This window comes from Aquarana catesbeiana, linkage group LG03 (genome assembly GCF_042186555.1).
Source record: "Aquarana catesbeiana isolate 2022-GZ linkage group LG03, ASM4218655v1, whole genome shotgun sequence".
NCBI lineage: Eukaryota > Metazoa > Chordata > Amphibia > Anura > Ranidae > Aquarana > Aquarana catesbeiana.
Window position 1 is genome coordinate 208,263,389 of NC_133326.1, and position 144,179 is coordinate 208,407,567.

Below are 144,179 nucleotides of genomic sequence, written 5' to 3' on the forward strand. Positions count from 1 at the left end.
AGAGAAATCTTCCTTAAAGCCATTAAGGAGGTTATGAGTCTGTTCATAGATACACCCAGAAAAGGGTATTCTTGCCCCAGGCAAAGATCAGTGCCATAAAGGAACTGATTAAGGTGATCGAAGCAAGATAAATCCTTCTATTCAGCTTGCATGAGGAAAAGATGGTGGCTTCATTCAAGGCCATTCCTTATGCTCAGTTTCATTCGAGACTGCTGCAAAACAGTATGTTATCAGCTTGGAACAAGAGGGTTCATGCTCTAGCTTTTCCAATGTGTCTGACTCCAAAGGTGCGCCGGAGCCTCAGTTTATGGTTAATAACCAAAAATCTGCAAAAGGGAAAATCCTTCCTACAGTTACCTGGGAAGTGGTAACAACATACGCCAACCTTTTTTAGGTTGGGGAGCAGTCCTGGAAGAGGCAACTGTCCAAGAGAAGTGGTCCAGATCAGAAATGACCTTGCCCATTAACATTCTACAGATTCGGGCAGAGCGCTTGGTCCTGAGGGCCTGGACGTTTGATTTACAGAGCTATCCTGTCTGGATTCAATCCGACAATGCCACAGCGGTGGCCTATATCAATCACCAAGGGGGCACAACAGGTTGTGCGACCCAGAGAAAGGTAAATTATATCCTATGTTGGGCAGAAAACAATGGACCTTGCCTAGCCGCAGTTTTTCATTCTAGGGATAGAAATTTGGCAGGCGGTCTATTTTGAGTCGCCAGCAGTTGTTCCCGAATGGTTCCTTCACCCCAATATCTTTCTGACAATAACTCAAAGATGGGGGATCCCAGACAAAGATCTGTTTGCGTCCAGGTTCAACAGAGAGATCGACATCCTCATGTTAAGAACAAAGGATCCGCTAGCATGCGGAACAGGTGCCTTGGTGTGTCCATGGAATTAGTTTTACTGATTTATGCATTCCCTCCTTTTCTGCGTGCGTCCACGACTTATTCGCAGGATCAAGCATGAAGGGAAGTTGGTGATTCTTGTGGCCCTGGCATGGTCCAGAAGATCTTGGTATGCAGAGATCATAAGGATGGTGGTAGGGGTCGCATGGACCCTACCACCACGTCCATACCTTCTCTCGCAAAGGTCCGGTATTCCATTTTACCTTACAAATGCTAAATTTAACGGTTTGGCTGTTTGGTTTCAGCTGATTCTTGACAAGGAAACTATTTTTTCTGGTAACCATATCAGCTGCATGAAGGGTATCAGAATTGGCTGCTCTTTTTTGTAAAGAGCCATATTATTATTGTTCACAAGGGTAAGGTAGTATTGCGTCCTCATCCTAACTTTTCACCTTTATTTTTTCCAGAACCCTGTTCTATGGAAGAACAATCACCACATTCTCTTGATGTCAAAGTCTACTTAAAGGTGACTGATCATATTCGGAAAACATGTTTTGTTCGTATTGCCTGAAGGTCCTAAAAGAGGACAGGCAGTAACAAAATCTACTATTTCTAAATGGATTCGACAAGTAATTGTTCAAGCTTATGGTTTAAAGAGGCAGATTTCAAATCAAAACGCAACTTGGTCTTCAATCCATACATTTACCAGATTCTATCAGGTGGATGTAAAAAGGGATGAGGATATCGCCTTTGGGCGTAGTGTGCTGCAGGCAGCAGTATAACTCCTCTAGTCTCATGTTGCCTTAATTCTGTTGTGTCTCCCTCCCCTCAGTTGGCATTGCTATAGGACATCCCACATAGTGATTACTATGGCTCTGTGTCCCGTGATGTACGATTAAAGAAAATAGGATTTTTATAACAGCTTACCTGTAAAATCCTTCTCTTTTGAAGTACATCACAGGACAAAGAGGTCCCACCCCTCTTTCTAGTATACACGTGTATTGCTTTGCTACAAAACTGAGGTACTCCTGGTATGGGAGGGGTTATATAGGGAGGGAACTTCCTGTTTAGGGTGTGCCAGTGTCCAGCACCTGAAGGTGGCCTATAACCCACATAGTGATTACTATGGCTCTGTGTCCCGTGAAGAAAAGGATTTTACAAGTAAGCTGTTATAAAAATCCTATTTTTCTGCCTATTGAATTTGCTTGGGGAATTACAAGAACTTGATTCTAGAATTATCTCTGCTGTTGGAATTGCTGTGCTGTGATAGACTGCGTTTAGCTCCTGCTCTGCACAAACATTTATTTTCTGCATTACTTGTGAATGCACACAAATAGCTACACTGCTAACAATTGTACAATGTGTCAGTAATCTGTACATCTGTTAAAGGCAAACGCTAAGCATCAGGTAGAGGTATCCGTTAGCTCTAATGTAGTTAAGTCTCCTTTGACACTTAAAGAGAACTACAGGATAAGAAGAAATACAAGACCTGTCTGTATTCTTTGTCTTGTGAGCCATTATAAAATTTAGCTCCATTAATCTCTTAAATAAGCCACAATAGTAAGCTGTGAAACATGCTGAGTTCAAGCCTACCCCATTTAGAAAACAGGACTTCCTCTTGCTAGATCTCTACTTGAATGATTTAAAAAAAAGTGGATATAAGATTGGTTATAAGCTGCATGTAAGGGGAAGCTTTGATTTAGTATATACACCGATAAGCCATAACATAATGAACATAGACCATAAAGTTTCGAGGCATGAAGTCAAACTCTGAAAGTATTTTGTGGTATCTGGCACCAAACCATCAGTGGCCAATTCTATAAGGCCTACAAGTTGCGAGGTGGGGCTTCCATGGGTTGGACTTGTTTCTCCAGCACTTCACACAGATGCTAGATTGGATTGAGATCTGGAGGCCAAGTCAACTCCTCAAACTAATTTATGATGCGCGCTTGTTACACTATATGCTAAATAATTTTTGGGTCCTTGTATTTATTGACTAACACGAGCAGCAGCACATTTCTTATTTTTGTATGGTTAGCGCAAAATTACTTTTCTTTATATATAACTCCTCAAACTCATTGTTGGGTTCCTCAAACCATTATTAAAATCATGAGACCAGGCCATCTTCTTCCATTGCTCCTGTGGTCCAGTTCTGATGCCAACGTGCTCATTGAACATGCTTTTGGCTGTGATCAGTATGGGCACCTGACCGGTCTGCACTGTTCTATATCAGACTACGCAGGCCTGCCTTCACTTCCCACATGCATCAATGGGCCTTGGCTGTCCATGACCCCGTCAACAATTTTCCTACTTTGGACCACTTTTGGTAGGTCCTGAACACTGCACACTGTGAAAATCCCACAAGAGCTGCAGTTTTGGAGATGCTCTGACCCAATCATTTAGCCTAGGCGTGGGTAATTAATATTTCAAAGGGGCCCAAATGAGTAACTTGGAGGGCCAAATCAAGGGTGGCATATAGTAAAAATATATTTATTAAACCAGCAGACTTAAGGCAACCATACATGGATTGCAATTTCGATCCATGAATGTGCCAACTCTTCTTACCAATTCATTCACCAACCTGAAAACCCCACAGAGCACGCAGGAAGAGAATGCCCAAGACATAGAGAGTGACCACACTGACCCTGTATAGAGATGGGTTTCTCCACCCGTGCACTAGGAAGGCCACGTTTTCCCCCCTTGCTGGGTGGCTGCAGCCTCAACAGTTGTAAGCCCATTTTGATCTTTTTTTCCTTTTATGGTGGAAGCATTTTATCCTAGTTTCCCAATTAATCTACTACACTATAAATGCTCTCTCCACTCCCTCCTTTCTTCGGTGGACACTGAGCTTTAGCAGAGACCACTGGACAGCTCCTCAGGATCCTTTGGTCCATGATCTTCCACCCCACCTTAGACCCTAGGAATTAAGCAAAGGTCTTCTGGCAGGAAATCACAAAAGAACACCTGTCTACCAGTCTCAGCTATCTAGACACTACACATGGTGTGACCACAGTCGTAGCAAACATGTCCTAAAAAAGAAAGCTTGGCAAAAATTAGCTCCAAATACAAGGAGCAGCCCTTCCACTTTTCTCCTTCATTACAAAGTTCACCAGACTTAAACCTTGTACACACGGTACGATTGTTGGCAGGGGATTGGCTGTTGACAGACTGTTGTCCTAAAATCTTACTGTTCGTACACTCCTTTTGACAATTGTTGTCACATTTTCGGCCAACAAATGTTGGATGACAGGCTAGTAAATTTTCGGCGGACAACGGTCTGACAGCAGCTTTTCGTATGGTCAGTACACAAATCCGTCACACAAAAGTCGAAAGTACAAACATGAATGATCGGAATCAATGCTCACCAAACATGAAATTAGCAGAAGGGGCTCAAAGGGTGGCACTCAAGAGCTGAAATTCCTCGTAGTACGTCACTACGTTTGTGGCACAATTGTATACTGTTAGTATGGAAGACAAGATCCTGGCACACGCCCTTTTGACAAAAATCAGACGCTCGGTTGGCCTACAATCGTACCGTGTGTACGAGGCTTTAGGCTCTGTTCACACCTAGGTGTTTTTCTGCTCTAAGGCTCAGCTCTAAAAACACTTAAACACCCAACAAGACAAATCCCATTCATTTCAATGGCCCCTGTTCACATCTGAACATTCTGTCGCCTAAAGCAAAACGCCCGTCGCTCAAAAAAGTACAGGAGCTTCTTTTTTGGCAGATTACAGGCGTTTTAATTCTTTTACTTAGGTGAATGTTTAACCTTGAAAACGCCTGTACAAAAACGCTGCAAAAACACCTGTAAAACAGAAACGCCTAGGTGTGAATGGAGCCTTAGGCAGAGCCAAGAATTATAAATATATATGCGCACTGCGCTAAGAACCGCGTAGAAAATAAAAGTAAAATATAACACAAGTGCTGCTACTTATACCGAAAACGAAAAAGCAAAAAAGGTGAAAAATATATATCACAAAACATACATTTCACAGTAGTGCTCAAATAATAATAAACTGTCCAAAAATATATAATTCAGTTTCCATAATAAATTCAGTGTCCAAAGGAAATTATAGATTCCAATCCCTTCAAATGTGATAGATAAGTGCAACAGACAGATGTCACACCACCAATAATCCTCCACCACAGTAATAAGTGCCACTTCAGCTCCCTTAACTACTTCAATACCGGGCATTTTCACCCCCTTCCTGCCCAGGTAAATTTTCAGCTTTCAGCGCTGTAACATTTTGAATGACAATTGTGTGGTCATGCAACACTGTACCCAAATGAAATTGTTATAATTTTTTCCCCAAAGACAAGAAAGAGCGACAAGTTTGAAAAAAACAATATTTTTTACTTTTTGCTATAATAAATATCCCAAATTAAAAAAAAACAAACACATTTTTTCCTCAGTTTAGGCCGATATGTATTCCTCTACATATTTTTGGTAAAAAAAACCCCGCAATAAGCGTATATTGATTGGTTTGCACAAAAGTTATAGCGCCTACAAAATAGGGGATTATGGCATTTTTATTATTTTTTTTACTATTAATGGCGGCGATCTGCAATTTTTATCATGACTGTGACATTGCACGGACACTTTTGACACTATTTTGGGACCATTGACATTTATACAGCGATCAGTGCTATAAATATGCACCGATTACTGTATCTGGCAGGGAAGGAGTTAACACTAGGGGGAAATCAAGGGGTTAAATGTGTTACCTAGGGAGTGATTCTAACTGTGGGGGGATGGGACTGACTAGGCGAGAAGACCGTTCGGTGTTCCTATATACTAGGAACACACGATCTGTCTCTTCTCCCCTGACACACAGATCCACGTTCCTGCTCTGTCACGAGCGATCGCGAGTGCCCGGCAGACAAAGCCGCCACCGGACACGCGCATCGGCTCCTCAGTGACACGGCGGGCGCACGCGTCCCCTATACCGCCGGGAAGCCGAGGACATCATATGACGCCCGCCCAGGATGGGAGATCCCATCTGCAGACATCATATGACAAGGGGCAGGTAGTGAAGCAGTTAAGAATAAAGCTCACCAGATACTGTTGCCATTCACGCTTGTGTCTGCCAAAATCGCTTAAGTGTTAAATCGAAGAGCTGTTAATGGACACCTAATTCCATCCAGATAGTAGGGTTCACACTCCACATGTAGGAATAAAAGTGAAGACAAAGCCTCCAATAGTGTAAAATACCTTAAAGGTAGCTAGTTTATTTAAAGTATTGTACGTACATTGAATAAAAAGCAAATAAGGCTTCATAATGTTAATCTCATTCGTGCTGGGTGATACTGTACCGCGATCTCACCGCTCCTTCCCTCGCATGCCACCAGACTATCCCGGCATCAAAGTATAGTTTCCAACACATTTCGTTACTTCAGACTTCGTCACAGGGGGTGACGACATGGCTCGGCAACAAAGCTAAAGTATCCTTCTCCCTAAACTGGCTAATGGCATATTCTTTCAACTCAACATCAAGTAAATGTAAGCACATACGATATTGTCCATCTACTCCATTAACCTATTAGTGACTGTGACAGAGGCTTTTGGAGGAGACTGAATGCCAGTCTCTTGCCAACTGATTATGGGCCCTGGCATTTGGGGGAACGGTGCTCTTTGTGAGCTGTATGCCTGGGGACCCTTGAGGTGGCATTACTTTAGATTCAGGTCCATGTCCCCCAAAACACAGACTCTGGGGACCCTGGATATGCCATTGCAATGGGAGTCACTAATAGGGGCACAAGGTGAATGAGAACCCCACTATGATCTGTGCTAAATGCTGTATATATAATGTGTGCTGTCTCATTGTGTTGTGTACTATTTGCTGTGCTAGTTTGGGGTGGGACTGTATTCCAATGTTCTATTGTGTCTGTTTGCTTTGGATCACAGGATGTGTATCTCTATGGAGGGAGGGGGGATTCCTCCAACAGCTCTCCCTGCTAAGACTCTGTACTGATGAGACATTAAAACACACCTGACCTGTGTGTCCATTGTCATTGGACAGTTTAACCCACCCTCTTTTCCAAGGGTGGGGGTAAAGAGTCTCAGTTATTTTATCTGTTGTGTCCATGTGTGATAATAAAGGAGTCTGATTCCTGCTTGAATCTCAAGACGGAGCATCTTGTCTTGTACTTGAGGGGAGAATTATTTGTATGGGTTCCTTGTTCGGCTGATTGAAGTGTTCGGTAGCTGCCTTTGTGTTCGGAAATGGAATGTCTTAAACCACTTTAACCCCTTTCATACTCGGGGTGTCGTTACAGTGACTGACTTCAAATACTAACCATTGCACAATCCATCACAGTGTATCCTAATAGATACCAATTGCGACCAGGCAATACGGCCAATACATGGAGCAACGAACCCCACCTTGAGGCCGCTGCACCATCCTTATGTACAATTAACTCCACACTTGCTGGGTAGAAATAAACAAAAAAAGTGTTTGGGAAATGTAAGCATGTCACCATGCTAGGAATAATGATAGGAGACGATCATCCTTTCATTCTCACCAAACTGGTCGTGATTATGAAATAACTGATCTCATAACATGTGACACGACTCATGTCATATATGCACTAGTCTGCTCTTGTGGACTGATGTATATAGGACGCTCCAAGGTCTCAAAGTAAGAACTGGCGAGCATGTGACAAATATAATAAAAGGATACAGATACCACAGGGCCTCAGAACATATCAGACGCCATCATGCTAGGGAGCCTTCCACCATCCAATTTTGGGGTGTTGAAAGGGTCTTCCCATCATGAAGGGGGGTCAAATAGCATTAGGGTTCCCTTCTCTAAGAGGGAAACAAAGTGGATCCATCTATTACAGACGAGGAGCCCTGAAAGGTTAAACATCGATCTTGATATAAAACTGCTTTATCTGTGATTATTACAAATAGGTTGGATATACTGGGTTCTTACTGAAGGTATTTTTCTTTCAATAGATATATTTTTAAATATATATTTTTCTAATTATCTTTGAAGTAATTAATGTTAGAGAAAATGTATATTAATGTGTATATGTAGATGAATCTTGCTGTAAAAGCATGAGTATCACTCCTCTAACCTTTAGATTTGCAGTCAGTGAGTAATTTAAATATTAGATACTGATATATCATTGGCTGGTATAACTGGTATATTTTTTGACAGTAAGATTCTGTTATTCAATGTTCCCCTCGCAATGGTTGCGTTTCTTTTTTCTTCTATCCAGCAAGTGCGGGGTTAATTGCACATAAGGATGATGCAGCAACTTCAAGGTGGGATTTGTTGCTCTATGTATTGGCCGTATTGACTAGTCGCCATTGGTATCTATTAGGATACACTGTTACTGACTGCACAATGATTAGTATTTGAAGTCAGACACTAATAGGTTAATGAAGTAGACAGAAAATATTGTATGTGCTTACATGCACTTGATGTTGAGTTGAAAGAATATGCTATGGGCCAACTTAGGGAGGAGGATACTTTAGCTTTGTTGCTGTGCCGCCAATCCCTGTGAGGAAGTCGGAAATGTGACGAAATGCGTTAAGTTTGCAGCTACACGGCAACTAAACTCTGATGCCAGGACGGAGACTGGTACGTGCGAGTGGAGCGGTGAGATCACAGCACAGTGTCACCGGGCCCTAATGAGTTTAACATTATGAAGGCATGTGTGATTTTTAATCAATGTACGTGCAATAATTTTTAGATAAACTAGCTACCTTAAGGCATTTTACACTATTGGAGGCTTTGTCTTCGCTTTTATCCCTATATGTGGAGTGCAATCCCTACTATGTGGATGGAATTAGGTGTCCATTAATAGCTCTTCGATTTAACACTTAAGCGATTTTGCCAGACACAAGCGTGAATGGCAACAGCATCTGGTGAGCTTTATTCTCAACCAATTCTGGTATATCAACTCTGTCTCAAGCATAACAAACCTCATCATCTCAGAAACTGTGTTGTGCCTTCAAAGGAAAGCTCTTCAAAGAACACAAGGAGTTTCTAAAGAAACATTATATTTGCTTCCGCTGTTACACTTTTGCCAGAGACTGCATGGCTACAGTTAAGTGTTCAGAATGGGACAAGCTTGTATCAGCCTTACATTGAGGCCCATTTAAGCAAGACTTCACATCCACCAAAGATCTTACACCTGCATCAGATCATGGCAGAGGGAGCAATGAGCAGTCACCTCTGACAATCATATCTAAATACATTAAGCTATGTAATGGAAGGGCTTTCAGAGAAAAAAATAAAAAAGCGTTAAAATATGTCTGATGCAATCAAGAATCTAATGGCAGAGGAAATCCTTACGCCAGTAGGTATAGAAAAAAAAAAAAATCACCTGAAATGAAGACAGACACGGTTTTTGTTTTATCCAGCTGTATTTACTCAGTGCAACCTATAACATCCAAGTGAAAGATATAACACCAACATGTCCGGGGAAAAAAAAAAACCAATAGCAGAATCACTGAGTTGTAAAAAAAAGATTACCCCCCTTATGGCAGTATTTTGTTGGACCACCTTTTGCTTTAATGGCAGCCTTTAAGCTGTTGGGGTATGTCTCTACTAAATCTGGAATATTTGCCCACTCGTTGCAGAACTGCTCAAGTACAGTTAAATTTGATGGTGACCATTTGAGGACTGCAGTCTTCAAGTCATTCCACAGATTTTCAATGGGGTTCAAGTCTGGGCTCTGACTAGGCCATGCAAGGACATTCACATTTTTCATCTTCAACCACTGTGTGGTCGTTTTTGCTGTGTGCTGACTCATCTGACCACCTTAAATGTACCTTGAAGATTCTGAGGTCACATGGAAAAAGGTGTTATGGTCAGAAGAAACTAAAATTTAACGATTTGGCCTCAACACCAAACGATATGTCTGGTGGAAATCTAATACAGCTCACCATTTTTATTGAACTGGCCGATGTCGCCCGACATTTGGCCCATGTGTACTAGGCTTTAGTCCCATTAACTGATTCTTCACCACTGTAAAGAATGCGTGGCCTAAGCTTCAATTCGGCCACAGATCAATCTACCAAGATCCAAGCGGACATGGCCGAAAAACAAAACAGCAGGAATTTTAGTAGCAGTCAGTGACCTAAAAAATTCCTCCAATTCTTCCACCCCGGTCTTCAAAGACATCCACCACTTCACAGGTTGAAAGCAATGGTTCTTGAGCACAGAATCATCCAGGATTCCTTCAGATCAACAAGGGAGACTTATTCACTTATACCTGTTACATGTCAAAAATTATCCCAAAGTTCAGGCTTTTTTGTGTATATGTTTTCATGTTCTCCTGCTTTTGTTTTTAAGGTCCATGGCCAAGCCATTCTTTAGGTCTAAAGATTTCAGGCAGGGGGTGTTCGGTCACACCTAAATGTATTTTTTACTGTTGTATGAACTGCATCAGTTTACTATTGTTTTTATGTATGTCGACTTAAGGCTTAGGGAAGTCAGTGGTTTCTTACACTTCAAATGACTGGAAACTGCCTCTGTATTGCAATTATCTAAAGTAAAAATGTATTGGATTCAACTGTCTTATTGAATACTTAAGCTGCCTGTGAATTGTGCCAGGTGACCATACTGTTCAGACGGGCTGAATCAAGGCGGTGTGTCAATGTATAAATCGACATTTAATACAGAACACAAATTCAACAAAATGATGACAGTCTGCACACCAACACCCTGTTGCATCTGAATGAGATGTGTAAAAGATCCTGTTCACCTGTAGAGAACTCTTCAGAGAGATCACCCAAAACTCAAAAAAAGTGAAACACATCTGAGGAGTTCTCTACAGACTGAGAAAAGCAGCAGAAGCCATCTTTTACCCATCTCATTAACATTTATGCAACAGGGACTAGGTGTCTGTGTGCAGACAGCCACCATTTTGTTGAAGTCTACAGGAGCCTGACAACTCGATTAAACCATATGGCTAAGAGGTGACTGTTGTGAGCACCCTCCGCAGTGTTAATATTGTTTGCCACAGCTGTAACTCATTATTTCTGGACAGGTTAGTCTGTTATTGAGGAAAAAATAACAGATCTACTTGAAGGATCAACAAGTAATACAACTTTGATAATTTCTTGCCATCCAGGGTGATTTGACATTTTACATATACATGTTAACCACTTCAGCCCCGGAAGAATTTACCCCCTTCCTGACCAGAGCGCTTTTTGCTTCTTTTTAGGCTTCTGCAAGAGTTTAGAAGCTGCTGTTAGGGAAGGTTCAACCTCCCTCTCCTGAACGCAGAAGAATCACGTTCAGGATGGGAACGTCTTGACCCCCGGTGGCAAAAACGCAACACAATTTTGCTGCGTTTTGAGTTTTTCCTCAGCCGGTGGTCAACATAGTCTGTGTGTACATGAGGCCCTACTGAAGCTTCTACTCAACAACCCCCCCTACACACCCCCAAAAAATTAAATCATGGCATTAATAGGAAGAGAAAGGTCAATTTCCATGAAAAGAAAAAAAAAAAAAAAAAAACACTTGTTTTGCACCACTGTATAAGTAGCAAATACATTGTAATTGAAGCTTTTTTTAAAAAAAGGAGACATGTCTTATTTTCTCATGTAAGCAGTAGTGGATAAGTGACTACTTTTAGTTTTGAAAAAGCAACTGTTACACCAATATTATTGGCAAACACTTTTGTTGTTCTCAAGTTTAATTATCAGAAAAATAGTGCTTATACACAAACTAATAAATGCACCAGGATGCACAAGTACATCAAAAACCTGACTTTTTTTATTTTAATATAAAAATGCAGCTTTGGAAACCCATCATACATGTCCCTAACATAATGCTTTAGGTCTTAGAAATAAAAATAAAGTACTAATTCTATATACATCACATGTACCATACAAAATGTATCCAAAGGTTCTATTGCTACCAAGCTTTGCTAAATTATAACAGGTTACCTAAACCCATTTCCATAAAAAAAAAAAAAGAAAACAAGGCATTTTTATTTAACAGATTTTGATGCATATTCCTTGAAACCATGTTGAAATTTATGTGCCTGCAATATAAAATACATGTTAATACATTGACAAAATTAAATTCTTAGCTTAAAGCAAATTAAAATTTTAAACAAAAACAACCCAGGCACATATATAATTAAATTTATATATATTTATGTTTATAAAAAAAATAAAATCTATGGGATAAAGGTAGTGGATCTTTAAAGGGAACAATGTGCCAGAAACACCCTTATTTCAAAAATTTTAAAAATATTTAAAACATGAAAAAGGTCTTAAAAATAAAGGGAGCATAAGAAAAAAAAAAAAACAAAAAAAACTTTGGGCTGCAGTTGAGTGCGACAATTTTGAACGCGATAATACAGCTTGAACATGTTCTGCTATTTTTGGAATACTTTTTAGCAGACTGCATCTTATGACACCACAAATACATATGGTTTCTTAAATAAACATTTTTTTTATTTATATGGAAAGACTTCTATATGGGAGCTCTAAAGGGGTTTTGCACTCCAAATGAATAGTGAACTGTTAACATGATCTGCTGTACCACCAGTACTTTACAGGTAACAGTTTCATTTTCATTTGAAGAAATCTTTGTAGGCTGCCATGGTTGAGCACTCTCTAAAGCTGCTTGTGGCATCAATACCATCTAAATCAATGACCTGAAAAAAAGCAAACAACAAATGAAGCCATGACTCCTGTTCAGTAAATTCCTTTTAGGTCACAGATTCAGAGGGAATTGCAAGTCAGAGAACTATCACTTTCAAAAGTTTGTGCCTGCCATGGCATCCTAAATATTAATCTCATTAAAGGCTTACCTAAGCCTGCAGTGCCATTGCAGGTGAAACACTGAAGCCCGAGTTTTCAGATAGGTTTATACTTTGGTAACATGATTTTGTTCACTGTGCAAATGTGAATTAGGGAAGGACAAGAGTCCCGCTGTTATAATCCAAGCTAAACAGACAATTTATGGTATCTCAATCGTGCTACTAAAGGAGCCAGTGACTGATTGCTGAAGATTGATATCAGATTACCAATAGGTGGAAATAATAGTTTATGGTGCATCATGTAGTGGCAATCAATTGCGCAGTACTCATCATGCAGTGCTTCAACTTTGTGCAAATTATCGCAACCATACGATACAATGTAGTTTACACTGGAGTGCCATTTGTTTCATACGTTAGTGACATGATAATGTTAGATATTCTTCAGCCATTCCTTACAGATTTTAGAAGCAAATGCCTGTAGAAATAATTTTATTAGGGAGAGACTCCTCACTGCTACTAAAAGGCAGGGTTCACTTTTCCACCAATAAAAAAAAAAAAAAAAAAAAAAAAAAAAAAACTCTATAAAGGAAGAAAAATGAATAATATTTTCTAGCTTTAAGAACTTAAGGCCAAAAGATTCTCCCAATGTCCTGGTAAAATAAAAAACAGTTTATATGTAAAGCACATTGTACTCTTTGCAATGGTAAGTACATCATTTAAAATGCTTAATTACAGTAGTCAAAATATGAAAAATGGATAAGCTAGGTAGCAGTACATTAAATATATTTTAAACATAGCTATTTTCCAATCTAGCGAAGTCTTACAAAACGTTTTGTCATTATGTAAAGTGGTGCTAAGGCTCAACCCTTTTTAAACTTAAAAAATTACAATTATACATCTAATTTTAGAGCAAATAAAAAACTGTTTTAACAGGTGTTCACCTGGTAGGAATTACTACGTCAGAGTGAGAATAAGTTAAGTGTTTCCCAATATACAATTATGTACACAATATGAACACTATAAACAGAATGCTTTAGTGGAAGCTCCTCCAATCAACTATAAAGTAAAGTCATCCAAGGGGCAGCAATAGCTTCATGCTCCTTTACAAATAATATCTTCACCTTTCAGAGATTAGGAATTGTATTTTCAGTACATTCTTTCAGAGGAAGAGGTCAGAGATAAAGCTTAAGAGTACATGAGGCATGGTGTGTCTCAGTAGCACCTTCATCAGTCAATATCGCTAAAGTCACTAACGGATTCTCCTTGAACTCTGCTTAAATGGTTCAAAGCACGGTCATAAGCAACTCTGACAGCCTTCCGAATACTCGAGTTACGCCCTTCCATCATCTTCAATTTGTCAATGGTTTCTTCTATCCCAAGAGGAACCATTTTTGACTTTGGAAGCCACTGCCTAAACATACAAAAAGAAAAAAATATGTTTTGTTTAAATCGTTTTTATGGAGTCTTATCAAAGTTATATAGGAAAGGAAAAAGAAATGTACACTGTAGTGTGGAAAGAATAGTTAACCAAAAAAAATTAGATACATTGTGTGTTGTGATTATATAGGCAATGTTTTTCCATGTTTTGGTTGTCTATTCTTTCCACACTACTTTGTAAACCTTTTTTTGTGTTGTGGTTATATAGGTAGTGAACATACTGAACAAAAAGGTAATAAAGAACTGCAGTCCGAAGAACCATAATCTACAAAGGTGGAATGCTAAGATATCAAAGAGTAACCGAAGGGTTTTGGGCATAATGGTTATGGTTATTATTAGACAGGAGAACATGAAAACAATACATAGAAAAACAGTCTAGCGACATACAATAGATTTAATCGGGCAGTAATAAGTCAATGGGGAATCTAAGAGTTCCAAGAAAGATTACATTTGACTATACAATTATTTTTCATAGCAAATATGCATTCGAATGCTCAAGTTTGATTAAACTAAATAATTTAGTACAGCAACTTAACGCGTTTGTTACTCCAACACTTCATTTCCGATATATGCCTGCTGTACCATATACTTGTATGAGAAAGCATCCTGTTCTCTTTGTATTGCTTCCTCTATGTGAAATCCCTGGTGTTCCTGCCAGACTCCTTGCTTTCCTATTAAAAAGTGACCATACTAAGCAGGAGTGTACACTGTGGTCAGTTCTCTAGCTATGCTGGGAACTCAGTGTATTCTCCTCCAATGATCAGACTTGTCCGGACACACGCCCACCAATAACTAAACAGCTGCACTTAAAAAACACAAGTGCTAAAGTGACTTAAACCATGTGCTGCTTAAAAACACTTACTCTCAAAACAAAAAATAGTGTTTTAAGACCACACATTAAATGTTAAACCTAACAAGTAAAAATGAAATAATGTTGCATGAAATTAACATTCCATGAATCACGCTCTCTATGCAACAGTGAAATGTGTTTATTTTTAGTGAATCAAACACAATCCTTTCAAGATAATCAGTCCGTGTGCACAGTGATTCCCTCCATCTCTTATCATGCAGCCTCTTACCAGCAAATGAGACCCCAACTTATAGGTGGTCTCATAAGCATTTCAAGGATATCAGGATCTTGTAGCATGGATCACGGGCAGAGAGAATTTTATTAGCCAAATGAAGGACCACACCAATCACTTCCTTTCAAACACCAAAAGCCAAAGGATCATAGAAAAGATGACAATCTCAATAGTGAAATACCGCAAGTTTTATTTAATAAAAACATATACAGATCTACTCACTTGAATCCAGAAACAAAGCACTTTTCATATTAAAGTAAATATCCGCTGCTAGTACTGACTCCAGCTGGTGGATGACATCAGCACAGGCTCCACCCCGACATAAGTTTTTCCCGAAAGGGCATTCAAGGGGATCGGCTGAGTGTGATGGCGAAGATCTCATAAATACAATCTTAAGCCTGTAAATGACGCCTCCAAATTAAAATTTCTCCTTTACATTAACCGCTTGCCGACCGTATAACAGATCTACGGCAGCTCAGCTGCGCCAAATCACATAATAGGTGCGTGATCTGACACTTCCCAGCGGGTGCGTGCCACCGGCTACACCCAGCCGTGCTGTGATTAAACAAAGCAGATGTCGATTAGCAGGTGCCAGCCAGTGGATTACCACCGGCATCCGGCGATCGTCATGAATTTACACAGGACAGAGCCCTGCCTATGTAAACAAGGCAGAGCCCTGTTCTGTCAGCGGGACTACGCACACATTTAACCCTTTGATTGCCCTAGATGTTTAACTTCTTCCCAGCCAGCGTCATTAATACAGTGACAGTGCATATTTTAGCACTGATCACTGTATATGTGTCACTGGTTTCCAAAAAAAAGTGGCAGTGTCCAAACGTCCTCCGCAATATAATAATAATATATAATATATCGCTATAAGTCACTGATCGACACCATTACTAGTAAAAAAAAAAAAAATAATAAAAATGCCAATATATATTCCATAGTTAGTAGACGCTATAACTTTTGCGCAAACCAATCAATATACGCTTAATGGGATTTTTTACCAAAAACATGTAGCAGAATATATATTGGCCTAAAGTTAAAAAAAAATTGTTTTTTTAATCTCTTTTGTTTATAGCGCTAAAAAAAATAAACAAACCACACATGCAGTAGTGATCAAATACCACCAAAAAGAAAGCTCTATTTGTAGGAAAAAAAAGGACATCATTTTGTTTGGGTACAGTATTGCACGACTGTGCAATTGTCAGTTTAAATAACACAGTGCCGTATCGCAACAAAATGGCCTGGTCAATGGGGGGGTTAAATCTACCGGAGGTCAAGTGGTTAAAACAATTAAAACTCTTTCCAGATTTGAATAGGTATTACTAAAAAGGCACTCACTCAAGGATCCCATGCAAAAAGTAAAGTAACTTTTGTCAACCAAAGAAAAGGAATAATTCCCGTAGGTTGTGTGCCCCCCACTATTGGGTAAAAATATATACTACTGGCTCCAAAAACTTGAATAGGAGACCACATTTAACATAATATACAATTAATCTTAAGAAATATCGAGATGAAATTAAAATGAAATAATTTAAAATAAATGTATATGTATATACTAGAGGACCATAAAAAGAAAAAAGAAAAAACTCTCTTAAACATTAACGGTTATTAATGAAACTATTCAAGTCCCAACATTTAATCCAAAAGGGATAGAAGACTTGAGGTCAAAAATTGATTTAGTTTATAGCCTGGAAATACCTTGTGTTTTATTTGCCCCCTACAATGTGATTCAAATTGATCAATCCCAATTACAACCAAACTAGAGGGATCCTTCTGTCGTATAGTGTTTTGAAAGGCTATATCCTGGGAAACCCTTTTTGATGTTAGTTATATGTTCCCTAACTCTAGTTTGTAAAGCACGTGTGGTCCACCCCACATATTGTTTCCTGCATGGGCAGATAGACCACGTGTGTGGTAGCACAAGTGGTGCCATGCATAAGGTCATATGATTTTTTGTTTAACTTCCGATGTGAATGTTCATTTTACAGCAATTTCTCCCCATGTATCTGCATACTATACATTTTTTTTTTACAGGGAAAAAAATCCCTTCAAATCCCCAAACATGTTCAATTTCCATAAGCATATAAGAAAGGTATTCTATCCAAGAAGGAAAGACAGTATTTAGTTCCCTCTGCACCAAGAATGTCAGTGATTTATTGACTTCCTAAGATTCCTAAATCTCTTGAACATCCACCAGGACCCCCTATAATTAGTGGGATTGATTCCCAAATGTCTAGAGCAGTGAAGTACTGTACATCGATTGGTTTCCTTCATAATACACCAGCCTATCTGAAGGATACTAAAAGACACCCTCAAGGTATTAGATAATGAATGTTTGTTGGTGACTGTGGATGTGTCATCATTGTACACCATTATCCCACATTATAAAAGGTCTAAAAAGCAGTAGATTATCTGGAGAAGGATGGTACACTATGCAGAAACCAGAGAAGATTGGGGAGCTTATGAAATTGTTTAAATCGTTATTTTGGGCAAAACGAACAGTACTACTTACAAAAAAGACGGGCGGCAAGTTTGCTCCCAGTGTGGCCAACTTGTTTATGGCCCACTGGGAGGAGAGTGCCATTCATAAGGCGATCTGTGATCTTAATCTGGAAAAGATTGAGGATTCTCTTATGGTTTGGCATGGATCCAAGGAATCTGCACTTATTCATGGAGTCCCTTAATAACAATTTTTTTTAGGAATTAAGTGGTCTTATGAGGGAAGTGCCAGTGAATTTTTAGAGATCCCACTATCTTCTAAGAAGAGAATACTTTGTGTACAAAAAAAATGTATCAAATATAAAAATGGTTACATATCGACCGCTAGTTGTTACCACCCTGCCTAGTTGCAGGGTATACCCAAAGGGCAGTTCATGTGCATTAAAAGGAACGGTTTTAACCTCCCTGGTGGTATGATTATTTCGGATTTTAGGTGCTGAAAGCGGTACCATTATTTTGCATGGAAATTTGGCGTTTTATATTGTAGGTCTGTAATTCTTAGCAATAACACACCTAAATCTGTCCACCAAGAGTCTAGTAGATATCCCGAGTATGATAAAGTTTGAAACACAAAAACATAAATTATAATATAATAAATAAAAATAAATAATTAAAAAAAATAAAAATAAATAGTAATAAAATAAATTTCCCCACGATTCACTATCGCTCAATTCTGCAAGTGTTCTAATTTACTATCGCTGTTTTCTAGCTGGTCTAAAGCCATTTTTGACGTAAAGGGACACTTTTTGGTTGCTATGGACAATCTCCAGTTTCCAGGCAGAAAGAACAGTATATATCACATAAAACTGCATGCAGGGCATTGGCCAAAGCACTGGGGACAAAAGGGATGTGAAATGATTTCATACAGTACTGTAATCTGTAAGATTACAGTACTGTATGTGTTATGATTTTGACATTTTTTTGAATTTGCCGCCAGGCTCCGCCCCCGTGCGTCGCGACGCTCGCAGGGAACGGAGCCTGGCACACAGAGGCTTCGGGCAGAGAACGGAGCCCACGGACACTGCGGGGGGACATCGCAGGATCCTGGGGACAAGGTAAGTAATGCCACACCAGGATCCTGCGATGTAATCCCAAGTGTGGCTCGGGGTTACCGCTAATGGTCCTGATTTTTAACCCCGAGCCACACTCGGGAAAACCGCCAGGGAGGCTACAAGCACTCACATTTTTGAACAAGCTAATGTGTTAAAAAATAGATTTATAGTGAAGGGGTAGCAAGAGAGTGTATTAAAATAAAGAAATTGAGATTTCTACTCTTGATAGGAATACTTTGTTACAGGATAAAACTGAGGAACAACAGAATATTTATCAATGGGCTTTTTCCGCCACCTATTCTATCCAATATAAATAAGAAAGATTCCCATCATCTCATATAGAGTATGGTGGTCCCATCCCTTTGAATAGACATGCCCCCAATTAGTCCCCCCTAATTGGGACTTTAAATGGACCACCAACTCAAAAATTATAAAACGTAAATCTTTAATACAATGAGTTAAAATACAAATACAAAAGACCACATGTATGAAAGGATGCACAACATGTGCTACATAAGACAAACCAATGTATTATGAAAAAACGCATGCAATGTGAATGCCCAACGCGTTTCCGGTATCAGATGGTCTTATACCTTCTTCAGGGGCCAAGGGTTCAGAAAATTTAATGTTCAAAATACATTCTAAAATTGCAAAAAGACACTATCAGATATCGCATAACAGTCAGAGTATATGTAGAAAAATATATCACACATAACCCGTATGGTCAAAAGGATCAATGGTCAAGATACAGGAGGTAATGATATTCAGATAAAAGATATGTATGTATATATATATTACACACACACACACACAGGACATCAAAGCATATCAAGGTTAGCAAATATAGGAGCCCAACATACCTGGTGTAAAAATTCAATATTAAAAATATGTATGAAGAGCCAGTGAGTTCATATTGACACTGCACACTTTGTCATTAGTGGGAATTATGAGTGATTAGTGTGTTCTCTGGGCGAGTGGCACCCGCAAAGTCTGTATCATACAGATACACATGTTGTGCATCCTTTCATACATGTGGTCTTTTGTAGCTTGCCACATTATATTGCCCCTAATGTAGTAGATATTCCTTGTAAATTGAACATGTTTGGAGATTTGAAGGGGTTTTTTCCCTGTAAAAAATGTATAGTATGCACATGCACAGAGAAGAATTGCTGTAAAACTAAAACATTCACATCGGAAGTTAAACAAAAAAAAAATTGCATGACATCATGCACGGCATCACTTGTGCTACCACACATGTGGTCTATTTGCTTCGGTGCCCATACAGGAAATATGTGGGAAGGATCACACATGCTTTACAAACTAGAGAGTTAGGGAACATATAACCATCAAAAAAGGTTTCCCAGGACATAGCCTTTCCAAACACTATGCGTTACGACATAAGGATCCCCCTAGTTCGGATGTAATTGGGTTTGAATCACATTTGGGGGTGGGGGTGTGGGGGGATAAAACATGAGGTGTTTCCAGGCCAAAAAAAAAAAAACTAATGGATTTTTGACCTCAAGTCTTATATCCCTTATGTATTAATTTGTTTGGGAAAAAATTCATTAACAGTTAATAAGGTTTAAGAAAAGTTGTTTTCCTTTTTATAGTCCTCTAGTATATTCATATACAATTTTATTTTAATTTATTTAATCTCAATATTTCCTAAGAGTAATTATATAGCATGTTAAATGTGGTCTCCCATTCAAGTTTTTGGAGCTAGTGGTATCTATTTTTACCCAGTAGGGGGAGCACAGAACCTATGGGAATTATTTGTTGTTTTTGGTTGACAAATGTTATGGATTTTTTGCATGGGATCCTTAAGTGGGTGCCTTTTGAGTAATACCTATGCAAATAATAAAATATTTTTAACTGATTTAATGTGAATCAGAAACTTGAATCTGGAGGCGGCATTTACAGGCCTAAATTGTATTTATAAGAAATCTTCGTCAACACACTCAGCCGATCCCCTTGAGAACGTCCTTTCGGAGGAAACGTGCGTTGGGGCAGAGCATGAGCTGACATCAGTCGGCAGCTGGAGCCAGTACTAGTGGCGGTATTTTATCTGGATAGGAAAAGCACTTTCTGGATTTATGCGAGTAGATCTGTATACATTTTTATTAAATAAACCTTGCGGTATTTCATGATTTTCTATGATCCTTAGGCATTTGGTGTCAGAGGAAGTGGTTGGTGCAGTCCTTCATTTGAACTTCGGTTCATTCAATACAGGTGAAGGGAATGTGGAACTAGTCATCACTAGTCTCCCACCCCTTTCCATCTATCCAGCTAATCCAGGAGAGTCAGAATACCATGAGTAAAGCATGTAGTGCTGGGCTTTTTTGCTGGTCAGATGCTAAGATAGCTGAATGAAGGGCCCAGCAAAATAGCTCCAAGGAGAATACTGTAATGCCAACATCATTTAATCATTTATAGCATATAGTGGACCAACTGAGGTAATAAAAGCTCCTCATCCCAGCACTGAGTCTTACAAAGTCTCAGGAGAAAAGTGACATTGATGCCAATATAAAGATCAAATATAGCACGTCAATGCTCTTCCTAAAGTTTGCCACAAGCATTTACAATCTCCTATAGATTTTCCCAAAACCTATGTAGTGCAAGGGCATAACAAATTAGCCATCAATGGAGTGAATTATTTAGGCAAACCCTCACACTACATAGTTGTTGGCAAATCTAATAGAAATTGCACATAAATCAGATGTAACATGTGGCAAGCTTAAAGCAAACCTGTGGCTGGCAACAAAAAACAGCTCCATTAATCATTAAATTAGGATATGCGCCACGTACAGGTGATTGGACACTGGCAGGAAAAAGACAGGAACTCCTCTCCCAGGCATAACCCCTCCCCTGCCAGAAAGGCTTCAGCTTTGTGACAGGCCATAAACCAAAAAACAGAAGGGAGGGATATCTGTTCCATGATGTACTCCAAGAAATGGCTTTTACGGGCAAGTAAAAAAAAAATTCTCTTTAGTATACATCAGGGAGCAGTGTCAGTAATTGCTACACCAGGGATGCCTCAAAGCACTTAAAATGAGGGGTTTGCAACAAGCTCCAAACAAGAGGCCAACCAGAGGAGAAAACCTCATGTAGCAGTCCTCCAAACACTGCAACCAAAAGAAGCATCCCCAGTGGCTCTAATATCCACCCCATAGTACTGAGAAATACAGTGGCTTGATGGCTGAAAGATCCAGGACGTTCCAAAGCTCCTGGTAAAATGAGCTGACACCTGAAAATGGGGTGGATCCCTTCTCTTTAAACCATAAGGTTGTGAGATCAGCTAATATATCCAACAGGAACACAGCCTCCTTGACATTTTATGTATGCCACAGCTGCAGCATTGTCGAACACGGGGACCTTGCAGTTTCATTGATCAGTGCAGGAAGGCAAAGTGGCTCACCCACAAACCTAGAAAGTTGGTCAGCCGCCACTCCTGCAGAGACCAGATACCCTTCACCAAAAGATGACCCAGGACTTCCCCCAGCCTGACATGGTGTACGCCGTCAACACTGTCCAAGAGATGGCAAGAAAAGTCTTTACCCATCTCCAGCACTTGGGAAGACATCCACTGGTTCAGAGAATCAAGACTGATGTAAAGCCATCAGGGAGTCCAAGGAATGATGTATCCTGTCCAAAGCATGTAAAATATTCAGTCGTAAAAAGGTCCGGAATGAAACTGGGCAAGCAAAAACTGCCTTGAATAAGGCAACCATCTTTCCCAAGACTCGCATGCAACAATGAAATTGAGGGAGCCCTCAGCGCAGAGATTCTACTTGCATCCTCAGTGCAAGGGATTTTTCTGCAAATACTTCAGCCAGAATCCTGAGGATGTGCAGATAAAAGGCCCAAACAAGAAATCTGCTGGATGAAATCCTTGAGGATATCCACTGTAAAAACACAGGGTCCAAGGGAAATCCAGTAGTCAAGCACCCAAATCAACATAGATAGATGTTTTGCCCTGTTGCGGCAAAGGAAGCCTTTACCAAGGATTCTAGTCTTATCATAAGCATCATTAAAAACAGGCACATTATGAAACTAGTAAGATTGTTGCTGAGATAACAGATTGCAGACTCAACCGATAGCAACTTTTTTTGTGAATTCTCTTTTCACTGCGTATTGCTGTTCAAATATCTTTGGTGGCATTAACACCTTGTCACAGTAAACCAAAGTCCACATACTAAATGTCCTTAAGGCGAGCAAAGACAGGATGTTGAGACAGGGGCTGCCATCATAAAAAAGGCTGAACCTTCTGAGAAGACTACTCTGAAAGTGGCATCGTCCTCCCTTACCAAGGAGTGGGGAGGAGAGGGGGAGTGCCTACATTTGCAACCTTGAATGTCCGACCCAGCCAGGATTCTAGAAATCTGTTGAAGCATCCCATTTAACAGACAATAAATCCTCCTTGTAAATAAAGGAACCGGAGGAAGGTGCCATCAAGGTAGCAGAAGTACCCAATATGGGAAAAGAGAGTCAGAGCCACCAGGAGCTGGAGTCCCAGGTAGAAATGTACCAGGGAGGCTGCATCCAGGTTCGTTCCTACCTGTCAGCAGTATTTAGGACCCCTTCCCCCAGTTTCTCTTGCTCCCTTCCTTTTTTGAGACATGAGGCCTGCTGATAGTCTGTACAGCGACCTGAGCTATGTATCAATCCATTTATCAGCTGAAAGAATACTGTGCAAAAGCACCAGTGTGCTGGTTACCCCTGCAAATTACCCTTATTTGCCCCCCCCCCCACCTCCACCACCAACCCAGGGGGAGCTTACATGACCTTGAGGGATTACTGGTCCACCGCTATGTAGTTGGTGCACTGTCTATTGCCCTGGAGTGCTGACTAGATCATCCCTTCTGCTCAAGATGATGCCCTGAATGCCACGCAACCTGTGAAAACCATGAAGGGGAAGAAAATGGCCATCGCCAGGACTCTCTATATAGGAAGCACCAGGGTTCTGTGAACACAGCATCCAGTGACGGTCAGCAACATTACATACTGTCCCCGCGTTTCATCCATTCTCTGCCTGATGTGGGGTCCAAGCACTACTCATCTGATTCCTATTAGAATTGTTGACAATATGGTAAAATTCCCCAGAGAGCTGGTCAATAATAATCATCACCTTCAGACACTGGCAAAAAAAACAAAAACTGAAGACTTTCAGGCAGGGTATTGGTTATGCCTGAGAGAGGACTTCCTGTCTTTTTTTGCCAGTGTCCAATCACAAAAGGCAGCCATAGCCTTGGCGCAAGGATTACTGAAGTTGTCCTGTGATGTAGGATTGAAATAATCTTAAAGTGGCATCAATGTAGGTGCTGTTGAGTGTGCCTCTACAACCTGGTAGCCTGTAACCAGAACATTCTTCGATGCAACCAGTCTGCAGCCACTCATTGTTCTCCCCTGCACTTTGGTTAGTGAGATCATCCTTCAGAGCAATAAGTTAGCAACTAGTTGCAATGAAAATTATAAGAAATGGGTCGCTATTTGGGCATCTGTTTTTGGGTTCCAGAAGCTTTAATAGTACACATTACAATACACACAATAGCAAAGTGAAACAGCTGTAGTTCTACAATGTAATAAAAAATTGGCTATACATATACATTGCAAAACGTAAATGCAAAGTGTGATAAAGAGAAATTTATTAATGCAAGTTCTTACCAGCTTCTTTTAGTATCAAAGAAAAGAACCAAAAACAACTTTTCTTCAGCTCTTGTTTGCATCTGTTCTCCCGTTTTTAAAACATCCATTGGTGGAATTGGTATAGCAACACCATTATGATGGCAACCAACACGTGGCATTTTGGGGTCTATTATCTAAAAGAAGAGAGAACATCTTTGAAGCTACAAAACAAACACAAAACAGGAATGCCCCAAAAATTGCAACCCAATTTTTAAAAAGTTCCATAATTATAATTTCAGCAGGCTGTTTAATGCTTATACCTATAACAAGTCAAAGTGCATGCACTCACAAAAAATGTGTAAACTCAATAATATTAACTTTATTGACTTATCAGTAGCTCTTGTGTACTGTCTCCACAAATCAAACCAAAAAAAGAGACAGCTTTCTTTTTCTTCTTTTGAGCAATAAAATAACAGTCTAAAAGGTAGCCATAAACTATAAAGTCTGATTGTACAATCTCCTTTAGATTTGGCAAAACTATATACAATCTGTACCCAGTCTTACAGGCCTTTGTACGAAATAGCTGATGGTAGCTCTAAAGGGAATTGTATAATCGTATTATATAGTGCGCTTTCGTTTATTGGACAGCCAGATTTTCATCAAGCGATCGGTGTGGAGGGGATTAGATTACATTATTTTTGCCATTAGTACCATGTACATGAAATATGAAAAACTACTCCACAAGCACTAACCTAGTAGTCAAATTCCCAGAATTAAAAAGTATCTATGGTCAAAATGTAAAATCCTATATTTCAACATTGTATTTCAATTTCTAGCCTACCCCTATTAATTGAAACCATATTAAAACTTTTACCCGATTAACCCCTTCCTGCCGACGTAACACATAAGCGGCCCCACTGCACTGGTCTTTTTTCTGTGAGGCCGCACAGCGCGCTCCCAGCACAGACACCAGGGTCTCGAGAGTCCTGGGCCCCTTTTTTCCCCAATACCAGGTCACCTGATAGCTGTGGTAGTCTCTGATTGGCTACCACAGTGATCAGACACTGAAGCCTGTCCCTGTTTTTTTGCCATCTGTAAATGGAGAGGAAACATACATTGTATCTCTTACCTGCAGAAAAAAAAAAATAGGGTTTGATCTAGGTCAGTGCCAGGGTTAGTGTTTGGGTCAAGTAAGGGTCAAAGGTCAGGGTAAGTATATTTGACAGTAATTAAATTAGTGTCAGTGTAAGGTAGGACAAGAACCCCCCCAAATTCGCACCTAAAGACTCTTTGAGATGTGTTGTTTACAAGTTAAACAGTTTTTTCTGCTAGAAAATTACTTAGAACCCCCAAACATAATACATTTTTTTCTAACACCCTAGAGAATAAAATGGGGGTCGTTGCAATGCTTTCTGTCACACAGTATTTGCGCAGCAGTCTTACAAGCGCACTTTTTTGGGAAAAAATACACTTTTTTGAATTAAAAAATAAGACAACAGTAAAGTTAGTCCAAATTTTGTTTATAATGTGAAAGAATTTTACGCCGAGTAAATGGATACCCAACATGTCACGCTTCAGAATTGCGCCCGCTAGTGGAATAGCGACAAACTTTTACCCTTTAAAATCTCCATAGGGAGGAAAAAAAAAAAAAAAAATTGTACAGGTTGCATGTTTTAAGTTACAAAGGAGGTCTAGGGCTAGAATTATTGCTCTCCCTCTAACGATCATGGCGATACCTCACATGTGTGGTTTGAACACCGTTTTCATATGCAGGCGCTACGCATGTCTGCATGCGAGCTCGGCGGGATGGGGTGCGTTTAAAAAAAGGTTTTTTTTCTTATTTTACCTTTTATTTTTACACTGTTTTTAAAAAAAAATAAAAAATTGTAAACATCCCTTGTAATAGAAATAAAAGCTTGTAATAGAAAAAAAATATGAGATCTGGGGTCAAAGAGATCTCAGATCTCATATTTACACTTAAATGCAATTAAAAAAAAAGTCATAAAAAAAAAAAAAAATGGCCCTTTAAGAGCTGTGGGAGGAAGTGACATTTTGACGTTGCTTCTGCCCTGCATTGCTCTGGAAACGGGAGGGGGGCATCTTTCCCTCACTCATCTCCATGCCCAGCCAGGGTGAAGATCTGATCGCCTCCGCTGTTACCGACGGATCTGGTGGGCAGCGGAGTGCGGCGGGAGGGGGGCCCCTCTCCCTCAGCTGATAAAAGTGATCTTGCGGCGAATCCGCCGCAGGGACCACTCTTATCAGAAACCAGACCGCTGGCCGAACAAAAGGATACCAGGTTTATGGCAGCTAGCTGCTGCCATAACAATATCCCCCGTCAAAGGATATATATCAGCGTGCGACGGTCCGGAAGTGGTTAAGATTTGTTTTACCCTAGGCGTAAAGGGGTTCATCTAAATTATCCTGAAAATTTTGTTCATTTATTTTGTGAAACTCTGCAGACATTTCCTTGAATTCTGTGAAAAGTCTTCACTATGCACCATTGATGGGCACTGCTGTGTCAGAATTCACTGAGCCTGAGTCAGGACAGGAATCACTGCAGGCAGCAAGGTACCATGGGATATGTAGCCCTTAGAAATCTAAAGCAAATAGCAGTGGAGAAGCTGCAAAGCATAAAGGGAATACAAGAAGTTGTGGAAAGAGATGGCCAGCAGACAGGCAGAAATCATAACATGAAAGGACATTTTTCAAGTAAGCTTATACTGGATTGTCCAAAAGGACTACTGTGTGTATTGCTATTACAATGCTGTAGTTATAATATGAAAGCATATGCTGTGACCGTAGATTTCCCTTTACAGTCCTTCCAACAAATTCCATGTGACATCTTTTAATATGAATTTGTCTTTACTTACTATACAAAATTTGTTGTAGCCAACATATCCCAACGAAAAGACTACGCTTTTCAATGCTTCATAAGGACAACTTTAGATATATGCAATACAATCCTAAAGCAATACGTGTTAGATTTATTTTATCAATTTAAGCAAGGTGCATCACACTCAACATTCCGGTGTGCGTGTCAAATGCAAAATCAAGTATCAAGCCAAAAACTTGCTTCCAGTTTTAAGTGGGGAAGGATTACAACCCCTGTAATGCTACCTGGGGCTCTGTTACAGACGGTCAAAAGCTCACTTGCTGTCCTGCTGAAAATGATTTTACCAAACAGGAATCCAGAAAAACTCTGCAACAGGGACAAAGACAGAATTAAAAGGCTGACATGAGCTTATATGTTGCGGTTGAAGAGTTCCCCTCATGTTCAGTTTGGTAAAATGTCAGCGGGACAGGAGATGAGGGTAAATCTTTCTAATGCAGCTCAAGAGCAGTAAAAACCAGGTTGGGAGGGGGGGCTTTTCTCCTTCTCCACTCTAAAACGAAGAAAAAAGTTTTGACTGGACATATGCTTAAGGCTGCAGTCACACCTGAGCATTTTCAGCTCGCCAGAAAAAGATGCCCAGCAAGCAAAATCCCATTCATTTAAATGGCCCTTGTTAACATCTGAGTGTTTTGGAGCCTGAAGCAAAATGCCTGAAGCTCAAAAAAGTACATGAGCTTCTTTTTTGGCAGATTACAGGTGTTTTTTTCTGCTTTTTACATTGGTGACCTTTTGACCCGTGCAAAAAAACACGGTAAAAATGCACCACTTTCTGCCTGAAAACGAAAACACTCAGATGTGCATGCAGCCTCAATACTTTCAAACACATTATATATTGTTATTGCAGCTATACCAGGGTAATGTAAAGCAGAGTTTCACTCATTTAAAAAAGTCAGCAGTTACAAAAAGTGTAGCTGCTGACTTTTAATAAACACACGCTCACCTGTCCCATGGTCCAGCGATGCAGGTGCACAAAGCCTCGCCCAGCCCCCCCGACGGTGACATTGTAACCGTGGGCGCCCGGCTGTGGCTTCACAGCTAGGCGCACACTGTGCGTTGTAAAAGGCCGGGTAATCTTCTGGGCCCTGTGACGTGTCCAAGAAGATTGCAGGGATTGAGGAGGGAGAGGTGAACTTCCTTCTGACGCCAGGGGAGGAAGTGGGAGCTTGGTGCGCGTCAAAACTGGGTGCCCCCCTCCCCCCGGCATTTTAGGGGGTCACCAGTACTTAAAGCAAAATTTCAATTTATGGGTGGAACTCCGCTTTAAAGTGGTTCTAAAGGCTTAAGTTTTTTACCTTCATGCATTCTAAGGTAAAAAAAACCTCTGTGCACCACCCCCCCCACCCAGCTCCAATACTTAACCGAGCCCCATCTCGATCCAGCAATGTGCACGAGTGCCCCAGCACTCTGCCTCCTCACTGGCTAAAACAGCAGGACCCTGCCAATTACAGCCACTGAGCCAATTAGGAGAGAGAGGAGGTGGGGCCGAACCACAGCTCTGTTTGTGAATGGACACGCAGAGCCACAGCTTGGGAGCAAGCCTGCCCTGGTGCCCCCATTGCAAGTGGCTTGCTATGGGGGGCACTCGGCAAAAGGGAGGGGCCAGGAGCACCACCGAAGGGGAGGTTTGGGGCTGCTCCATGCAAAACCATTACACAGAGCAGGCGAGTATAACGTGTTTTTTTTTTAAGAGAGGTTTTAATATCACTTAAATTCTATTTCATGAAACGTGTGCCCAATACTACTAAGGGAAGAGCATGTTACTTGTTCTTACCAATGCTGGATAAGAAGGATAACCGCTACATTTGGCCCAGACCACTTTTAGAGGTTCAAGGAAAGCTGAATTTGCACTTGCAGACACCCACATGTTTGTTTGTCCAACTTCTACATTGAAAAAGAAAGAATACAATGTTTAACATCAAAGGGCAAATTTTCAAGCACTGAAAACATACATTGCAGTTTTATAGTACCCTACAAGTCCCACACGATAAAAACACCACTTTGCATAAAACTATGTGCAGTATGGGTGCATGAACATGCACTTAAAGAGGTTGTATACCTTCCTTTAGGATTTGTACCTAAATGTGCGCCATTTAGGAGATATTTACTGTATACTGCGCTGAGGAAATTAGCGCAGTATACAGTAAATAACTCCTAAATGCTGTGAAGGAACGGCTGCTCATGCCGTTTCAGTAGGAGTGTGCCGTGACCGGCGGCTCCTGCGCACATGCGCAGGAGTGACGTCACACGGCTTCCGGCCAGTGTTTCATAATGTGCTAGTATGCGATGCATACTAGCATATTATGCCTTTACTATGCAGGGAAGAAAATAAGGAGGGGGAAAAACCTCAGAGTTTACTTCCTCTTTAACCAATATCCTAGCTGCTTGGTGTTTAATATTTATAGACCAAGAAGCAGGATGGAACACTGGTCCTTAGAAAAAAAAAAAAAAGGTCAAGACCTGGCGATAAACCCAATGTATTGCTGAATCTGGACTCCAGGAGATATGCATCAGCCTTCCCAATTTGCGAAAAAGGGATTGAAAAACTTCCAAATGGAGGGATCCAGAAGCTGACGACTGAGAAAGTCAGTCTGACAATTATGCACTCTGGGAATGTGAATGGCATATAAGGCTGTAATGTGATGTTCTGCCTAAGCAGAGCAAGTTTACTACTTTCAGAAAGGTGCAACTCCTGATACCTCCTTGATGAGGTAGGCCACGGCCAAAGCATTGTTTGACTGGATTCTAATCAAGTGTCCCTGCAGAAGAGAAGTTCAGCATCGAAGGTCAAATTATCCAGAGTTTGAGAATGCTGAGAAGGCAAACCTCCTCCGACTTCATCTGAACCTTTCATGACTGAGGCGAAAAGGGCTTCTCCAGTTCAGTGCCAGGTTTAAAACAACCACTAAGGAGATTCTGGAGTAAAATTGGGTGTACAGCACAGAAGGAGGTAACCATGAGACTCAAGTCCCTCATACAGGCACAAACCGAGGGCCACTTCCGAGCCTAGAAGCTCGAGGAGTGAAAAAAAGAAGCTTATACTAAGCAGGAAGACCCTAGACAAAGTCTTGTTTGACTCCAAAACACGACTGACAGATATTGCTTGAGAATCCACCCAAAACTCTGCGGCGTTTGTATAGTTTTGCAGATATTGGTGAGGAAGACTGGTCCTTCAGTAGAAAATTAGGTACAAGAATCCACCAAGAGTTTAGCAGAACCAATACCAGAGCAAACGCCTTGGTTAAAAATCTAGAGTGCACAAACCAAAAAGCAGGGCGACAAATCCCCTCGGCCTCTATCCTCCGCAGCAGACGAGGAAGAATCCTGAGAGGGGGGAAAAGACATAAATGAGTTGATAATGCCCCCATGGAGCCACCAGCGCATCTGACGTGTCTGCCCAAGGATCCCTTGTTCTGGCCACAAATCTCTGCACCTTCTGATTGAGACGAGAGGCCAGGAGATCCATGTCCGGTGTGCCCCATCGCCGGCAAATGAGACTAAACACTTCCGGATGCAGGGACCACTCCCCTTGTCCAGCAACTGGCGGCTGAGATAATCCGCCTGCTAGTTTTCTACGCCTGGAATGTAAACGGCTGACAGAGCCGACACGTGCCGCTCTGCCCACTGCAGAATGTGAGAGACCTCCAGTGCCGCTGAGCTCCTCGTCCCCCTGATGATTGACGTAAGCCACCGCCGTGGCATTGTCCGACTGGATCCTGACTGAGCGACCCTGCACCACTTGGAGAGGCACAGCCTGATCGCCCGCAGCTCCAGAACGTTGATCAACAGGTGAGATTCTTCCGGCGCCCCTTCGGCTCTGGGCCGAATGAAGACCCAAAATCCCTCCCCAGCCAGTCAGGCTAGCATCTGTCGTGATCATCGTCCAATGGTGAGGAAGAAACGACCAAAGAGCCGGGGACCTTAGCCACCAAAGAAGCGAAGCATTGGCTAGATGGTTCACCTGGATTTGACAATCCAGGGATGTCAGAGATTTGTCCCATCTGGATCACCGTCTGCAGGACCCGAGTGTGAAATTGAACGTACGGAATTGCCTCGAAAGTGGCCACCATGACGCCCAGAACACGCATGCAAAAACGTAGCAATGACCACTTGAGTGATATCAGTAACAGCACCGCGGAACAAAGAGTCTGTTGCTTGCTGGAAGGAAGAAAGACCCTTGCCTTTGAGGAGTCCAGAATCAACCACAAGTACTCCAGGCGTTGGGTCAGAAAAACAGACTTCTGGAGATTCAACACCCAGACAAACTCTCGAAGGGTCTGCATGGTGATCGCCGCATCCTCTCTCAATTCTGAAGCGGAGGCTGCTCTCAGGAGGAGATCGTCCGAGTAACCCACGATCGCGATCCCTCGCTGTCTCAGCAATGCCAGAACCGGAGCCAGCACCTTGGTAAAGACCCTCAGCGCTGATGCCAGGCCAAAAGGAAGCGCCACAAATTGATAGTGCACGTCCCCGACCGCGAAACGCAGGAATCTGCGTTGATGTCCAAGGAGGCCAGGAGATCCCCCTGATGTAGCGCCGCCACCACAGAACGGACAGATTCCATCCTGAAGCTCCGCACCCTCACAAAACAATTGAGGACCTTGAGATCCAAGACCGGACGAACCCCCTCTTTCTTTGGAACTACAAACAGATTGGAGTAGAATCCCCGAAATCCTTCGGAGGCTGGTACAGGAACTATTACCCCCCCACAGTAGCAAGTCCTGTACCTCGCCAAACAAGGCCTCCTGACGGGAGGAGATGAAGATTGGAGTGTAAAGACTTGTCTGGCGGACAAAAAAAAGAAACTATCTTGTATCCTGACAAAATCAGTTCTTAGATCCACCGGTCGGAAAGAAGTCCACCGGTCTGCAAACTCCCGAAGGCGACCACCCACCCATAAGTCAGGCGGGGGTGACCTTTCACGCGGCTGCGGACTTGTCCACAGGCTTGTTTGGTTTGCGATGCCAAGGGCGTCTTTGTCCATCTGCGGGAACCTTGTTGGACTGGTAATGCTTAACCGCCAAAACGGGCGGACGAATAAAACGAAGAAGAGGGACCCTGTTTACGCTGGGGCTCCTTACCCTTCCTGGACTGTGGGAGAGAAGTAGTCTTCCCCCCCAGTGATGTCCTTAATAATGTCATCCAAAGAGGCACCAAACAGCCACCCCCCCAGAAGGGCAACTCCGCCAAGGCTTTCTTAGATGTCTGGTCCACCGACCAACATTTGAGCCAAATCAGCCGGCGCAGAACTACAGCCGACACCGAGACCCTTGAAAGCAACGGGACCGTATCTAGAGCCGCATCACTGACATACTTAAGCCCATGCACCAACTGGTCTGCCAGATCCACCTATACTGGGGAGACTTGCTCATTCCCCAACTCACGGTGTAACAACTTGGCCCATTCCGTAAGTGTCTGACACCAGAGCCATGGCTAACACCGGACGTAGCGCCGACCCCACCACCGTAAACATAGACCAAGCAACCGCCTCGGCCCTTCTGTCGGCAGGATCCTTGAAAGAAGGGGACCCCTCCACCGGAATCATGGCCGCCTTATTTAACTTGGACACCGGAGGGTCAATGACCGGAGATGTCCATTTCTACAAGAAACTCTCCTCAAAGGGGTAACGCACCGCAAAGCGCCTAGGAACTGAAAAGGAACGCCGCGGGCATTCCCAATCCCTGTAAATAAGCTTATCAAAATAAGCCAGGTAAGGAAACACCTTAGCGGTATGGACCGGCTTGTGGGACCCGAAGGGAACTGACACCTGTGTGTGATGTCCCAGCCGTAGCCTCCATTTTTAAAGTATCCCGCACTGCTGATATAAGTGCTCCCACTAGCACCTTCTCCTGCGCTGTAACCGACGCCGAGAATTCTTCCTCACTGTCTGAAAGGCCAGGGCTCGCCTCCTCCGAACCGTCCACACAGGGGTCGCCTGCTACAGTGGGGCCAGAGTCTGAATCAGAGCCCTCCCCGGAAGATTGGGGGGGGGGCACTTTTTACCCCCCTTACGCCGGCACGCCACTTCCACCTTGGAAATAAATGATTCCAGGACCGCCGACAAAGCGTCCAGGGGTACCGCAGACCCCGAGGAACCAGCTGCCATCACAGGGGCGTCTGGGGGAGAGGCACCAGCTTTAGATGCCATATCTGCCCCACGCTCGCCTGTCACCACCCGGGACTTTTAAGGCAGAGAAGAAAGAAAAAACTACCCTCCTTGCTGCCACAGATTGGGGGCCCCCCCCCAGAAGGACTCACCACCCTTACCAAGAAGCTGAGCCGTTCGTCCCGCTGCAGCAGCGCCGGCCACGAGGCGATCCGTGCGTCTCTCGTGCCCTTCTCTGCTTCAATTGCTGTCCAGCACTAGAGGCCCAACAGAATCCTCCACCATGGTTACAGGAAAATGGCCGCCATCGCTTCAGACACAAGTGTCTGTTAACACCAAGAAAATGGCCGCCACGCTCTGGGAAAATAGCCGCAGCTCCAAGAAAATGGCCGCGGCTCCTGCGGCGACCATTTCCCCTGAAATGGCAGCTCTGCACGCGGATAGAACGCCAGCTACCCCCTATACCAGGACGCCCAGGGCCCACCTGGAGAAGCCCCACCTAGGCCAGGTAGGTGCACACACCCCCACTGCGCCCAGCAACCGGCAGCGCTCCCGGGAAGAAGAGGAGGGAAAAAAGAAGAGGGGAGAATGGGAGAGCCTGGTACCCTCGAATCGACCCCCCCCCCAGAGAGTGTGCAGCTGCTCCACCATGCCTGGACCGGTGGAGCCCATACTTACCCCTCCTGCAGGGATTGCTGGCCGCACTCCACAGACAGACCCATCTCCCGCCTCGACGGATTGGCTGTGGGCCATGGCGACACTGAGCCAGACAGCAGTCGTCCAGTCATATGTGCGACTGCGAGACTGTACCTCGCCGGCTGCCCCGGTCCAGAATGGGGCCTGTCACGGCTGACCCAGCGCAGAGCTATGGTCTGCGTGCGCTCGATGGCCAGGCTGGGGAGACTACCAGGATCTATATTATCCCGCCTGTAACCCAGCTTGGCTGTTGATTGCAGATCACAGGAAAAAAAGGAAAAAGAAATAAACAAAATCCAAGGAACCACAGGTCCCAGCAGGGAGCCAGGTCCTTCTCCTATACTAGGCAGAAACAAACTGAGCTGTTGGGAGCAGAGTGGGGGGTTACTGCCAAGAAGGACCGCCCCTGGGTGGTGCTGGGTTTTTTAATGTTCTGCCTAGTCCTACTCCTAAAGGTGGCGATATAACCCTAAGGTCAAGACTAAGAGTGCTGTGTCCGTCAATGAACGAAAGAGAAATCCCCTTTTCAGCTCTCTATAAATTCACCTGTTGGCCACTGTTCGTAGTAGCAGGAGACCATAAATGTTTAGATGGCTTATGCTCTGTACTTTCATCCGTAGCATGAATAGGAGGGATTAACCCCCTACTGGCTTTGCCCTAAATGATAAGCATACCCCAGCAGGCGTTACTAGACTAGGCTCTGCTGCAGGCAGACCATGACTCTGGACCTGTAACACACCCTGCAGCTCTACACGTTGCACTGTGCCAAGAGGATCACCCAAAGCAGAAATGTAGTGCTGGAAGAAACATTATAGGCTGTTACCGAGTCTTCCATCTGACAGTGATCAGATAAAGTCTCTGCTTTTTCCATCTGGCATGGTCTGCCGTGGCTATGGTGCAGCCAAAACGATAAAATAATCAACTTGGCATAAATATCCAGAGAGAGTAAACCTCCATGTAAGAACTTATTACTCAAAGAGGATGTCCATAGATGAAGGATATCTGAGGGTAGCTGGGAGTGGTAGGGACTATATTGGGGGGATAAGTTACAAAATGCATTGCATGTCTGTTAAAGATACAAACTTTCAAAATATTTCATGGTAATTTGAAATAAAAATTTCATACCTGCTGCAATTCGTGCTGCCCTTGCATAATTTCCATTCTCTATACAAGATATTAGCTCGCTTCTGTCTTCGATAGTATGGCGTCGCACAAGTGCAGGTTTGCCTTTACCGCATTTTGGTAAACTAAAACTGAGTGATAAAGACATAAGGATAGTGGGACATTACAAATATAAAAAGTTTTTCTTCAATTGTGTACATTACCCAGCTGTCTACTCTTTTCAATATTCAACGGGTACATTTCTGCAGCTGTTCTAAAATGTTACTAATACAGCTGATACCTGAAAGAAGACACTGCCTAGGCCTTTATACACTAGTTCCACTACACATTTTTTACTTGCACTCCACTGACTTTAGAGTTTCAGGATCACCAGGTAATATTTCAACAATAACAAATTTAAAGGGATTGAAAAACTATTGAAACAATAGCAAGTAATGATTTAAGTTACATTTTAATGGGTACAAAACAGTGATTGGGATTAGATATTTTTTTTATGGTTTAAGAAGTGGGAATTTAAGTGCACATGACAAAAAAAGGTTTCCTTTCTCCCCATGGGATGGGACTTGATATATGGGTAATCAATACATAGAAATGTGGGTTGACAAGGGGTTTAATAATTTTTACAACCCCAATGTTTATTTCAGTATTTGAGAATCATTTACAACCCAATTTTGAAATGAAAAATCCCAACCCAGGAAAATTCTACAATTGACAGTACATTTAGCGCATTCTTGGTTGAAAAGCCAGAGAATACACATGAAAACAAACATTTGAAGAGATGGTCTTTCAAAATCGTTATAGAAATAAGGTTGCAGGAAGAATTGCATGCACTTGTAAAGCATATTTTGAGAAGGAAAATTTTCAATCAGTGGAAAAAAAAAAGGACAGAAGATGAAAGCAGTTGCAAGTGCACTTGTTATATGCAAAAAGGGGAGAATTCCCATTTTTTTGCCTGTAATGGACCCTTACTTTGAGTTGCACAAAATGCTGTTATTTGAAGAGATACTGGATTCTGAAGCACACCTTCTACGAGGTTCCAACTTTCTGACCGGAGCCACTGCAATAGCCTTCTCCTTGTCTCCATCTGCAAAGCCATTTGGGAGGCCTGGAAAACAAATTCAAGCTACATATGAAGTTGTACTTCATTGTAATCACTGGCAGTAAAATCTAAAAATCTCAAATTCCTTGAAGTGTATGTATACCCATTTTTTTTAATATACAGGGGGGTGGGGGGGTGGGGGTTTTGATGATGGAATCTGTTAATTTCCTTTTGCGGGCTGAACAAAAAGGAAATTAACAGATTCCTCCATCCATGATAAACCGTGTGAGTGGGAATTCTCCCACTGCATCTGACTGGGTGAAGGTGCTGTTCAGCAGAAAATTTTCCATCTGGCTGATTTTGGAACTAAAGGATGCTGGATGGAGTGGTGCTGACAGGGATACCCACAGAAAAAACTTCAGCCAGTTCATTAGGGCCCACTTAAAATTCAGCAAGCGTATGGGCAGCTTAAAGTAGAACTATAGGCAAAGGCTTTTTTTTTGTAATAGAGCAAGAGGGTTATAACCCGTCATTTTTTTTTGTCATCTTTGTGTCACATTTCAGAAATTTTCCTTCACTTCCTAGGCCATAGCCAAACAGGAAGTGAGAGGAAATCCCTGCAAATTAAGGGAATTCCTTGGGATCGCCATAACTAGTTTCCCCCATTGGAAGATTCCCCCTTTATTACTTTTCTGGGGGCAACCCAAAATTTTGGATTTTCTTTTACTTTTAATAAGGCGGCTAAAACTGGGCAAATAGAGAGACAATAAAACATGACAGGGGTTCTAATCCCTCTACCCAATTAAAAAAAAAAAAAAATTACTTTAATTCATACTCCACAGTGGTAAAACAAAACATTAGTAAACTTGAATAGGTTCTGTTATAGTAAAGGAATTCACGATAATAGGAACATTGAGCTGTCAATGCCAACTCCGTTTTGATGATGCATGTCTATAGTAAGACTGGCCATACACAAGTAATTTTTTTTTTTTTTTGTCAACCCGCTGAAAAAAAAAAAAAATTACTTGGTTCCCCTATCCACACACTCCATGTGGATGGGGGAATCCCTTCAGCTGAGCTATTGTATTCTGACAGTAGGGAGAGTTCCCTTCCGCCTGAATACACTGATTTTCCAACAGGCTGGCTGTACACAAGTTGCTTAAAGCTGCCAAATTTTGAAGCATGTATGGCTGGCTGAAGCCATCCTTATCCTTGCTGTTCTAATTAGTAAGCAACCTGAAACAAGCATTATTATATAAAAAAGGTGCTAGCCCCGGAGCATACATTTTCAAAAGTTAGTCAATGATGGCAGCCTGCGAACAGAAAGCAGAAAAATTACTATTGAAGTATTAGATCACCTTGACATGAGTAGCAATCAATTTCAAGGACATGTAAGATGGCAGCTTCTATATTTTGAGTGCTGGCTCATTTTAAAGAAAGACAAACTTGGAAGCATAACGTTCATGGTAACACAAGAACATTTACCAATACCTGCTCCTGATCTATTCTTCCCGATCTTAGGAATGAAGACAATTGAGCACGTTTTCAAACAGAACTTCCAGGCAAGAGTAATTGCCAAAACATGCTAATCAACATATTTCCTTTCAAGAATACAATTTTTAAACCTCAGCTTTCAAAGAAGGTAATTTTCAGCTCTACACAATATGATTGGAGAAAATTCCATAGGTTTAAATGGATATTTAGATATTTAGGGTTTTTTTGGAAGCCCATCAACTGCTTTTATAGTCTTTACTAAATGATATGTGTAAGAATTCTTGAAGTCAAGAACACAAAAAAAAAAACAAAAAAAAAAAAAAAACATGTGCATGTAGTGTTACTACATTAAACCAGGTACCATCAACAACATTCTGTCAATGCAATATGCTTTTACCACACTTCATATAAGCTTGGATGTCATAGCTGGTAGTTTCACCTGCCACTTTTAGCTCATGCTAAGCTAAGGCAATTAGCACATACATACAGGATTCAAGCTTTCAAGGAGTATTTAAACTGTACTTAAAGACAGACTAACAGAGTAAGGGAAATCATGCCTGTTTAGGTGTGACCAAATAAGGGGTACCTCAAAAAAAAAAAAAAAAAAAAAAAGTCTTATGCGCCACACATCACTGCAAGACCCTGTGGATATGCGAATTGAAAGCCTCAGGCTCTGCATCAGCCAAGCCATGCCCCCTAAAGTGTTTCATTCCGCCCCAGAGTTTAATCATGGAGATCACGATTAAGCTCTGGGGCATAGTGAAATGTGTTGGGGGCATGGCTTGGCTGGAGTTCGGGTTGAAGCTTTCATTTTACATATTCACAGTCATGTGCGGCGCATAGGACCTTTTTTGTCCGTTTAGTTGTGGTTAAAGTGTTGCACTAAAGGCAGCCCATTTGTTTGAACAGGCTTCTCAACTGACCTAAAACTGTCCCTTTTGCATGTATTGCAGCACAATGCATCTGCAACCCAGGTGCATTTTGAACAATACTGCAGTGCACAGCACGAGGGAGCTTTACTAACACTGGTACACAGAATCTGGGGCAGCTGAGCATAGTAACCAGTTAGCTTCTAACATGTTCAATTAAGCTTAGATGAAAAAACCTAGAAGCCGATTGGTTACTATATATAGCTGCATCAGATTTCGTAAATCTCCCCCAATGTGTTACCGTAAAGCAATAGTGTGAATGAACCCTTAAAATAGAGCACACAGAGTCACTTTAAACTTACAACCTAACATTTTCACAATGGTTTTGAGCAAAAAAGGCTGGTGAGTGATTATGTTTACCTACTATAGCTGAATGGGAACGAACTTATATTAACATGACTCATAAAAAAATACAACAGTCTGGCTAGGAAAAATAAATGCCTAAAAGAAGGGCTCAAATAGATATGGGAAAAAAAGCAACACTAGGGTTCCCTTCATTGCTGGATATCAGTGAAGGCCAAGCCTCTGGTCACAATTTCTGCTGAAGCAGTGGACCAGCCAAACGCTAAGCCTCCCTTTTCAGTAGAGATCACATTGATCATAACTCTAAGCCTTCACATACACTCACAGCCACTTTATTATTAGATACACCTTACTAGTATGGGGTTGGACCCCCTTTTGCCTTCAGAACTGCCTTAAGGCTCCATGCACACTGGACGTTAAACTAACGCTATAAAAATGGCAGTAGCTTTGCAGAGTCTTAATGTTTTTTTAAAGTTTTTTAGCGTTTTCCCGCGCTAGCGGTCTTTAGCTTTTTTTTTTTTTCAATGGATCAAAAATTATTAAAACGATGGTGAACCACGTTTGAGTGTTTGGCATTTTTGGGGTCAGAAAAACGACTCCTGAACGCGATTTTATGGCATTCAGAAAACAGCCCATGAACTCCATTGCTGATAAACATCCAAAAACGTCCATGTGTGCATGGGATAACAGAGGGGAGTTTATGGGCGGTTAAAAAAAAAACAAACAAAAAAAAAAAACGCCCAAACTCCCCAAAACAGCCGTTTATGAGCTTCAGTGTGCATGGAGCCTTATAATTCATGGCACAGATTTAACAAAGTGTTGGAAACCCTCCTCAGAGATTTTGGTCCATATTGGCAGCATTGATAGCATCACGCAGTTGCAGATTTGTCGGCTGCACAGCCATAATGCAAATCTCCAGTATCACCACATCCCAAAGGTGCTCGATTGGATTGAGATCATGTGATGTTCAAGAAGAGGATTTGAGCTTTGCGACATGGTGTATTATCCTGCTGGAAGTAGCCATCAGAAGATGGGTACACTGTAGTCCTAAAGGGATGGACATGTCAGCAACAATACTCAGGTAGGCTGTGGCATTTAAACGATGCTCAATTGGTACTAAGGGGCCCAAAAGTGTGCCAAGAAAACATCCCCCACACCATTAAACCACCACGAGACTCAGACCAGGCAATTTTTTCCAATCTTCTATTGTCCAATTTTGGTGAACCTGTGCGAATTGTAGTTTTGGTTTCCTGTTCTTAGCTGACAGGAGTGGCACCCAGTGTGGTCTTCTGCTACTGTAACCCATCTGCTCCAAGGTTTGATATGTTGTGCATTCAGAGATGGTATTCGGCATGCCATGGTTGTAACAAGTGGTTGCGTTACTGTTGCCTTCCTATCATCTCTCAAACCAGTCTGCCCATCTTCCTCTGACAAGGCATTTTCCTCCACACAATTGCTGCTCACTAAATATTCTCTTTTTTTGGGCCAGTCTCTGTAAACCCTAGAGGTGGTTGTGCATAAAAATCCCATTAGATCAGCAGTTTTTGAAGTCTGGCACCAACAACCATGCCACGTTCAAAGTCAAGTAAATCTCCCCCCATTATGATGCGCGGTTTGAACTTCAACAAGTCATCTTCACCACTTCTAAATACCTAAATGCATTAAGTTTCTGCCTTGTCATTGGCTGATTAGCAATTTGTTTTACCAATTGAACAGGTGCACCTAAGTGGCCGGTAAGTGTATGTGTATATCACAATGGAAGAAGTATAGTGTATCATTTCCTCCATAAAACGGCAAGAGCTTCGGCACCTTCATTACCACCCTATATAAATTAACAGATTTTTCTTTATATTTGGGTACAGGCTTAATATCTGTATAAAATGTCCTCAAAACTTTAAATAAATGTGGGGGGGGGATTTTCACTCCTACCTTGCAACCAGACTGTCTTCTTGGATAACGAAGAAGCTGCACAACACCAATGTGGCTGGGATATTAGAAAATCACGAGTATGCACTACTGTCCATCAGCCAGGAGAAAATAAATCCGCAATCTTCCTCCCCAAGATTTCAACATGAACAGGCTTCTGCTGTCACAGAAAAAGATCACTGCATACCCTAGCCAAAAATTGCCTCACCAGAAAAAACATTTATTGTTCATTACTACCTTTACTGTATATCGAAGCTAAGGTCAAAACTTTTTTTTTTTCTAGCTTTAGGTAATAGGAGGAAGGGTAAAACCTCTGCCAGGTATTCATTTTGGTCTGTTTTCCCGCTGGGGATGTTTACCCTACGTGGTCTGCTGACGGCTAACAGCTGAACAGAAGATGGGAAATCAAAATTTAGTCGTCACCAGCGAAGAAGGTGATGACAAATATTTCGGCAGGGACATCAGAACCAGTGGCAACTATCTAAAAGGAGACTTAATCTCCTAGAGAACAGGAATTGAGTAAAAATAGAGTAAAAAATAAATAAATAAAAATCACCATCAAGAAAAAAATGTTTTGGTGTTAGATTTTAAGAAAAAAAAATGGACAATTAACTTTAAACTGCAGCATATATAGGAGGTAAAAAGATTCTTAGGACCTATAATTACATGATAATTGGGTTACTGCATAAAGTAATAATGCAGTTGGAAAATTAGCAATCCTGTTACTGGTGACAACTTGCCAGTGACAAAATCAATATGCAGGTCTAAAGAAGTTAAACAAGTGCCTCTATGTGTCGCTCTACATTTTGCGGTATTTCCGGTAAAGGGGCCTCATTCATCCAGTTTGTACATGCATAACATTTCACACACCCTCATTAATCTAATCTAATACTCCACATAGCTAAAGCCTGTAAATATAGTCACTTACTTTAATTCTTACAAGCTAATTATTTTACAAAAATATTTAGCTTCAATCGGGATGAGACAAGAAGCAATGGGCATTGAAAAATAAAGGAGTTTTTTTTCTAGGTACAGAATTCTACCCATCCCATATAGCAAAATAAAAAAAAATAAGTAGGAGCATATCCTACACCAGACAGTTTGATTTTCTAACCACAGCTTTCAAAGTCTGATGATGACAGTCTGATTTTAAACACACGGTACAGAAATTTCCATAACATTTCACCAATTAGTGAGTAAACTCTACTTACCTTTTCTTTTATGGCTTGCCGTTCTAAAACTAGTGTGCTGGCTACTTACAAGTAAAAATACTAATATGGATAACTCCATAAAGCTTTTTTAAATGGTAGGACCACACAGCTGTCTGGCTAATCAAAAATTATGAATTATAAAAACAGCTACAGATTTAAAGTAGTATTAAACCCAAAATAAAAAATGTAATATATTGCAGCTTACCAATCATTAGATGTGGTGGTTGCATCAGTTTTCTTTTCTTTGGCTTTTTCCCCCTGTGTTCAACTGGTGATCTGGCCAGTGACACCTCCTGCATTAGTAAGACACAACTCTGGAGGAATGAGCACAGAAGTCACAGTAGGTACAGCCTGGTACACACAGGTAGATATTTTTTCGTTCAACCCAGCGGGCTGAAAAAGAAAAAAAAAAACCTGGGGAGCTTGCTGTACCAACATTGCATAGTTAGTACAGCAATCTCCCCCTCTCAATCTCCCCACTGTGTCATTGTGTTCGGACAGGGTTCCCCTCCACCACCAAAGCACACTGGTTAGCACACCATTGGCTGCAAATGCTGATTAGATGCCAACCGGCTGCTAGTTTTCCAGCATGCCTGTTCGACGGAAGCGAGACATTAGGCCAGCTTCTGTCGACAGGCTGCTGAACTCACAGGCCAAATGTCTCCCCATGCGTACCAGCCTTTAGAGGTTCTAGCACATTGTTTAACCATTTTTCAGTCAAGGAACCCTTTAAAAATAATAGACAGTCTCAAGGCACCCCCATTCTAAAATGTAAAAGCTATTCTAAATAGTTTTACTTAACGTAGCAACATCCGCAAGTCCAAGTAGGAGACCCAACGTTAGAGGCGATTTATTCTTCCAAAGCAAAAACACTTTTGCAAACTGGTTCTGACTAGTATTCCAATGTTTCTCTTCCCCCTCAGTTTTTCTCCATATAATGTGACCCCAACGCTGATGGAGAGGGGCGGGGTCAAACAAGGATGCTATGCAGGCAACTGACATTCTCCTTATCAACTGCTGTTGCTATTGGTCATTAGGACACTGGCAGCTAGAAGGTTGTAATAGTGCACAATGAAAACCTGTGACTTAGTGTAAATAAAAAGGCAGGCTTCATTCACATGCTAGCTTGTATAACATTTTTTGGGCAAATTTTAGGCATTTTGCCAAGGCACCCCTGAAGAAACCTCAGGGTCCCCTGGTTGAAAAAGGCTGTTCTAGCAGATTTAAACACACTAATTGAAGCCAAACTTCAGATCACACTGATCAGTTAGAGCAAGAGTTTTGGGGGATTTTTAATTTTTTGTCTAATCAATGTAAACTGATACATTCTGCTAGAGAGCTTGAGCTTTTGAAAAACAGACTTGCTTGCTGAATCACCAGATGAAAATAGAAGACAGCCTAAAAAAGAAAACTAATGCAACCATCACATCTAAGAATTAGTAAGCTACAATATATATGTTTTGGTTTAATGAAACAAATACATTAAAGTTCCTTCAAAAAACAAAACACAACTAGCTTTATGTATCTAAATCTGACATTTCAGTATTTTGTAAACTACTGTAGAGAAGTACACAACACTGGAAGAGGGAGGGGCAGTACCAGGTTTGTTCCGTTTATGTGCAAAGGTGTGATCCTAGTCTGCGGCTTCACTGTCACTGTCCAATCACAGGCTGGCACCACAAGGGTTAACAAGTTGCATTGCTTAAAGTGTATTTCCATTTTTGCAGCCAAATTGGGATAACCGCTACTTTAGCATAACCTAACCTAAAATATTTAAAGTGTGCTGGTTATCTTTTTATTTTCAATATTTTTTATTGAAAAAGATCAAAAAAAGTGTTACAGCGTAAGACATTGCAACAAGAATTACCACCATCCATGTCCAGATAGATCTTAAACATTTAGAATAATCTTACAAACAAGGGATGAGACCTTCGACTAGTATAGTGCTGATTATCTTTTTAACTGATTTTTGCTTGTTTTAAAATCCTTAATGTGGAAGGCAAATAAGCCAATTAAGCTTAAATCTACTCCAACTCCCATTCTAAGTTGATTCTACCTACTCTGCAAAAGGAAAGATGCACATACTCACCCATTTTGAAGTTGCTCTGGTCAACACAATCTCTCCAGAGCCAGCTTCAGTGAAAAGGAGAGATCACCAACAATGGTTGTAGAGCCCAGGGGATGACATCACCCAGAGGCTTACTATGGGTCATCCATTGTTGACTGTCCCATACACTAATCATGTGACCAGACCGGAGGGACTTCACAATGGGTAAAGTATAGACATCTTTCATTTTACTGGCAAAATAGACTGTACTTAAATAATTTATTAAAAAAAAAAAAAAACTAACAAGAAAGAACATGCGGATACAGAACGCCCCACAGGGTATTATACAAAGACAGTATAAGCTGTACATCACCCCATCCATTTTTTACACAACTGTAAGAACACTTTACTCAAAGTCTCCTAATGGGATAAAGTCAGAATGCTTGTCCACTGGGTAGGGGACCTCTGCATCCCGCACGGCTCCTTTAATTTTCACGGCATGAGCCGTCTTTTAAGGGATTGGTTAGGGGAATGAAGCCGGTTCTTCACCGGCCCTTAGAAGTCGTTATCCGACAAATCATCATCGGATAGGTCCAGAAACAGAAACAAAAAAAGTTGAAAGATAAAGAGGAGGAAGAGAGAAAAGGGGGGAGAAAGAAAAAAAAAAATAAGAGGGGAGGAGAGGGAAGTATATAGTCCAGTCACAGCTAATCCCCCAGGGAAATTTTACAGGTATTCCCCTCAAGGAGGTTCGTTCACCAGTTGTCCGTATTCCTCGAAATAGATAAACTTGTGCCAAAAGAACCATTTCTTGGAGAATTTCTTATTTAAAACTTTTTCCGTGGCCACCAATTCCTCCATCGCGTGTAAGTCCACTACTCTTTTCAACCATGTCACCACAGTCGGAGGCTGGGTCTGTTTCCAATACAATAGGATGCAGCCTTTTGCCGCCGCAAGCAAGAATGGCAATATAGATCTCCTGTAGTTCTTGGTGGGGATCTCATGGTGATGCAAAAGGAAGAACTCTGGGGACTCCGGCAACACCTGATCCGTGAACTTTTGGGCGATGCGATGGACCTCGGTTCAAAAGGGCCGCACCAACCTGCATGACCAGAAAACATGGAGGAGGGAACCCACCTCTTCTCCACATCTCCAACACAGGTCTGTGCTCTGGGGAAACATCTTGTGGATCCTTACTGGCGTGTAATACCACCGGGACAGCACTTTGTATCCCGCCTCTTGGCGTCTCGCACATATGGAAGTCTTATGAGAGAAAAAGATTATCCCCTAAACCTGGTTGACTGTGAATTAACCCCAGATCACGCTCCCACTTGTCAATGTAGGGGGGTCTGGCATCCGGCTGTGGGGACACCAGAAGCTGGTATCTTAGAGAAATCGCGCGTCTCAATGGAGACTGCTCCAAGCAGAGCAGTTCAAAAGGAGTTAGTTGCCTACCGAAAGCAGCTGGTGAGGGTAGTGAACTAATAAAATGAGACAGTTGGATCTTTTGCCAGAGAGTCCCCGCAGTGCCGGGTCATCTAAGATTTGTTGTCTATTTCTACATTGACCGTTGAAGAGATCATGCCTGGCCTGTGATCTCTCAGTTTCAGATATTGGAATCTGGGATCCCTAAGTCCCGGAGCGAAAGCCGGGTTGCCCACTACTGGGGTGAATGGAGAAGGGAGTGGTGCGAGAGACAGGTCTCGGAAAACTTTCCAAGCCGTGCGGATTGTCACCCCTAGTGTGGGAATAAGATAGTACCCGTTTTGGCAAAGGTTGTTGACACCAGGGCAGTTGGTCCAAACGGACCCCTGCTAAGGAATTTTCTATTTGTACTCATTGTTTCAGGGTAGCATGTCTGCTCCAGTCTAATATGTGGGTTAAATGGCAAGCTGTGTGGTAGAAGATGGCATCAGGGAGGGCAATGCCACTCAATTTTGGAAGTCAGAGTAATGTTTGTGCCAAACGTGGAGGCTTACCAGCCCATACAAAGTGAGTTATTACTCTTTACCGCTTTCAAGAAAGCGAGAGGAATTTGTATTGGAAGTGCCTGAAAATGATAAAAGGAGTCTGGGCATAATATTCATTTTCACTATGCTGCAACGTCCATACCAGGTAGAGACCAGGCTGCCATTCCTTCATATCTTTTTTTTATCGCTGTCAGGAGAGGGGGGAAGTTGAGAGGAAAAATATCCTGTCTTGCCAAGTAACCCGATACTCAAATATTTGATATGTGAAGTGGCCCACTTAAAAGGCAAGTCCAATCGGAGTAGTGTGTTTAAGGGGGATGGCAAATTAACATAGAGAGCTTCCGATTTCTGGTAGTTGATATGGTATTGAGATAGTCCCTCGTATGTCTTTAGTTCCTTAAGCAAATTCAGGATGGACACTAGGGGTTTTGTCAGGAAGAAGAGGAGATCATCCGCAAAAGCAGCGACTTTCGGGGATAGGTTGGCATCAAGGCCTTCGATGTCTGGGTTGTTTCTTATAGTCCTCAAAAAAGGTTCGAGGGTGAAAATAAAAATTAATTGTGACAGGGCACCCCTGTCTCGTTCCACTCATTATATTAAATGTTGACGAAAGATAGCCATTGACCTTGACCTGAGCTGAAGGGCATGAATATATGGCATATATCCAGCTCATCATGCGTTCTTTCAATCCTATGCATCTTAGGGTTTCAAATGGGAAAGGCCAGCTCACCCTATCGAACGCCTTTTCGGCGTCCGTCGAGAGGAGCAGCAGAGGGATCTTCCGTGTTTTTGCCGTCTGAATCAGATTGATTGCCTTCGTTGTGTTGTCCCGCGCCTCTCTCGTTGGAACAAAACCTACTTGGTCGGAATGAATCAGTAATGGGATCGAATTTATCAGTTGCATAGAAAGGATTTTCGTGAAAATTTTTAAGTCAACATTTAAACAGGGAAATCGGTCTATAATTTTGACAGAGTAATGGATCTTCCCCTTCTTTGGGTAAAACCGTAATGTGGGCTCTCAGTGTGTCTCTGGGAAGGGTCGTCCCCTCTCCTGCAGCATTATATGCAGATAGGAAATGCGGAATCAGCACTTCTCCAAAAGTTTTGTAGTATAAGGGGGAGTAGCCGTCCAGGCCCGGGGCCTTGCCTAGCTGCCTTTGTGTCATTGCCAATGTCACCTCGTCTGCTGAGATAGGTTTGCCAAGTTCGCTCAGCTCTTCTTCTGGAATCTGCGGGAGGCCCAATTTTCTTAGATATTCTTGAATGGTCTTTAGTTCCGCGGATCTATCTCTTTCCGTCTGCGGGGATGGGAGGTTGTACAAAGCCGTGTAATAGTCTCGGAAGAGAGCAGAAATCCCCTCCGTAGTGAATTTTGTGTGTCTCGTTTAGCATTTCTGGAATGTATGTGCGGGATCTCAATGCTCATGCCAGCATTTTGCCGCATTTATTGCTATGTTCGTAGAAGGTACGATGGCATTTAGAGATTATCTCCTTGGCCTTGAACAGTGCCAAGGAACGGAGCTGGTTTCACAAGGCGGTTAGTTCTGACAGGGCCTGGGATGCCAGAGATTTTTTATGAATAGTCTCGATTTCCCTAATTTTCGCTATAAGATCTACAGTTTGTTTGGCTCTCTTTCTTTCTTTATACGCGATCCTATTTTTACAATGATGCTTCTAATGTAGCTTTTGTGTGCTTCCCAAACTATTGTTGAGTGTACCTCTGGAGTCACATTAGTGGAAAAGTAGTGTCTTAATTCTCCCACTATCTCTGGAGATTGTGTCAAGGAGTCGTTAAGTCTCCATGTCCATTGCTTCCTGGTGGACCGTAGCAGGTCTACATCCACAAAGACCGATGCAAGGTCTGAAAACGTAATAGAAACGATCAAGGCAGAGGCAACCCTAGATAAGAGCGACTGTGGCACCATCAACGTGTCAATTCTGGTGTATGAATTATGGGGGCGTGAAAAAAACGTATAGTCCTTTTGGTTCGGGTGGAGGACTCTCCACACATCCACCAAGTGGAAAGCATGAAGATTTCCATTAAGGCGTCTCAGTGATGCGTAGGAGTTCTGTGATGTGTTTCTGGAGGAATCTAAAAGATTGTACTTAGTTTGAAGGAGAGTGTAGATGTAAGCCTAGTTAGGTTTTGACTTGGACATTAAAATGTCTGTAAACCTCTGACCTGAAATATGAAACAAGAATATCCTTCTAAAGTGCGTAATTGGTCTCAGTCCAGAGCACCAACTCATTTCTTTCTAATGTCCAATTTCTCTGCCATCTGCATGAGTCACTTCTAAAAAGTTTTCCTGACACCAAGAGGAAAAAAAAGTGAGGGAGCTCCAGCACAGAGCCTGCGATTGACAGTCTTAGCTCTGTTCCTGTGTATTTTGTAAAGGGGGTGTATCCCTTCCATCCAATCAGCTCTCCTTACTGTGCTCTGCAGAGTGTAAATTCAGTTTCCCATCTTTTAGAAGTTCAGACAAGCTGTATAAATGTTGTAATTTTTATAGACCTATGTAGGAGGATTTGTTTAATCTCTGGTTCACCTGAGGCTAGTCACTTCACTAGGTATATGTATGGGTTTACCACCACTTCAAGCTGGTCATAGATGGATCAAATATCAGTTGGTTCAGCAAGGGCTGAGAGTGATCCATCTATGACAGTTCCAGCTTGAGAGAAGTCAATCTAATGATCAGCTTCTCTCGAATGGGACTGTTGGAAAATTTTCTCATTCAACATATTTCGTTAGTTGGAAACATATTACAATGCTTGAGATATAAGCACAGTGGTCAAAAGTTTGGGTAGTTAAAACATACAAAAATATAATTCAGCTAAGCAGAGAAAAATTAATAGAAGGCTGAAAGAAAAAAAGAATATAGCCACTGGCTCAAGTCTTGAAAACAAAACAAGGTTGGGGCAGTGGGAATCCCCCTCGTAATTACAGATCTTTATATGCAGTGGTGAAGTATACAATAATACCAGCAATATTGGTAGATGGCAAACTGGGGGTCTGTTGGAAAATTTTCATTCGATCAGCACATGCAGCGCTGATCAATGTACTCATTCATTCATTCTTACTGTTAGAATACAATGGCACAGCAGGGAGGATTCCTTCATCCACCTCACTTATGTGGATGAGGGAACCTGTTGGTCTTTTTTGTCTGGCATGTTGCTAAAGCTGAAGTTTGGCTTTAAGCAATAAAGCGTGGTCAGCCTGGGATTGAACATCAAAAGGAGCAGCAGCATGAAGCACAATTGTATGTGAAATCCATGCTGGCATTGTTCCTTAAGGGGCAACGCTTAAGAGGCAATTGTTCTAGTGCACAGGAAGACAAAAGTATACTTCCTTTGGATTTTTAAATGTTTCAATAAAATGTATGGTGTTTTAAATACTGTGCAATGAGGATTCCTAAAGTGATTGTAAAGTCCCATGTATTACATACTTTGATTCTCTATGTTTTAAATTCCTGTTCAGTACAGCATGTGTGTTTTTTTAAATGATAATGCTAAATACCTTCTTTTCAGAGCCCTGTTGTCCCGTCATGGCACCATCCTCTGCTTCCCTTTATAAGTGAGTATAGCGGGGAGGCACTGCAATTTCCCTCTGAGTAATGCAAGCTAGCCACGTTTATGCACAGCGGGGATTTGCAAAGAAGGTATTTAGCATTATAATTTTAAGAAAACACTCCTGAACAGGGACCCAAAACAGAGAATCAAATAATACATGTTTTTCTTTACAAGCACTGGAGCAACTGCAGGGAATAAGTTTACACAGGTAAGAGGAGAGGGGAGGGTAAGGGAGGAGATCGGCTCTCACATAGACTACAGAACTGACAGGGAGGGGGAGATGCAGACACGCTGAGATAGCTGGATGATGGAGGCATGTAAACTGACCATGCTAACAGATCAGCAGCCATGATAAAATGTTGTCAGTTTATAGAGGGGAAGACAGGAAGAGGCAGGATCAAGCCAGGCATTGTAGAACATAGAAAGGGACAATTGACATGGCAAAAGCACTGTACTATATCTTGTACCTTAACCACTTAACGACCGGCCACTGTATATATACGTCATCACTTTAAAGATGGATATCTCGGTAATGGCAGCAGCTGCTGCCACAACTGAGGTATCCATCTTTGTGGCCGGCGTTTCTGTACACGATAATGGTGGTCTCTGCGGCGGGTTCGCCACGAGATCACCGTTATCGGCGGCGGGAGAGGTGCCACCCCCCCTCCTGCCGCTCTCCCGCGCCCTCCGCCGCTTACCGGAGCCGGCGGTAGCGGCGGAGGCGATCGGGTCCTTTCTGTGCCTGGGTAGAGACGAGTGAGGCCAAGATGGCGCCCACCCGTCTCTATACCATAGGACGGCCGGAGCGACGTCATTACGTTGGCTCCGCCCACTTCTCTTAAAGGCACAATTTTTTTGTGTTTTTTTTTTTGCATTTTAGTGTAAATATGAGATCTGAGGACTTTTTGACCCCAGATCTCATATTTAAGAGGACCTGCCATGCTTTTTTCTATTACAAGGGATGTTTACACTCCTTTTTTTTTTTTTTTTTTAAACAGTGAAAAAATAAATAAAATAAAGTAAAATAAATAATAATAAAAAAATTTTTTTAAAGCGCCCTGTCCCGACGAGCTCGCGCGCAGAAGCGAACGTATACGTGAGTAGCGCCCGCATATGAAAACGGTGGTCAAACCACACATGTGAGGTATTGTCACGACCGGAGCGAGAGCAATAATTCTAGCCCTAGACCTCCTCTGTAACGCAAAACATGCAACCTATATCAATTTACTTGGCGTAACATTATATTTCACAATATAAAAAAAAATTGGGCTAACTTTATTGTTGTCTTATTTTATTCAAAAAAGTGAATTTTTTCCAAAAAAAGTGCGCTTATAAGACCGCTGCGCAAATACGGTGCAAAAAAAAAGTATTGCAATGACCGCCATTTTATTCTCTAGGGTGTTAGAAAAAAAACAATATATAATGTTTGGGGGTTCTAAGTAATTTTCTAGCAAAAAAAAACTGTTTTAAACATGTAAACACCTAAAATCCAAAACAAGGCTGGTCCTTAAGTGGTTAAAAGGGACAGGGGCTTTTTTTTTTTTTTTTTTATGGTTACAACCACTAATTCTTTTAGAACACAATTTTACTGGAGGTACTGTTAACTGCTTTCAGGAGAGTGTGGAGTTCCCTGAGCACATCTGGGGAGGAATAGAAAGCTATTGCAGCCCAGTTAAAGGGCAAGGCGCCTTTATATACATGATCAAGGTGAGCAGCTAGTATAATAGGTGGTTGATTACACTGGGTGTACACAATAATGAATCATTGAAAATTGTTTTTAGACACCAAGTACCTTTGGAGTATATCAACTGAACTGTGGATTGGACGTTTGTACATATTCTATTTTATTCACATTTATATAAAGCACTTTACATTTTGGTAATTTTAGTTTGAATGATTTTTGATACATGTTAATGCATGTTATTTGTTTGCACATGATTTTATAGAATTTCACTCTAAACCATTAGGTCATATTGCACTGAAGCTGGGTTTGCACATTAAAATGAAAAGTATGGGCTTGTGGACTGAGAAAGGCTGGTGTCCCAATACTTTTGGTAATATAGTGTTAGAGATATATATCACATACACACAGCTTTAAACCAAAAGTTCTATTGATTTTTTTTTTGAGACGTGTTGCTGTCATCAATTTCAAAATCAACATTTTTTTTTATTGTACATTTTCTCAGATATGCTTTCTATTATAAATAAAATATGGGTTTATGATATTTGCAAATCATTGCATTCTGTTTTTATGTGGATTTTACACAGCGTCCCAACTTTTTTGGAATTGGGGGTTGTAACTGGTAAGTTGTGTAACTAAAAAGAAGCTTATATCCAATGGTCCATATGTGAAAATAACTTCTACTAAAGATGAGACATTTAAAGTATATACACACACAGTTACAAATATTCAGTGTATATACATATGCTGGCCAACAGAAGAAGACTTTAAAAAATTCATACTGACCTTGGTGCTGCATCTGTTCCACACTGGCTCTAGGACAAAGAACTGAGTGGCCAAAAACAACTGATTGCTCGGTTCTCAGTCTTCAGTAAGCAGAGCCAGTGACGTCCCCCCTCCCTCCCTAGTTCAACTGGCCAGTCTAAATTGAAGAACCTGCATTTTGACTGCAAGTATTTGAGAGTAGCTTTTTCATCTAAAAAGATGTGTTCCAACACCATCAGATGAGGGAAAAAGAACACGTTTCTTTATATTAAAAAAAAAAACAAAAAAAAAAAAAAAACAAAAAAAAAACAAAAAAAAAAAAAAAAAGCAAACACGGATGCTATTCTCTCGCAGAAGGATGCATTCATTGGCTGTGTAATGGCATATTTTTCACTTTAAGGGCCCATTCACACCTGAGCTTGGCGTTTTCCAGGCAGAAAATCGTGCAATTTTATGGCGGTTTTTACCACGATCTTGTGCAGGGCAAAAGGTCACCAATGTAAAAAGCAGAAAAACGCCCAAATCTGCCCGATTTGCGCAACAAAAGAGGGTCCAGAACTTGTTTGAGCTTCAGGCGTAGGGCTTCAGGCGTTTGAGTGGAGATGTGAACCATCTCCATAAAGAATAATTGATTTTTTTCCCCTCCAGTGTTTTGTAGCTTGAGGCTTCAAGCTACAAAACGCTCAGGTGTGAATGGGCCCTAAGGGGCTAAGGGAATGGGCCCTTAAACAGAAGAGACATTTAACATTCAAGTTTGAAGAACCTGCACTTTGACTACAAGTATATTAGAGTAGCTTTTTTCTGACATTAACCTCAACCCCAAATGATTTCAACTAAAAACACCAGATGAGGTAAAAAGAATATATATATAAAACAAAGCAAACACGGATGCTTTTCTCTTGCAGAAGGATACATTGGGTATGTAATGGCATATTTTTCACTTTAGGATTCCAGTGCTAAAACAGACACTTCTCTTAGTAACAGGCAATATGTCATTTTAAACATTCGAAATCTTTGCTATAAACAGGTAGAAGCAGATAAATTTACGTAAAAAGGCAGAAAAAAGGTAAATGCCACTCTTTAAAACAGAAAAGACATTTAACATTCAAGTTTGAGTACAGGCAGTAATAAAATATTTTTCTTTGAGGAAATAAAGTTTAAAAGGCTAAGAAATAAGGAAAAAGGGAAGAAGAAAAAAGGCATTGAAGGGCGAGAATTCTTTCATAAAAATCTATTCTATAAATGAACAGGCTTGTTATTTGTCCTATTTTTCCCCATGCACCCACACGCACGAAAAACTTGAATTGTAGCTTTTATTTATTTTAAACTGCAGATATAGAAAAATAAAGTTTAAAAATACTACCTCCTGTCATGAGGCTTTGTATAGCAACCCAACTACGGTATACTCCAAAATGTTTTCTTTTTTTATCAACCTCAATATACACTACATGTTTGTTAAACTTATAGATTTTGAATCATTTAACCATTCCTGTTGTGTCACAGAGGTATTCACAGTTCATACTATGTCAAAAATAATGGCTAGGTGAAAGGGATAATGGAAAGGAAAATGTGTTTAGTGTTTTCTTCTTCATGGTTGCATATCAAATACGTAAGGCAAGACTGAATAAAATGCCAATAGTAGAAGATAAAACCATTGTTTTCTTCCAAAACTGTAGACTGCAAATCTAGCGAGGTAGGTGGACATTCAGGTAAAAAGGTTATTCTTCAAATATTGCTAATTGTTGCTCCAATTGAAGCGGTTATGGAAATTATTCAGATAGCAAGACATAATCCTCTGACCACCCAAATTCATGTGTAACAATAACATTTTCAAGAGCGGTTTTAATTTTTAATGTTGAAGAGAATTGTCTGCAGGGAGTTCTCTAACAATTCTTATTCCTGTTTCCAGTCATATACTGGTCCTCCTAAAATAGACCATTGATGTTTTCACTTAAAGATGGTATTTGATATATTCCTCAAGTGCAAACTGGCTTTTACTGGCAATGGAATCAACTCTTTTTTTCTGTTAAGGAAAAAATAAAAATAAAAAAACAAAACAAACAAAAAAAACCAAAAAAGCAAGAAACTCAGCATTTCTCTTTAACAAGCAGCATTATTTAATAAATGCAAAGGTCCCCAACCTGTGGCTCATCAGCGACATACATCAGTTGCTTCTTATGGGAGTCACAGTACCTTCTATGAAGAAGGTACACAACAATCCAATATGTATTCTATATTTTTTTAACATTAAAATTTGACTGTTTTTCTAGTATTAAAGAATGGCTTGTCATCTTTAAATTTGAATGTGACTCACAAGCCAAAAATTTTGGGACCTCTGCTTCAATGCATAATTTACAAGTTAAGGAAAAAAATAATGCTCAACAGAAACTAAAATTTATTGCCGAACATATATAAAACCGTAAACATAAAAAGCAACTACAAAAAAAAAAAAAAAATATATATACACACACACAGGGCCGATTTTCTAAATCTGGAGTGTGCAAAATCTGGTGCAGCTGTGCTTGGTAACCAATCGGCTTTTAACTTCAGCTTGTCATTTAAGCTTAGACAGAAAAAAAAAAAAAAAAAATGAAAAAAACGGAAGCCGATTGGTTTCTATGCACAGCTGCACCAGATTTTGCACATTCCAGTTTTAGTAAAATCAATCCCTGTGTGAAAAAATAAAAATAACCCAATGTTTCTGTCACATATTTAATTACAGATGTATAAAAAGAGCTGATTGCTGCCCGGAAAGCAAGGCAGATACCCAACAACACTTATTTGTTGCTCACAGGAATACAACTGGCCCTCTTAATTCCCACTTGAAAAGGAATGCGAGTTACAAAAAAAAAAAAAAAAAAAAAAAAATACAAAAATACAAAAATAAAAATAAATAAATATTAAAATTAAAATGTCTGCACACCTCAGACCTATGCAACAAGCCACTCCAATACACACCAATACAATAGAAAGCGTACAATACTGAGCATCAAAGACAGCAGCAGGTGCTTTAAACTATTTCTTCTTTCTTGTAATCTTCAGCACAATGTAGCTTGCATCCTAAAAAAAGGAATTTGACAGAAAGCACAATATGATGTGCAATATTTCATGTAAAGAGTGATCCTTCTGAAGCAGATTGAAATTGTGGCTGGAGAAAGGGTCACACTTAACCTAAACCATGACATCTTTGAATGCATTTCTGGTCACATTGCTCTAACAATGCATGCTATATGGTGCAGAAGTTTACAATAAAGATGATGAACATGTTACTGCTATTGTGAAGTTCCTTAATGCCCTTCGTTAGGAAGTTAACCTTTACTTTTTAAAAGTGACCAATAACCCAAGTCTGGAAGGGTTTTATAAACTAGTATGAATGAGGTGATTGTAGCCGTATTTAGTACTTCTGGGACCTTTAGGCTAGGTTCACACTAGCTGCGGCTCGCAGCAGGGGGTCCGATGCTTCCCTGTACTCAGTTTCAGGTACGAATAAGGTCCAAATTTTTGCCTGAATTTGGACCTAAAAACATAGCCAAAGACACACAGGACCCTTTTCCAGTGCACACCGCAGCCACCCCAGAGGTGTGTGAATCGGCTCCATTGAGAGCCGGTCAGTCTCCTGTAATGTGAATTGGATGTGGCGAAATCCACATCCAATTCACATAAGTGTGAACTCAGCCTTAAGAAGAGGAAATACCCCGAAAGCTTGTCCCGAAACATTGTATATGTTAGTGCAAATAAAGTATCAGGCAGTACTCAAATCGTTTGTCAAACAAATATCCAAGTCACATTCACGCCTAGGTTCAGCAAATTTCACTGAACTGAGCATAACTAGTCTTCATAGAACGATTCCAATACAGGTTTACCTATGGTTCCACCAATCCTGCATGCTTAGCCCTACAGTAACAGGTTCTCAGCTGGTATTCCCGCTATTTACTACTAAACAAATTGCCTACTCTAATGTACAAACTTTTAAACTGGAAAGTAATTGCACTGAAAAAAAAAAAACTTGAAAAAAAAAAAAAAAATGGGGGTGTGCATGCCCTCGCACCAATGGCCAATAAGAGAAAAAAAACAAACAAACTGACAGACTCACCCAGGACAGAGGCCTTTGGAGGGGACTGAATGCTCGCCTCTTGCCTACAGACTATGGGCCCTGGCATTTGAGGGAGCTACAAGCATTTAGGAAGATATTCTGTTATGTAAAGATAAAGGACATTATTAAAAAGGCCATGATGGTCTCTGCCGTTTGGGGTGAGGCTGTATTCCAAAGTTCTATTGTGTCTGTCTGCCTTGGATATTATGGTACGTGTATGTAGATTAGCTGTGAGATTGGTGGGGGCGAATTCCTCTCAGCTCTCACAGCTGATTGGACAGTCTACCCCGCCCGGAATGCAAAGGTAGGGGGATTGTCCACAGCATTACCTGTGTTTTTAATATACAGTCCATGTTCAGCAACCAAATGAGTATTGTCTTGATTGTGGTTGGAATATCTGATATCTATATTCAGACTGGAAGGAAGCGGTATATGACAAAAGCACTCAAGCGGAGTGTGGGACATTTGGTTATATTGGTGGCAAGCAGTGGGAGCTTCCTGCAGTCTGGGACATCTAAACCTCCACCTGGATCCAAGGTCCGGCTAGATAGCAGGAGAGGAGGAAAGGTACAGATACCAGCCGCCATGGAAAAGATTCAGAAGGAGGTTGCGAGAGATGCAGATACAGCATAGAGGACCAGTATCAGAGCAGGTCCTGCTGGGATGGTATGATTCTATCTGCTGGGAACTCTGGAAGGAAGCGCTAGCCCATGAGCAGCAACACCAGGGAAAAATTCTCTCCTTCCAGGAAAGGTACTGGTCGCAGTACGAAGTGCGAATGGTGTTTTTGGGGGAACAACCGCATAAGGAATAGGAAGCAGAGTTAACCAGGCTGGTCCAGGTGGAGATGTGGTTGGACGAGAGCTACAGAGCCCTCCGCTGGTATGTAGCCCAAGTATGCCCATGGACAGCGGACGACACACCAACAGAAGGCTTCGGCTACGGCTATTAGAGAGGCTGTCACGGAACCCTGACTTCGGGAGTGATTTGGAGTGGCGTTTGGAAGAAATCTCTGAATACAGAGAACGGCTGCTGAATGTCTGAGAAGTTCCCTGGGCACTGGAAAATTTAGAGTTTCTAGCCAATCAGGAATGGGAGCTGGAGATGATTGCCTACAGACAGCAGGTAGATTCTGCGCAGCAGCAGGTCTGGGCTCCCTTTGCCTGGGACTATCAGGAAATACCAGCTGACAACTGAAATCCTGGCTGAAGAGTCGGCAATGTGGCAGAGTAACAGTGTGCTTTGCCAACCTGCCCCCGCAGCTATGGACGTGGAGGTCTTATGGCGGATGCAACAAGTGCTGACTTGACCTTGATGATCCATTTCTGCATGGGATGATCAGATGAGGTAACGGAAGAGGAAGCAGCCGGCTCACCTCCCCAATGGCAACTACACAGTTTGGGAGTGGAGGAATCCTGCCTCCTACCCCAACGGTTAGCCGAAGCGGATGATGTGGAGTCCCCAGCAGAAGTGCTGGCAATAGGGCAGAGCGCCGCTGGCCTCTGCCTAGCACCTACAGTGTCTCTACCGCTTCTGGAAGCTGGGGCGATCGTCCCTTCTTCCCAACAGCAGACCGAGCCCCGGATGGTAAAAACCACCCAGCTGAAGTGCTGGCAGCCGGACAGAGTCAATGACCTCTGCCCCACACCTACTGAGGTCAACTATTCCTTGCAGCCAAGAACGGAGATCATGCGGACAGACCATGTGAGTTCACTCTGCCTGACTAACGCATGTCCAGACCAGGTGGAGGTCTGGGATCTTATTATTAGACTTTTGATGGGGGGGGAAAAAAAAAAAATGTGACACACCTGGGACAGAGGCTTTTGGAGGGGACTGAATGCTAGCCTATTGCCTACCGACTATGGGCCCTGCCATTTGGTGGGGGCGAATTCCTCCAACAGCTCTCACTCCTGATTGGACAGTCTACCCTGCCCGGAATGCAAAGGTGGGGGGATCGTCCAGAGTATTACCTGCGTTTTCAATAAACAGTCCATGTTCAGAAACCAAACGAGTATTGTCTTGATTGTGGTTGTTCGGTTGGAATATTTGATATCTATATTCAGACTGGGAGGAAGCGGTATATTACAAAAGCACTCAGAGTGTGGGACGTTTCGTTACATCAACCTTTGAGTGTACGTGTATACACACACTTATAGGGTGGAAAGTATGTTGATTCTGTAGGAGAGCAAAAGGTGGAAGGATACGCCAATTGTACTAATCTGCTAATCTTTTTTAGCCTATCCCTATAATACAGGAGTATCAGATAGTCACTATCTACAAGGAGACCTCCCCCTCTCAAACTATTTCACTGGCCAATTACTGTGGTATGGTGTCATGTTACACCCCAAGGTAAAAGTGAAAAAATAGGTGCAAAAATAACATAACTAGCCTACAGACTAAACCCATGGTACCTGGACAATAGCTCTTTTAAGTACTTCGGTGCCTTGATGACTTGCATGTATAATCTAATGTAGATGCGATTCCTCAGATAGCCAATGTACATGTTGCCGACTTGGATTTGCGAAACCTCATCTGTAATGTATGCCTGTAATGTTGTATGGCGCACCAAGAATGTTCAGCTTTTCGCTGTATGTCCTTGCACCTTGCCCTTGACTGACTAAATAAAAAATTTGTAAAAAAAAAACAAAAAAAAAAAAAAAAAAAAAAAACACCAACTTAACTCTAAATGTTTCACTAAATGAGCTTTGTCAGGAGTACCAAATAGTGCACCAAATCAAAATAAGACAAATATATACATATAAGGTCCATTGTTTGCGAGAGGGAGGTCTCCATGTACATAATGACCATCTGATAATCCTATATTATAGGGAACGGCTAAAGATTAGTACTATTGGCGTATCCTTACAACCTTTTGCTCTCCCCTACAGAATATGCTTTCCATTAGTGTATACACGTACACTCACTTGCTTTTTCTTTTTCATGAAATATTTCATAATCAAAAGGTTCATTTTCTCTCTCTTATTGGCCATTGGTGAGTGGGCATGCGTACCCTTGTTTCTAGTTTTTTTAGTATTCCTGCTATTTACTGAACTCTGAGCCCCCCTAAAATTCAGAGAACTCTAGAACAAAACTAACTTAGACCCGGTCACTGAGGCGCTAATCAATCAAGGGACAAAAGACAAACTATTGTAGGCTAATACAGCACAAGGAAAAAAAAATGTTCATCCTATTCTTAAATTTTAGAATAGAAATAAAACTGACAAAATTGCTCTATTTCTAAAGTTGCATTATCCACTGCAGTTTAAGAAGTACCATAGCAGCAGCTGAATTGTGAAGGGTACAGATATGATATAGAACACGCACACATTAGGACAAAAACCCAGCTCTGGTATCTATCCTTACCATGCTTATTTAAACATTTAGCAGTGCTTCATTACTGAATAGCTGCAGTAATTTGCTTTTCATCTCCCAGTTTTCCAAACTGTATGGGTCCCTCACCTGTACATAAACATCTAATGAAAGTTTTTAATATGAAAAAATCTGTACTCATCTAAAAATTATGCAGCCATTTGTAACCATTTTTGTGGTTACACGCTGCAGATCAATTGTTACCATTAAAGCATGTGCAAAAGTATTCATTACTTGTGGCCGAATTACAAAAATGTCAAACTCCAGAGCTCCTGTATCCATATATAGCCATCCCTTCCATACTCTGTCAAGAGTATTTTCCCCATTTTAAAATCAGGCTCCTTTCACATTAGCGTGTCTCCAAAATCACATGGATTTCCAGTGCGACTTAGGAGCACGACAATTAGATCCAGAAACTGACACACACTGCCCAGAAAGATAAACACGGAAGGACACTACTTCAAGGAATTCTGAATTCGAGAACTGCAGTAATGGCGACAGTCTCATTTCCCTCTCCTGGCCAGATGAATACTGTTGGATGCCATTTTACAAATCAGTTTAGCACAAAAATTTGCTTAGACTTGGTGCCATGCTGCTGTTCTCGTACTGAACACTATAGTACCTTGTAAAATACTGTATTTATTGGTGTATAACACTCACTTTTTCACCACGGAAATCCGGTGCAAATAGCGTGTGCGTGTTATACGCCAATACTTTAATTTGGCTGCCTGGGAGGGGACAGCAAGGGGGGCAGGGCGAGCCCCATCAGATTACATACAGTGAGAATCTGTTTAGTTGGCGGCCTCTGTAATAGGAAGTCCCATCTCCTGGGCCGCCATTGGACCACTGTTCTGGCTATCATAGGAGATTCTCACTGTATGTAATGTGTCGGCACTTGTCCCGCCCCCCTCCCTGTCCCCTTTAGGCTGCAGATGGGCATCGATCAGGCTGCACTGAAGGCAATGGTGAGGCTGCATTGATGGCACTTGTGAGGCTGCAGATAGAGATAGGCATTGATGGCAATGGTGAGGCTGCAGATGGGTACTGACCCTTATTTTGCTTCAAAGTTCCTTATTTAAAATTTAAGTTTTTTTCCTGAAACTTCCCTCTTAAAATGAATGTGCGTGTTATACGCCTGTGCGTGTTATACGCCGATAAATACGGTATTTTGTTTTGGCCATGTCCCTTTGAAAAATAATTAAAAGTTTCTCAAAAATGTCCAAAATACTACAAAGTTCTTTGATTTGGAGCAGCAGGGCGAGTACTGTGCTGACCAAATATGAACAGCTTGATGACAGACTGTAAAAAGGAACGTAGGTCATAGGCACTTATCAAGAGTGCTGACTATTGCTTAAACCAAAAGATAAAGAGAATTCTATTGGGACCTTGTAGGTAAAAACTTTGCCTGCCTGACCCGTTCCTCTATTAGAAACCACATAAGATCTTCTATCAAATGAAAGGCACTCTGAACGGTGGACAAGCAGATGAATGAAAGGCCCTGTGCTCCATTTACAAAGCACTTTTCATTTAACCCCTTGCAGCACCAGAAACTTACCACTGTGGGCAAGCGTGGGGGGATTCAACTAGGACAGCCAACACCAGCACACAAGGGACACGCCCTTTAAATGCAAACTTGAGAGAAATAAAAAAAAAAAAAATAAGCAGAACTGGAAGGGCCAGTGTCAAGAAGCTTTTGCACCCCTCAAAGCAGCCAATCTCCTTATACAAGTCTATAGGAATGCAAAAAGTAGCAGAAGTTGGGTCAATGCATTTGCAATGAGTTCTGACTTATCTCAAGGGACTCAAAATGCAAACCCAACCAGAAAGTTACTGATCGCTGCCACAACACTCAGTGTCACTAGACCACTGCAGTCGCCAACTGTGTCCTTGATCGCCACCGCATCAGTACAGTGTCAGACAGTGCAGCCAGCACCAGTGTTTCTGATCACCACCACACCAGTGCGATGTTTCCTCTGTACTGACCCTGGCCTGTTTACAGACCACATTTCTGCCTGCCACCTGGGCCAATCCTTTGCCTGTTTGACGATCACGCTTCTGCCTGACCTGACTCAAATGCACATCCCACATTACTTACTGGGACACCAGTTCTAGCCTTCCCCTTTTGGTAACTGCACTCCTGGAAGCACAAGAACCCATTTATTCACCCTTTGTTCAGCCTCCTGTACTTCCTGGCCAGTGAACGTAGCATTCACGTATCAGTAGACGAAGCATGCTAGGCTTATAGGAATGGGGGCTGCTATCTGTGATGCTACACTATATTCCTTGACCACTCATTCAGAAGCAAGCATACCACACTGTTTTTTGATGCACTGTTAGTTGATATTTGTGAGACAAGATAACAATGTCCGGTAGTACAGAACAGGGTGGATTTGCTTTAAATCAAGTCAATTTAAATCACTAGTAAAAAGACTTGATTTAAAATCATAATTTTTAAAGAGCCACCGTCATCTCTGTCCCACAGTGGCTCCTCCTCTGACCAGCTGTTCACTCACAGTCTCACTCACGGAGACGGCTGGTGATGTGGCAGTGACAACAAGGTGAGGGATGTAGCGGCAGCAGGTGAGTGGATGCCCACTAACAGGCGTTGCCATGATGGATCTGAAATGACAGGTGCTCTATAAATGTAAGGACTTCTTCTTGCTGGTAGTTAAAATCTTTAATATTTGCAAACAAAAGGAAGGTTTCCTATTTAGAATAATAAGCTGTCAGGTTAGTAAAACAGATACCAGAACTGATTCAATCACAGTTTGTAGTGTACATAGATTTGCAAAACAATAGGATAAAGGAATATTCCTGAACTTTGTTTTATCTCATGGATACTGTGAAATTGTGTGAATGCATCGATGCAGTGCGTGTTCTCAGCTTGCAGGGCTTGGATTCATTGAATGAGCTTACCAAAAATGTAAATGTTGCAGAATATACAGCCTCATGCTACATAACTAAGCTTCATTTCATGCTGAATAAACTAAATTATTAATGCATCTTAAATAGAGAAGAAAAAAAAAATAAAAAAAAACAAAAAAAAAAAAAAAAAACTCTTTCGATAGATTTTCACTCCAAAAGCATTTTTTATTAAAATAAATTTGATAAAAATCAAAAAAAAAAAAAAAAAAAAAAAGTTTTTATGTTTTTTACATTATTAATTTATATCCACCCTGGTACATAATCAGTCCTAATATTTAAAACGTCTCACTAATGGTATCCCCATACTCCAGAGGAGAATGTGTTCTGTTCAGAATTTATCATATTCATCTGGCGAGATAAATATCCACGCCTTGGCAGAGCCTTGTTAAGACCAAAACTTAGGGGCGGTTTTTGGTTTCCTGGACCCTGCCCTGTATTACACTGCTACACATCACTCAGGTTGTAGACTGGTGTCGACATGGCAATCTGAAACTTTGGGTAGCGCTGGAACAGGGGCCTGGGAAAACTCATGTTACCCATTTGACTACCAAACTCGTTGACTGGCCCCTCTTGCAGAAATGAAGATGTTCTTTGGTCTATCCTCATTGAGCAGTTTTCCCTCCCCAGCGACACCGCTCATTGGTCATTCGAGCTTCACACACAGCCCCATTGATCCAACTTTTTTGCAAGCCCCACAGGAACTCCTGAGAGTCTCAGTTTTTGATGTCCTCTGGCTGATCCCCACCGAGACCTTGCTTTTTGGACGAGCCCCTCTTGTATTAGATAACTGGAGGGCTATTCAGCTATTTCACTTTGTCTTGCTGCCCAAACCTGCGCTCTTCTTTTGGGGAACTTTTTTGGGCAAGGGCCTGATCTTGAGGTCCCTCTCTACATCTTACAAATCTGTTAGATCTCCATGCTGCTGTGGACCCTCCTTTCTTGGCAAAGTAGGAGAAGGATTTACGAGTTCCTTTTACCAAACCCCAAAAAGGAACGCACACTTTTCTTTGTGCAGAAATTCTCTCTGTAGCAAGTATCGAGGGACCATATACAAAATTATTATGCGCTGTTATAGAAACCCATCAGTCCTGGAGAAGCGACGCCCTCAAACTGATGGCTGTTGGCGTTGTAGCCTACATCCAGGTACCATCTTACATATTTTGGGAATGCCCCAAGCTCCAAACTTTTTGGCATCCAGTTCAACTCATACATTAATTTACGGACATTTCCCTACACGATCCCCCAGCTGCAGTCTCATTTAACATTACTCCTTTATCAAGGAAGCAATCTCAAATTTCGTCTCAAACATATAAACACTGCGTGGGCTTGCATCCCATGCCTATGGAAGCAAAAGTCTGCACCAACGGTAGACCAATGGCTCGCAAGAGAGAAAGATATCGAACAAACAAAAGATCTGATCTCTGCTCTTCGGGACAAGTCAGAGGAACATAAGACCAGGTAATTGCCTGCGATTTCCGCTACCTAACTGGCACTGGTGACTCCGGCTCCCAGGGGGCGACACCACCTCCCTATCCCCCTCTACCCAGTTTCTCCAAACCCTTTTTGTCCCCCCCTGTTTTATTCTCCCCCCCCCTTTTTTTTATTTTTTTTTTTTTTTTTTACTTATCTTTCGCTTATACTGAACTAAAAACTGGAGTGCACAGACCCTAGTTGTATACCCCATATACTATACTAGACTTCCTTCTGTTAAATCGGCAGAAGTTAGAGGGTTTTTCCCCTCAAGCAAGATTGATTCCAGCACAGCCCGACCAGAGGGTTCCTTACATTTATGTACAATTGTTATGTCATTTTCGTTGCTACTTGTCTATACCTTAATCTTCTGTGGTATATCTGTATTGGTTGTGCTTAAAACGCTTAATACAGACTGTATGCTATGTGAAGTTAACATTTTATTGTATCTGTTACACAACTTTAAATAAAAAAATTACCAAACAAAAAAAAAACCAAACATTACATTTTTATATTTGCTTTCTGAATGAAAATTAAATCTTCAAGACACACCATGCCTTTTAAAAATAACTTGGGGTGTTAATTCTCCAAAATGTGGTAATTTTGTGGGCGTTTCTACTGTCCCGGCGATAGTCAGGAAATTAGATATGCAATTCATGCCCTCACGAAAGCCTGACAGTGCTCCTTGAATGTTGGGCCCCTCTATGCAGCTAGGCTCAGAAAAAGCCTTGGGAGGAATAGCCAAATGTGTTTTGGGGTGTAATTCCCAAGTATGCCCACGCTGTTAGCAATATCTTATTAATTTACAACTTTTGTGTAAAAAGCACATATTTTCATTTTCCATAAAATTAGGTCATTTTGTGGGTGTTTTTGCTGTCTTGGCTCACCAGGGCCTCCAAGAATGTGCTAGGTAGCCTGAAAATTAGATTAACTTGAAAACTTAAAGGTGCACCTTAGATTCTGGGCTCCTTTATGCGGCTAGGCTGCAAGAAAGTCTCACATATGTGGTTATCCTCATACTCGGGAGGAATAGCAGAGTGTGTTGGGGTGTAATTCCAAGTAAGCCTATGCTATGTGTAAGAAACATTGTATAAATGTTTGTTCCCAAAACAATGAAAAAAAAAAAAAAAGAAAATCTTTAAAAGAGTCACTGTGCCTCTAGTTAAATATGTTGGAGGTCCTATTTTACAAATTATAGTCATTTTTGTAGAAGTTTCTCGTTCAGGGCCTCAAGGAGAGTGCGATAGGTAGTCAGGAAATAAGGTGCATTATTTATGTCCCTTGCCTGAAGATGCTCTTGGATTTTGGGCCCCTCTATACATCTAGGCAGCAAAAATGTCACATGTGGTATCTCCATATTCAGGAGGAGCAGAAGAATGTTTTGGGATGTAACTATGTCTTTGCCATAAGTGAGAAATAACTTGTTAAAAATGACAAAATTTATGAAAAAAAACAAATTTTATTTACTTTCTTTATTTTCCAAAAAAGAAAGTGGCGAAAATTACAACTTCAAAAAACTTACAATGATTCTTAATACCATGTAGTGTCTACTTTCTCAAAAATTTATAATTTTGGGGGTTCTTACTGTCCTGGCATTTCTAGGGCCTCAAGAAAAGATAGGCAGTGAGAACATCAGGGTTTCAGAGATTCAAATTTCCACACAGGAAATTTGTTAAACAAGTTAACGTAGCAGAATACATTTTGCCCTAAATTTATGAAGACTATTTATTTGCAGAAAAAGTTTTATAGCAGAAACCAAAAGAAAAAGGGAAACAATGTTTTTTCCAAATTTTGTGTCCGTTTTCCAATCTATTTATAAAAAAATTAAAAAAACTAGTGGCGATTAAATACCACCAAGAAAGCTATGTCTCAAAAATGACATATAATTCATTTGAGTACAGTGTTGCATGACCAATTGTTAGTCAAAAGTATCAGTGCTGAAAACTAAAAAAAAATGGCCTGGACAGGTAGGCACATCAATATGTCAGTCTTCAAGCAGTTAAACTACAACACAATATTAGTGTGCCACTTACACACTTAGTTTTTATTATATCTCCATTATTACATTTCCAATAACCTTATTAGGTTTGCACAGGTTTTGTTGAAACTAGCAAAAAGCACCTTTCTGGCTTTATATGCTACAGCCAGACTCCGCTCTACATACTCTATCAATAGTTTGGATATAGACATGACTCGATGCATGAAATGGTAAAGGAAAACAAAAAAAAAACTACTTAGGCAACTGTGTTGCAGATAATTTCTTTTTTGTTACAATATTTTGAATATGGAAAGTTTTAGAAGAGCATACCCTCCTAAATGCTGCAACATAAAAAGGATATACAGTACAGCATATAGCTAACAGTGTAAGCAGCACAACCCACACAACCTAGTTATAAGGCAAATTGCTCATGTCAGACCAGCACAACATGGAAAAACAATTAGTTTAACTCCTATGGGTTATTTTACTTTAGTTCCTGGTACTGTTTTGCTAACTAAGACCAAAAAGCATTAGAATAAAAAAGTCAATATAAGTATTCGATGCATTAAAGCAGGGTTCCACCCAAATTTTGAACAATATCTGTATGTATTCTCTTCCTTGCCTAGATGCTGACATGCCGTTTAAAAAAATTTAAATCGCCGTAATTACCTTTTATTTTTCTATTCTTTGCACTTCCTGGTTCTCCTCCCGTGGGAGTAGGCGTCTTTCTAGCCTCTCCTAGACTCCTGGGAGCTAGTCTCAGGCTTCCCAGGATGCCACTGAGCATGTGCGGGAACGAGCGGTGAATGCTGGGAGCACAGCATTCACCACATCCAGGAAATAAATGCTTGTGGGCTTCAAATGCCCACAATGAAGATAGAAACCGCCTGCAGTGAATATAAGTTATTCTTTCCGATGAAATCTGACACAGGCGGACATATTACACACAATATGTGAGTATGTAATGCTGAGAAGAAAAGTTTGTGAATGAACTCAAAAAAAAAAAAAAAAAAAAAAAAACGACAGATAGGTGGACCCCCCCTTTAAACACTACATTGTGGCCTTGTTAGGAATTTATATTCATTTACATTTACATGCCTAGCTGCAAATTGATTGGGCATAAAGTGGAGCCTCAAAATCCCACAAAAAGTAATGTTTGGTAAATGCCATTGTCAATATAGCCAAACTAATCAGCATGCAGGAAGGCATCTCTTGGTATCCAAATGCGCCGACAGTCCTGTGTCACCTACCTACTTTCTGTATGCTTGCAGCATTATCACATAGGAAAGGTAATTAAGATCAAGTCTCGGTTCACACTGGTGCAACATGAGACCTGACTTGTGAGAGCACAAGTCGCATGAAACATCAAATTAAATGTTTATCTACGAGAGCCATCTTAACTGATCCGACACAAGTCGCTCCGACTTTTCAAAAGGTTCCTGCACTACTTTGGTCCGACCTTAAATGACTTATTTGTATATCCCTGGGCTCATGTTTATGTGGCACACACACACAGGAAAGCAGGAATGCAAGGATTCCTGGATTATATACCATCTGGCTAAGGAAGTGACAATATATGACACGTCACACCAATACTATAGAAAGGATTTTTCAAAAATCCCCTGGTGCAAATAGTCATGTAGGTTTCAAATAAAATGGGGATTTAGATAATGATTTTTACTTGCCATAGCTTATTTTCAGCAGGGAGAGTTATATATGCAAAAAAAACAATGATCATGTAAAACTACACATGCACTATAGCATATTGAATTGCACTTTTAGAGATGGTTTTCACTGGGAACTTTTATCACTGTTTAAAGAACTCCAGGAATGAGATTAGTTTAAACACTTACTTTGGGCCATCATGGCTCCAACGAATTATCCAGATGAAACCTCTGTGTGGCCAATGGTGAAACTGTAATTCATTGTTGTAGCCAATGCTACACAGAGTAAGCGCTGTCCTTTTCCAGTGGGTGCTCCAGCGATTTCCTTGTGCACTAAATATACAACATCAATCACTCACACACCTCCACTACTCAGGAGAAACCTTTTCTTCTTTTCCTTCAATGAATTCAAGGCATTCTCTGATGGACCAAGTTGGCATGGAGGGGCAGGTGACATCATGGTCGTCTCAGCCAACCAGAGATTGGCACACAGAGGTGGCATATGGATAATCGGTTTGAGCCAAGATGGCCCAGTGTGTTTAATCCCATTCCTGGATTACATCTCTAAATTTCCTCTGAAACAGTATTGTATTTGCCTGGAGTTCAAATAAAGGACTCCTGTAAAGGAACAAGTGAATAATGAAGAAAAAAAAGCATGGATGCAAAATGAAACACTGCAACAAGCAAGCAGATCTAAAATACAAAATTATTCTAAATGGCAACATGGTACATACATAATAGAGGATAATAAAAGGTCTAAAAAAACAATTATAACTGGTATTCTAGCAAGTATGATATGTTTATGGGAGAAGCAAATGAATGTATTTACCTGTATCCAAACGTTTTACAGGGGACTCGTCATCAAGCTCTGACTCTCCACATGAGCTCCTTGACCTTTTTCTTGGTTGCAGGAGTGTTTCCAACCTTGGGAGGACTACAGACAAAAAGGTTTTGGTCCCTAGCTGTGGTGATGTTGGTTGGGTTTCATTGTTCTTTGCAGGCTTTTGGGGGCTTACACTTTTAGATTTGCGGAAGAGAATAGATGTACGTCTGTTTACATCAGCTGATGATTCCGCAACTTCAGAATCTGTCGAATCACTGAGATTACTGTCCTTAAGTAAATGTTCTGAACTGTGTCCATTTAATACTTCATCCTGAACAGAAGCGCTATGTAATTCATTATCAAAAGTGACTCGTTTGTATAGCTTACTCTGCTCTGGATTGAGTTCTATTGGTTTGAGGGTTGGTGGTTCTGAATTAGTCTCCGAGTTTGAAGGCAGAGGTAATGCATCGGATGGTTCAAGTTTAGGGGGAGATTTATCTCCTGAAAAAATTATAAAAGTGGCGTTTTTGAAAGCTGTATAAAATTATACAAGTTTTCTTATAAAACAAAATTAATCTATTAAAATCTCAAAAACACAAAGTTAAACAGGTACATAACAGTAAAAACAAATTAAACAAAAAAAAGCTACATTTAAAGTTTAATTACTACTTCTATTTTTATAAAAATTTTGACTAATTAAATCAAGGATTTCTTTAAAATAGCCTCTCTCCCCACACCGGGTGATCAAATCTACATAAAATTTGAATCTGTAGCAATAATTAAAGAACTATGGACATCTACTTGCTTAAAGCAAAGTTCCAGTCGATTTTGTGTTATTAAAAGTCAGTAGCTACAAAAAGAGTGTAGCTGCTGACTTTTAATAAACACACACTTACCTGTCCCCCACGATCCAGCCGCCCGAACTCTCGGTTCTCGGTCTTGCCTCTCCCCAGCATCACAAGTGTGGGCACCTGGCTGTGACAGCTTGAAGCTTTACAGCCGGGTGGGCACTGCTCGTGCACGAGTCACGCTGCACCACCTCAATGGCCGGGCAATCTTCTGGGACCTGTGACATGTCCCAGAAGATTGCAGGGAGGAAGGGGGAGAGAAGAGCTTCCGCTCGAGTCGCCTAGGTGGCCCGAGCAGAAGTGGGAGCTGGGTACCTGACAAAACTAAAAACTTTTGAGAAGAGGGAGGGGTGGTCACAAATGACCAAAAGTTGTGCTAAAGCATAGGCAAAAATCCATAGCGCACACTCTAGCCATCACTCTAGAAATAAGCAATCGAAAGCAACACTTTTTAAAGTCTGGAATTCTGCATTTTGAGTGAGTGTTTTGGGATTATATGCGATTACCTACTACACTTCAGAAAGGTCAACATACGCCTGTCAGGTGCCTTAAAATCATATTTCCACTGTTGTAGCCCAATTGGGATAACACCTACTTTGCTTCAGTTGCATGTTCTTTTTAAATATTTGAGATATGCTAAGTTAATAATTGCCGCTTAGCATTTTAAATTCTCTTCTGTGATAATTCCAACACTGGACAAAACCCTACTTAAAAAAGGAGAAGGTCACTTTTGTAAAAAAATAAAACGCACATATTTGTCTTTTAAATAGTGTTAAAGTGGTTATACACCCTGTACAACCACATTTACCTACAGGTAAGCCTATATTAAGGCTTACCTGAAGGTGCTGGAAATCTCTCCTAAACCCCCACAGTTTAGGAGATATTTACAATAAAGCTGCGCGCCAATGTCTACGGCGCATGCGCACTTTAGAAAGGGCAGATCGTGCCGTTTCTAAAGGGGGTCATGCCGTGTCTGACGGCTCACGCGACTCTGGGCAGTCACAGAGCCGAAGTTCCTGGCCCTGGAAGGAAGAGGGCTGAAGATGGACGCTCGCTACTAGTGGGGACAGTGGTGACATTGCAGGCTTCGGTTTCAGGTAAGTGACACATAATGGGCTACTATGCGATTCATAGTAGCCCATTATGCTTTACCTTTGCAGGGAAATAAAGAGGAAGTAAAACCCATCAGGGTTTGCTTACTCTTTAATGTACAGCATAATATAAAACTCTCTATGTATAGCTGTAATTAAACAGCATATGAGCATGAGGCTGCCATGTATGCTCATCACACATGCATTCTTTGCTCCTTGTCCACTTAGGTCATGTTCATTTAATCTCTGTACAATATTTATGCACACTTTGTGGCTAAGAATTTATCTCTGGGGTTGTTGATTGGGTAGATGCTATAGTTACGCCTCAAAGTATTTAAGGCAACATTTTTCTTTCAGTTTAGTGATGTGGAAGTGTTAAAACCGGTCAGGTTTTTATTGCTGTCCTTTGCTAAGGAAATTCACACCCAATTTTCACTGGTTAGGATTGTCAGCAGGACACAAAACGATGCCCCTTCCAAAGTTTGACTACTCTCACCAGAACAAGAATAGAAAGGAAATCTTTCAATAGGGTCACCATGTTACAGTAACAACTGTAAGGCCTCATGCACACGAGACGCTGTTAAAAGAGTGTTCAGAGGCAGTTGGACACACTTCAACTGCCCCTGAACCCATTCAATGTTATCCTATGTGTCCATGTACACAGTCTTGTTTTTTGGCGTTTTTAGGCAGTTGTGTTTAACATCGTTTTTCCAGAAGCAAAAAATGGGTTCAGACGCAAAAGTTTTCCACGTTTCAGACGCCAAACGCGGCTAAACGCCGGTACCGCGTATAGCTGCGTTTAAGTGTTTTTAAAGGAACATTTTATGACCAGACTTTGAGGCCCCACATCTCGGGGCCACTTGGTGCTAGGAACTCCAACCCCAATTTGGTGTGCAAACACAGTGGAACTAGTACTACAATATATCCAAATGTGGCATTCCTAGCACCAAGTGGCCTTGAGATATGGGGCCCCAAAGTCCGGTCAGAAAATGTCATTCTCTGCTGCAGAAGTGTTTGACATTTTGCAACTCGACTTTGGGGCCCCATATCTCGGGGCCACTTGGTGCTAGGTACCCCAAATTTGGTGTGCTAACACAGTTGGACTAACACTAAGTGGCCCCGAGATATGGGGCCCCAAAGTCAGGTCGGAAAATGTAATTCTCTGCAGACACTCCAAGACGCAAACGCGATAAAACACGGCTAAACGTGGCATGCAAACGCGGCTAAACGGGCGTTTCTAAACGCCGGTTTCAGCTTTTAAAAACGTGTTCAGCAGTTTTTGCACCGGCGTCTTGTGTGTATATATATATATATATATATATATATATATATATATATATATATAAATAAAGTTTGGAATGAGCAACCACTCCTCTTAATGTCACGGCTTTATTAGTAAGGGTATGCACAGATCTAGAATGCCTTGAGCACAGACTCAAATGATTCATGATGTGTGGTTTAGGAAATCAATTCATCTGAAAGTGCAGCCCCCCCAAACTAAAGCAAGACTATTATAATGGACTATATTTAAGGGTCTATGCACATTGGGCATAAAACGTTGCTTCTACAGGAGTTTTGTGCTTTGCCTGTAGAAGCATTAGGGTAATATAAGGCAAAAAAGGGTAAGCATGTTAAATTATAACATCTAGTGAAGGTATTTTTGTTAATAAGCTGTATAAAAAAAGCAAACAAAAAACACTCCATGAAATAAACTCAAATACATTTGTTCTTAGAGATCCATTACATATCTTAATTTTGCACAAGATTTAGATTGAATTTTTTGCACAAGTTGTTAGATCCCATGCTATATCAAAAATTATTGCTCCCTCTACCTCCCCTTCAGAAAGAAAGCCACTTTGGTATTTTAGTCAAAACAGTAACCCAAAAAAAAAATTTTTTTAAATAAATATATCTACTATAAAAACTACTTAAAATATAAAATACACAAATCCCCAGGAGGCCAAATTTAACATCACACAAGGAACAATTGGCAAAAAAAAAAAAAAAAAACACACAGGCGTTCCAAAAGCAAGCAACCCCCTCGACAAAGAAAAAAATTTTAGGTTCAATAAAATTAGCTAATTAAGACAAAGGGGAGACAAACTTATATGCAAAACACTTCTCAATGTCTTCTCAGGTTGAAGAGTACACCATATGGCCCCCATTCATTGAGCGAACAAAAACATGCAAACGAACAACTGTCTGGCATGGGAATCATGTTATGTAAGAACAAAGGACACAATGCACTTTTGTAAAACACTTCATGAGATGTTTTGGGACACCGAAAATAAATGACACAGACATGTCTTCTGATCCTATAAATGCGGATTTTAAAGGAAACCCTTTAGGCGCCTTTCACACGGACGGCTATTCTGCCGCAGTTAAAAGCATGTTTTTTTTCCTGTGGAGTTCAAGACTCCAGGCACCACGATCAGCTGCATTTGCACAGTGCGATTAGCTGCGGCCGCGTTTGGCTGCGGTTTGCCATTTCCATGGCAACTCAACAGGGTGCCGACTCGCACTGTTTGGTATGAACCTTGAGGGGGAACTCCACGCCAAATTTTAAATAAAAAAAAAAATGGGGCGGGGTTCCCCCCAGGGGCATACCAGGCCCTTCGGTCTGGTATGGATTTTAAGAGGAACCCCTACGCCGAAAAAACGGCGTGGGGTCCCCCCCAATATCCATACCAGACCCTTATCCGAGCACACAGCCTGGTCGGTCAGGAAAGAGGGTGGGGACGGGCGAGCCCACCCCCGAGCCGTACCAGGCCGTGTGCCCTCAACATGGGGGGGTGGGTGCTTTAGGCGCCCCCCCTCACCCCAAAGGACCTTGTCCCCATGTTGATGAGGAGCTGTTAGACAGCTCCGGGGGTCTTCTTCCGGCTTCGGGGGTTTTCTTCAGACTTTGGGGGTCTCTCCGGTTCTTCTCCGCGCTCTCCGGGTCTTCTGCTCTTTTGCCGCTCTTTTGCTATAGCGGAGGAGCCCGGTCTGCTGCCTTCTTCCCTCTTCTCCTCTTCTGATGTTGACACAACGCTCTCTCTGGCTGAGAAGAGGGAAGAAGGAAGAAGGCAGAAGGCAGCAGACCGGGCTCCTCCGAGCCCGGCAGAAGACCTGGAGAGTGCGGAGAAGAACCGGAGAGACCCCCGGAGCGGTCTAATAAATTACTTTAAAAATCTGTGTAGTTTTTTTTTATTGACACTTTTGCCCTAGGTGAATGGGTAGGGGTACCATGTACCCCATACTCATTCACATAGGGTGGGGGGCCGGGATCTGGGGGCCCCTTTATTAAAAGGGGGCTCCCGGATTCTGATAAGCCCCCCGCCCGCAGACTCCGACAACCAACGGCCAGGGTTGTCGGGAAGAGGCCCTTGTCCTCATCAACATGGGGACAAGGTGCTTTGAGGTGGGGGGCCGCAGGGTGCCCCCTCCCCCAAAGCACCCACCCCCCATGTTGAGGGCATGCGGCCTGGTATGGCTCAGGAGGGGGGGGAGCGCTCACCCGTCCCCACCACTTTTCCTGACCGACCGGGCTGCGTGCTCGGATAAGGGTCTGGAATGGATTTTGGGGGGACCCCACGCCGTTTTTTCGGCGTAGGGGTTCCTCTTAAAATCCATACCAGACCGAAGGGCCTGGTATGCCCCTGGGGGGGAACCCACGCCATTTTTTTTTTTATTTAAAATTTGGCGTGGAGCTCCCCCTCAAGATTCATACCGAACAGTGCCGGGCATTGGCGGGGATCCGAGTCGGATCCCCGTGCTTGTCGCTTATTGGGAAAGGAAAAATAATTTTTCCTTTCCAGATGAGCAGCTCGGCGCTGTTATCCGCAGCTGACACAGTGCACTGCGATTACCTGCTGTTATGTGCGGATAGCTGTGCTAAATCGCTCCTGGACACAGTCAATTCTATTTTTTCTATCCGCACAGAACCGCATGTATCTAATTCGCAGCTAAACGCAGTGTGTGAATGGGGCCGTAGGAAAGCATTGTGTGCTTTTAGCTGCGGTAGAAAATTAGAAAATCCGCAGCTAAAAGCACCATTCTATCCGTCCGTGTGAAAGGGGCCTTACTGAAAGGGGAAAAAAAAAAAAGTCTCTGCTGCTAAAACAAAATGGAAACACTTACATTCCTAATGCTGTGACATATGCCCAACAACCCTTTTACAGACTGGCACAATTTTTGTTTCCATATACAGTATATTAATTGATATGCCTTTAGGGAGCACACCAAATAAAGGACCATTTAAAGTGGAACTTTAGTCACAAAATGAAGGCTTATTATTAATTTAGGCTGGCCTATTTTGCAGGTATAGCCATGTACAACATTAAAAATAAGTGCCTATACAGTTTAAAATCCAGTAATACACGGTCTCACCCAGCTCTGCACATGCTCAGTTGCTGTCGTTTTTTGGCACAGTGCTGAAAATGTAGAGGCCAATCCGCCGACAGCCTAAAGATTTACTGCTGCTCAGGGCTTCAGCAAAATGACAGCCTCCAGCATGAAGAAACTGGAACAATGCTGGAGGCCATTTACAGCACACACTCATTTTGGTAGCATAATTATTAATGTAGGATTATATGTTCCTTGCTAAACAATATTAAGTTATGGGTAAAGTTTCACTATGGATCCTGAGAAACTACCTTCTACCAGTCTGTGCATCTAATATTTCCAGAGTAAAATATTACTGAGCATCCCAAAAAGTTTAACACACAAGCTGGTGACAAAAAAAAAAAAAAAAAAAACTTCCACCTAATATAATTAGGCAGATAAGTCTGTAATAGTAAACAAGTGCTTATATAGCGCTGTCAATTTATGCAAAGAGTATATTTTCTCAGAGATAGATATATATATATATATATATATATATATATATATATATATTTTATTTTTTACATTCACTTCGGTCTCTGCCCTCAAAGAGCTTACAATCTAAGGTTGCTAACTTGCTACCTCATACATACATACTAGGGGCCAATTTAATACCCGGAAGAAACTCATGCAGGCACAGGGGGAACATGCAAACTCAAGGCAGGTAGTGCCGTGGTTGGGTTTAGAACCAGCAACCGTAGAGTTTAGGCATTTCCAGTGAAGTGAACAGCTAAAGTTAAAGTTTTTGGCCTATATCGTGTTCAGCAGTATGCCTTGGCTCTGTACTTGCTGTCTACCACTGGATACTGTGTGAAGACAGAAGACCTGCTCTAGTGAGTTGAATGCACCTTTTGGACATGTAAAAACGCATGTAAAGGTTTCAGTGAAAGTGTAGTTAAAAATGCCTTTAAACATAAATACATTACTAAACTACTTCCTAAAGCTGGTATGAAGAGTTTACCTTAACAAGAAGCACTCACTGAACATCAAAAAATATCCTCTGATGTTCTCTATTTAACAGTTAAGAGCCTATATAGCAATTTTACAATCCAGCACTTTCAGAATAGCTGGGTTAATAGAAACTCCAAAGTACGATACTACAAGTTAAAATCTTGCGAGGACACAACACTTATACAGTTTAGAAAGCTAAAGTTTATAGCAATTGTAAATGTAATTTTTTCCTCTAAAATAACAAACATGTTATACTTACCTGCTCTGTACAATAGTTTTGCACAGACTCACTAAATCAAAGCTGGCAGGATCCAGCGATAATCTCATGTATATGGGTGCTTTAAATTTAGCTGGCATAGACATGTCACTATGTAAGTAATGTGGTTGCAGTCTGTTTGTAATGTATTTGAACATTTAGGTTCTATTAAAAAATGCGGCTGTGTAGGAGAGAAAAAAAGGATACTTGTCTTGCCAAGTAGCTGCGTCATTAGCACTTTATATCACAACATTAAAGCATAAAATGTGAAAAAAACATTTTATTCTCCAAGGCAGCTAGGCTCTGTCCGCACTGCATGGGTTACATGCTTGTTTTGTCTAGGGGCACAAGGAAAAAACTGTACTTAGCCGGTCCTTCAATCCTTCGGAAAACCGCGCTCCCCCACGTCCAATGGTGGGCTGCCCCTGTCGTCCCCATGTCCAGAGCCAGTCTTCGGGTGTGATGACATCAGGAACAGTCCATTCACAAGACCGCCAGCACACGGGGGGCAGAAGTGGCAGGGACCAGTCTTGCACTCGGATATCTCCGCTCTGAAAACCCCTAGTAAAAACGAGTAGTTAACCCATGCAGTACGGGCACAGCCCCACTGCAATGGAAAATACATTTTTTTCCCTGAAGTTCTTCCTTAAGTTGGGGTCGCAAGTGGCTAGAAGTGCTTAGAAATTATTAGGGGGATCCATGTCAGTGGATGTGTCCAATCACAGCCGTCACAACATAGACAGAGACGCGCGTGTCTGTGACAGTTCTCCCTGCCGAGCTCAGTGCGGGGAGAGAAGGGGGAATGCAGATCTGTGACAGTTGTCTGTGTGAGGATGATTTTGCACAGAGAGCTGTTACAGATCACCCCACAAACAGTACACCAAGCACCACTGATACCCCTTGTTCCCATCACTGCCAACATCAAATAAACACCAAATTGGGTTATTTTTACCAAAGAAATGTAGCAGCATCATTTTTGGTCAAAATTTATCAAGAGAAATTACATTATTTGCAAAATTTTGTAACAAACAAAAATGCATTTTTTTGGAACATTTTCGGTCTTTTTATTTGTAGCATAAAAAAAAAAAAAAAAAAAAAGAAAAAGAATACCCCAACCTCAAAACTGATCCCAAAAGTTTTTGGAGGCCTCTGTGCATATACGGGAGCACCATTCTGTAGATTTCTGAAGATTTTAAAAGCTGTGTGGCACTAGCAGGCCACATAGTGAACATAGCTAAACATGTGCCTTTTATCATAAAGCAGTACTCACGTTTTCGGTCAAATTACTGTGCCTAGTTCTAAGAGAAGCATGCTGGGGAAAGGTCAGTCTGCTTGCGAGAGACAGCACTCCTGCAGTCTCCCCCAGCACCAGAGATAAAGCACTAGGACTGTTTTGACAACCTTCCAGTAACATCAGGGGAAAAAAAAAAAAAAAAGAAGTACAATGTATGCAATTTCTGTACAATTTAATTTCTTTGAGCGGTAAAGTGGTATTAGAGGCTCAGCTTTTTTATTTTTTTTTTTAAACATGTTATATTTACCTGCTATGTGCAGTGGTTTTGCACACAGCAGCACAGATCTTCCTCTTGACGTCCTCTCCTACACTCCTGGCTCCTCCCCCTCAACCAGTGCCCCAAATCAAGCCGCTTGCTATGGGTGCACTGGTGCGTGCTCACTCCCGAGCCCCGCTCTAGGGATCCATAAGACAAAGGGCTGCGGCTTGGCCCCGCTCTCTCCTTATTGGCTCACTGGCTGTGATCGACAGGAGGAGCCAATGGCTCCCGCTGCTGTCTCAGCCAATGAGAGGCAGTCCTGGGACAGGTAAGGCTCTCGTTCACATCGCTCATAAAGAAGGGACTCGGGTCGGTAGAAGGAGGGACTGTGGAGGGGAGTAGCACACAGAAGGTTTTTACCTTCATGCATAGAATGCATGAAGGTAAAAAACCTTCAGCCTTTACAACCACTTTAATATGAACTTGTAAGTCCTACACTTACACTGCTTAGTAGGAATGCACTTCACTTAAAGGAGAAGTCCAACCTGAGCTTGTTTGGCTGGGCTTCTCCTAAGGGGTCACTGGAGTGCAATTCGTTTTACACTCCTGTGAACAGTTTTCAGCAGAGAGCGGTCTGAAGTCTGCTCTCTGCTGACATCACTGGAATCAGTCCAGGTACGGCGTCATCATGACAGTCTGGATCCGCCAGGTGCCTGGACTAATGCCCGTCTCAGCGAGCCGCTGTGAGAGAGTCGCTCCCCGCCCCTCCACAGCTCAGCATCCCAGTAAGCGTGGAGCAGCAGAGAGGAGAGCTGCTGACTGACAGTCAGCAGCTCTCCTCTCGGAGATCTGAGACCCGAGCCATCGGCAATGTTCTCAATGCTCATTGGCTTGGTTCTCAGTGCAAAGGTGGTGGGGGGACGGATGTAGCATCGGCCCCATGCTGCATCCACCTAAGTATAAAAGGGGAAAACAAAAACCATACTTCGCTTTTAAAAAAAAAAAATATACATTTGAGGCCAAGTCCACTTGAATTAGAACAAACATGTAAAAAAAAAAATAAATAAATAAAATAAAATTTGTAGAGTATAAAAAAAAAAAAGTGTATCTTACCATCTTCTTCGCCATCATTTTCCACTGTGGACCCATTTTCCTCTTCAAAGCTTCCAATACCAGATTCTATTTGTGGTGGCTGCACTTGCTGTTGTGACAACAGTTGACGAACATTGTTAACTTCCCTTTTCAGCAATTTTAACCGTTTACTCCTGGATCCACTTGATTTCATTGCAAAAGTCAAATCCAGTTTTTCCAACAGTTCTTTTAGTTGTTCTTCCAAGGGCATATGTGCACGGTTATCGGGATTCAGCAGCTTATCAACTGCAGATATATAAAGCAACAGTGAAAGATTACTAGCTATGGCTCAAGTGATGGCCATTTAATCCTGTATTAGTAATAATAGAAAATCTGTTCTTACCAAAGGGGGGGGGGGGACAAATTAAATGACCGCTGGATTTACACAGCTGTCTACAGGAGCAACTGGACACTAGCAAACAAAATCAGTGACCAACCTGGTATAACCGCTCCTACTACCACTATGGCTCAGCTTGGTGATAAAGCTGAACTTAAGAGCATAATCAGACACAGAGGGGCGGGACCCGTGTCCCTCAATGCACTACAGGAAATGTTAAAAATGCCATTTTCCTTTGTGCTCCATGACAGACACAGGAACTCAATGAATGTTGGACATTCAAGACCTAGGCTTCAACAGCCATGCTGTTAAAGCTGGCAACTGAAGCAGTATGGTAAACCAGTCCTTGGGAGAGAAAAATCCAGATGAGCCCAAGAAACATCTACCAGAAATCTTACCAGGTCAGAGCACTACATTCACCTGGGCCAATCCAGAGCTATGAGAATCAATGAAATGCCCTCCATCTCCATTCTGTGTAGCAGAGTTTCAGTGAAAGAAAGGCTTAGATCTGGCTGTATGGATCTCAGAGCCACCAAAGCATGCCATGACAGAAAATTCTCTGCATCTCTGCTGTTGCACCTTGAGGACAGGAAGTCCACATCCAACATCCCCCACCTGTGACACGAGTCCTGGAACCCCTCCAGGTGTAGGAACCATTCCCCAAGTCCAGGTGCTGATGGCTGAGGAAGTCTGCTTGTCAATTGCCCGGGTTATAAAATGGCAGACAAAATTAATCCTACATCTCTAGCCATGGCAAGACTTTCAGTTCCTCCCAGTGTTGATGAACACCACTGCTTCAACACTGCACAACTTAATCTGGAGGGCAGAGCGACACGCCACACAGAGGAGGTCGTAAGCACTCAGCATTAACCTTTTCCATAGTGAACCAACAGGAATCAGCGCTAGTGAATGGCAGCCAAAAGATCCTAGTAACAACTCTTCGTGCTCAGCTCACACGGCCTACTCAAAGTAAGTCTTCAGAGACTGGGTCGCACCTGGGGCTGTGCCATGGCTCTAGACCCAGAGAGCACTCTGCAGTTAGCCAACTAGAACACTCAGTTATGGAAAACACAATACGCAGAGCCCAGTGCCCAAAGGTAACATTCCACTGTAAGCTCTGTAGTCATGCAGTGGGGAGCCAGGTACTGCCTCCAAGTGCTGCAGAATGGTCAATACAGATAGCTGTGTATAGTGATCAGCGAAGCAGCTTATCAAGGTATCCTGAAAATATATTCTTGATTGAAGAATAGCTAGCAAAAGAAAGGTTAGACTTCTCTCAGCAGAGAATGAAAATGGGGTGCTTCTCCCTGGGACACTAGCAAAAAAATAAGGCATGCTGGAAGTAGGAAGGTTTATAACAGGCTGGTCATGGTTTTTTGTTTGCCAAGGTTGAAATACTCCTGTGTGAGGCAATATAACCCAACAGAGTCTCTCAATGAATGCCAAGGAAAAAGCTTTAATTATTTTTTGGTACTATATGAAAACATCCAGAACACAGTAAAATCATTGCAGAGGAGAAGGGGTACATTTACATATATGCAGTGGTTTCTCCTACCATCTTGCAGGTCAATACAGGACAGGCTGTGAGGTTTCAAACATTCCAACCAAATACCTGCAGCAGTAGGAGAGCCAGTTTTTCAAGACACGGGCCCACAAAATAGTATAATGTCACTTTTCTTAGAGGGCAGGTGTTTTTTTTGGTAAGTGAGCCAGAGGTGAAAAGAAAATCTTTAAAGATGCAGTAACTAAGCTACTTCACCTGAACGCCAGGCTGTTCTGACAGGTAAAGGTTCTGATACCTATGACCTGGTTCACACCTATGCATTTCTTGGGCGATTTGTGCAGAAATGCACTACAGTCCATTTAACATGGTTTCCTATGGGACACGTTCACATCTATGCTTTTTTCAGCTGCTGCGTTTTTGGAAAGGGTCGGTGACTTTTTTTTTTTAAACACAAAATGGTGAGTTTTTGGTTCAAAAGACTTCAATGAAGGCGGAAAAACAGAAAAACGCATCCAAAACATGTGCAAAAAGGCAAACACTGCAGAAACGGATCAACAAAGTGCTACAAAAAGTGTAGTTGCTGAATTTTAATAAACGGACACTAACCTGTCGGACAGTCCAGCGATGCACCGCCTGGAGCCTGGCTCCTCCCCCCCGCCTTACTCATTGCAAGAGTGGGCACCCAGTTGTGACAGCTTGTGGCTTCACAGCTGGGTGAGAGTCACGCTGTGCTCTCCTAGCGGCCAGGCAATCTTCTGGGACCTGTCACATGTCCCAGAAGATTGCAGAGAGGGAGGGGCCGCCTAGGGGGAGAAGAGATGACATAAGCAGGAAGTACCTGTCAAAACCAGGTACCCACTCTTCCCCCCCCAAAAAAAAAAAAAAAATTACATGCCAAATGTGGCATGTAAGGGGGCGAGGGCTGCTTAAAGCGGAAGTTACACTTTTGGGTGGAACCCTGCTTTAAAAAAAGCACCAATTTATAAAACAAAGCAAAAAAAAAAAAATACACCTTTCTCCATTCTGACCATTGCTAAATTTGATAAGAACTACATGAATTACGTGACTATTTAAAATGTCATGGTTTACAATGAGGTTTAAGTCCAATGAGGTGTTTGGCACCTCCTGGACTTATTTACAATTTACAGTTTTACTGAGCACCGGCAGTACAGCCATCGACGATAGTCCTGATGCTCTGGGTGAGCTCTGCTACAACGCAGCTACTCTGCCTACCCCGTCCCTAAAAATAAATCTTTGTATTTGTAAATGGGAGGGGCAACAGAGCTGCTGCAGGATTGGATACCTGAAGGTCCAGTGTCAGAAGTATAGAGATAGCTGTACTGCCAGCGCTCAGTGAAAACGAAACTTGTACATAAGAGATAAGGTGTATGCCACCTTGTTGAACCTAACCCATTGTATGCCAGCACATTTTAAAGAGTGACTAATAACTGGAGTTCTTTAAAACGAATAGCATTTATAAGGGTCAGTTCACACCACATTAAAATTAACTTACCATCCTCCCAGGAAAATTGCGGGGGAGGTTCAATTTTTGGATGCTCTGGTAAATGCATCCCTGTTTCTTCATCAAAGCCAATAGCATTAGCATCTCGCCTTGCTTGCCTTAATAATGCTCCTCCCTGATCTCGCAACCGAACAGCAGCTCTGTAAAAGATTGTGTCCTTGGCATTGTACTTCATACAGTTTTCAATGATAAGGTTGAAGTCCTCTTCAAATTCATTTAAATTACTGTATCTCTGATCTTCTAACTGTTTCTTCATTGTGGAGAAATCCATGGGAAGTTTTATGTGGTCCAAGTAATCAGGAACCTATTAAAAAATAACCAATCTTAATTATAATAAAAAAATTAATAATAATGTAGCAAAAGAGGTCTTGTCATTGAAATCTTAAAACAAAAAGGGTTGGTTGTATCCGTTTTTCTGAGGTCATCAGGGCAGCACAGTGGTGTAGTGGTTAGAACTCATCTAGCAGCAATAGGGTCGCTGGTTCAAATCCCGACCACGACACCATCTGCCTGGAGTTTGCATATTCTCCCTGTGCCTGCGTGGGTTTCCTTCAGGTACTTTGGTCTCCTCCTACACTCCAAAGACATGCTGGTAGGTTAATCAGATCCTGTCTATAAATTGGCCCTAGTATGTGTATTTGTGTATGTAAGTGCGTCGGGAAGCTGCTGGGTAAAGGACCGCACTATATCAAGATGCAACTCAACTCATCAGTTGTAGAACCACGGTTGCCCTTACCTCAGAAAGATTCACAGGTTGAGAAAATATATGGGCAGAATCCTTTTCCTGCAATTGTTCTAGAACCGTTCGCAGGATTACTGTAAGTGGTGTCAGTTGAAGCTCCATAGCAACCTGCTCAACCTTAACCTAAAAAACAAAAAATAAAAGTTCAAAACATGAAATGCATGTCAAGTGTATAGTGTACACTTTTATACATTATATATAAAAGATTAAAGAAAAGGCTGTCTAGTAAATGATCTGCAGCAACCTAAACCTCTTAAAGGGTTGGGAGGCACTGGCATGAAGAGGTTAAAGTAGAACTAAAAGGCACAACTTTAGTTTTGGATAGAATGGAGAAGGATTAGAACACCTGTCAGGTTTTTATTGCTGTCTGTGCCCCCCCGTTAGGGAGATTCATCCTCTCCATTTGTCCTATTTACTGTTATCACCAAATGTGAAAGTAAAGGAAAATCCCCAAATTTGTGAACAGAAGGGATCCTTTTCACACTGCTCTGCTGCAGTTTACACGAAATGTAGGTGCAAGTGCACCTCAGACTTGCAGGTTACCTACCCATTTCCCATAAACTTATTAGGACTAGATCGGGCAATATAGGTGTGTTTTTTGAAAGTGCACCAAAGATGCAGCATACAGAACTTTTCCTGCGCTTTCAGAAAAAACGCCCCCAAAAATTTTGATCTAATAGAAGTCTTAGGGAAAGTGTGGGGAACACACAAAAAACAGCCGGTACACTGGGCTGCAGGGAAATCGCCCTAAGGAAAAATCTTCCAGTGTGGACACTAAACCTGGTTATAAAAAAAGATTCCCCAACTTTGGAAGGATATCCTTTCGCTTCTTGTTTTGACTATGGAACAGAAAGTGAAAGGAAATCTCCTCAATGGGACACAGATGGCAAAAAAAAAAAAAAAAAAATTATTAAACTCAGGTTATAACCCTCCCTTACTCTATCCAAAATGAAAAGTTTAGCCTTCAGTTTTGCTTTAAGCAGAAACAGGGGGCGATTTACGAAAGCAGTGCGCCATCGGTAGAGGCACAACGCACATTTCCATATTTACGAAATGATGCGTCTAAAAAGTGTATGTAAACCCAATGTCATCCTTTCTAAAGTACTGCCATAGGGGTTATCTATAAGGAAATACATGCCTCCTGCATTTATCTTTACCTGTCAAATGTCTCCCCTCTGTCTGTTATTAGACCTGAAAAACGGCAGATTCTGTGGGTGGGTCTGTTGTCTGGAGCTCGGTGGGTGGAGTCGTGATGTCAGTAGACTCCCCGCCCACCTCTACACTCCTTGTCAATATGCATTTTCTCCTGTGTATTTCTAACACTGAACTTCTGCTATGATCTCTAACATCCAGTGAAAAGACAGGAAAGTAACCACATGACTTCAGCATGTCAAATCATGCTGAGGTGTGGAACAGCCAATCCTTGCAGAGCTGCTCAAGAAAGGAGTGGGGGAGGGAATTAAATAATGCCTGTATCTTAGGCTAGTGCACGAGATATGTAAATCACCTGTCACTCACAGCAAGGGGGAGGATTTGACAAAGTTTTTCTCAGTTTGTCAAGAGTTGTCTCACTGAACAATAAAAGAGGACTGCTCAGAGATGGATTAACTGTGTGGCAAGACTGGGCTCAAATGATAGCAAATCTTATATTCTACAGTATGATATAAAAAAAAAAAAAAAACATTTTTTTTCGGGTTTACATCCACTTTAACAGAGCGCAAATCCCCCATTTACTATAGCGATCTCGGCGCACAGGTAGAATACAATCTGTGCGCCACTATGGACATGGCGCACGGCATCTCCAAATCAATACTATTATGGGGTGATGTGAGGAAGTTTAACAACAACTATGCCCAAAATAGAATGAGAAAGTAACTTTTTCAGAGAAAGCCTGCTGTGCCTGCAAGTACCTTTAGAACTGCGTGAGATCAATGTAAGCAGTGCGCATGCGGCTGTTGCACTCGTTCACATGCGTTTGTTCACTGCATGGCCAAAATCTTAGTAAATGTTAAGCAACATACATGCAATTGTGTGGGTTGAACGGGCGCATCTCTAAACGTCTATGTATTTTTTAAGGAGATTCGCACACAGGTCATGTTAGAATGTTACGTTGTCAACATGCGACATGCACCTTGTTAAAAATATGTTAAAAAAAAAAAAAAAAAAAAAAAAGAAGACTCTTGCTCTTCCTAAAAGGGCATTTACCCTTCCCCTTCTAATGCATATGATTTCCATGGGCTAACTTTTGCTTTTAAAAAGGGGAACTCCACACTCTACTCCATTCTCAAAAGGCTGTGAGCTGCCTTCACCAATCCAAATCCTTTTTCAGAGCATACAACAGGGCCAGCTAGGAAAGGGGTGAGAATAGTGAGCACCCAACCCCCTCCTGAACCATACAAGGCCACGTGCACTCAACATAGCTGGCTGCCTTTGAGTCATGTTGGGCTCAGCCCAATAGCAACCACAAAGCACCTTGTACCCACTAGTTTAAAAGGGGCTTTCCACATTCCGTAAAGCCCACTGTCTGCAGCCCCCCACAACCCCAGCCTAGGGTTGTGTGGAAGAGGCCCTTGTCCCCCTGAATATGGGAACAAGGTGGTTAACTTTTGGGGTGCCCGAGACCCTCCTACCCCCAAGCATCCAACCCTCTTTCATGGGCATGCTTGCTGTGTTTGACTAGGGGTTTGTTAGTGTGTGGGAGGGGCACAATATTTTTTTAGTTTGGGGTGGTATTTTTCACATGGGGGGGTTCTCATCTTAAGCCTTAACAGACCCAAATGGCCTTGTATGTATTGGTGGAGCAGGCTATTTTTTGGTTTGGGTTAAAATCTTGCAGCTGCAATGTAGATTTGTAAGTTTTCTCTAAAGCCGTACATCTTTGAAGCAGCATTTTGGATACATGCTACAGATGCAACACTTTACAGGCAGAGTATCCGCGCCCCCCCCCCCCCCCCCCCCCCAAGTTACTAGCTTTTAAGAAATTTTGCATTTTTAAAAAGGCACTTCTCCTCGTTTCGTTTTTGGGGTTGTCTAAACTGGTGATATTGATATATGCCCCTCAGGGTGGGGCCTGGGCCCCCATACCCATTTTAAGGCCAATTCTTAGAATATAAGCCAGCCAAGTGGGGACTAGCAAAATTAAGTCAGTTCCCATAGACTGCAATGTTATTTGTTGTATGTGTTGTATGGGGTGTTTGCCCCATCTGTAATTGTGTAGCATGCTGGATAATGTGCTTAATTTTGGACAGGAGGGTGGCTTATTTTGTGCTAGCTGCATTTTGGTTGTTCTGAGCATGCTCAGGGACTTTGTTATGTCTTTGCAAAACAGATGTGTTTTAGAGCAAGTATATTTTTTTTTTTGGGGGGGGGGGGGGGGGGGGGTGTTTCACTGAAATATTTTTGATGTTGTCAATGTGCGTTTGTAGATTGCTAGTTTCACTTTGATTAATTGGCTGCGCTGCATTCTTTTGCAAAATCTTCCTCAAGCTGTTGTAACTACTAAATGTTAAAATACTTGAGACTGACCATTTGTGGGCACAGTCCTTTTAACGCCTGTTAATTTTCCTCTGCAAAATGGTCAGACCTCAAAAACCATATTCTGTTAGTGTCTCAAATTAACAGACAAGTGTTTTTTGCTTTCCTTGCTCTTTTCCAAGTTCTGTTATGTTTGACCAATAAAACTTATAGCAAATATTTATGTTTATGTGTTTTTGTTTTGCAGATGTATGCTCAATCCAAATAATGTATTTTACACACTCCGCCCCCCCCCCCCCCAAACAATTTTCATGCAACAGATTTCCCAGCTGAAGCTTAACTGGGCTGATTGGCATGGCAAAACAAAACAAAAAAAAGGTGCGATTTGTCTAAAAGCTACTTTCCTGGTGCCTTCATGGTAGCATATGCTGCCCATTTTAGTGCAGTGGTTCTCAGCCTCAGCCCTCAAGTACCTGACAGGACATGTTTTGGGAATTTATCTTAAATAAAAATAGCTGTCCAAAATACCAAGTCATTGACTGATTTAACCACTTGAGGTCCGGGCCATAGCCGAATGACGGCTACAGCGCGGACCTCAATCTCCGGGAGGACGTCATATGACGTCCTCCCCTTTCCTCGTTCCCCGTGCGCGCTCACGTGCGCGCATCGGGGAAATTCTGTGCTGGCCGTGTCCCCTGGACACAGCCAGTCACAGATCGCGGTAAACGGCCAATCACAGCGGCTGTTTACAGCGCGATCGCCGGTTCCAATGAGAGATGATCTCAAATGTAAACATATGAGATCATCTCTCATTGCCGTCTCTCCTCACACAGAGACCGCGTGTGAGGAGAGAGAGGATACTGCAGCGATCTGTGCCTTGTGTGAGTTCTATCTGTTGTAAAAGTGCCCAAACAGTGCCCAAACAGCGCCCAAACAGTGGGATCTGTGCCAATCAGTGCCCACCTGTGCCAATCGGTGCCCACCTGTGCCACCTCGGCGCCCACCTGTGCCACCTCAGCGGTGCCCACCTGTGCCGCCTCATCGGTGGCCATCTGTGCTGCCTCATCGGTGGCCCACCTGTGCCACCTCATAAGTGTCCATCTGTGCCGCTTTATTCAGTGCCCATCGGTGCCCACCTGTGCCACCTCATAAGTGTCCATCTGTGCCGCCACATCTGTGCCACCTCATCAGTGCAATCAATCAGTGCACAACTGTTCCGCCCCATCAGTGCCCATCTGTGACACCTCATCAGTGCCACCTCATCAGTGCCCATCTGTGTAATCAGTGCCCATCTGTGCACACCTGTGCCACCTCATCAGTGCACACCTGTGCCACCTCATCAGTGCACACCTGTGCCACCTCATCAGTGCCCATCTGTGCCAGCTCATCAGTGCCCATCTGTGCCAGCTCATCGGTGCCCATCTGTGCTCATCAGTACGGCTAGCACACACCTGTGAAGTCGCATCATCACCAGCATGTCCAAATGAGTCTTTTCCGCCGAGGAGGCATACCAGATTCTTTCCCAGGCCGACGAGAGCAACGGAGAGCTCTCTTGTTCGGATTCCATTTCAAACTCCGATTCTGAGTCGGACGTCAATTATGAGCCAGTCCTCAGTAGTGGAACACTGAGCGACTCAGAGGAAGAAATTTGGCCCGCCAAACGAAGGCGTTCTAGTGTGGAGGCAGTGGCATCCACCAGCACCGCACTGCCTTCCACCAGCACCGCACTGCCTTCCACCAGCACCGCACTGCCTCCGCAAAAAAGGCCAAGGACCCATGCCAGCCTTCCCTATGCCCTTCAAAACCCCTTGTGGCTTTCTCCTAATTCAGGAGAAGCCAACATTCCCCCTTTCACTGCCCAGCCAGGAGTCCAGGTGGACACGGAAAATTTTTCTCCAATCAATTTTTTGATTTAATTTTTACAGAGGACATGTTATCAACATTGTGGCCCAGTGCAACCTTTATGCACAGCAATTTATTCTAAATAACCCAACGTCCTATTATGCCCGTCCCTATGAGTGGAGAGACGGTGGAGGAGTTGAAGGTTTTTTTAGGCCTCACATTTGCTATGGGACTCACCAAAAAAAACACCTTGAGTTCCTATTGGTCAACCCTCCCCATCCACCACATGCCAATCTTCTCCAAGGTAATGCCCAGAACCAGATACCAAATGATAATGAGGTTCCTTCATTTTAATAACACCCAGTGCCCTCCCCGAAATGACCCAAATTATGACAGGCTTTTCAAACTTCGGCCAATATTAAATTATTTTTCTGAATTATTCCCCCAGCTGTTTACCCCGGACCAACATATATGTGTGGATGAGTCCCTTGTTAAATTTAGTGGCAGGCTTAAAATTAAGCAATTTATCCCCAGCAAAAAGGGCCCGCTATGGGGTGAAGGTGTACAAATTATGTGACCGAGTCACAGGGTACATGTATGCCTTCAAAGTGTACGAAGGGAAGGACACCCAGCTGCAACCCCCTAATTGCCCGGACTACTTGGGATCAAGCGGGAAAATTGTTTGGGACCTGATATGCCCCCTACTGGAAAAAGGCTACCACCTGTACGTAGATAACTTCTACACATCTCTGCCCCTGTTCCACAACCTTCACCGGAAGACGCCGCCTGCATGTGGAACCATAAAAAGGAACCAGAAGGGCTTTCCTCAAAGTCTTGTCAATAAGAGGTTGAGGAAAGGAGAAACGGCAAGCCTGCGGAACAAGGAGATTTTGGCAGTGAAGTGGAGGGACAGAAGAGATGTCTATATGTTATCTTCAATCCACAATGATACCTTCGTAGAAATCCCTAGAAGAAATGGCCCCATTCAAAAACCAAAATGCGTTTATGAATATAATTTGTACATGGGGGGGAGTCGACTTCAATGACCAAATGATGGAACCATACCTTGCCACAAGACGGACATACCATTGGTATAAGAAAGTCGCAATTTATTTTTTTCAATTGGCCATATACAACTCATATGTAATTTACCGTAACTCCACCCAAAACCCCAAACGCTTCCTTGGCTACCAAGAGGAAATTTACACTGCCCTAATATTCCCGAACGGCCCCCCAGAAACCATCCGATCAGATGTTCTTAGTCGACTCTCCGAGCGCCACTTTCCAGATAGACTCCCTCCCAGACCAACAGGCCAACGACGTCAAAAAAGATGTAAGGTGTGTACCAGAGCAGGAATCAGAAGAGATACATCTTATTACTGTGCCCAATGCCCTTCCGAACAAGGCCTCTGCATAAGTGAATGCTTTCGCCGTTACCATACTTCACTAAATTATTAGTGAAGTATGGTAACATAATCCTCAGTTCCTGCCTTCACACACCTTCACACCCCTTATGCCACTACCTGCTCTGTAAATGACCCTGGCTTGTTATTCGACCACGCTTCTGCCTGCCGATTCTGTACATACCGCTGCCTGATCTGGAACTGACCCTGGACTGTTATTCGACCATGCTTCTGCCTAATGATTCTGTACATACCTCTGCCTGATCTAGAACTGACCTTGGACTGTTTGACCATGATATTTGCCTGCCTCTTGGACTGATCTTGTACCCTGCAACTGGACTAGTGGGATTCAACACAGGGGTCTCACATATGTGAGGGGCTCCAGAATTGTTTTTCTGGATGAAGAAAACAATTTTTTTTGTTTTCTCATTCCTAGATTAGGGTCTGGAGACTCGGAGGCTTCAAAGAGATTTGGGTGGGAGAAGCCTCTACCCCTGTCCCCATTCTGTCCTGAATGAGGCCCTACTGCTGCCTGTATGACTTACTGCCATTATGTCCCTGCCTGTCGCACTGACCACACCACATGGACCTGCCTACTACCAGGACCAATATTTATGGCACTTCTGACAATATCTCTGCCTGCACTAACCCTGGACTGTATATGGACAGTATCCCTGCCTGCTGCCTGGACAATTGTGTTTGCCGTTGCTGACCATGTCCCTGCCTGCTGCCTGGACCAGTGCTATCCTCCTGTGTAAAACTGCGCTACTACAACCACAGGTAATCTTTTGTTTACACTTTGCTCAGCATAATGTATTTTGGGGTGTAATTCTTGGTATGTGCATGCTATGTGTTCCTAGAACACCTGATGGTGCTCCCTGCATGTTGGGCCTCTGTATGTGGTCAGGCTGTGTAGAAGTCTGACACATGTAGTATCGCCATACTCAGGAGGAGTAGCAGAATGTATTTTGGGGTTTCATGTTTGCTATCTAAATGCTATGTGTTGGAAATATCTTATAAACTGACAACTTTGTGTAAAAAAAAATGCGTTTTCATTTTTTTCCACATTTTCCAAAAACTTCTGGAAAAAAATGAACCATTCAAAAGTCTCATTATGCCTCATAGATTATACGTTGGGGTGTTAGCTTTCCAAAATGGGGTCATTTTGTGGGTGTTTCCATTGTCCTGGTGCTCCAGGGCCTTCAAAAGTGTAATAGGTGGTTGAGAAATGAGATGTGTAATTTATGCTCCTAGAACACCTGATGGTGCTCCCTGCATGTTGGGCCTCTGTATGTGCCCAGGCAGTGAAAAAATCCCACACATGTGGTATAGTTATACTCAGGAGGAGTAGCAGAATGTGTTTTGGGGTGTCATTTGTGGTATGCACATGCCATGTGAGAGAAGCTATTACAATGACAATTTTGTGAAGAAATAAAAATAAAAAAATAAAAATCTTAATATTGCAAAGAATTGTGGGAAAAAATTACAACTTCAAATAACTCACCATGCCTCTTACTAAATACCTTGAAATGTCTACTTTCCAAAAAGGGGTCATTTGGGGGGCATTTGTACTTTCCTGGCTTGTTAGGGTCTCAAGAAATGAGATAGGCCACCAGTAAATCAGATGTGATACATTTTTTATGATTTGCACCATAGCTTGTAGACTCTAAAAAAACTTTCAGACCAAATAATTTCCACAAATTTTGGGTTATTTTTACCAACGATATGTAGCAGTATAAATTGTGGCCAAAATTTATGAAGAAAAATTAACAATTTGCAAAATTTTATCACAGAAATTAAGAAAAATTCGTTTTTTTTTCAAAATTTTTGGTCTTTTTTCATTATAACGCAAAAAATAAAAAACCCAGAGGTGATCAAATACCACCAAAAGAAAGCTCTATTTGTATGGAAAAAAGGACAAAAAAATCATTTGGGTAGAGTGTTGCATGACTGAGTAATTGTCAAAGTGTGAGAGCACTGAAAGCTGAAAATTGGTCTGGACAGGAGGGGGGTTTAAGTGCCCAGTAAGCAAGTGGTTAAAGCACCTGTGCAAGATGAGGTTAAACCTGCAAACATGGCCTGTTGGGGGTACTTGAGGACAGGGTTGAGAACCACTGATTTAGAGCACCGAGCTAAAATTTAGCTCAAGACAAATCCTATTCTAATTGTGGGAATTTGAGGGAAACCAAGTGAGTGCTTTTACATGTCGGACAAATTTGTTTTTTTTTTTTTGTTTTCTGCCAGTAAAATACTCCTCTAATAGGCCAATAAATGCTTACCTGTGCACACAGGGGTTGATTTGCTAAAAACTGGAGAGCGCAAAATCTGGGGAAACTCTGCATAGAAACCAATCAGCTTCCAGTTTTTTGTTTTTGTCAAAGCTTAATTGAACAAGCTGAAGTTTGAAGCCGTTAGTAAATGAACCGTATAGGCTTACATAAGAATGTGCCAGCCGCGTCATTTGGGAGCCGATGTGCGTGCCCGAAGGCCGCGATGTCTTGTCACAGAGCAGGGACATGGATCTGTGTGACACACACAGATCCATGTCCTGTCAGGGAAAAGGAGACCGATCCTGTGTTCCTGGTATATAGGGACATCGATCAGTCACCTCCCCCAGTCAGCCCCCCCCCCCCCCCCCCCCCCCCCACCACCGTTAGAATCACTCCCTAGGTAACACATTTAACCCCTTGGTCACCCCCTAGTGTTAACCCCTTCCCTGCCAGTGACATTTATATATTAATCAGTGCATATTTATAGCCCTGATCGCTGTATAATTGTCAATGGTCCCAAAAACGTGCTGATCGCCGCCATTACTAGTAAAAAAAATAAATATATAATAAAAATGTCATACATCTATCCCCCGTTTTGTAGACGCTATAACTTTTGCGCAAATCAATCAATATATGCTTATTGCAATTTTTTTTTACCAAAAATATGTAGAATACCTATCCGCCTGCAGCATTACAGGAGGTTTTTCACCTCAAAGCATAGAATGCACTGAGGAGAAAAACCGAGGGTTTACAACCACTTTAAGCTCCGTGTACATGAGGCCACATACTCTGAACAACATGCTATAAAAAAAAAAAATAAAAAAAAAGGTGTCTGGTATTAAACCTCTATTAAAATGCTCATCTAAAATAGAAAACTCAATTCAAATTAAGTAAAAAAAATTAAAAAAAAAAAAAAAGGGTCAATACCATAAATCTACATTTAAAAGGTGCCAGATCATCAAGTAATTATGATACAAAAACACAAAAATGGATGGGACTTTCAAAGCACCACACAGAAACAGAAAATCAAAAATACATAAACGTATTTTATTTTACACATTTTATTTTTCGGTTTCTGTGTGGTGCCTTGAAAGTCCCATCCATTATTCTATTCTCTGTACCGAATAAAATCACATATTAAAAAATAAAACTGTAAAAGTACAAGCAGTGCTACCTGTTCACGTTTTAACTTTTCCCGTTTTCGGATAAGTTCAATTAATAACCTAGCTCTCTCAAGGTCATGTCTTAACCGTTGCCAGTATTTTAATTTCCTTTTCAAGTTCTGAACTTCTTCATCATCTTCTCGCTGAAAAGAGTTAAACAAAGAAATCAATCTTAAAATCTTAAATTTAAAGGAATTTTCAAGCACATCAAACATTATGTTTATGGTGCCACATAACAGCCATTTAAAATAGAACAGGCATTCTTCAAAAATGTATAGAAAGAACAGCTTGCACAAGGGTCAATTATATCACTATGTACAGAAAAGCCCAAGTTTTTATGGCAGGAGAAAATCATTAGGATCCTGTACAATGAGAATAAATGAGAGATAAAATCTTAGTTCATTACATCCAAAGTAAACGTATTTGGCGTATAACACGCACTTTTCCCCCCTTAAAATCAGGAGAAAATCGTGGGTGCGTGTTATACGCCGATCCCCGCTGATTGTGAGGAGAGGAGCGAGCGAGGCCGACATACACAAAGCCGAGTGTACTTCGGCTGGACTCGGCTCCTCTCGCAGTCCCGCCCCTGACTGTGAGCAGAGCCGAGTCTAGCTGAAGTAAACTCAGGCTTTGTGTATCTCGATCGGCGCCAATTTTAAAAGAAACGAGGCTGCAATGACACAGGAAAGGCTGCAGACGGACACTGATAACGCTGCATTGATGTGCATTTAAATGTAAGTTTTTTTCCTTAAAATTCCCTTCTAAACTAGGGGTGCGTGTTATACGCCTATAAATACAGTACATTGCAATGCTTTATTCTAGTGTTGCACCAACACTAAGCATTTGCACGAGTAGTTGCACTCGCGGAAATGCTCCAATACTAAAACCGACTGTAAAGTGCAATGAAATCGCAAAAAACTCTTCTGTTAAATGAAGTTGCAACGAAATCGGAGGTGCAAATCGCACTAACCTGCGGCTTTGAAATGATGCTGAAGTAGTACAATTTCAAATCTGCAGCTCAATGCTTTTTGAAATCGTGCCACTTCAGTGAGATTTCAAAGCCGCAGATCAGTGTGATTTGTGCCTCTGATTTTATTGCAGCTTCATTTAAAAGAAGTTAATGAAAATTGCTATGAAATTGCAAATGGTGTGCGACTTGCCATGTGATTTTGAACTGTCAAATCGCACTAGTGTTAAACGTAAAAAATAAATGCATCCAAGGACCAAATAGGTATTGATAATTGGTATCAGCGAGCACTTGAGAAAAAGTATCTGTACTCTGTCTTAAAAAACTGGTATTGGTGCATTCCTACTCCATTCCAAGTAGGAAAATTAGGTGTTAAATCATCCTTAACAAAACAGCATTTTCACAGAGGCTTTTGTGTGTACAATAATCAGAGCCAACTTCACCTGTTGAATGTTTTTCTGGGACTGCAAACTTGACTGAAGCCGTCTGAGTAAGGGAATGCCATTTCTTGAAAGACGCTTCAGAAGCCAATAACTATGAACTCTTTCAATGAATTGCTTCTTCCGCTGGATAGACACCTGGTTTGAGATTTTGTTTATTCTGAACAAGACAACATATGAAAATCCTTAAACATTTTAGATCAGGCAAAATGCAATAAATGTTGCTTAGCATGAGACATCAAATAATATACTTCTGTTGCATTATAATTTTTTTTTTTTTTTTTTAAAGAAGCAAAAGCATGATGTTTTAAAAGCAAGGCCTTCACCACTTTTATGCGTTTGTACTTGTTAAACCAAGCAAAATAAAGTGCTTTTTAATGCAGAAGCTTTGCTATGAAACCTCACACTGAACTTTAAAAAACTTTGCGTTTTAAAATATATAGTTTTAAATCACATACTGCAGACCTACAAGCCGTAACCATTATGTTAGTCAAATTTGCGAAACATCCGCTGTTTGTTATGTGTTCCTAGTCACATAGCAGATCTCTTTCGGGGGGTAGAGAGGATTTCTTACCTAGAATTAAGCGATTCAGCAGACCACACATGCAGATTGCACCATCCCATGGTAATACATAAAATCCCATTTTTAAGGTTTATTCTATGGGCAATTGAAGAAACATGTATAAAAACTTTATATATAAAAAATTGTAATTTATTGTAGAAAAATTGTATTAAAAAAATCTCATATTGATAATACAAAACATTATATAAATGTTGTTGTCAATATTGCACATTTTGGCTGTTAGCCATGAAGTGGCAATCCCCATCTACTAGCTGTTCCCCTTGGTCATTAATTGTGACAAGGAATACGGCTGAAGGGGATATCCAACGCGTTTCAAAAACGTAATGTTTTGAATCTTCTTCAGGGAAGAATACCACTTCTGAAAAAAACAGCTTAAATTAGTAAAACATTGATACAGAGTTGTATAAAGATATGCACATAAATTGACATCCACACGCACTTACAAAAATGTGTATGTTTGGCAGAAGCACTCCTCCAAAGAGCATGGATGCCATATATATCAGCCATGGAAGTCCTACCCCAAATGGATTCCAAAATGTCCACGTCCAAAGACTGCCCGATGTAAAACGACCTAGGTGGCACAGGGAAAAAAGGGCCCTATGGGCTGAAGGAAAAAAGCAAAAGTGATGATAAATCACCTTTTTCCTTCAGGCCACAGCGCCCTTTTTTCCCTGTGACACCTAGGGCAATTTACATCGGGCAGTCTTTGGACATGGACATTTTTGGAATCCGTTTGGGGTAGGCCTTCCATGGCCAATATATGGCATCCATGCTTTTCGGAGGAGTGCTTCTGCCGAACATACACATTTTTGTAAGCGCATGTGGATGGCAATTTATATGCATATCTTTATACAACTCTGTATCAATGTTTTACTAATTTAAGCTGTTTTTTCAGAAGTGGTATTATTCCCTGAAGATGATTTAGAACAGTACATTTTTGAAAACCGTTGGATATCCCCTTCTGCCATATTCCTTGTCACAATCAATGGCCAAAGTGAACAGCAAGTAGATTGCCACTTCATGGTCAACAGTCAAAACGTGCAATGTTGACAACATTATTTATATAATGTTTTGTATTATCAATATGAGTTTTTTTTTTTTATACAATTTTTCTACAATAAATTACAATTTTCTATATAGAAAAGTTTTATACATGTTTTTTCAATTGCCCATAAAATTAAATTTTTTGAGGTTTAATCTAAGGATTTCTTACCTTTCTAGGTGTTTTTGGAGAACGCCTAAAGCCTAGTACACACAGGCCAAATGTTGGGCAAGATTCAGCCTGTGTGTATGGGCAGCAGGTCCGACTCGAAGGCTCATGACCGAAAAAGGTCAGCCAATGGCTGAGATTGCTGACCAGAGCGTTCTGACGGGGGAGCTGTCTCCCTGTTAGAACACAATAGCACAGCAGGGGAGATTGCTGTACTAACATTGGATTGTATCATTAGGCCTGCCAGCACACTGCAGACAGGACAAACTATTGTAAACGGTAACCTAAAAACCCCTCAGCTCCAGCGATCATTCCTGCCAGGGGGGGGGGGGGGGTTGTGGCGAAGACGAGGTGAACAAGATCAAGAACAACAACTACTACAACATAGCTTCAGCAACATGGTACATCCATTTGAAGGGTGCAATGTGTTGCAAAGCTTCAGCCCCCCCCGTTTCATCATATACTGGCAGAGAGCTGTAGGGTGTCTGTAAAGCCTGACATACCCACAATCCACTGATCACAGGTGAAATGATAGGCGGGCTCCTGTGTACAAATACAAAATGCAGGTAGAACGCTCTGGCTGAGCAAGGTACCCCTTTGACAGAGCTCACGACAATGCTTTGGCACTGGCCACATGACTACGAAACTGAAGTGGTGTAAACTTTAGCTTTTTAAATGACTTTGCTTCCATTTTATGGTTTATACATAAATTCTGGGGGGACAGACAATTGAATAAATATTGGTTATATTTAGCGTTTACGCCTATTTCAAATAATGCAAGACAAAACTAAGGAAGTCAACAACTCACTTCTTATCTAAGCATACAAAATTGCTTGTTGACTGCTGCCATAGGATTTACAGTGAAAGATAACCATAATATCTATAGTTAGAAACATAGCAAACCGCTTTGATTTAAAAAAAAAAAAAAAAAAAAAGTAAAAAAAAAAAAAAAACTTACACACTTACCTTAAAGCCCAAAACCCAGAAACATTTTTATGAATTTTAGAATGTAAACAAATGTTACCCATCAGTGTGTGTGCGCAATACACATTGCCCAACAGTACCTTAAAGTGGACGTAAGCCCTCCATATACCCAGTGAAGTGAACAGCCTCAGATACACAGGGATGAAAGAAATCCCCCTATATAAAAGTTTTATATGTATACATCTTCTGTCTTCACCTTGATATACGGTTTAGAAAGTGCATGTTCTGAATTTTCACTTCCTAGTTGCCCTGTAGGAGGAGATCATTCCTAGACACCGAGACTGAGAAAGCTGATTGGAGGAAAGGCACACACCCCGCTCCCCACACATGCAGAGGTTGCCTGTGAATTGATTAGCTGGCTACTAAATTATAGCAACCTCCTCCTACACACACTTCTAACTCTGAGCCTCAGAGAACTTGTCAAAAGTTCTCAGGCTGATAACAGAGGAATGGAGCAGGACAAAGCTTCAAAACTCAGTGCTTTGAAGAGAGAGAAGAAAACACTGCAGATCTATGTGCCCAGCTCATATTTCATGAATCGGGTTTACACCCACTTTAACTCTTCTACTCTGGATGAATTCTGACATCTCTCATACAGCCTTTACAGGTTACAAGTTTAGAGTTACACAGGTGGTCTGGGGCTAGAATTATTGCTCTCAACCTGACGTTCACAGCAATACCTCACAAGTAGTGCAATCACCGTGTGAGACTTATCTGCGCAGTAGCATTTGCCCGTGAGCATGGGGAAACGGGCACTTTAATTTCCCCCCCCCCCTTTGTGGCCTAAGTCTTACACAGAAAAGGAAGGGCTGAACTTAGGTTTTGAAGTTGAAGCCAAGTACAGTGGGAGTAAAACCTTTCCTGCTGTGACACCTTTGATGAATTGGCCAAGTGCTTCTTCAAATAGACGTCTTCCAAAAGGCATATGTGTTAGACCCCTTTCACACTGAGGCGCTTTACAGGCGCTATAGCATACAAGAGCAGAGTGGGTCTATCATTTTTTTATCATAGGTATATTTTAAATGATAGAGACAGAATATAAACCAATAAAAAAAACAACGATACAAATTTTGTAAATGGAGTTGCAGTTCAGTGAGTAAAAGTATTTGATTCCCTACCAACCAACAATAATTCTGGCTCCCACAGACTGGCTACAGTACATGCTTACGTGGCACACAGATTAGTCCTGTCAATTTAGGAAGGTGCTCTGAATGACAACTGGTTCTGTGTATAAAAGACACCTGTTAACAGAATCGCTTTCTTCCATTCAAACATTACCATCATGAGCAAGACCAAAGAGCTGTCAAAGGATGTCAGGGACAAGTCTATAGACCTGAACAAGGCTGGAATGGGCTACAAGACCATCAGCAAGAAGCTTGGTGAGAAGGAGACAACTGTTGGAGCAATTATTCGCAAATGGAAGACATACTAAAAAAACTATTAATCGCCCTTGGTCTGAAGTGCCATACAAGATTTAGCCTCATGAGGCAAGGATAAACATGAGAAAAGTGAGGATCAGCCCAGAACTACTTGTGAATGATCTCAAGGCAGTTGGGACCACAGTCACCAAACCAACCATTAACAGAATATGCCGCCATGAATTGAAATCCTGCAGCGCCAGCAAGGTCCCCCTCCTCAAGAATGCACATGTACCGGCCCATCTGAACTTTCCCAGTGAACATCTAAATGATTCAGAGAAGGATTGGGAGCAAGTACTGTGGTCAGAGGAGACCAAAGTTTAGCTTGTTGGCATTAACTCAATTCACCATGTTTGGAGGAAGAAAAATGCTGACTGTGACCCTAAGAACATCATCAAGCACAGAGGTGGAAACATTATGCTTTGGGGCCATTTCCCTGCTAAAAAAAAGGTACAGGCTGACAAAATTTGCCGCCTCGAGGGGCAATGGACAGGGCCATGTATTGTAAAATCTTGGATGAGAACCTTCTTCCCTCAGCCAAAACACTGAAGATTACATTAAGGTCATGGTCTAGTCAGTCTCCAGACCTTAATCTTTTAGAAAATTTATGGGAGGGAGCTGAAAATTCCAGATGCCAAGTGACAGCCAAGAAACCTTAAGGATTTAGAGAAGATCTGTAGATTCTTGTAAAGAGTGGACCAAAATCCCTCCTGAGATGTGTGAACCTGGTCACCAGCTACGAGAAACATCTTACCCCTGTGCTTGCCACCAAGTACTAAGTCATGCTTTGCTTGGGGATCAAATACATATTTTACGCACTGAACTGCAATTTATTTTATAAAACATTTGTATCATGTTTTTTTCTGGATTTTTGGTTGATATTCGGTCTATCATTTAAAATACACCTATGGTAACAATTATAGACCCTTCATTTCTTTGTAAGTGGGCAAACTTACAAAATCTGCAGGGGATCAAATAATGTATATGGCCCCCATTTGGCTCACTACACACATTGCACTAAGTGCCAAATTGAGCACCCATGCAGGATCCAGCGTCCAAAGAAACATTACAGGCCATCACCACAGAAATGGGTCCAGTTACGGCTCTGAAGGTTTACCAAGGTTGCACTAATCCAGATACAATGCTTCTACTAAAAAGGCATTTATAAAAGACAGCAAGGAGATAAATAAAAAAAATGATATCAAATAAAAAAGGGAGGGAAGGTTAAGCCAAGTGATTTTTCCCAAAAACCTTCAGCTTGAGACACACGCAAAAAACTGAGGACTCAGGAAGTGGATTATGGTTATAGGTGAACGGTCAAGCAGTGTTGTCCTTAACCACTTGCCAACCAGGCGCCGCAGTTTTGCTGCAGCAGAATGGCAAGGCTGGGCGAGACGACAATACCTTACGTTGCTTCGCCTTTTGGCCACTGTGGTGTCCTTTATGAAACCGAGATCAGCGGCGATCCCAAGTCTCACCGCTGAACTCAGGTCATTACCAGTTTATGAAACTGAGGTAATCAGCAGAAAACATGTTCTACGCTGATTATCTCAGCACAGTGAGAATCTGTAACTGACTGTCACAGAAACGGCCAGTTTATGAAGGTGCGATCTCGGCACCTCACTGGCGATCTGTGACAGAATTCTCAATCTCTGATTCACCATTTCAGAGGCGGAGAATCAGAGAGAAGCGTGAAGCTGGCTGAGTATTCTGGAGAAAGCAAGAAGTCTTTCGACTTCTTTCTTTCACCAGTCAGAGCACATCTTCCCCACCATTACACGCCCCAAAACCAGCAGGATAGGAATTTATAGTGTGTATATATATATATAAAAAAATCATATTGGGGGGGGGGGGGGGGGGGGGGTGCAAAATTTGTTTGGGTACAGCGTCGCATGATCGTGCAATTGTCAGTTAAAGCGCCGCAGTGCCAAATTGTAAAAAGTGCTCTGGTCAGGAAGGGGGTAAAATCTTCCGGGGCTGAAGTGGTTAAAAGCTTGCCAGTGTCCAATCACCTGAAGGTACAAACCTACAACCCAGGACCTATTAACACTTTCCTGTGTCCTGTACAATTAGGTCTTACAAGTTTCTGCCTGAGACTTGAAGCTCTCCTATGCAGATTGGGAAGGATTTTGACAAGCGACTGATCAGCATAGAAGAAGCTGCACAGCCAATATTTCTCTGGTTTGGGTACAGATAACTATAGTAGATTTAGTGTATCCTTCTAAAAGCACAAAAACAATTTCAGGAGAGGAGGCCTGCAGATCAAGGAAATTGTGAATATTTGAGCAACTACACACCTATTATACACTGCTGTATCAAAGTTACCAACATTTTCCCTACACACTCCATCTTTTGCTGCCATGGTAAATCAAGTGACACGAACAGAGATCAGAACAAAAATTACAGAGAGGCACATCACAAAGATGGAACTAAAGAGGGGGGTGGGGGGGTACAAAGTCTACTATCATTTCATTCACAGCCTTCTCCAACCATTCTGCAATCATTTCCTCTGTTATATTTCATACCTTAGGAAAATTAAATAAGCATCACATCTTAAAATAAAAATATATTTTTACTATCATGTCAAGATTTACCATCTTACCTTTGAGGTGGAATATCGGGCACATTGACTGTTGGTATTACTGAACACGTTTCAGTCAATGCTTTTTTTGTTTTCTTTGCTTTTTTTCTAACCTTAGAGGTAGACCTAGCTGATTTATCAGTCCCTTTTCTACAAATGCCATTTTTAGACTCTGGCAGCTCATATATGTTTAGAGGCCTTCTGACACACCCTGAGGGAGTATGGGCATCACAATACGCTGTCTTTTTTACAGAAAAGGTTGTGCCACTGTCCGTCACTTCTTTCACGGGCTCCATTTTCATGTACAATCCAGCCTTTTGAGCACAAGTTACATGAAAAGCTGTATAACAGTTAGCCTTATGGCACTGAATGCAGGCACCAACACCCTTTTGCTTGCAGAGGTAGCAAGTTAATTTCCATCTCGCTGGGGGTATGTTACGTACACCATCGATTGGTTCAATAAAAATAGTATTTGCAAATCCAACTTCAGGGATCCACAAAGCACAAACTACATGTCCCCAGCGATCATCATCAGTCTTTTTAAAGGCACCACCCTTATTTGGGCACAACACGCAGTCAATAGCTGTGCTACGTGACTGGAGGCAATGCCTGCAGAGCCACTGTCCTTCTGGTATGTATGGCACACCATAACACTCTTGATGTACTGCTAAATTACACATGTCACAAAACAAAATAACATTACTGTTCTGACATTCTCCATCCATGCATATGCAACATACGGCATCCTCATCAATTAATGACTGCTGATCCCCCTGCTTTTGGTTTTCACAATAAGATTCCTTCTCAAACCTGTCCATAAGGAATTCAAATATGTCTTGAGACACTACAGAAAGTCCTTCGCTTTTTCGTTTCTCATTTACTATTTCCAGCCAAGCATAATCTTCTTCATCCATATCATACTCCACCTCTTTATCCAGCTCCTCTGAAGACTTTTCATGAAATTTGTAATATGTAGCAGGCCTACTGGGAGCAGAAGGAGGACTACATTCTATGACACGTACTTTGGGTTCTGGAAGAGTGCTGGTGGAAGCATGACCGTGGGTGGTTGGAAGAACTTCACTTTTCTTTTTTCCCTTACTGGTTTTCTGTCTTTTAGACCGTAAACAAACCTGGGGTGGCTGCTCACTATTTTCTTTATTGCTATTGCATTCGCTCATTTCTTGAGCAGTGGGATCATCTTCAGAAATAATGTCAAGAGGATCAAAAATACTTATTCTGTGCAAACGGCCTTCTATTTCAATTTCAACCATTCTCTGTGCCTGGGCATAAGTCAATGTCTCTCGAGTAGGAGAATGCTTAATACTACAGGGAGAAGTAGATGTCCTGGGTGCAGAAACCCTGTGCCAACGTCCTTTTCGCCTCATTTTGGATGATCTGAAAGTAAACAAATATATTTCATCAATATTCACAATCTGTAAACGGAAACCTGCTCATAAAAAAGTGACCAGTCGATTTGAAAATTAGGTTTAAAAAAGTGTTATATGTCAACTTAAGACACACCTTGTTCAAAGATCCATTGATGATAGAAGGCCAATTAAAGCCATTTTCAGTAATAAGATTTTTTTTTTTTTTTTGCAGAGTTTAGTGTGTGTATATAATATATATATATATATATATATATATATATATATATATATATATATATATATATATATATATATATATACACATACATACATATACACACACACATACGTATATACACACACATATACTTTTTTTTTTTATTTAAAAAAATCACTAGACTCTATATGCACACACAAATTTGTGCTCATAAGTTTACATACCCTGACAGAATCTATGATTTCTTGGCCATTTTTCAGAGAATATGAATGATAAACTTTTTTTCACTCATGGTTAGTGTTCGGCTGAAGCCATTTATTAACTGTGTTAACTCTTTAAATCACAACAGAAACTACCCAAATGACCCTGATCTAAAAAGTTTACATACCCTGGTGATTTTGGCCTGATAACATACACACAAGTTGACACAAAGGGGTTTGAATGGCTATTAAAAAGGTAACCATCCTCACCTGTGATCTGTTTGCTTGTAATTACTGGGTATATAAAAAGGTCAATGAGTTTCTGTACTCCTGACAGACCCTTGCATCTTTCATCAAAATAATCTGTGGGAAAAGGTAGTTGAACTGTATAAAACTGGAAAGGGATATAAAAAGATATCCAAGGAATTGAGAATGCAAATCAGCAGTGTTCAAACTCTATCCAAGAAGTGGAAAATGAGGGGTTCTGTTGAAACCAAACCACAGTCAGGTAGACCATCTAAAATTTCAGCCACAACTGCCAAGAAAAAATTGTTCGGGATGCAAAGAAAACCCCACAAATAACTTCAGGTGAAATACAGGACTCTGTAAACATGTGGTGTGGCTGTTTCAAGATGCACAATAAGGAGGCACTTGAAGAAAGATGGGCTGCATGGTCGAGTCGCCAGAAGAAAGCCATAACTACGCAAATGCCACAAAAGTATCCCACTTACAATACGCCAAACAGCTCAGAGACAAGCCTCAAACCTTCTGGCACGAAGTCATTTGGAGTGATGAGACCAAAATTGAGCTTTTGGGCCATAAACACTTCATTTGGAGAGGAGTCAACAAGGCCTATGATGAAAGGTACACCATTCCTACTGTGAAACACGGAGGTGGATCGCTGATGTTTTGGGGATGTGTGAGCTACAAAGGCACAGGAAATTTGGTCAAAATAGATGGCAAGATGAATGCAAAAATACTGGAGGAAAATTTGCATTCATCAGCCAGGAAGCTAGGGTTGTCCCGATACCACTTTTTTAGGACAGAGTACAAGTACCGATACTTTTTTTCAAGTACTCGCCGATACCGATTACCGATACTTTTTTTTTAATGTCACGTGACAGTTTTTTTTTTTTGCTATTTTTTTTGGGGGGGGATGAACGTTGTGTGTGTTTTTTTTTATACAATAATATTTTTTTATTCTTTATTTTTTTTTTTTTTTTTTTTTAAATCAGCCCTTTTGGGGGGGCTTTGGTTAGATATCAGGGGTCTTAACAGACCTCTGATATCTCCCCCTTGAGACAGAGAAAGAGACAGAGGATAGAGATTCCCCAGTCCCTTTCTCTGCAGCCTCAGCTGCACTGAGAATGAATGGAGAGAAGACAGCGGCTTCTCTCCATTCATAAACTGACACATTGTAAATCACAGGAGATTACAATGTTTCAGTTATGTGAATGGACAGAGTCAGCTGACTCTGTCCATACACAAAGGAAGGAGGAGGGGGACGGAGGAACGGAGGGGGGCAGATAAGGAGAGAGGAATGCGGGGGACAGCGGAGAGGCACAGAGGAACGGAGGGGGCACGGAGGAGGATGCAGTGACAGTCAGCTGTGAGCGATCACCGCTGTATGTCACTAAAGCTGGTGAAAGCCGCTGGGGGGAGAATCTTGTAACTCCCCCACGCGCCGATCACAGCTGTCTTCTAGGTATCGGGTGAAGCATCGGGAGCATTTGCCCGAGTACAAGTACTCGGGCAAATGCTCGGTATCGGTACCGATACTAGTATCGGTATCAGGACAACCCTACAGGAAGCTGTGCATGGGACGTACTTGGACATTCCAACATGACAATGATCCAAAACACAAGGCCAAATGGACCTGTCATTGGATACAGCAGAATAAAGTGAAGGTTCTGGAGTGGCCATCTCAGTCTCCTGACCTCAATATCATTGAGCCACTCTGGGGAGACCTCAAAACTTGCAGTTCATGCAAAACAGCCCAAGAAATTACAGGAACTGGAGGCTTTTTTCCAAAAGGAAAAGGCAGCTTTACCATCTGAGAAGATAAAGAGCCTCACCCACAAATACCACAAAAGACTTCAAGTTGTCATTGATGTTAAAGGGGGCAATACATGGTATTAAGAACTGGGGTATGTAAACTTTTGAGCAGGGTCATATGGGTAGTGTCTATTGAGATTATGATTTAAAAAGAGTAAAACAGTTAATTGATAACAAATGGCTTCAGCCAAACACTAATCATGAGTGAAAGAAAAGTTTGTGCCATCATTCATAGTCTCTAAAAAATGTCCAAGAAACCTAATTCTGCCAGAGTATATAAACTTATGAGCACAACTGTGTATAATATCTATAGATATATCTATTTTTTTTCTCCCCCCAGGTTCTGAGCCTCCAGGAAATCTTCCTCACTGCAAGGGCAGCACAGTGGTGTAGTGGGTAAACCACTTTCACCTAGCAGTAAGAAGGGCCGCTGGTTCAAATTCCAACCACGACACTACCTGCCTGGAGTTTGCATGTTCTCCCTGTGCCTGCATGGGTTTCCTCCGGGTACTCCGGTTTCCTCCCACACTACATGCTGGTAGGTTAATTGGATCCTGTCTAAATTGTAAGCTCCTGGAGGGTAGGGACTGATGTGAATGTATATATAAAGCGCTGCGTAAATTCATGGTGCTATATAAGTACCATAAATAAATAGAGACACAGCAGTGAAGTATGGGTCAGTGGGAGAAACCACAGTATGAAGCAGGAGACACACTATTCCACACACACACAGAAGTGTGGAATAGGTTCATTGCCAGGTATACTGCTATAAAACAAGGTTTTAGCAAAATGGCCAGACAGGTAAATATACAACCTTCTGCAGCAGTAAGGACTGCCATCAGCCAAGAAGAGGAAAGTGGTTTAGTAGAAGCACTTAACTGTTTTAGCTTTTTTGTAGACCATATAAATCCATTAGACGGTCATTCTGGAAAGCTTGGAACAAATAGGAAAAAAATGACAGAAAAAGTCAATGTGCATAACTATTCACCCCCCTAAAGTCAATACTTAGTAGAGCCACCATTTGCAGCTATCACAGATCCAAGTCGCTTTGGATAAGTCTCTAGGACAGGGATATGCAATTAGCGGACCTCCAGATGTTGCAAAACTACAAGTCCCATCAATCCTCTGCCTCTAGGTGTCATGCTTGTGGCTGTCAAAGTCTTGCTATGCCTCATGGGACTTGTAGTTCTGCAACAGCTGGAGGTCCGCTAATTGCATATCCCTTGCCACATCGTACCACTGGGATTTTTGCCCATTCCTCCTTGCAAAACTGCTCCAGCTCCTTCAAGTTGGATGGTTTGCGCTTGTGAATAGCAATCTTTAAGTCTGACAGATTTTCTATTGGATTGAGGTCTGGGCTTTGACTAGGCCATTCCAACACATTTACACGTTTCCCCTAAAACCACTCAAGTGTTGCTTTAGGAGTGTGTTTGGGGTCATTGTCCTACTGGAAGGTTAACCTCCGTCCTAGCCTCAAATCACACACAGAGTGGTACAGGTTTTGCTCAAGAATATCCCTCTTTTTAGCACCATCATTTTGTTTTTGCTGAAAGTAATGGCTTTCTTCTGGCCACTCTGCCTTAAAACCCAACTCTATGGAGCGTACGGCTTATTGTCGTCCTATGTACAGATACTCCAGTCTCTACTGTGGAACTCTGCAGCTCCTCCAGGGTTACCTTAGGTCTCTGTGCCACTTCTCTGATTAATGCAATCCTTGCCCGGTCCGTGAGTTTTGGTGTGCGGCTGTCGTGCCATGTTCTTTCCATTTTTATGGTGCTCCTAGGTAGGGGCGTAACTAGAAATAGCAGGGCCCCATAGCAAAATGTTGTATGGGGCCCCCCTGCAAACAGCCCCCCCCCCCCCACAGCTGCCCTAGTGTCAATGCAGCGTGACCTGTGCCCAATGCAGCCTGGTCGACCTGTGCCCAATGCAGCCTGGTCGACCTGTGCCCAATGCAGCCCCACCTATGCAGAGGAAGAGGCAAGCCACCTAGATCAGCAGAGAGCGGGATTGCCCGCTGTAATAGCTTTCATTTGAATTTCCTGTCTTCCCGGGGCTCATAGTCACATAGCCACACCTCTTGGCCCGACGCCTTTGATGACGTCACACGTCCCACATTGGATCGGCGTTCCGTCTATCAAAGGCACCGGGCCAAAAGGTGGAGCTATGTGACGTGAGCCCCGGGAACACTCGAAGTTCTAATGAAAGCTATTACATCAGGCAATTCAGCTCTCTGTTGATACGAACAGCTCACCTCTTCCTTTTCTCTCTCTTCCCCTGGCTGGGAGACTGTGCCGGCGGTGATCTTATCCTCACTGGGCCCCATAGCGCCCGCATGGGTCGCAATGGTGGTAGTTACACCCCTGCTCCTAGGGATCAAAGATTTGGATATTTTTTTTATACCCTAACCCTGACTTGTACTTCAACAACATTGTCCCTTACTTGTTTGGAGAGTTCCTTGGTCTTCATGGCAGTGTTTGGTTAGTGGTGCCCCTTGCTTAGGTGTTGCAGCCTCTGGGGCCTTTCAAAAAGGTTTGTATATGTAATGACAGATCATGTGACACTTAGTATGCACACAGGTGGACATTTTACTAATTATGTCACTTCTGAAGGTAATTGGTTGCTCCAGAGCTTTTTAGGCTTCAAGACAAAGTGGATGAATACATACACACATGCCAATTATCAGTTCTTTATTTCTGAAAGAGTTTTATGTATATATTTTATTATATAATTTTACTTCACCAACTTAGACTATTGTGTTCTGGTCCATCACATATAATTTAGATTAAAAAAAAAACATTGAACTAAAGGCTGTAATGTACCAAAATAGGTAAAAAGTCAAGGGGGTGAATAATTTTGCAAGGCACTGTATGCTCAATAATTCACCCTGGAAGGTTTGTTTTTACCTGAGGAAGCAAGTTCTAGTCAAAGTTCCTCCTTGGCCAGTCCCCAACAGTTTCATTGCAATGACAACACTCCTCTTCTGGATCCTGAAGAACCCAGCTGTTAGACAGCCAATAGGAAGTGCCAGCATCATGCAAGCAGTGACATGGCCACCCAAAGAAGGACCCATTCGAAGTAGTAAAACAGAAGAGGAGATCTGGGACTGTAGTGTTATGTGACGATAGATAGATAGATAGATAGATAGATAGATAGATAGATAGATAGATAGATAGATAGATAGATAGATAGATAGATAGATAGATAGATGGGGGGTTATCTTTAAATTATAGGAAACCCCAACTATGAACCTCTCACTTCTCATTTCAAAATGCGTCTTGAATTTACTGATAAAAATACAGGGCTTCTCCTGAATGGATGAGAAGCACTACTACTACTGCCTGTAGGAGCGTATGCCTGAAAACACCTGAAAAAGCTATAGTGTGCATGGACACAATGGCTAACATGGAGGAGGGAAAAAAATGAAAAATTAGAGCTCAAAAAGCCTGTAGGAGCCACTTATTTGAGCTCCTTTGGGGTGCAGTGTGCATGAGCCCTTAGAGTGCACTAAAACCTGCAATTTTACATTTAAGCAGTCAGATGTTGCTGACCAAAAAAAGCACAAGAACGCATCCCAGTGATCTATCATGTCTTAATAAACAATGGCAATCTATATGTCTGAATGACAGCTCTATTCACCCCAGACTTGAAAAGAAATGGTCACAGCTGCTTCTCAGGCCATTTAAAACAGAAGAATCTCATTTTATGCAAATGTGATTTGCTCATCTTCTTTACAACACTGAGACTGAATATGATTATATCAGGCTATAGCTCTCACATCCTTCAGGTTGAAGATAGCAGAATTGCCTGTTACAGTACAATTCTGGGATGAAGGCTGCCAAACGACTTACATGTTTAACGGACCTAGAAGATTTTTATTTAACAAAGTAGTCCTGGTTTCAGCATAAAGGTTTGAAATAGCACACATTTAGGCAACCACAGTTTTTTCAATGTATTTTATATTGTAGTTTGAATACTTTGCAAGACTGTTACACTACAAAAAAGAAATAAATGAAGAAACTGAACTGCACTGAGCTACAATACTGAACAACCAAGCATAAAAATGTTGTATAAATGGTATAAAAGTCATTACACAGCAAAATTATTTATTCCTGTATAATAAAAAAAAAAAAAAAAAAAAAGAAATATGCTTTCATTAGCCTGGGTCCACTATACAGTCCAGGATATTTAACGTGTTAGCAACTGCTCAATTTACTGCTTCCCATCAAAGCCATTGTAAAACGACGCCTGAGCGGGGATCCCCATTGTTGTGGGTGGATGTCATATGACGTCCTCCCCAAAACAGGATGCGCTCTGGCACAATCTGTCACCCGCTGTGCCCACCGGATGACTGATCAATGTAGAGGCCCGCTGCCAGTACCATGTGATCGCTGTGACCAATCACAGTAGATCACATGACAATTATAAACAATGAGAGGCTTCGATTCATGCCTTTCATTGCGGACAATTGTTTTGCTAGGCATGATGAGTCACAGTGATCGCATGGTACAGACAGGGCCAATCGTAGCCCATCTGTACCACGTGATTAGCTGTGACCAATCACAGCAATAATACGCACTAACTTAATCTATTTTATGCAGAAAAATTGCTTGTTTAGAATAGTGAAATTCATTGCTATAAGCAATCAGTGTGTAAACAAAATAAACATCCTAATCACCTCCCTAGAGTAGTACAGTGTTCACTATGGTAAAACTATACTGCTCACGTCACAGTATGTAAAAACAAAGAAAAAAACATTTAAAAAAAAATTATTGTATTGCACTGGTGACAGAATGTAAAACAAAATATTTTATTTGTTCATTTTTCAAAATAATTGTGACAAAAAATGATAACTTCAAAAAAAACTCACCATGCCTCTTACCAAATACCTTGGGCTGTCTACTTTACAAAAAGGGGTCATTTGGGGGATATTTGTACTGTCCTGGCATTTTGGGGCCTCCAGAAATTATAGGCCTTCAGTACAGCAGGGACGATCAATTTGTGGATAGATATACACACATACCATAGTTTGTGAACTTAATTTTCCTGTAGACTAAATATACACGGATTTTGGTTATTTTCACCAAAGAAATGTAGCAGTATAGCAGTTTTTTCATTTTACAGTGTTCCATGACTGCGCAATTGTCATACAAGTGACAGTGCTGAGCTAGCTGAAAACTGGCCTGGGCAGGAGGGGGTAAAGCTGCCATTTATCTACTTACTAATGTGCTAAGTTCCAATAACAAATTACAGTTTAAAAAGCAATGAATTAAAACCTAGACAAAAACAAACGTGTGGAACTTCAAAACTGAACACTCCGACTTGTGGGCACACTGATTTTCTTCACCCAGTTTTTCTTCAAAAGTCAGTCTCACAGCGGGTGCTCAAGCATGCAGTCTATATGCAAAGTAGTGGTGAGAAAGTAGAACAAGACAGAAAAGTCAAGGGTACTGGTTTTGTGGTCAGAGTCTGAGTCGCTTTATAAGAGTTGCAGGATGCTATAAACATAGCAATAAGTAACTAAGGAAAAAATGTGTGTAAACAACGTGAAAAAAAAAAAAAAAAAAAAATTACCTTGAAAAAGTAGTCAAATTTAAATGCAATTGGTTTGTAGGTGATCTCAGCAGAAAAGTAATAAAACCAGCTACGAGGCAGCTGAGATAAAGACTGAAATAAAATCCATATTAGCTCCATTGATATGGAGTTAACGAGGGGTAAAATCTATAATCTCCTGCTGAATATGAAAGGCTCACTATAGTGAAAAATCTGGTATTTTGGTTAACTGTATGTGGTTAATGCCCAATCATACCATTCATCATTTCAATCCATTTTTTATGCAGACCAAGCTGTCCAGCCAAAGTGACAGCTGGGATAAAAATCATAAGGCCCCTTCATACCTTTCTGTACCATGGCATTAACACATGCACTGAATTTAAATCAAAATTGCAGGGAAAAAAACTAGAACGCTACCAGCTGCAGCTCTCCACCATCAACAGGTAAAAGAAGATGTATTGGGGACTCACAAACCACTGCTGACACTTGGGATGCACTGCATCACGCATATTTTTTATTTTGGACCATAGATCCATTATGAGTAGGGCTCATTTATACTTGCAATCAGAGCCGGTAAAAATAAGCAGCTGAGTTGCATTTTTACTGCCCTGACCTAGAGCTTATTTAGAACACAATTTCCATGTTCAGAGTTAAAGTTATTGTACAAGCACTCCTGGATTCCCCCCATAACAAGCCAGGTGTCCATTAACACACAGCACGGCTCAGCTCCACTCTCTCCTCACAGGCTGCGTGTATCAGCAGCAGAAGCCAATGGCTCCTGCAGCTGCCTCCATGTCCAGTGTGGAGAGAACCGCGGCTCTCGTGCACAGCACTGAATTGTAATCAGCTAGGAGCTGAACACAGGTTTTTTTTTTACTGTAATGCAGATAATGTATTAAGGTAACAATGCTTCTGTCTTTACAGCCCCTTTAAAGTGGTTTAAGATAGAAAGCCTGTGTGCAGCAGCCGCCCCAGCACCCCCTAATACTTAACTGAGCCCCATCTCTAAACAGCGATTTCAACTAGTGCCTCAGCTGTCTGGGACTCTCCCTCCTGATTGGCTGAGAGACAGTAGTAAGCCAATCAAAAAAGAGCAGGCGGGGCGAACTGGGGCTCCGTGTCTGAATGGACACAGGGTGCTGCAGCTCAGGTGCCCCCATAGCAAGTTGCTTGCTGTGGGGACACGCAACAGGAGGGAGGGGCTAGGAGAGCCAAAGAGGAGGATCTGGGCTGCCCTGTGCAAAACCACTGTACAGAGCAGGCAAGTATAACATTTTTTTTCTATAAAAATAACAAACAAGACTTTACAATCACTTTAACCCCTTCCAAACCTGCGGCAGGTTGGCTCCCCTGGGCGAACCCACGTAACTGTACGTCGGTTCGCCTTTTGACCACTAGGGGGCGCGTGTGCACCGCCGGAGCCGATGCGTGTGTCCGGCGGTCGCAATGACCGCAGGGCACCCGTGATCGCTCCACAAAGAGACAGAACGGCGATCTGTCAATGTAAATCTCCGTGCTGTTAGGTGTGAGGAGAGCGATCTGTTGATCATACCAAGTATAAACAACAGATCACTCTCCTCGCCCAGTCAGTTGCGCCCCCCCCCCCCCCAGTTAGAATCACTCCCTATATAACAGTTAACCCCTTGATTGCACCCTAGTGTTAACCCCTTCCCTGCCAGTGATATTTACAAAGTAATCAGTGCATTTTTATAGCACTGATCGCTGTATAATTGTCAATGGTCTCAAAAATGTCCGTGAGTGGGGCTGTACCGCAAACACATGCAGTAGCAACGCAGTGGAGCAGGCTTTACAGGGTTAGAGTTGTATTAAACCCAAAATCAAAAATGTAATATATTGCAGCTTACTGATCATTCGATCTGGTGGCTGCATTTGTTTTTTCCCCTGGTGATCTGGCCAGTAACACCTTCTGTATTAGTGACCCCAATCTGGATGAATGAGAAACAGACACTTAAGCTTGATACACACTAGTCGAGTTTTTTTTGTTCAACCCAGTGGGCTGAATGGGAAAAAACAAAGCAAAACTGAAAAGCTCGGGAGGAGCCACTGTACTAACAATCTGATGTTAGTACAGCGATTTCCCCTGTTGTTCTATTGTGTTATGACAGGAAGACTCCCGCCACCCCCCACCAGAACACACGGGTCGTCAGCACTCTCAGTCATTGGCTGAAAGCGCTGATCGGCAGACCGGCTGCCATATACCAAATGTCAGCCGATTTCTATTGAACTGGCCGATGCCACCTGATATTTGGCCTGTGTGTATGGCCTTTTGAGAACAGCAGCATTGTCAGTCTGGGGGACGGGGTATTAGATGTACTAGCAGACTTAGATACACTAGGAAATTGAACCCAAACTCCAGCTAATACTTTATAAGCAGTTACAGGCAGTCCCCGAGTTACGAACGGCCTCAAATGCCGGCCACTTGTGCTCCACGTGGGTCCTGGTCACCTTTCGAGCACCTCCGGACACATCCCACACACTGCCATACTACGCCCCAGATAACATAACAAGCGCCCGGAACATCCCACATCCATGCACAGGCGGCAGTTACACTTACGAACGCAGTGTTCCGACTGGAAGTTACACTTACAAATGCAGTGTTGCGACTTACAAACAACTTCGACTTACGAACAAACCTACAGTCCCTATTGTGTTCGTAACCCAGGGACTGCCAGCGTTTTTCAGCTATAAAAATGCTCAGTCAAAAAACGCCGATAAACGCTCAAAAACGCGGCTCACCAGCGTTTTCTATCCATGAAAAATACATTTTAAAAAAGGCTAACGCGGAAAAACGCTACTGAAAAAACATTAAGAAACGTTGAAAAACTCACTGCAAAGCTACCGGTGTTTTTATATCGTTATTTTAACGTCCAGTGTGCATGAGGCATCAGATCCAGACTTTTCTGGCACATTTTGTTTACAATGTAACCATCAGTATTTTTTAAAGTGGAGGCCCTAAAGAAAATTGGTGGGTTTGGCAATTTTTTATGTAACATGCTGAGTAAATACATACCAAACAGGTCACGTTTTAAAATTGCGCACACCCAAGAAACAGCGTAAATTTGACTATCCATAGGCAACTCTTTAATAGCCTTTACAGGTTGCCACTTTAGATTTACACAGGAAGTCTGGTGCCATTACTGCCCATGATGTGATGTTTGCGGTAATACCTCACATGTGTGGAACGATTGCGTTTGCGTGCAGGACCAACGTGTGTATTTGCCTTTTGTGCGCGAGGACAGACCCCCCCCATTAATACACAGTCGCTTTAAATTTTTTTTTTTTTTAAACACTTATCACAGGATATATAAATATCCCGTGATAGCAATAGACAGTGACAGGTATGCTTTATGGAGAGATCTGTGTGTTAAGATGCTTTGCCTATTTAACCACTTCAAGATCCTCTAACGTACATTTACGTTACGGGTTTAGAGTGGTTTACCAGGGTTATGGCTGAAGCTGTCAGCCATAACCCCAGTTTTTTTTTTCATCGATTCTTTGATAAAAGTTATCCGAGTGGCTGATTAGGCGCTGGAATGCTTTTACAAGCAGCGAGGAGGGATGTGCAATTTTAAAGCATGATATGTTAGGTATCCATTTACTTGGCGTAACAAAATCTTTTATATCTTATCAAAAATGAGGGCTATATATTGTGGGTTTTTTTTTTTTTTTTTTAATTAAGGTGTATTTTTTCCCCAAAAATTAGGTTTGAAAAACCACTGCACAAACACTGTGAAATAAAAATTGAAAACGACCGCTATTTTATTCTCTGGGTTCTATGCAAAAAAATAATTATATATAAAAATGACTCAGAACCCCCCTTTACTTATATTTTCTAAGTAAATTTTCTTGCTAATGATACAGATTTTACCTACCTTGTAAACAAAAAGAGTAAGAAGATGCCCTAGTCTTTAAGTGGATAAAAACAGCACTGTTTACATCCGGAAAAACCGGAAGTGATGTATGCTTATCGCTTCCGGTTTTCTATATCGGAGAGGATCAGAGCCATTCCGGTGGGACAGGAGAGCCCAAGAAAGACACGGAAGGCGGTAGGGGTTGATTTCCCCTTCAGCTGCTCATACAAGCAATACAGTGGCTATTACCATTTGAAGTTCAGCGAAGTACAGGTACGCTGCTGGTCGTCAAGTGGTTAATAACATGATAGAGTTACCTCCTCTTCTCTGGCTTTTAGTCTGTTCTGTGAGAGCAGACCGAACCACTGCAGACTGGCATTGAGTGAGGACTCAGGTAAGTATAAGGGGGTGAGCGGGTGATACCGATGCCTGCACACTTTTTACCTTAATGCAGGGAATGTGTTACCCACTTAAAGCGGAGTTCCACTCATTTTTTTGTTTATTAAAGGTCAGCAGCTACAAAAAGTGTAGCTGCTGATTTAAAAAAAAAAAAAAAAAAAACACACACTCACCTGTCCCACGGTCCAGCGATGCGACCCCCACAAACGCTCGGTTCTCTCCGTCTCTCCCCGACATCACAAGCGTGGGCACCTGGCTTTGACAGGCGGGTGTACACTGCACATTCACACCCCACATGTGAGGTATTGCCACAAACGTTAGAGTGAGAAATAATTCTAGAGCAAGACCCCCTATGTAACCTGTAAAAATGTTTAACGTGTCGCCTACGGAGATTTTTTTTTAAGTACCGTAGTTTGTCGACATTCCACGAGCCTGCGCAAATTTAAAGCATGACAGGTTAAATATCTATTTACTCAGCGTAACGTATTTTATATTTTACAAAAAAAAAAAAAAGGGGGTGCATAATTTTTTTTAATTCATTAAAGTGTATTTTTTCCCAAAAAAATTGAGCTTGAAAAACCGCTGCACAAATATTGTGTGACAAAAAAAAAATTGCAATGATCGCCATTTTAGTCTCTAGGGTGTCTGCTAAAAAACAAATATATAATATTTGGAGGTTATAAATAATTTTCTAGAAAAAAATACCAATATAAACAAAAAATGCCAGAAAAGGCCTGGTCATCAAAAGTCTACCAAAGAAAACGAATGCAGCCATTACATCTAAGAATTGGTAAGCTGCAATACAAGGCTGGGTTCACACACATGCAGATGCAGTTTCAGTGCAGCAGTCCTGTGTGTTTTTGTTCACCGGTTCAGGTGCAAATTGAACTGAACCCAAACACGCACAGGACCCTTTTGAAAACTGCATCACGGCAGCCCCGCACGTGTGTGAACTGGCTCCATTGAAAGCTGGTCCGATTCACGTTATGCAAATTGGATGTGGTTAAAAAAGCATCCAATTTGCATATATGTGAACCAAGCCTTAGCGTTTGCTTTGGGGTTTATTACCTCTTTAAGGCCCTGTCACACTAATTCATTACAAATGCTTTTTTTTGTCCCAACGGGATCAAATCAGCATTATGCTAGGTTCACACTGGAGCATGGAAAACACTGCACACGATTCGCACAGAATGCGATTCAGCTGCATAAAAAAAAAAGGGGGGGGGGGGGGGGGGGAGTCCTACACTACTTTGGTGTAGATGCGATTTGAGTCATACAAAACGTATGGCTCAAATTACACCGCACAACAAACACAAGAACCAGGTGTATAAAGATAAGGCTGATTGGTGTATCTTGCAGAGTGCCAGCCCAGGCCCGCCTCTGTGAGAAACTTGGAAAGAAAAAAAGAAATGGCTGCAGATCCAGAACTTGGTGTTGTCTTTGTGAAACAAAATAAAAGGCAAAGACACCAAACTGTGGTTATGTAGACGCATTTCACACATACATCTTGTGCTTAATCATTACATTGCACAGACATTGGATGTGATGTGCACAGGAATATGTGCGATTTGAGCCATACATACATGGCTCAAATCACACTGCATCCGCACCAAAATAGTGCAGCCCCCCCCCCCCCCCCCAATTGCATTCTGGCAATCACACTGCGTTTTTTCAATTGTTTTGGGGTGTCGTTAATCTAACAATGACACCAGCAGATTGCCAAGTAGCGCGATGTGGGGAAGACACGTCAAATCTTGTGCGTTTCCTGCATCAGGGTGAACCAGGGCTCCAAAACGCACCTAAATCGCAGTTTTTCAAACGTGTTTAGATAGAGTTGCCACCTCATCCCTTTAAACCCGAACACATGTGAATTACACAGGTTCTGAGGCTAATTTAATACAGATAAGGCACCAAGTGAGTTTAATTATCACCTCAATCAGCCTCAGAATCTGTGTAATGAATGTGTTCGGGTTTAAAGGGATGAGGTAGCAACTCTAGTTTAGATGGGTTTTTTATACCCAAAATCTCTGAACACAAATCCTCTACATCCAGGAGCTTTGATTGCCTCTAGAATCCTAGGAGTGTATGGACACAGACTTTCATTGGGGGGGGGGGGGTCAGTTTAGGACAGTGTTTCTCAACTCTAGTCCTCAAGGCACCCCAACAAGTCATGTTTTCAGGATTTCCCTCGGGTGAAACGGCCATGGTGATTACTAAGGCAGTGAAACTGATCAAATCACCTGTGCAAAATAATGGAAAGCCTGAAAACATGACCTGTTAGGGCGCCTTGAGGACTGGAGTTGAGAAACACTGCTTTAGGAGTAGCGGGGTGCAGCCTTATCCCTTTATCAACTGTCAAACGCCTCTGAAAAGCAAACCACTGAAGAGCTTTTGTGAGAAGTGCCAGCTGCCTGCAAAGCACATACACAGGTCCCTTTAACTGTGCTGGGCTCCTGATTGGCCACACAGGCCTGGAAGTTAGTGAAGTTCCAGGAAGCAGTCCTCCCTGCTCTGACCCCACATACACCCCCAGCCCCCCTCCATGTTTTCCCCCCTCTGGGTGCTGAAGAGTTAAGCCTTCCCCCTCAGCCCCCGTGACGTCACTGCACCAAACACTTTTCCCGGGCCCGTTCAAATCAATGGGTGGCCGTTATAGAGTCCCCGGGAGAGGCCGCCCGCCCGCACCAAACATGGCGGCCAACAAAACAAGCGCACAAAGCCCAATACACAGTGAGTGGGAAGGCGAGGAGCGGCCATCGTCCTTCCACTGAAGCGGGAGGAGGAGGAGACGCGGATTACCTGCGATGCCGGACACCGTCCTCAGCGGCTAATGGCGGACTACCGCTTCTCCCCGATGTGACCGCACTCTGCGGCCAAAAGACACGGATCCGACCACAATAGACTTCCGCTCCAGGCTCCCTCCCCCGACCAGGCGGCAGGAAGGGGGGACCCCGAATCCCCCCCTTTGCGGTCTCCCCGTTCTCCGATCCGTTGCCTTGTCCTGGCGAAGCTCCGGGGGGTTCGGGACGGCGGCCGCAGCTCGGCCCAGATTCCTCCTTTGAAACAAACAATGCGGTTTCACCACCACAAGCGCGTGCCGCCCCTCTCCGTTGGGGAGACGTAAGGACGTCACGTACTGTGCGTGCCGCCATGATGGGGGAGGCTTGGCACTGGCTGGTTACTGTGGGAACGGCTGGACCTCAACCGGCTGGAAGCAGCTGAGGACCGGGGGGGGGGGGATGTTCAAGCTCGAGGCGGCTTTTCTATGCAAATTGACTTTTTGCTATTTCAGGTCTTTTGCTGCAGTGAGGAGCTTCGTACAGCTACTTAGGTAGGATGTATATTATAGGCTGAGAGGAGCCAGGGCTCGGTCACCGGAGTACAGCGGCTGAGTGTTATTCCAGCATTTTTATGCGTGTTATTGCCATGTTTTTATACAGCATTGCTGTTTTTTTTAATTAGCCAATAAAGAACTATTATCCGTTGCATCATTTGTTGCTTGGTATTTCAGCTTTGTTTAGCTTTTATGTTGTTTGTTGTTGTTATTATTATTATTAGTTTATTATATTTTGTTTCATTAGGGTAAGGGGTTAGAGTTAAGGTTATTTTTAATTATTGTTATTAATATAATTATTATTTTGGGGGGCTTAAAATTTTATTATTGTTTTAATAATATTATTATATAATGTGTGTGTGTGTGTGTGTAAAATATATTCACACTTAAATGCAATAAAAACAAAATGTCCCTTGGGTGGGAGTGACGTCGCTGAGGTCCTCCAACGTCATTGAGTCGTGTGGGGGCCATCTTTCCCTCATTCGACTTCCAGCCTCTGAGGGGAAAGGATCAGGTCCTCTCCGCCGATACCGACGGCTAAACAGCAGAGACAACCGGAACGCTGCGAGGGGGGGGGGCACCTTTCCCGCCACTGATAAAAGTGATCTCCCGGCGAATCTGCCACGAAGACCGTAGATCACCCACCGTTTAGGAAAATACTGGGGTTATGGCAGCTAATGTCAAAGTATCGACGTATAACGACAGTGGGCGGTCCGGAAGTGGTTAAAGTAAATCTATGGGTATCTTCTTTTTTTTTTTTTTTTTTTTTTTTTTTTAATTTTGTATATAGCAAGAGAGGGTTATAACCATTGCCAATTTTTTTTTTTTTTTTTTTTCACCATCTGTGTCCAATTGCGGTGATTTCCCTTCACTTCCTGTCCCATAGCCAAACAGGAACTGTGAGGAAATCACTGCAAATGAAGGGAATTGCTTGGGGACCCCCAGGTCAGCAGAACTAGTGTCCCGTTGGAAGATTTCCCCTCAATTACTTTTCTGGGGACAACCCAAAATTTGGTATTTTCTTTTACTTTCAATGAGAATGGTAAATAGGACAAATAGAGAGGGTGATTCTCCATAACCAAGGTCCAGACAGCAATACAGTTTGACAGGTGTTCTAATCCACTCCCCACTCTAGCCAACCCCCCCCCCCCCCCCCAAAAAAAAAGTTTTGCCTTTAATTATACTTTTACCCCTAACCCTTAAAAAAAAATAATAATAATAAATCAACTCCCTGACACAAAAAAATGTATTATTATTATTATTTTTTTTGTTTTGTTTGTGGTTTGGGTGTTTATTATAAATAATAATAATTTAATATTTTTTTTAAGGTTAGGAGTTATTTATGTATTTATTTTATATCATTATGATTTTTAGTTATTTGTGTATTTATTCATATATTATTACTATTTAATTTTTTTAATTTTTTCATTTGAGCAGGAAATCGCACAAAAATGTACGAATGGCACATTTCCATTCATTTCCATAGGAATAAAATGCACTAAAAACCGCTCAACTCTGCACGATTCGAGCTATAAAAAGAGCTAAAGAACTTTTTGGAGCGTCAGGCGTTTGGCTTCATGCAACTTGAAGTGGGGATGTAAACCATCTCCATAGAGAATAATTGATTTATTTTTCTTCTTCAGTGTTTTGGAGCTTCAGGCTGGGTTCACACTGGTGCAAACATAGACATTGCATGTGATTTGCACCGCATTGATGTGGCGATCACATGCGATGTCAATTCAGCCGTACAAACTGTATGGCTGAAATTGGATCACATTCGCACCAAAATGGTGCAGGACCCTTTTACGGTCTGCATTGGAATCAGAATGCATGGTTGTTCACACCTATGCAATCCGATTCCTGTAACATTTGACAGTTTGAACTGCGACCCGATCTGGGGGTCTCATTAACTTTCTTTTGACACCCACAGCGGTTCGCAGATGTCAGGGTGAACTGCCGGCGAGTGACATGCGATGCGGGAACCCACACTGGAATCACGCTGTTTTCCGCATCGCATATATGTAAACCTAGCCTGAAGCTACAAAGCGCTGAGGTGTGAATGGGGCCTAAGGGCTTGTTCACACCAGAGCTTTTTGTAAAATTAAGCCACTTTAAGACCAAGCGTTTTCTGCTACTTTTTGTTTATGAGTTTAAATCAGTATTTTTTGCTAGAAAATTAACACCCAAACATTAGGATGTGTTTTCACAGCTAATTGACAAAGTAGTTGTTCAGCATTTTCAGGTCAGGTTTATATCAGGATCCGGTCAGGATCTTTTTTTGTTTATAGCGCAAAAAATAAAAACCGCAGAGGTGATTAAATAGCACCAAAATAAAGCTCTATTTGTGGGAAAAAAGTACATAAATTTTATTTGGGTACAGGGTCGCCCGACCAGGCAATTGTCAGTTAAAGCAACGCAGTGCCGTATCACAAAAAATGGCCTGGTCAGGAAGGGGGTAAATTCTTCCGGGACTAAAGTGGTTAAAAGTAAAAGATCAAAAAATAAATATATTGCTATCTCAGCCATAATGTTACTCTGGTCCTCCAAGGCCCATTGAGTCGATCAAAGAGTACGTACTCTTTAATCGCCTATGGGAGCAGCCAGCCAGATCGTTTCTCGGGTGAACTAGCAGAAACGGTAAGCCCGAGAAATACCGGTAGAGTGGGCGGGGGACATCCCCTCCCGCCGCTTCGAAAAGCATTCCAGCCGCTCATGAGCCGCTCAGAATGCTTTCATGGGAAAGTCAGCCGCTGGCTGAAATAAACCCGAAGGGGGGATTATGGCTGATAGCTTCAGCTATAATCCCAGTAATCCACTTGCAAACCGCAAAGTATATATACACGTATTGTCGTCGGCAAGTGGTTAATATGGATTGGGACCTTGGCAAACATTTTGTTGGCCTCCGCCCATGTAATGTCCGATACTAAGTGGTTATAACAGAAGAGACTCTAGTGGTCTCTTCTAGAGGTGCACTGAAATTATCGGCCAAAAACTGTGTTTTTGGTATCAGCCGAAAGAAGAAAAAAAAGCCTGTACTGAAAGGGAGCAGGGTCCGCCCCGGGTGCCGCCTATTGCGGGAGTGTCATCCTGGCGCACCCAGTCCTCTCCTCACTGCGATCTCTGTGTGTCACGGAGCTGAATTGCAGGGGCCACAGTAACAATGTCCCACCTCCTGTGATAGACGGCACACTGATCCAATGGCGGGACATTGAATAAGTGTGACGTGATCACAGGAGGCAGGACAGTGTTACTGTGGCCCGGCAATTCAATCCGCTCTGTGACACATGGAGATCGCCGCATTGATCTGGGCACAGGCAGGCTGCACTCACAGGCAATGGTGAGGCTGCTGGTACCGGTAGGCTGCATCCATAGACACTGGTTAGGCTGCTGGGCACAGGCAGGCTGCATATGACGAGCACTGGTGAGACTGCTGGGCACAGGTAGGCTGCATATTCAGGCACTGGTGAGGCTGCTGGGCACAGGCATGCTGCATATAACGAGCACTGGTGAGGCTGCTGGGCACAGGCAGGCTGCATATGATGAGCACTGGTGAGGCTGCTGGGCACAGGTAGGCTGCATTTGACAGGCACTGGTGAGGCTGCTGGGCACAGGCATGCTGCATATAATGAGCACTGGTGAGGCTGCTGGGCACAGGCAGGCTGCATATGACGAGCACTGGTGAGGCTGCATTTGACAGGCACTGATGAGGCTGCTGGGCACAGGCAGGCTGCATATGACAGGCACTGGTGAGGTTGCTGGGCACAGATAGGCTGCATATGACAGGCACTGGTGAGGTTGCTGGGCACAGATAGGCTGCATATGACAGGCACTGGTGAGGTTGCATGTGACGGGCACTGGTGAAGCTGCATTGATCTCCTGTATCATGTCTGCTAGAGGTGCACCGAATGGAAATGATACTAGAGTTGGTTAGAGACTGAGGACATGATACAAGAGATGGTTAGAGACTGCATTTTTCTTGAGCTTTTCTTGTACTAAAGGTGCCAACAATAAATGCATATTGATTTAAACTATTAATTAAAAAGTGGAATATAATACAATTGTATATAAAAATATAAATATTTTTCTCCCTTTGTCTTTCAGGACAGCACCTGGAGAGAGCGTAGCTCCACCCACTTTCCCAGGAAACACTGCAGTCCTTTTCTTTAAAGACCGGACGCTTCCACCATGGCCTCATTTGTAGTGTTTCCTCCGCCATGGTGGAAGCGCTGCAGGGAACCAGGGGTGTGCTACGCTTTCTCCAGGTGGGGAGAGTGTGGGGCATACCGGTGTTTTTCGTTTTTGTCTGCACGCCAGCCCAGCTTCCTCCCTTACATACGGCGGATTCTCCGACGTCCTCTCCTCTTCATACCCGGCGAGGGTCAGGCTGCTGGAGGTCCCTGCTCCATTAGACCTGCGGCACAGGCTAGGGAGGAATGGCATGCAAGTGGCGTCTCCTCCATCCCCAAAGCCTCAGCCTTCTGGGTTCCGATGGCGAGTGTATCATTACGGCCGGGGGTGGGACCTCTAGCGAAGCGGCTTCCGGTTCCGGCCGCTGGAACGCAGGAGGAGGGGACGGCCTTTTCCGGCTGACATAATTTCCGGCCCTCGCAGCGGCGAGCGGACCGAGAAATTTAAAAAACAAAAGCTGCAAACGCCATTGTAAATCCTTGCAGCAATGGAGGAGGAACAAACGGCGGTGGCCCAGGTAAGCAGGGACAGTGGTCTCTGTCTTTTTACTCTATGGGCATGTGTTATTTCCCTTCTTTAAATTCTTTGGGGAATTTGGGAGCCTGCAACACTCTTTTTGTGCTGAGACAGGAAGAATGTGTGATTATTTAATTGAAAAGTGAATCTGTGGGAGGATTGACTGGCTCTGGTATTAAAACAGGGGTTAAAGAGTTAGCTCCTCTATTTTGCACCATGCTATGGTTTTTTTTCTATGATGGAAAAATGTTTTGTTTTTTTTTTTTGTGTATGTCAGAAAGTTAAAGAAAAGACCAAACATTCCTCCCCTCCTACTAAAAGGAAATGTCTGTCATGTAAAAATGTACTAAAAGAGTCCTGGACCAAAGTATTATGCAGGTCCTGCACAGCAGATTTATTTAAGGAGGAAACCACTCCTACTACACCTGCAACTCAGCAAGGAGAATTATTAAACTCCTTCCGGAAGGAATTGGCGGATACATTTGAGAAATTCCGGTCCCATCTGGATAAACACCCAGCTGCAAGTGGCAGCACAGTACCGCATTCTCATTCATCTGTTTCCGCATCCAGAGGGGGCAGTGACTCAGAGGATGAAGAGCGAAGTGTTTCCCCAGACTCTGAGGAAGAAGCAGATGAAGAGAAAGAAACTTCTTCTTCTCGGTACAAATTATTCTTAGAGGAGGTGGGTGATCTTTTGAAGACTATCCACACAACTCCAAACATCACAGAGGATAAAACCCAATTGTTATTACATGATAAAATGTTCCAGGGCATGGGTGAGGTGAAACACAGGGTATTTCCAGTGCATAAGTTTCTATCGGAAACTATAAAAAGGGGAATGGAAGGACCCAGAGAGGGCCCCTGTCTTTTCTAAATCCCTCAAACAGAGGTTTCCTTTTGAAGAGGATAGCTCTCAAGTCTGGAACAAAAATACAAAGCTTGGCGCAGCTTTTTCTCAAGTGTCAAGGAACACTGACCATGCGTTTGAGGATATGGGTATCCTAAAGTATACCATGGACAAGAGGGCAGACTCCCTATTAAGGAAAGCATGGGATTCAACCCTAGCAAATTTGAAACCAGCTATGGCCTCAACTGTGGTAGCCAGGAACTTGGAGCACTGGCTGGAACAGCTGAAGGCCCATATCGAGGCAGGAACTCCCCCGTAAGGACCTGTTGGATACACTGCCTGTACTATTATTATTATTATTATTATTATTATTATTATACAGTATTTATATAGCGCCAACAGTTTACGTAGCGCTTTACAACTTGAGGGTAGACAGTACAAATACAATACAATTTGATACAGTAGGAATCAGAGCGCCCTGTACTACTGAAAGCAGTGGGGTACATAGCGGACGCTTCGGCTGAATCAATAAAAATGTCAGCAAGATCTTCAGCTTTGATAAACTCCACTCGTAGAGCTTTATGGGTTAAGAGTTGGACCGGGGATACAGCCTCAAAAACCAAACTATGCGGGCTACTCTTTGAAGGAGATTTGGTTTTTGGCCCGGATCTCAAAGCCATACTTGATAGAACGGCTGACAAGAAAAAAGCCTTCCCTGTAAAGAAAAAGGTGATCCCTCAGGGTAATAAAAATTTTCGTGCTTTTCGAAAAACCCGGACACAAAAGAGACAGGTTACAAAAAACCCTGGAGGTCTCAGAGAGGGAGGGGCAAGTCAGGAGTACTATTTCGCCCCCCTACCCCAAACACAAAAAGCCAGTGACTGTCCTCAGACTGTGGGAGCAAGGTTACAAACCTTCTTTCCACAGTGGAAGATAACAGCCAGTCTGTTTATCCTCAAAACATTAGTGGAGGGTTACAGACTGGAATTTTCTCAACTCCCACCTGTTCGTTTTTACGTAACCGTACACCGAGACCTAGAGAAATCTGTGGCAATGACATCAATCCTACAGGAATTGATTAAACAAAGGGTGATCGTAAATGTTCCCCCCAAAGAAGAGGGACAGGGATGATATTCGCACATATTTCTTGTAAAAAATCCTTCAGGCAAATTCAGATTAATTCTGAACCTGAAGATACTAAACAAATCAATCAGGTACAAGAAATTCAGAATGGACACAATCTTTTCAGTAAAGGGTCTTCTGACCCCAAGCTGTTTTATGGCATCCATGGATCTGAGAGATGAATATCTCCATGTGCCTATAGCACCAGCATTGCAAAAACACCTAAGATTTGCGGTCAGGATGGGAGACTCAATCCTACATCTTCAGTTCAGAGCTCTTCCTTTCGGGCTGTCCTCCTCTCCAAGGATATTCACAAAAATCTTAGCAGAGGCCTTAGCCCCCCTCAGAGTATAGGGAATATCGATTGTTCCATATTTAGATGACCTTCTAATATTTGCCAAATCAAGGGATCTATTAGAAAAGGATCTGGAAAGAAATCAAACATGATTCCATCTCAGACAATACAATTTCTGGGATATTCCATCGATTCCATACAGGAGAAAATCTTTCTCCTGGAGGAAAAGATAGAGAAGGTTCACAATGCCATAAAAAAGACCCAGACAAACCTGCCAATTTCTATCAGGGCAGCTATGTCAGTCTTGGGACTCCTCACTGCATCAATACCAGCAGTACAATGGGCACGTTTCCATGCAAGGGATCTCCAGCAGGCAATTCTGAGGAATTGGTCCTATGGCGAGTCCCTGGAAAAGTTGATCAGGATGCCCCCTCTAGTTCAGATGAAGCTATGGTGGTGGAGGAATCGCTCAAATCTGGAAAGCCTGCTCTGGTGTCTTCCCGTAGAGAGGAGGTTAACAACGGATGCAAGTTCTTGGGGTTGGGGCGCCCAACTGGAAGGACAGATGGCTCAAGGGAATTGGACAAACAAAGAAGCCAGGAGATCCTCCAATTGTAGGGAACTAAGGGCCATTCTTCTAGGACTATGGGTTTGCAAAAAACTGGTCCAGGGTCACCATGTCCAAGTTTTGTCGGACAACGCCACAGCAGGGGCCTATATAACAAGACAAGGAGGCACGAAAAGCAAGGTGTTGCTATCCTCGGCACTTCAGATTCTGTCCTGGGCAGAAAACAACTTGAGGTCCCTAATAGTGGTGCACTTAAAGGGAGATCTGAATCAAGTAGCAGACTTTCTGAGCAGAGCAAGGATCCTAGAATCAGAGTGGAGTCTGAATGCAAAGATATTCCAAAGGTTAATAGAAAAATGGAAATCCTCAAATAGATCTGTTCGCATCCCAAAACAACACAAAGGTGAAGGCCTATTTTTCACTAAACAGGCAAAATCAAGCAAGAGGATTGGATGCGTTGGCACAACCGTGGAGCTTCCACCTGTGCTACGCCTTTCCCCCCTTTCAAATGATCCCTTTGGTATTAAAGAAACTACAACAGGAGACCACAAGTATGATTCTAGTGGCTCCTTTATGGCCCAAAAGGGCTTGGTTTGCAACAGTGCAGAGGATGGCGGTGGAACCTCAATGGGTTCTTTCACTGCAGAGAGATCTCCTAACCCAGGGTCCCCTTCAACATCCGAATATCGAGCACCTCAGACTGACAGGGTGGTTACTGAAAAGCAGATCCTAAAAAGAAAAGGCCTCTCAGACAAATTGGTCTCAACCCTTTTAAGTAGCCGGAAAAAGGTTACTAGGGCAATTAATTTTAAGATGTGGAAGAGGTTTAATTCCTGGTGCACAACTAAAAGGTTCTCACAACAGGAAATACTTTCAGTCTTAGAATTCCTCCATGATGGAATGGAGATGGGGTTGGCGGTTAGTACCCTAAAGGCCCAAGTGGCCACTTTATCGGTTTTTCTTGAGAGACAGCTATCTCAAGAGCTGCTTATTATTAGATTTTTTAAGGCATTGGCCAGAGCTAGGCCAATACCTTTTTAAGTCTTATCCAAAATGGGACCTATCATTGGTTTTACAAGGTTTGATCAAAAGACCTTTTGAAACTCCAGAGGAAGCGACAATCAAATTATGGTCGCTCAAACTAGTTCTTTTAGTGTCAGTTACATCAGCTAGAAGGGTAGGCGAGTTGCAAGCCCTATCTATAGTAGAACCTTTCTGTTATATATTTCCAGACCGGGTAGTGCTCAAAACTGATCTGGGTTTTCTGCCAAAAATTCCAACAGCATTTCATAGGGAACAAGAAATAATTCTCCCTACCTTTTTGTTCTACACGATCCAGCTCTAGGGAGAAGTCCTTCCATAGCCTGGACGTGAGAAGGTGTTTACTACACTACCTAGAAATCACGAGAGAATTTATAAAATCAAATTCACTCTTTTTATTCTGTTCTCAGGACCACGCAAAAGGGTATAGTGCTTCTAAAAACACTATAGGTAGATGGCTGCGAATGGCCATCAGTGAAGCCTATAGAGCATCAGGGGTAGATCCTCCCACAGGGTTAGTGGCCCACTCAACACGGGCAGAAGCAACGTCCTGGGCGGAAAGAGAAGGGGCTTCTCCGGGTCGGATCTGTAAAGCGGCCACGTGGACAAGTTTCTCCACCTTTACCCGCCACTACAGGTTGGACTTGCTATCAGCATCAGAACAGTCGTTTGGCAGGAAGGTCCTGCAGGCGGTGGTCCCACCCTAGAGTAAGTACTCTCTTATCTCCAGGTGCTGTCCTGAAAGACGAAGAGAGAAAATCTTAGACTTACTAGTAACGGTATTTCTACAAGTCTTTCAGGACAGCGCCGATGACCCGTCCTAATGGTATTATAAAATGTGGTGTTATTGCTATGTTCTGGTTATCTAATTTCAGCATGGCTGGAGGTACTCTATGAACAACTGAGGCCATGGTGGAAGCGTCCCGTCTTTAAAGAAAACTGACTGCAGTGTTTTCAGGGAAAGTGGGTGGAGCTATAATCTCTCCAGGTGCTGTCCTGAAAGACGAAGGGAGAAAACCTTAGTTAGACTTACCGGTAACGATATTTCTACAAGTCTTTCAGGACAGCGCCGATGACCCGCCCCAATGGTATTATAAAATGTGGTGTTATTGCTATGTTCTGCTTATCTCATTTCAGCATGGCTGGAGGTACTCTATGAACAACTGAGGCCATGGTGGAAGTGTCCGGTCTTTAAAGAAAACTGACTGCAGTGTTTCCTGGGAAAGTGGGTGGAGCTACGCTCTCTCCAGGTGCTGTCCTGAAAGACTCGTAGAAATACCGTTACCGGTAAGTCTAAGGTTTTTAAAAACTGTCATTTTCGGTTTTGGTTTTCGGCTGAGTGCATTTTCGGTATCAAAATTTCCATTCGGTGCACCCCTAGTCTCTTCTTTTACAGATGTCACCCCTGCCTGCCAGCGATAATGTGATTTGAGCCACGCATGCACAGCTCATATCACACTTGCAGCCCACTCTGTGGGCTGCGGCGATGTGACTCCCAAGCACATGACGTCACCACAGCCTGCCCATTCAAGCGGCTGATGATAGAGAACCCGGAGAAGAGGGATGCACTGAGGGCCAAGGGGATCCATGACAGCATAGCGCTGAAGGGCCTAGTTTGTAGGTAAGAAAATAGACTGCGCTGTATACGAGCCTAAAAAATAGCTGCAACTCAAAGTGAAATACACACAAGTAAAGATAAATAAAAAAGGGAGCTGTGCTCTCAAAGTGACATATTAACCAAATATAAATTGAAACAAATATAAATAAATGAATAAAAATAACAAGTCCCAGTGAGTGAATCATGAAAAAAAAAAATATATATATGATGTCTTTCGGTGGACAGTGACTTTTCCTTTATGCACAGGTGTCTGTCTGGAGCAGTGGGAGTTCATAGAAATAGAGAATTTACATTCAGGTAACACCTCCCCCCCCAATCCCCATGTATTTCTGGGCTTCCGTGATAGAAAAAAAAGAAATTCAATATGAAAAAGTGCCTTATCGTAAGCTTGTAAAGTGATGTCACATTCTTCAGCCAGCAAATGAGGTAGGCTCTATCTGACTTGCTGCCAACTTCTAATGCACACTGTAAGAAGCTCCCAGTGTCGCAGTGAGATCAGAGTAATCCATTTCAGTACAGGAGAGGAGGCTATACAACTGTTCAAGACTGAAGGATTGCAAGCCGTGCCGCTGACCACCTTCAGGATCAACGGTCCACAGTGTCATATAGCTCGATTAGACATCTGAAGTCCCTGGAGTAAAGGCCCTAGCTGGGTATGAGCCACAAGTGTTAAAGCTTGTGCAGCTAGTAAGTGTGGTGGTGGATTCCTTTTGTCTGTCCTTAAAGTCAGTTACTGTTTGTGTATTCATTTTCCATTGGAGGAATTTCCAAGGTTTAACTGTCCACCGAAGGACTATATATATATATATATAATCACATGATTCACTCATTGTTATTTATTTTTATTCATTTATTTAGTTTGCAGGCAAGTCTGTCATAATATGCTAGTATGTGACACATACTAGCGCATTATGACTTAAACCTGCAGGGCGACCAGTGTTTTTATAATTTTTTTTAAATTATTTTACTACTGTTTTAGGCATGGTTCACATCTATGCGGGTTTGCAGCCCACATTTGCACAGGCACAGCAGCCTATTCATTTGAAGGCACTGTACCTGGCCAGCTGAACTCCGCTCACCATCCCCGGACTCTAAGTACTGCTGGCTACTGCTCCTATCGGCTCCTAACCTGCGGCATCCCGAGCACACAAGCAGCATGGCATGGGGCAATGTCAGAGCATCAGTGGAGCTCACAGCCACGCCCGGTCCTTCCTCACTGGAGATTCAGGAATAATACACAGCACGCCACTGCCGCTCTGCCTCCTATAGTCCTGGCCCGTGTACCCAGTCATTCTGCAATGCCAACAGGGCCCCCAATTTGCAGGCAGTGTGGGCTCAGGGGCCAGCTGCTTTAGGCCTCAAAACAGTTGGGCCTGGGGCAGTTGCCTCATCTGCCCCGTAGTAAAGATGGCCCTGGATGTATATGTTATAGGCTAAGAGGAGTCAAGGCATGACAATCAGGGCTCGTTCACACCGGAGCATTTTTTACAGCGTAGCCTAAGGCCCCTTTCACGCCTGTAATTTTTTCAGCCAGACCTGATCAGATGCTCCATTTACCTCTATGGAGCAGTGGATGTCCGTGGTGACATGTCCGCCGATATCCGATCCTGTCCGTGAAATCCAGATGGATGGAAACCCTATTTTTGATCCATCTGGTGGATCGAATGAAAATGGACAGGCAGTCCGTTTTCATCTGATCTCCCATAGAGGAGAGCGGGGCTCTGACTGGTCCGTCTCCGCACAGAGAGCAGAGATAGACCTGTCATCCGCCTGCTCAGCGGATCGATCTCCCGCTGTGGAAGGTGGAATCCATATTACGGACAAGCCCGTGTGAAAGGACCCTTAGGCCTCAAACACATGATTGGATTTTCGGCAGGGAATTGTGTAATGACAGACTGCCTAAAATCCGACTGTTGGTACGCTCCATCAGACAATTGACCAACTTTCCACCAACAAATGTTGGATGGCAGGCTAGTAAATTTTCGTCGGACAATGGTCTGTTGTCAGATTTTCGTATCATGTGTACACAAGTCTGTCACACAAAAGTCCAAAGTACAAACACGCATGCTCGGAATCATTGCTCACCAAACATGACATTAGCAGAAGGTGCCCAAAGGGTGGCGCTCAAGAGCTGAAATTCCACGTAGTACGTCACTACGTTCGTGTTTGTTGGACAACAATTGTGTACCGTTTGTATGCAAGACAAAGTCTGATGCCTCGTACAAACGATCGGATTGTTGGCCAACAAAACCGTGGAATTTTGTCCGAAGGGTTTTGGCTCAAACTTGTCTTGCATACACACGGTCACACAAATGTTGGCCAACAATTACGAACGTAGTGACGTACAAGACGTACTACATGGTTTTTCAGCTCTTTAGTGCCACCCTTTGGGCTCCTGCTAATTTTGTGTTATTAGAAGTTTGATGAGTGTTGATTCGCGCTTTTCATTTCGCGTTTTTCATTTAGCGATTTTCAGTTTGTTTCTGAACGGCCGTTCGTCAACCAGACATGTTGCAGAATCGGAGGAGATAACGTGTTTATTATTGGCCTTGGAGTTATTGCTTTAACATAATTTTTTTGGTTAAATAATGATTTGATTTGGTATATTTTCTATATTTTTGGATGCATAGAATGCACTTTTTGGTTAAGTTCTATTGGTAGATAGCATGTCTAATTTTATTTGTTTTTTGTTTTTTAATGCACAATAAAAAAATTGTGTAGAATAATACTTGGCTATGTGTTTTACTTCAAATGACAGTTTGGGAGTAGGCAGTTACATTTAAAAAAATACAATGTAAAATTGACAAGGGACACCAACATAGTTGTATCTTTGATCCTAAAAACTACGGGATAATGGTGTTGTGGTAACTTGCCCAAATAAAAAAAAAAAAAAAAAACATAATAATATTATTCTTGATATCACAAGAAAAAAAAAAGCCTTTGAAAATTCGTTTGCAACTCCATCAGTATCACCAGCAAAGCAGCTTCATTATTACCCCATTAAAGAAGAAGAGAATGTGTGCTACATTTGGAGATTTCATAATTTGCCACGTCATGAATGTTAATTCTCTATTACGAACACTAGTTTACAAGACCGACCGCTTCTGCTTCCGAGCATGCGTGTTTGTACTTTGGACTTTTGTCTGACGGACTTGTGTACACACGCTCGGAAAATCCGACAAGACATTTGTCTGCGGAAACTTTGAACCTTCTATCCAACATTTTTTGGCGGAAATTCCGACAATTGTCCGATGGAGCATACAAACGGTCGGATTTACCAACAACAGCCTGTCATCACACATTTCCCGTCGGAAAATCCGATCGTGTGTACGGGGCTTTATGCTTTGTTGGCCAACAATCTGATCGTGTGTACGAGGCTTTAGGCTCCATGCACACAATAAGCTAAAAAAAATGCCAGAAAAATGCTTATAGGCTCCATGCTCCAAGCGTTTTATATAAGCTCAAAAAACGCTGATAATAGCATTTTTTGTGTCAGCTTCTAGTACAGTTTTAAAAGCATTAGCATTTTTACAGTACATGAAGAAGAAAAAACTGCTTGAAAAAAGCTGCACGAAGCCTTTAACATTTTTTTCTCCCAAAAACTGTACAAAAATATTTTTTTTTTCTACTCCTAAAGTAGTGTGCATGGACACATAGGATAACAGCTTCTAGGAGCTTAAAGTTGAACTCTAGTCAGAAAATTAAGTCCTGCTAGATGACTTCATGCTGGCCTATTTTGCAGGTATAGCTTTGTAAAACATAAAAAATAAGTGTCTATACTGTTTACCATCCAGTAATACACTGCCTCATCCTGCTCTGCACATGCTCAGTTGCTCTCCCTTTTTAGGCACTGCTGAGTTTATAGGGGCCAATCTGCTGACAGCCTTAAAGCCTGAGCTGTGGATCTCTGCAGCTCCTCCAGAGTTACCATGGGCCTCTTGGCTGCTTCTCTGATTAATGCTTTCCTTGCCTGGCCAATCAGTTTAGCTGGATGGCCATGACTTGATAGGTTTGCAGTTGAATGGGCTGCTGTGCCTACATTTCCCACTTAAAAAAGGCGCATGCAGCATTTTAAAAATGCATTGTTCCTGAAATCGCATGGTGCTTTTACAGCCAATAAAGCTGCTTTTGTTTGATCTGCAACTGCCATGATGTTGCACATGTGATCAATTATGACTTTAGCTAGGGGTCAAGTCCTGGGAAAAGTGCAGGATATGTATATGTGTATGTATATACACACATATATATATATATATATATATATATATATATATATAATATCAGGGCTCAAAACTACAAGTCTTGACCTACTAGCCAGGCTTCAATTGTTACTCGCTACCAGTTTCCCCCTCCTAAACACATCCTCATAAATGCTCTCATGAAATTACACTTAAATGTTTAATGCAGAATTATAAAAATAAATATTAACAACAACTTTATTAGTGCAGCCTCACTTGTGTCCATCATTGCAGCCTCACTGTGCCCATCATTGCAGACTCATCTGTGCCTGGATTATACACAGCAGGCATCTCCCGCTGTGTCACGGAGCTTGGGTCTGCAATGTTCGGCGGCCAGCCACTGTAACAAATCCCGCCTCCTAGCAGTGTGTGTGGGGGGGCAATGTGTCAGCGAGAGGCATCAGTGTGTGTGTGGGGGGGGGGGTGCAGTGTGTCAGGGAGGGAGGAGCAGTGTGACAGGTGGGGGGAGCAGTGTGTGACCAGTAACATAAAATACACAGCACACACCGTGCACAGCAACACCCAGTTCACCCCACATCACTCATACAGCTCTCTGTGCACCAGCCCCACTTTTCCCCCCAGCAGTCACAACACCGCCTCCCATAGCTCACCCTCTGCTTCCTCATGGTTCAGCCTCCTGTTCTCTCGTCTCAGGTGTACCAGGTCCCGTAGCAACGTCGCCAGCAGTTTACTCCAAGCAGTCTCCTGCTCCACCGCCATACCTAGCCAGTGTAAGGAAACCCAGAAGTAGCATGGAGCTGCACATGTAGTTGGACCAGCCAGGAGCTGAGAGAGGAGGAGGAGCCAAACACCTAATACCGACCAGGCTGCACTCTGTGTGCCACACTGGGCCCTGATGCTAATGCGAACAGCATTTCTGGTGTGCAAAAAGTACAGGAACGCCGTTCCCGCAGGACTTCAGCTCTTTGATAGTCTGACAGTTTGGTGGAGGACTCAAGCAAATATGACAGTTAGCAATCCCAGCATTCCAGGACTGTAACTTTTTTTTTTAATCATTAAATTGATGGATTTAGTTCAACTTTATAATTTACTGCTGGGACTCTAGGCTTCAGCAAAATGCCAGACTCCAGCAAGAAGAAACAGGAACAATGCTGGAGGCAATATACAGCACACACTAATTTTGGTAGCATAAATATTAACCACTTAAGGTCCACCATACAGCAGTTTTACTGCTACAGGGCGGCACAATTATGCTGGATCACTCTTCCGGTAGGGGGAACACATGTGCGATGTCCGCCTGCACCGTCCTATCATCAGGCAGAGAGACAGAACAGAGATCTGGATATGTAAACAAGGCAGATCACCGTTCTGACAGGAGGGAAGGGATGGAATTTGTTGCCCTGCATAAATGTAATCTCTTCCCCTAGTAAAAGCACCGCCCACAGTACACATAAACACTGGTTAAGCACACCGTTAACCCTTTGATCGCCCCTGATGTTAACCCCTTCCCAGTCAGTGTCAGTACAGTGACAGTGCATATTTTTTAGCACTGATCACTGTATTGCCCCGTACACACGGTCGGATTTTCCGACGGAAAATGTGTGATAGGACCTTGTTGTCGGAAATTCCGAGCGTGTGTGGGCTCCATCACACATTTTCCATCGGATTTTCCGACACACAAAGTTTGAAAGCAGGCTATAAAATTTTCCGACAAAATCCGTAGTCGGAATTTCCGATCGTGTGTACACAAATCCGACGCACAAAGTGCCACGCATGCTCATAATAAATAAAGAGATGAAAGCTATTGGCTACTGCCCCGTTTAGAGTCCCGACATACGTGTTTTACATCACCGCGTTCAGAACGATCGGATTTTCCGACAACTTTGTGTGACCGTGTGTATGCAAGACAAGTTTGAGCCAACATCCGTCGGAAAAAATCCTAGGATTTTGTTGTCGGAATGTCCGATCAATGTCCAACCGTGTGTACGGGGCATATTAGTGTTACTGGTCCCCAAAAAGTGTAATTGTCAGAATGTCCGCTGCAATATTGCAGTCCCGCTATAAGTCAATGATACTAGTAAAAAGTGAAATATATATCCCATAGTTTGTGGACACCATAACTTTTGCGCAAACCAATCAATACACGCTTATTGGGATTTTTTTCTCCCAATACCCAAAAATATGTAGTAGAATATATATTGGCCTAAATGTATGAAGAAATTCGATTTTTATTTTCTTTTTTTATTGGATATATTTTATAGCAAAAAGTAAAAAATATACATTTTTTTTGTTTATAGCACAAAAAATAAAAGACTACAGAGGTAATCAAATACCACCAAATGAAAGCTCTATTTGTGGGAAAAAAAGACATGCATTTTATATGTGTACAGTGATGCACGACCATACAATTGTCAGTTAAAGTAACGCAGTGCTGTATTGCAAAAAATGGCCTGGTCATGAAGCGGGGGTAAATCTTCTAGCTAAAGAACATTATTTTTTTATCAAGTTGTTATGGATAAAGTTCCACTTTAAAAAAACGCTACTGTGCATGTAGCCATAGTATAATTTTTCTGCCAGCTTTTAGCAGCAGTTAGGAGCATTCAAAGTTTTTCTTTTTTCTGCTGCTAGAAACTTCAAAAATGCTTGTTTGCTGTAATTGTTTTGCATTTTGGCCCTCTAAAGTGGATTTTTGTGGGCATGGGTTCAAAATGGTGTGTCTTTGCCCAGTCTGACCACGCGTTTCTTGTTTGTGAGCATCAGCTGACCCTTCTCTTGTTAAAGGGGTTGTAAACCCTCGTTTTTAAAAAAAAACAAAACAAACAAGTCATACTTACCTCCACTGTGCAGTTCGTTTTGCACAGAATGGCCCCCGGTCCTCCTCTTCTGGTAGCTCCTCCCCGCATTGAGTGCCCACATTGGGGAAGTCTCTCCTAAGGTGGACACCCGTGCGGGTGCGCTCCCGAGACCTGCTTCTGTGTCCATTCACACAGAATGCAGGACTCGGCCCTGCCCTCTGGAACCTGCGTCATTGGATTTGATTGACCGCAGCGAGAGCCAATGGCAGAGCTGCTATAAATCTATCCAATCAAGAGCCGAGACAACAGGCAGAGAGGTAGAGCGCGTTTCCATCATGAGAACGAACGGGCTCGGGTGAGTAAAATGGCTGGGGGGCTGGTCAGTGTCAGAAGTTTTTTCACTTTGATGCGTTAAGGTGAAAAAAACATGAGGGTTTACAACCCCTTTTAATGTTACTTACAAATCTCACGTGTTAGATTTACACATCCTAACGTTGAGCTAGTTTCCTTAATTGTTTTTAATTGTTCCTCCTAACCCCAACCAGAAATATATGTATTTATGTATGCATGTATTGGGGGAGAGTTTGTGATTGCACTGCCTTTAATTTGCAAAATTTGAGATCTTGTCCGTTTTTGTTTTCGATAATCCTGCACTTAAACTTTTGATGGAGGTGGGGTGGTGAGAGTTTTTATACCCTAAAATGTTTGGCATGGTTAGTGCTAACCCTATTTTGGTCCCTGCTGTACACTGTGAAATTTAAGGTGTATGCAATTTAAGTGTTTCTCCCTTTTATATTGTAAGCTCTTTTAACCATTTGCCGACCGCTGCACGCCGATATACGTCGGCATAATGGCCGCGGTGGACAAATGGGCGTACCTGTATGTCCCCTTTAATTGGCGGGGCCACCGCGTACATCATGGCCGGGAACGGAGGACTCGGGGTCCAAGGGACCGGCGGACTCGATGTGAGCCGGTCTCCCGTCAATCGTGTCACGGAGCCGCAGAACGGGGAAGTGCCTCTGTAAAGAAGGCATTTCCCCATTTTGCCTTGTGACATGACAGAGATCACGGCTCCCTGTCATCGGGAGCAGTGATCGCTGTCATGTGAGTTGAAGCCCATCCCCCCACAGTTAGAATAACTCCCTAGGACACACTTAACCCCTTCCCTGCCAGTGTCATTTATACAGTAATCAGTATATTTTTATAGCACTGATCACTGTATAAATGACAATGGTCCCAAAATTGTGTCCAATGTGTCGCAGTCACAATAAAAATCGCAGATCGATGTCAAAAAAATTTATAAAAATGCCATAAAGCTATCCCCCATTTTGTAGACACTATAACTTTTGCGCAAACCAATAATATAAGCTTATTGCGATTTTTTTTTTTTTTTTTTTTTTTTACCAAAAATATGTAGAAGAATACATATCGGTCTAAACGGAGGAAAAAAATGTTTTTTTATATATTTTTGGGGGATATTTATTATAGCAAAAAGTAAATAATATTGCTTTTTTTTCAAAATTGTCGCTCTTTTTTTGTTTATAGCACAAAAAATAAAAACTGTGGGGTGATCAAATACCACCAAAAGAAAGCTGTATTTGTGGGGAAAAAGAGGACATCAATTTTGTTTGGGTGCAACGTTGCACGACCGCGCAATTGTCAGTTAAAGCGACGCAGTGCGAATCGCAAAAAGTGCTCTGGTCAGGAAGGGGGTAAAATTTTCCGGCGCTGAAGCGGTTAAACAGGGCCCTTCTAACCATATTGTAACGTGCTGTGAAAAATGTTGCACCATAAATGCCAGTCAATTGTTTTTGGCAAAGTAACTGAATGTACAGAATTGTGCTCCTATTGTCCAAATAAAATGTAGAATCTGTTTTGAATTATGTTTTTTGTTGATGATTAATAAAATATTAAATATTAATAAGTGGAATGTATTTTGTTAACACACCTTCAAATCTTTATTAAATCTACTCTGCTACGAAATCATTTTATACTGCACACATTCAAGTCATTAAATAAAGAAAAAAGTGTAAATCCAAAACTAAAAGAGCAAGCTTTTAACCATTCCAATGCTGATTTTCAGGTACCAATGATTTCTGCTACGGCCTAGGGTAAACTATTGAATAGGGATGGGCTTTATGTTCAGGTCGAACATGAGTTTGACTCGAACATTGGCTGTTCGAGTCGAACAGCCAATGTTCCCCCCTCTGACAACACAGGGAAAGCCATAGGGAAGTCCCCGTGCATCAGTAAACGGGTGACCCCGTCCCCCTCTGACAACACGGGGAAAACCATAGGAAAGTCCCCGTGTGTCAGAGGGGGCGGGGTATAAGAGCTGTCATCTGAACAGAAGCATCACACAGCGGGAGACTCCCATTGAGGTGGATCGGAGGACGAAGCGGAGAAGAAGAAGCGGGAGGAAGATGCCGGACGAGAAGACCGGAGGAAGAAGCGGAGGAAGATAGAGGAAGAAGCGGGGGAAGAACAAGTTGGAGGAAGAAGAAGAACACCGGAGGACGAAGCGGAGAAGAAGAAGCGGGAGGAAGATGCCGGACGAGAAGACCGGAGGAAGAAGCGGAGGAAGATAGAGGAAGAAGCGGGGGAAGAACAAGTTGGAGGAAGAAGAAGAACACCGAAGGAAGACCAGAAGAAGATGGAAGAAGAAGGGGGGAAAGAAGAAAACATTAATAAAGGAATTGTCAAAAAACGTCTATTGTCTTTTTTTTAACATTTTTGACACTTTTTTGTGAAATAGTAGGGGCACATTTGTACCCCATTACCAATTCACACGGGGGGGCCGGGATCTTGGAGTCCCCTTGTTAAAGGGGGCTTCCAGATTCCGATAAGCCCCCTGCATGCAGACCCCCACAACCAGAAACTGGAAGTGTTAGAGTGGCCATTTTCTTATGGACTGCTCATTGTTTACATTGCAGCCATTTTATTAGTTATCCATGCACACCGCATGGCGGCCATTTTCTTGTAGTGTGATTATTCTTATTTCACACAGATGAGATGACAGTGTAAGGAAATTCAACCAGGCATTAGCTGGATGATGATGTGAATAGCAAGTGTGCATCAAATAGGATAAAATAATAGGATAAATATCATATAAGCCCAATAAATTCAGGCAAACTTGAAGAGAAAAACGAAATTTATATAGATGATATATAAGCAAATGATTCGCTCCACAGATGTACTATGGCCAGGTAGGCTTTATAATATATCAGGCTGCCTCAGTCGTGCACCAGAGGAAATGGCACTCATTATTGTTAAGTATATAAAAACATCTATATGTGAGATATATGTATATAAAGATAAAAGGAATAAATTAAAATCTGAAGTGATAAAATAAAATGAAAATAAAGAAATTAAAAGTGAAGATAAAAATGAAAATAGAAATAAATAAGATAAATAAAAAATGAAAAATAAATAAAATAGTGAAATATAGTAATAAGTAAAACATGAAAAGTAAAAATAATAGAAAGTACCAAAAAAGTGCAAAAAAAGTGATCAATTAAATATAATGTTTACAATGTTAAAAGAACTCGGAAACATTAAAATGGATGAATTCGTCCCAAACTAAAAATTACTGAGAAAACAGTTTAGGTCGAACTCTACGTTCATTCCTCCAGGGGTAAGAGTTTGCATAATTATATATCCATTTAGACTCTTTTTGACTTATTGTTCTAACCTTGTGGCTACCTCTCCATGACTTGTTGTATTTTTCAGTACCCCAGAATTGTAACTGTGAAGGGTCTTTATTGTGCAGTAGAGTAAAATGCCTAGATACACTATGTTTAGGAAAGCAATTTATAATATTTTGAACATGTTCTTGTATTCTCAGTTTAAGGGCTCTCTTTGTTCTGCCTACGTATTGTAAATTACAGCTAAACTGTAGTACATAGACCACTCCTTCAGTGTGGCAGCCGATAAAGTCTCTAATGGTAAAAGATTGGCCAGTGTTAGTGGCTACAAATTCAGTTCTTTTCTTCTGGAAATTTTTCGCATGTCGGCAGGTGTAACAATTCCTGCAAGGATAGAATCCCTTGCCACTAAAAAAGGTATATGTTGCTTTGGGGGGTGGTTCCACTACCGACCTGACAATCAGGTCTTTGATTGTAGGTGCTCTTTTATATATGATGTTAGGTCGATCTGGAAGAATCTTCTTTAAGTCTTTATCGTTCTTTAAAATGTGCCAATGTCGTTGAATTAATTTGGCTATCTCTTTATGTTGGACATTGTAGTCCAGTATCAAACATGGTGCTTCTTGTTTAAATGCTTTTTTTGGCTTGTTCTGTAGCATCTCTGTCCTGTCCATTTCGTTCACATGTTGTATCTGTTTTCCTATCCATGAGTCATCATATCCTTTTGTTATAAACCTTGCTCCAATATGTTTGGCTTGGAGTTTAAAGTCTTCTTCTTTTGTACAAATTATTTTAAGTCTTATTAGTTGCCCCTTAGGGATGTTGTATAACCAAGGTTTGTAATGGCAGCTGTCGATCGACAAATAGCTATTGGTGTCTACATTCTTGAAGAATTTTTTGGTCACGACCTTATCATCTTCAAGGGAGATGTTCAAGTCTAGAAAATCGATCAATTTCTCCTCTATTTTCCATACCAAGCGGATGTTTTTTTATCGTTATCATTCAATTTATTTAGGAAATCTTCAAACGTATTTCTACTGCCGTTCCACACAATAATTAGGTCATTGATATACCTTTTATATAAGGTAAGTTCAGCAGGGGTATCCTCATAGACTGATTTTTCCTCCCATTGTGCCATAAAAGCGTTTGCAACTCCCGGTGCGAATTTGGCACCCATTGCAATTCCTATAGCCTGTTTGTAATAGTTCTGGTCATGCCAGAAATAATTAAATTTCAGGCAAAAATCAAGGCACTTAATTAGGTATTTTCTTTGCAAATAAGATTGCTGTGATTTCTGTGGAGCCATTTTGTCGCTGAACACGCATCGTGATGTTGAACAATCGTGTATAACGATGCTACATCAGCCGTGGCCAGTAAGGTTCTTCCCTCTAGTACTGATGTTGTGTCTAGTAGTTGTAACAAATGCTTGGTATCCTTGAGGTAAGCTTGATTATGTTGAACTGCCGGTTGAATAAAATAGTCTATATACTGTCCCATCCTTGCCGTGAGGGAATCTATCCCATTCACAATAGGCCTGCCAGGTGGATTCTTTTTGCTTTTATGGATTTTTGGGACAGTATAGATGACAGGAATTCTGCAAGACTCTGGTATAAGGTATTTTGATTATTTTTTGTTCAGAATGTCTTTCTTCATTCCCAGATTGACCAAAAGCTCCAATTCCTTCTTGTATTTAATAGTAGGATTTCCCAGTAGTTTGATGTAAGTCTCTTCATCCCGTAGTTGTCTATTGAGCTCACCCTGGTATTGTTCTTTAGATTGTATGACCACCGCTCCCCCTTTATCCGCTGGTCGTATTACTATATCATTTCTTTTAGTCAATAGCTTAATACCTTTCTTGATGTGTATTGGATCCAACATTTTCTTCAATTTGAGAGATTCCAGGTCCTGTAGGACTAACTTCTGGAATACATCCATGTGTTGATTGTCCGATACTTGTGGATTGCACAAAGAGTTATTGCGCAGCGTACTGTGGATCAATGTAGGGGGAGTATCTCAAGTTGCATTGGATGATCTAAAGGGGTTTTTCATGATGTATTTCTTGATGTTAATTTTTCTTATATATTTTTGTATCCCTATATAAGTGTACAATTTGTTGAGATTTTTGACTGGGGCATGTTTCAATCCCTTGTCCAACACAGCCAATTCATCTGCCGTGATGGATATGCCACTAAGGTTTATGACATTCTCTCCAACTACTCTCTTTTTTGCTTGGAGTCTCTTTCCCGCTCTGTGGCCTCTCTTTGTTCTGGACTGTTTCTTGTTCTGTCTTCTTGGGGTCGTTTCCTGGGTGATCGATATGGATCTTGCAGTTGTCTCCTGGGTGATCCATATGGATCTTGCGGCTGTCTTCAGGGTGATCGATATGGATCTTCCGATTGTCTCCGGGGGGAGTGATCTCTCCTCTCCCTGTCTAAAAAAGACCTCTGAGTGTCATATTCCCATGGGTCCAAGTACTGGCATTGGTCGTTGTAATATTGATCATGGTGGTCTCTAATTGGATTGAATCTATTATACGTGGATATGGGGGTTCTATCCTGTCTTCCATAATAATCCTGTTGGTAGGGGGGGTCCTTTGTTTTCCCTTTGGTTTCTCTCATTATGTTGCCAATTATTGTAGGGTTTCTTAAATGGCTTTTTAAATGTTTTTTTCATTATAGCCACGAGTAGTTTTAATCGGTTCCCGACCGGCTCCTGTAGATATACGTCGGCAGAATGGCACGGCTGCACAAAGTAACGTACCCGTACGTTACTTTGAATTTGCCGCCGTGTGCACGCGTGCGCTGCCGGCGGTGCGCTGCCGCGATCTCCGTGAGTCGGGTCGCGGGTCCCGTGGACTTGATGGCCGCGGGGATACCCGCGATCGCTTCACAGAGAGGACGAACGGGGAGATGCCGTTGTAAACAGCATCTCCCCGTTCTGCCTAGTGACAGTGTCACTGTTCTCTGCTCCCTGTCATCGGGAGCAGAGATCAGTGTAGTGACACACACAGTATCATTTACACAGAAATCACTGCATTTTTATAGCACCGATTGCTGTATAAATGACAGTGGTCCCAAAAATGTGTCAAAAATGTCCAATGTGTCCGCCATAATGTCGCAGTCCCGATAAAAATCGCTGATCGCCGCCATTACTAGTAAAAAAAAAAATTATTAATAAAAATGCCATAAAACTATCCCCTATTTTGTAAACGCTATAACTTTTGCTAAAAAAACAATCAATAAACACTTATTGCGATTTTTTTTTTTTACCAAAAATATGTAGAAGAATACGTATCGGCCTAAACTGAGGAAAAAAAATGTTTTTTTATATATTTTTTGGGGATATTTACTATAGCAAAAAGTAAAAAATAATGCGATTTTTTTCAGAATTGCCGCTCTTATTTTGTTTATAGCGAAAAAATAAAAATCGCAGAGGTGATCAAATACCACCAAAAGAAAGCTCTATTTGTGGGAAAAAAAGAGCATCAATTTTGTTTCGGAGCCATGTCGCACGACCGCACAATTGTCAGTTAAAGCGACGCAGTGCCGAATCGCAAAAAGTGCTCTGGTCAGGAAGGGGGTAAATCCTTCCGGGGCTGAAGTGGTTAAATTACTTTTTTTCCTTTAGAAATGTCATTTTGCTGTCAGACTGTTCTAAACATGGGAAACATGCGCCACTTTACAGGCATACTATAGACACCCCCCAGGTATGCAATTTAAAGGAATATTACACTTTTATTGTTTGACTTTAACCACTTGAGCCCCGGACCATTATGCTGCCTAAGGACCAGAGGTCTTTTTCCAATTTGGCACTGCGTCGCTTTAACTGCTAATTGCGCGGTCATGCAATGCTGTACCCAAACTAAATTTGCGTCCTTTTCTTCCCACAAATAGAGCTTTCTTTTGATGGTATTTGATCACCTCTGCAGTTTTTATTTTTTGCGCTATAAACGGAAAAAGACCGAAAATTTTGAAAAAAAATGATATTTTCTACTTTTTGTTATAAAAAAATCCAATAAACTAAATTTTAGTCATACATTTGGGCCAAAATGTATTCGGCCACATGTCTTTGGTAAAAAAAATGTCAATAAGCGTATATTTATTGGTTTGCGCAAAAGTTATAGCGTCTACAAACTAGGGTACATTTTCTGTAATTTACACAGCTTTTAGTTTATGACTGCCTATGTCATTTCTTGAGGTGCTAAAATGGCAGGGCAGTACAAAACCCCCCCAAATGACCCCATTTTGGAAAGTAGACACCCCAAGGAAATTGCTGAGAGGCATGTTGAACCCATTGAATATTTATTTTTTTTGTCCCAAGTGATTGAATAATGACAAAAAAAAAAAAAAATATTTACAAAAAGTTGTCACTAAATGATATATTGCTCACACAGGCCATGGGCCTATGTGGAATTGCACCCCAAAATACATTCAGCTGCTTCTCCTGAGTATGGGGATACCACATGTGTGGGACTTTTTGGGACCCCGAAAACCAATCACCGCCTTCAGGATTTCCAAGGGTGTAAATTTTTGATTTCACTGCCTATCACAGTTTCGGAGGCCATGGAATGCCCAGGTGGCACAAAACCCCCCCAAATGACCCCATTTTGGAAAGTAGACACCCCAAGCTATTTGCTGAGAGGCATATTGAGTCCATGGAATATTTTATATTTTGACACAAGTTGCGGGAAAGTGACACTTTTTTTTTTTGCACAAAGTTGTCACTAAATGATATATTGCTCACACAGGCCATGGGCATATGTGGAATTGCACCCCAAAATACATTCAGCTGCTTCTCCTGAGTATGGGGATACCACATGTGTGGGACTTTTTGGGAGCCTAGCCGCGTACGGGGCCCCGAAATCCAATCACCGCCTTCAGGATTTCTAAGGGTGAAAATTTTTGATTTCACTCTTCACTGCCTATCACAGTTTCGGAGGCCATGGAATGCCCAGGTGGCACAAAACCCCCCCAAATGACCCCATTTTGGAAAGTAGACACCCCAAGCTATTTGCTGAGAGGCATGGTGAGTATTTTGCAGCTCTCATTTGTTTTTGAAAATGAAGAAAGACAAGAAAAAACATTTTTTTTTTTTTTTTTCTTTTTTCAATTTTCAAAACTTTGTGACAAAAAGTGAGGTCTGCAAAATACTCACTATACCTCTCAGCAAATAGCTTTGGGTGTCTACTTTCCAAAATGGGGTCATTTGGGGGGGTTTTGTGCCACCTGGGCTTTCCATGGCCTCCGAAACTGTGATAGGCAGTGAAGAGTGAAATCAAAAATTCACGCCCTTAGAAAGCCTGAAGGCAGTGATTGGTTTTCGCGGTCCCGTACGCGGCTAGGCTCCCAAAAAGTCTCACACATGTGGTATCCCCGTACTCAGGAGAAACAGCAGAATGTATTTTGGGGTGTAATTTCACATAT

The 144,179-nt window shown here is 42.1% G+C and overlaps 1 protein-coding gene across 3 annotated transcripts; it reads right to left on the reverse strand.

Moving 5' to 3' along the window:
* Positions 1-11,563: 11,563 nt before the first annotated feature.
* BRD1 (bromodomain containing 1) lies at positions 11,564-117,724 on the reverse strand. 3 transcript variants are annotated; one of them, XM_073619722.1, is made up of 13 exons: positions 117,389-117,723; positions 100,948-102,321; positions 94,154-94,310; positions 92,755-92,886; positions 82,586-82,714; positions 81,841-82,153; positions 78,469-78,732; positions 68,358-68,852; positions 36,121-36,202; positions 35,101-35,228; positions 28,948-29,057; positions 24,320-24,474; positions 11,564-13,993 (listed from the first exon to the last, which is right to left on the reverse strand). In XM_073619722.1, exons 2-13 carry the CDS (start codon positions 102,309-102,311, stop codon positions 13,810-13,812), a joined length of 3,513 nt encoding a protein of 1,170 aa, XP_073475823.1. In that variant the 5' UTR covers positions 102,312-102,321; positions 117,389-117,723; the 3' UTR covers positions 11,564-13,809. The 3 variants fall into 3 exon arrangements, with proteins under 3 accessions (XP_073475823.1, XP_073475822.1, XP_073475824.1); XM_073619721.1 differs by having other exon boundaries at positions 36,067-36,202; XM_073619723.1 differs by lacking the exons at positions 11,564-13,993; positions 24,320-24,474; positions 28,948-29,057; positions 35,101-35,228; positions 36,121-36,202 and adding an exon at positions 65,326-68,146 and having other exon boundaries at positions 117,389-117,724.
* Between the last annotated feature and the right edge of the window lie 26,455 nt (positions 117,725-144,179).

Coding starts and splice junctions, on each gene's coding strand:
- BRD1 (XM_073619721.1), bottom strand. CDS start 102,311: ATGAGGCGAAAAGGACGTTGGCACAGGGTTTCTGCACCCAGGACATCT. Junction 82,715..92,754: donor AAAAGTTAAAACGTGAACAG/GTAGCACTGCTT, acceptor TTTGTTTTTTAG/GTTAAGGTTGAGCAGGTTGC. Junction 36,203..68,357: donor TGTAAAACGTTTGGATACAG/GTAAATACATTC, acceptor TTTGTTTTCCAG/GCCTCCCAAATGGCTTTGCA.